Source organism: Oncorhynchus mykiss, chromosome 17, assembly GCF_057628025.1.
Source record: "Oncorhynchus mykiss isolate SJ-2025 chromosome 17, ASM5762802v1, whole genome shotgun sequence".
NCBI lineage: Eukaryota > Metazoa > Chordata > Actinopteri > Salmoniformes > Salmonidae > Oncorhynchus > Oncorhynchus mykiss.
The window spans coordinates 35,038,526-35,182,704 of NC_143038.1; the positions used below are offsets into that span (position 1 = coordinate 35,038,526).

General features: G+C 41.7%; 3 protein-coding genes across 55 annotated transcripts in view; 1 reads left to right on the top strand and 2 right to left on the bottom strand.

Annotated features, from left to right (window-relative positions):
* The first annotated feature begins 13,923 nt into the window (after nt 1–13,923).
* csf1 (macrophage colony-stimulating factor precursor) lies at nt 13,924–60,636 on the top strand. Of its 4 annotated transcripts, none has more exons than XM_090204146.1 (11): nt 13,924–14,179; nt 14,353–14,394; nt 24,093–24,206; nt 24,552–24,614; nt 42,590–42,760; nt 43,889–44,078; nt 44,534–45,445; nt 47,993–48,189; nt 49,953–49,999; nt 50,572–50,634; nt 51,887–60,636. In XM_090204146.1, exons 2-10 carry the CDS (start codon nt 14,362–14,364, stop codon nt 50,624–50,626), a joined length of 1,782 nt encoding a protein of 593 aa, XP_090060272.1. In that variant the 5' UTR covers nt 13,924–14,179; nt 14,353–14,361; the 3' UTR covers nt 50,627–50,634; nt 51,887–60,636.
* Nucleotides 60,637–75,602: 14,966 nt separating this feature from the next.
* On the bottom strand, nt 75,603–79,368 carry LOC110494056 (vesicle transport protein GOT1A). Its single transcript, XM_036950064.2, has 6 exons — nt 79,223–79,368; nt 78,856–78,947; nt 78,304–78,482; nt 76,817–76,880; nt 76,400–76,435; nt 75,603–76,315 (listed from the first exon to the last, which is right to left on the bottom strand). The coding sequence occupies exons 1-5, from the start codon at nt 79,245–79,247 to the stop codon at nt 76,412–76,414; spliced, it is 384 nt and encodes a 127-aa protein (XP_036805959.1). The 5' UTR covers nt 79,248–79,368; the 3' UTR covers nt 75,603–76,315; nt 76,400–76,411.
* A 41,807-nt stretch (nt 79,369–121,175) lies between these two features.
* Nucleotides 121,176–144,179, bottom strand: part of plekha6 (pleckstrin homology domain containing A6) — a 172,192-nt gene continuing 149,188 nt past the window's right edge. For all 50 annotated transcript variants that reach the window (XM_090205348.1, XM_090205341.1, XM_090205346.1 and 47 more), the window contains 7 exons: nt 143,791–143,897; nt 143,373–143,528; nt 142,548–142,703; nt 129,903–130,036; nt 129,506–129,663; nt 126,238–126,345; nt 121,176–124,486 (listed from right to left, as the gene is read on the bottom strand). In XM_090205348.1, the coding sequence (XP_090061474.1) occupies nt 126,248–126,345; nt 129,506–129,663; nt 129,903–130,036; nt 142,548–142,703; nt 143,373–143,528; nt 143,791–143,897 (809 nt within the window). In that variant the 3' untranslated portion in view covers nt 121,176–124,486; nt 126,238–126,247. The remainder of the gene's footprint in view (nt 124,487–126,237; nt 126,346–129,505; nt 129,664–129,902; nt 130,037–142,547; nt 142,704–143,372; nt 143,529–143,790; nt 143,898–144,179) is intronic.

The following is a 144,179-nucleotide window of genomic DNA, read 5'->3' on the forward strand; positions in this document are numbered from 1 at the left end:
CTGTGGATGTTTAATTAGTTTGTCTTTATTAGACAGCCGGCCCGCCTGGTTGTTGGTCGGGATTGTTTCCCATTGTACATTTTGATTCCCTGTGTTTTGGGGACGTAACTTTTATGAGCACCCTGTGGTGCGTTGGTGCGATTAAAAGACGTGCAGCATTGAACTCTCTGTCTCCTGCATTTGACTCCACACCCACGACACCCGGAGCATTACACGTTCACTGTCAACTGTGGGACGTTATATCGACAGGTGTGTGCCTTTCCAAATCATATTCAATCAATTGAATTTACCACAGGTGGATTCCACTCAAGTTGTAGAAACAAGGATGATCAATGGAAACAGGATGCATCCAAGCTCAATTTAGAGTCTAATAGCAAAGGGTCTGAATACTTATGTAAATAAGGTATTTCTGTTTTTTATTTTTAAAACATTTGCCAACATTTCTTAGAACCTGTTTTCACTTTGTCATAATTGTGTTTAGATTGATGAAAAAAATTAACTTAATCCATTTTAGAATAAGGCTGTAAAGTAACAAAATCTCAATACTTTCTGAATGCACTGTATATGTGAATCATAATTATGTAGCTAACCAGCTAGTTTAACAGAAAAAAAGTACCTAAAACCAAACCTATCCAAGGTAGATGTACATGATTTGTTTCCCTATGTAAATAAGGTACTTATGTTTTTTAATTTTTAATACATTTGCTAACATTTAACATAACATGGTAACATCATTTTTTTTTTCGCTTTGTCATTTTGGGGTACTGTGTGTAGATTGATGAGTAAAATACGTTTTTAATCCGTTGTAGAATAAACTGTTACATTTTGGGGAAACAATTCTGAATGCACTGTATACAGTATGTGAATCGTAATAATGTAGCTAACCAGATAGTATAACCGGAGAAAATGACCTGAAAACAATGTTATCCAAGGTAGATGTTATTCATTGGTAGCTAGCTAACAATTCTTTGCGGCTATCTAACAGTAGTAGCTCCCCAGTTAGACTTACTATGAGCTTACGACCTACGCACACTACAGTTTGTGTTGTAGGCAGGCAACCGTGCCAAAACTAACACAGTATGTATTTCTTAACATATCAAGATAAAATAAGATAAGAGATGAGGACAAGATAAAACCTAATCTACAGTGCCTTGCGAAAGTATTCGGCCCCCTTGAACTTTGCGACCTTTTGCCACATTTCAGGCTTCAAACATAAAGATATAAAACTGTATTTTTTTGTGAAGAATCAACAACAAGTGGGACACAATCATGAAGTGGAACAACATTTATTGGATATTTCAAACTTTTTTAACAAATCAAAAACGGAAAAATTGGGCGTGCAAAATTATTCAGCCCCCTTAAGTTAATACTTTGTAGCGCCACCTTTTGCTGCGATTACAGCTGTAAGTCGCTTGGGGTATGTCTCTATCAGTTTTGCACATCGAGAGACTGAAATTTTTCCCATTCCTCCTTGCAAAACAGCTCGAGCTCAGTGAGGTTGGATGGAGAGCATTTGTGAACAGCAGTTTTCAGTTCTTTCCACAGATTCTCGATTGGATTCAGGTCTGGACTTTGACTTGGCCATTCTAACACCTGGATATGTTTATTTTTGAACCATTCCATTGTAGATTTTGCTTTATGTTTTGGATCATTGTCTTGTTGGAAGACAAATCTCCGTCCCAGTCTCAGGTCTTTTGCAGACTCCATCAGGTTTTCTTCCAGAATGGTCCTGTATTTGGCTCCATCCATCTTCCCATCAATTTTAACCATCTTCCCTGTCCCTGCTGAAGAAAAGCAGGCCCAAACCATGATGCTGCCACCACCATGTTTGACATTGGGGATGGTGTGTTCAGGGTGATGAGCTGTGTTGCTTTTACGCCAAACATAACGTTTTGCATTGTTGCCAAAAAGTTCATCTGACCAGAGCACCTTCTTCCAAATGTTTGGTGTGTCTCCCAGGTGGCTTGTGGCAAACTTTAAACGACACTTTTTATGGATATCTTTAAGAAATGGCTTTCTTCTTGCCACTCTTCCATAAAGGCCAGATTTGTGCAATATACGACTGATTGTTGTCCTATGGACAGAGTCTCCCACCTCAGCTGTGGATCTCTGCAGTTCATCCAGAGTGATCATGGGCCTCTTGGCTGCATCTCTGATCAGTCTTCTCCTTGTATGAGCTGAAAGTTTAGAGGGACGGCCAGGTCTTGGTAGATTTGCATTTGTCTGATACTCCTTCCATTTCAATATTATCGCTTGCACAGTGCTCCTTGGGATGTTTAAAGCTTGGGAAATATTTTTGTATCCAAATCCGGCTTTAAACTTCTTCACAACAGTATCTCGGACTTGCCTGGTGTGTTCCTTGTTCTTCATGATGCTCTCTGCGCTTTTAACGGACCTCTGAGACTATCACAGTGCAGGTGCATTTATACGGAGACTTGATTACACACAGGTGGATTGTATTTATCATCATTAGTCATTTAGGTCAACATTGGATCATTCAGAGATCCTCACTGAACTTCTGGAGAGAGTTTGCTGCACTGAAAGTAAAGGGGCTGAATAATTTTGCAAGCCCAATTTTTCAGTTTTTGATTTGTTAAAAAAGTTTGAAATATCCAATAAATGTCGTTCCACTTCATGATTGTGTCCCACTTGTTGTTGATTCTTCACAAAAAATACAGTTTTTTATCTTTATGTTTGAAGCCTGAAATGTGGCAAAAGGTCGCAAAGTTCAAGGAGGCCGAATACTTTCGCAAGGCACTGTACCTACCTCATCCCCATATTGTTTTTATTTACTTTTCTGCTCTTTTGCACACCAGTATCTCTACTTGCACATCATCATCTGCTCATTTATCATTCCAGTGTTAATCTGCTAAATTTAAATTATTTCTTAACTATGGCCTATTTTTTTGCCTACCTCCTCACGCCATTTGCACACACTGTATATAGACTATTTTTTCCTATTGTGTTATTGACTGTACGTTTGTTTATTCCATGTGTAACTCTGTGTCGTTGTTTGTGTCGCAATGCTTTCGTTTATCTTGGCCAGGTCGCAATTGTAAATGATAACTTGTTCTCAACTAGCCTACCTGGTTAAATAAAGGTTAAATAAATAAAAAAACAATTTTGATGTTGTAGTCAAGCAACATACATATGAGATGTGAATAGGCAACATTTCATTCCGAAGTAGAGTGCCTTTTCTCTTGTTTCAGCTCAAATATTGGCCCCTTATTGATTTCAAGATAATGCACTCCGTGATCAGTATCCCATACCTTGATTTGGACTCATACTCTGACCCTCCCATGCTCCAATCTGCGTGCTCGTTGCACGGTAGTATGCATTTTGAGAAACACCCAATGTCTTTACTGACGGTGAACATGTAAACCATCTCACATGTAAACATTCTGTTAACATAACAGTATTATTTTGTGCATCTGACCTGAGTAAATAAGACATTCCTTTTCTGTGTTAATCTGAGAGACCACTAAGACAAGGAGCTGTAAATGTTTATGTAATGTTAATTACTTTCACAAAATAAAGCATGCACAGAATAAAACAAATTGTCTTTAAATTACAATGCTATTTTCCACAGATGTAGAACACTTTGGCAAACACACACAGGAACCTGCATGAGGACAAAATGAGGTGGAACAATAGTGATACAGTTTATTTCTAATTGAACCAAACTACCTAATAATCCCCTCCATATTGCCTAACTCTCACACTCACATGCACATGCACACATAATCAAACATGTTTTTTCTTGTTTACTGAGTATATTGTGTACATTTATAATTAATATACTTCAACTAATTGAACAAACCTTTTTACTTATATTTGTGGTGTGATTTTCATATTGGCCCCTTCGGGCTTCCAACCTCACCTTCACACTGTTTTTACCAGTTCATTATCGGTACTGTTTTGTTTTATACTTATTTTCTTTCACATATTCCGTCACCTCCCTATTTACAAATGAAGCACTGTCCATAAGTGACACATTGAAACAAGTATTATAAATATAACTGGTTGTTGCAGTCTTTCTGGAACATTTCATGGTATGTTCAGAGAAATTTCTTCAGACACAAATGCAAGTGCAGCATCCTGACCAACATTTTTCACATGTTAATATGGTTAGTGTACTTTCCCCTGCAGTTCACTATGTTTTAAAGGAATTTGTACATCCCACTCCTTCAAATAGTTTTTGTGTTATTTAGAAATAGAAATCTCTATGACCCTATGACCTCCTCCCTGCTGAGGGAGTGAGAGAAGTGAGTGCTGGAAAGCTGAGGAGTATCCGAACTGTGAAAACACTGGAACATTTCTCAATCAGTACATTCTTTGATGAATCCCTGTTCCCTACTCCTGTGCAATCCATGAGATCTAAGCTCTTTCCCTAAAGTAAGAATGTATTTCTGGTTGAAGATGTGTCATTGAGACTTTGACCACTGACATACTCTCTGACTCTACTGACTAAGTGGTGAGTAGCTCCATGCTGTGTGGCCTGGGTGCATATTTGTCAGTCTAACTTCTTTCCACCATTCCCTTTTTCCCCCCTTTCCATTTGGGCGGCAGGGTAGCCTAGTGGTTAGAGCATTGGGCTAGGTTGCAAGTTCAAATCTGTCATTCTGCCCCTGAACAAGGCAGTTCCTAGGCTGTCATTGAAAATAAGAATTTGTTCTTAACTGACTTGCCGAGTTAAATAAAGGTAAAATAAAAATTGCCCATCATTCTTACCTTTTTTTCCTTGAAGTACTAACACAGCAAAATGGGAACATTCCCAGAACATTACCAATATTCCCATTAAGTTCTAGTTAGGGTTTATTCTAACATTAGGATGACCCAAAAATATTAAAATAAAATAAAATTTGTTCAGAATTTTTCAACCACTCAATTTCTCATTGGGTTTCCTGGTAATGTAATAATGCAATGTACCAGTCATGTTTTTAGAGCATACAGCGGCAACAAAATGTAATAGCAATAGAAATGGTTCTCAGAAATCATTATGGGAATGTTCTACTAGTGCTGATGGAGATGTAATTAAAAACACCCATAACAACACAGGGAAAATTCCCACAAAGCTCTCCTGAAGTTATATTGTGATGTTATGACATGATTATTCCATTAAAGTTCCCTATACATTCTTCAGAGATCATGTCTGGATTCAATTAAATTGGTTCTGAGAAAACATTACTGGAACGTTCCACTTACATGAATGGATATGTCATCCGAGACAGCTACCCAGGTACAGGATCTTAATTTGACCAATTTCTCACAGCAGGAAAATAATCCTACAGCAACATGAAATGTGAATTGCTATGTGGATTATAATTCATGGCAATTTTGTATGTGTTGATACATGTTTATTAGGGCAAAAAAATATTCTGCTAATGTTGATGGAGATATTACTACTAACTATAAGAACAAATGTACTGTACTGTAATTATATGAAGTTGTCAATCTTCTTACATCATTATATTTTATTAGGGTATTGTCACGTTCTGACCTTAGTTCCTTTGTTATGTCTGTGTTTTAGTTTGGTCAGGGCGTGAGTTGGGGTGGGTAGTCTATGAGGCAACATATCCCAAGGACCCCAGCTTCTGCAGCCATCGTGAGGAGGATTCAGGAGGAGGAAGTTGGTGCCCCAACCACCTGACACACAGAGCCAACATCTCCAATATCGGAAGTAATTAAAGATACGGTCCCTTAAACATTTAGTTATTTTCAGGGATTTTCTGAATGAATACAGATCTACAATATGACAAGACTGAAATGTAAGTTAAAGGCACAATATGCAGATATAGCACTGCCATTGCATGGTTGCTGAAACCCTACAATGTCTGCCTCATTTCAGTTTATGTGACAAAAGACATCATTGTACCATCTAAACCGCTGGAAAATATATTTTGAATAATTAAAAATTATATACTTTTTAGCTGTGTGATGCTGATGTAAAATGAGTCAAAAACTGAAACTTTAGGACGGGAAACATAGAAATAGTGTACATGTAACGGCTTTACCCCTTATCAGACTTGCTTTCCATGAGAATTAAAGATCTATAACTACTTTTCTATATTATTTGGTTGGATCGCCTACAATACTATAAGTATTGTTCGTTTAAGATAACACTCAATTTTCGTTCTGGAGGGTTCTAACCATTTTGGTGGTAATTGAAGTGAGCTCACCGGGAGCTAGTTTTCTAATTACAGGTTCATGTAATTGCCCTAATCATTCACCTGTACATTTTAAAAAATTATATATGTAACCTTTATTTAACGAGGCAAGTCATTTAAGAACAAATTATTATTTACAATGATGGCCTACCAAAAGGCAAAAGGCCTCCTGAGGGGACAGGGGATAAAAAATATATATAAATATAGGACAAAACACACATCACGACAAGAGAGACACCACAACACAAAATAAAGAGAGACATAAGACAACAGCATACAATGGCAGCAACACATGACAATACAGCATATTAGCAACACAACACAACATGACAACAACATGGTAGCAACACGACATGGCAGCAGCACACCATGGCAGCAGCGCGAAACATGGTAGAAACATTATTGGGCACAGACAAAAGCACAAAGGGCAAGAACAATACATCACGCGAAGCAGCCATAATTGTCAGTAAGAGTGTCTATGATTGAGTCTTTGAACGAAGGGATGGAAATAAAACATTCCAGTTTGAGTGTTTGTTGCAGCTCGTTCCAGTCGCTTGCTGCAGCGAACTGAAAAGAGGAGCGACACAGGGATATGTGTGCTTTGGGGACATTTACAGAATGTGACTGGCAGAACAGGTGTTGTGCCTTGCGAAATAATGGTGTTTTTCCTATTTTGTTGCATTGCAACAAATTAGTTAGATTGCACACAGGTGGACTTTATTTAAGTGTCACATGATCTCAGTATATATACACTTGTTCTGAAAGTCCCCAGATTCTGCAACACCACTAAGCAAAGGGCACCACCAAGCAATCAACACCATAAAGACCAAGGAGCTCTCCAAACAGGCCAGGGACAACGTTGTGGAGAAGTGCAGATCAGGGTTGAGTTATAAAAACATATCAGAAACTTTGAACATCCCACGGAGCACCATTAAATTCATTATTAAAAAATGGAAAGAATATGGCACCACAACAAACCTGCCAAGAGAAGGCCGCCCACCAAAACTCACAGATCAGACAATGAGGGTATTAATCAGAGAGGCATTAAAGAGACCAAAGATAACCCTGAAGGAGCTGCAAAGCTCTACAGCGGAGATTGTAGTTTCCGTCCATGGGACCACTTTAAGCAGTACACTCCACAGAGCTGGGCTTTACGGAAGAGTGGGCAGAAAAAAAGCCATTGTTTAAATAAATAAATAAGCAAGCATGTTTAGTGCTTGCCAAAAAGCACGTGGGAGACTCATATGGAAGAGGTACTCTGGTCAGATGAGATTAAAATGTAGCTTTTTGGCCATCAAGGAAAATGTCTGGCGCAAACCCAACACCTCTCATCACCCAGAGAACACCATCCCCACAGTAAAGCATGTTGGTGGCAGCATCATGCTGTGGGGATGTTTTTCATCGTCAGGGACTGGGAAACTGGTCAGAATTGAAGGAATGATGGATGGCTCTAAATACAGGGACATTCTTGAGGGAAACCTGTTTCAGTCTTCCAGAGATTTGAGACTGGGTTCACCTTCCAGCAGGATAATAACCCTAAGCATGCTGCTAAAGCAACACTCAAGTGGTTTAAGGGGAAACATTTAAATGTCTTAGAATGGCCTAGTCAAAGCCCAGACCTCAATCCAATTGAGAATCGGTGGTATGATTTAAAGATTTCTGTACACCAGTGGAACCCATCCTACTTGAAGGAGCTGGAGCAGTTTTGCTTGAAGAATGGGCAACAATACCAGTGGCTAGATGTGCCAAACTTATAGAGACATACCCCAAGAGACTTGCAGATGTAATTGCTGCAAAAGGTGGATCTACAAAATATTTACTTTTTTTGTGGGGGGGGGGGGGGGGGGGTGAATACTTATGCATGCTCAAGTTTTCTGTTTTGTTTGTCTTATTTGTTGTTTGTTTCACAATAAAAAAATTGTTGCATCTTCAAAGTGGTAGTCATCTTGTGTAATTCAGATGATACGAACTCCCCCAAAAAATCGATTTTAATTCCAGGTTGCAAGTCAACAAAATAGGAAAAATGCCAATGGGGTGAATACTTTCGCAAGCCACTATATGTAGAGGATGAGGGCTGCCGTATGTACAGTAACTCAGATAGGGTGGAGTGAGGCCTAAGTGGGTTTTATAAATAAGCATCAACCAGTGGGTCTTGCGACGGGTATACAGAGATTACCAGTTTACAGAGGAGTATAGAGTGCATTGATGTGTCCTATAAGGAGCACTGGTGGCAAATCTGATGGTCGAATATGTGCTGAGAGAAGAACAGTGTATCGACTAGCCATACTCCCAAGTACTTGCATGAGGTGACTACCTCAAGCTCTAAACCCTCAGAGGTAGTAATAACACCTGTGGGGAGAGGGGCTTCTTCTTATCAAACCACATTACCTTTGTTTTGGAAGTGTTCAGAACAAGGTTAAGGGCAGAGAAAGCTTGTTGAACACAAAGAAATCTTTGTTGTAGAGCGTTTAACACAAAATCTGGGGAGGGGCCAGCTGAGTATAATACTGTATCATCTGCATATAAATGGATGAGAGAGCTTCCTATTGCCTGAGCTATGTTGATGATGTAAATTGAGAAGAACATGGGGCCTTGGTGACATGCAGTGGCTGAGACAGCAGATTTTCTGACTTTATACACTGCACTCTTTGAGAGAGGTGGTTAGCAAACCAGGCCAAAGACCACTCAGAGACACCAATACTCCTTAGCCAGCCCATAAGAACGAAATGGTCTACCCTATCAAAAGCTTTGGCCAAGTCAATAAAAATAGCAACACAACATTGCTTAGAATCAAGGGCAAAGGTGACATCATTGAGGACCTTTAAGGTTGCAGTGACACATCCATAGCCTGAGCCGAAACCAGATTGCATACCAGAGAGAATACTATAGACATCAAGAAAGCCAGTCAGTTGATTATTGACAAGTTTTTCTAACACTTTTGATAAATAGGGCAAAATAGGAATTGGCCAATAACAGTTAAGATCAGCTCAATCTCCCTCTTTAAATAAAGGATACACTGTGGCTGCCTTCCAAGCAATGGGAAACTCTCCAGAGAAGAGAGGGGTTAAAAAGGTCAGAGATATGCTTGGCGATGATAGGGGCAGCAACTTTAAAGAAGAAAGGTTCTAAACCATCTGACCCAGGTGGTTGTTTGGGGTCATGTTTTTAAGGAGCTCCTTTAGCACCTCAAACTCAGTTACTGCCTGCAGCAAGAAACTTTGTAGCGGGGCAGGGGAAAAAGAGGGAGGAGCATCAGGGTTGCATTTGAAGGGTTGGGAGATGCGGAAATGTTGGACGGTGAAGGAGGCATGGCTGAGTCATAAAGGAATCCTGACTTAATGAAGTGGTGATTAAAGAGCTCAGCCATGTGCTCTTTGTCAGTAAAAACCACATCATCAACATTAACTTATTGGTGTTAGACCCCAAGAGAGCGAAGTTCTCCTTAAAAAAGTAAGGGACCGTACATTTGGCGAATGTGGCGAATGTCAAAATGTTCCCTTAAGGTATGTAACTAACTTTGGCCTTCCGTATAGCCTGAGTGCACTTATTTCTCATTTGCCTGAATGAGATCCAGTCAGCCTGAGTATGCGTGTGCCGAGTGTTTTGCAAAATTGAATTCTTGAGGTGGAGTAACTCCGCAAGATCACGGTCGAACCAGGGCCTGAACCTGTTCTTAATTCTTATTTTCTTTATGGGAGCGTGTTTGTTAACAATACCATTGAAAATATTAAAAAATAAGTACCAATCATCTTCGACAGAGGGGATCAAGCAGATTCTATAGCAATTTACAGAGGCCAAACCATGAAGGAAGGCTTGCTCATTACAGTTTTTTAGCAAGCGTCTATGACAAATCAGGACAGGTCGTTTCACTGAGCAGCCATTACAAACACAGGGGGACACAGGCCAGGGCAGACGGTGGACAGATCGCCAGGTGGAATCCAAGCAGCAGTGCAGCAGGCAACGGGAGTATTATATTTTTCTGGGGTCAGATTCCTTGTAGAAATGCCAGGGGATGGTCTGAAAAGCAGGAGAGAGCTTCGATTTGGGTGGGGTAGGCTGTAGGCTGTGAGACTCTCCTGCCATTGTTGGGCTCGAAAGCTTTGACACCTCTCACTTCACACCTCAGTGCTAATTGAAGTTGTATCTGTTCTGTTCTAGCAAGCTTGGTAGCCTTAACTTAGCGTTCAATTCTTATAAAGTAAAATCTATCACTGGAATGTATTTTTATTTTTGGGTTTCAAAATAGCTTCAGACTAAACATTACTCAATCAATTCCAGGTCAGATGGTGTTTTCAGGTTTCTGTCGTTTGTTTGCCAGAGCAGTAGCAGTATAGCTTGTGAATTGGAATCTTTGGTAGTAGGAATCCTTCCTGGTAAATTTGTCCAAAAGCAGGTTGTAGGTTTGGAGTTTTGATTTGCAGTGAAGGTTGTGTTGTGGAGGACAGTATCCTGTATATGTCCTTGCCAAAATATGAAATTTTATCGAACTGTAAATCTATATCTTTTTTTAAAACATACAGAAAAATGCGGAGGCTTACATGCAGCTGTGTGTGTATCTATCTCCCCCCTAGTGCATTAACTGAGGTTAATCTATTATATATACAGTGCATTCGGAAGTATTCAGACCCCTTGACTTTTTTCACATTCTGTTACATTACAGACTTATTCTAAAATTGATTAAATTGTTTATTTCCTCCTAATCAATCTACACACGATACCTCATAATGACAAAGCAAAAACTGATTTTTAGACATTTTTGAAATATAACATTTACATAAGTATTCAGACCCTTTACTCAGCACTTTGTTGAAGCACCTTTGGCAGCGATTACAGCCTCAAGTCTCTTTGGGTATGAAGCTACAAGCTTGGCTCACCTGTATTGGGTGAGTTTCTCCCATTCTTCTCTGTAGATCATCTCAAGCTCTGTTAGGCTGGATGGGGAGCGTCGCTGCACAGCTATTTTCAGGTCTCTCCAGAGATGTCTGATCGGTTTCAAGTCCAAGTTCTGGATGGGCCACTCAAGGACATTCAGAGACTTGTCCCGAAGCCACTCCTAAATTGTCTTAGCTGTGGGCTTAGGGTTGTTGTCCTGTTGGAAGGTGAAACTTCATCCCAGTCTGAGGTCCCGAGAACTCTGGAGCAGGTTTTCATCAAGCATCTCTTTGTACTTTGCTCTGCTCATCTTTCCCTCGATCCTCACTAGTCTCCCAGTCCCTGCCCTGAGAAAAACATCCCAACAGCATGATGCTGCCACCACCATGCTCACCTTAGGGATGGTGTCAGGTTTCCTGCAAACGTCACGCTTGGCATTCAGTCCAAAGAGTTCAATCTTTGTTTCATCAGACCAGGGAATTTTGTTTCTTATGTTCTGAGAGTCTTTAGGTGCCGTTTGGCAAACTCCAAGAGGGCTGTCATGTGCCTTTTATTGAGGAGTGTCTTCCGTCTGTCCACTCTACCATAAAGGCCTGATTGGTGGAGTGCTGTTGAGATGTTTGTCCTTCTGGAAGATCCTCCCATCTCCACAGAAGAACTCTGGAGCTCTATCAGAGTGACCATTGGATTCTTGGTCGCCTCCCTGACCAAGGCCCTTCTCTCCCGATTGATCAATTTGGCCTGGCAGCCAGCTCTAGGAAGATCTGTGGTGGTTCCAAACTTCTGTGTTCTTGGGGACCTTCAATGCTGCAGAAATTTTTTGGTACTCTTCCCTAGATCTGTGCCTCGACACAATCCTTTCCCGGAGCTCTACGGACAATTCCTTCAACTTCATAGCCTGGTTTTTGATCTGACATGCACTGTCAACTGTGGGACATTATATAGACAGGTGTGTGCTTTTCCACATGTCCAATAATTGAATTTACTGCAGGTGGACTCCAATCAATTTGTTGAAACATCTCAAGGATGATCAATGGAAACAGGATGCTCCTGAGCTCAATTCCAAGTCTCATAGAAAAAGGTCTGATTACTTATGTGATAATGTATTTCTGTTTTTATCTTTATAAATTTGCTAAAATTCTAAAACCCTGTTTCTGCTTTGTCAATCAACACAATAGTGATGCCATACTGTAGGAGTACCTTTTTTAGACAAATTATCAGGTCCCATCATCGCCTATATAAAGCCATTTTTTACATCTGATTTATTATGTCATATGCTACAACTTGGGTCCGGAATTGGTTAGGTTGGCCAACTACAAGATCAGGGAAAACTCTGCCCCAGCACCCTTGTCTCATGATTTCGTGGCCATGTATTGACATGTTGAAAGTCAATATGTAATGAAAAAGGCATGGAACCATTTGTCTTGTCTATGACATGTGTATAGATTCATTGGCTGACCCAAAGCCTAGGGCTAGTATTCATAATTTCTGGTCCTGAGTTTTCACCATAGCTCTGGGAAGGGTTAGGTTAAGGGGTGCTCACCCCCTGTGCCTATTCAAAACATCTTCCCGGAGCGAATGGTGGAAACACATGACCAGCACTGAAGAATTCTCCTTAGTAATAAAGCACATGCAACTATCGTTGCATTTGCAGACAAACATTAAAATACATTTCCTACTATGATGGGTAGGCCTAGGCCTAGATTGGATACCAGTAGCCTAGTCACTGCAGGTTAGAAAGTTATTTAACTCACAACTCTTTTCAAAAAGTCTGTTATGTACAGAGCGTACATTTGGGTCAGCCCAAGGGGTCAAAATGGTGTCCTTTTATGAATGCATTTCATGCAACTATACAGTACTTCGTTTTACAGACTGGTGACATTAGCAGAATATGTTTTAATACTACAAAAAAATACTGAAAAGACAGGCTACTTTGATACCGACCAAATGAGATAAATCAAAAGAACATTGTCTTGAATGTAACCAAAATCCCCGGTTTACAAAAAGATGGCAGACGAACATATTGTAGAATATGACATCAATCAAGTCTAAGTTATATAATTTTGGCAATTTTAATAACATTTACCAGGAGGTGCTGCAGCATCTCCAACACCCCTACTTCCTGTCGCTATGAATTGCAGGCTTTGGTTTCAGCCTAGAACAAACAAAAAACATACTCTTGGTATTACAAGCAAAAGGATAAGATATGACCCTGTGTTACTAGTCTTTGACCTCTGTGACCTCTAGGTATAAGGTAATTTCCTTTACATTTTAAGTCAATCCCCTGATTGAATTAAATGATTTTCTGAACTGAGGGCAAGGGCAATTAAATATGAACCAATCTTTTTCAGATCCTCAGTATTTGAAATTGATTTCATTGAGGGAAATGATTTTGACATGTAAAATACACTGATTTCAAGGATTTTACATTCTAGGGTTCCTAGAGTGATTTGCTTCCATTTCCACTCCTGCATACCACCACCATGTTCACCATGGTCAACTGTTGCTATGAAGATTCACCCTGATCATGTGAGACTTCATGATAATTTTTTATTTTTTTTGTCTCTGCAAAAGTTGAATGATAAAAGACCCTTCGTGTTTCCAGAGCTGCTCGAAGTTGCTTCACATACAGTGTCTTGAAAAGATTATGGGCAAGTTACAAGACAAATAATAAGAGGTCATACTGTGTTAAGGAGCTAGACTAACATAAACATCTAATAGGACTGCATTGGGTTTCATGAGTGGTCAACAGGGGTATTGCTCCATGTCGCGAGGAATGTATGAAGACTTTAGAGAGATTGAGAAAGAGATTGATGGGCATTTAAAGTAGTTCGAGTGAGAGATGGAGAGTGAGGATGATAATGAGAGGGGAAAAGAGTGAGTCAGAAAATGAAAGAGCAAGTCAGAGGAACAAGAGAGAGAGAGAGAGAGAAAGAGAGAGAGAGAGATAGAGAGAGAGAGGGGGTGGGGGAGGGAGAAAGAAAGAAAGAGAGAAAGAGGAGGGGTTTTAAGACTGCCTCTCAATGAGGTACCAGTGAGGATAGGCGGTCACTCACACACACCACCACCCACACTCGCTCAGTCAGTCATTGAAGACAGAGATGGCTAAGCAAAGTTGACCATTGGACCCTAGACTTCTTGTAAGTCAACATCCGGACGTTGATCGTTCCCTCATTCGGATTGTCTGTCCTTTCCTTCTCTTTGCTCTTCATCATTATGCACATCAAGTGGGAAATAATCTCATCTTCACCAAAGACAGGAACTCTGCTCCAATGACTCTAAAAGTGGACTCTACTCTGTTCTACTTGCCTAGGTCAGCCAGATGAACACACACAAACCAGCCCACAAAGCCAAGGTATGTCCCCTACTCTGGAACCTGGGCATTTTGGGTTACTGGTATCATTCCAAGATTTTTTGTTAGCGGTAACAACTGATGGGCTGCTAATAGTAAGTACCTACTATAACAATTGTATTTTATTAAGCCATTGACTCATGTGTGAATTTGACAAGACAGTTATTGAATTGTATTCATCTGAGTAATTTACTGCAGTAGCCCAGGCAATGCACAGAGTGGTTACTGTTACTGTGAAGTATTTAGTCTGTAATGTGATACCCAGATGTCTAGCCAGTAGATTTTAGGGGAGTGACAATAAATAGCATTTTTTTTGTTCATGTAATGAGCCCGGGACACGTCACAGGTTTATGAAACAACTTGTGGCGCAGCTAGAACACACAGTACCACACTCAAAACATCTAAGAAGACATGAGTATCTTTTAAAATGTAAATTCTTGACTCAATAACTTTGAGCTTGTGTATTTTAACGCCAGAAAGTCACACCTTTAGTTGCAAGTAAAATCACAGTTGGGGAGCCCGGTTTTAGGACAGTAGATAACAAGTTGTGGTGTCCCTAAACACTGCTCCACTATCCAGAACTCAAGATGTCATTGTATATAGGTGATTTAAAATCAAATGTTTCTTAAAAAATACTTTTATCACAATAAATACTTTCCTCATTTTATCAGGAGCCATAACCTGGTATTGACTGTGACCATTTTATTCAACAATAGATGGAATTTACATCATAAAACCTTCAATTTTAGTTTACAACTAAATCACAAACAACATGTGGTTTGGGATTATTTGGTTTATCTGTCAATAGGATTTGGCACTTGCACATTTAGAAATAATTATTTGAATTCTTTATTGGCTGTTTATATGTCTGTTTGCTGCCTGTGGCTGTTTGCTGCCTGTGTTTGTACAGTACCATAAACAATGCAATTACATGTCGAAATGGTTATGTGCTTACTCATTTTTAAGTTGATCTATTGAGAACAAGTGCTTTACACTTGATGAAGAGAGGAGTGGGATATTTAATGTGTACATATTTTTTTTATTCAGAAATATTTGTTGATTATGGTGGTAAAGACTGTGTGGCAATAACGACAGGATAATGTTGTTAAAAATGACTTTGTGGAAATTAGTATTTACAATATGATCGATTGTTATAAAAACAGTAAAATATTATGTGATAAGCAATATTGAGCAGGGGTTTACCCATTTTATACAAAAGTTATACAAAAAGTCATTATTTTCTGATTTCAATAACCTGGAAAATGTCAATACCGACCCTATTTGTGCTGGTAATGACAATGTTTTAATGACAATTTGCTAATATTTGGGATTACACTACCAGGTTTACTTTGTTAATATGATCAGTTTCCATTTGATAAACTCCAACCATAATAGAATGAGATGTATCCTTCCAAATAGAGGAGAGTCTAGATGACTTATGACCGTTTGACACATTCCAAGTTACTTTACTTGGAGGTGGATATATAATATATTATACGTCATATCCTTGTTCTTCACCGTCTTACCCAGTTCTTGTGTGACTCGATATGTACAATTTTGAAAAAGCGCAGCGTGGTGGTAATGATGCAATACTGTGGGACAAATTTGGGACAACTGTATTTCGTGGAATACAATAGATTCAGTGCTTATGCACTATGAACATTCATTATTATTTTTTTTAAATCATGTTGAAATACATTGAAGAAGTTCAAAAGTCATGTTCTGGGCCAAGTGCCTTGCCAATGCAAAACAGTCAAATGGATTGTTATGTTAGGGTCCACTTACTATATATACACCAGTCAAAAGTTAGTACACACCTACTCATTCAAGGGTTTTTCTTTATTTTACGATGATCTACATTGTAGAATAATAATGAAGACATCAAAACTATGAAGTAACACATGGAATCATGTATAACCAACAAGCCAACCATTGCCTTGATGACAGCTTTGCGCACCCTGGGCATTATCTCAACCAGCTTCACCTGGAACGCTTTTCTAACAGTCTTGAAGGAGTTCAAGCATATGCTGAGCACTTGTTGGCTGCTTTTCCTTCACTCTGCAGTCCAACTCATCCCAAACCATCTGAATTGAGTTGAGGTCGGGTGATTGTGGAGGCCAGGTCATCTGATGCAACACTCCATCACTCACCTTCTTAGTCAAACCCTCTGTTCCTAGGCTGTCATTGAAAATAAGAATGTGTTCTTAACTGACTTGCCTAGTTAAATAAAGGTAAAATAAAATAGAAATAAATTACACAGCCTGGAGGTGTGTTGGGTCATTGTCCTGTTGATAAAAATTATAGTCCCAATAAGCACAAACCAGATGGGATTGTGTAATGTTGCAGAATGCTGTGGTAGCCTTGCTGGTAAAGTGTGCCTTGAATTCTAAATAAATCACAGTGTCCCAGCAAAGCACTCTCACACAATCACACCTCCTCCTCCATGCTTCACGGTGGGAACCACACACACAGAGATCATTCGTTCACCTATTCTGCGTCTCATAAAGACACTGCGGTTGGAACCAAAAATCTCAAATTTGGACTCATTTACACCTGTCAAATGTCCATTGCTTCTGTTTCTTTATCCCAAGGAAGTCTCTTCATCTTACTGGTGTCCTTTAGTAGCGATTTCTTTGCAGCAATTCAACCATGAATGCCTGTATCATGCAGTCTCCTCTGAACAGTTGATGTTGATATGTGTCTGTTACTTGAACTCTGATGCATTTATTTGGAATTCAATTTCTGATTTCTGAGAATGGTAACTCTAATGAACTTATCCTCTGCAGCAGAGGTAACTCTGGGTCTTCCTTTCCTGTGGCGGTCCTCATGAGAGCCAGTTTCATCATAGTGCTTGATGGGTTTGGCGACTGCACTTGAAGAAACTTTCAAAGTTCTTGAAATTTTCCAGATTGACTGGCCTTCATAACATGGACTTATTATACCAAATAGGGCTATCTTCTTTATACCACCCCTACCTTGATTGTATCAAATGCATTAAGAAGGAAATAAATTCCACAAATTAACTTTTAACAAGGAACATCTGTTAATTGAAATGCATTCCAGGTGACTACCTCATGAAGCTGGTTGAGAGAATGCCAAGATTGTGAAAACCTGTCATCAAGGCAAAGGATGGCTACTTTGAAGAATCTCAAATATAAAATATACTTTGATTGGCTTACCACTTTTTTGGTTACTACATGATTTCATGTGTTAATTCATAGTATTGAGGTTGTCGTGTAGAGTAGTCCAGAAGGCTACACTGAAAAACCTACAGTAACCTCTATCAAATAAAAAGATAGCGGAGCCACAAAAGTACTGAATCCGAAAGAGAAACAACAGTACTGCCACCAAAATAATACATTATGTGACAGCTATAATCAATGCTGCCCCATCAACAACTCAATCCAAAATGGTCCACCCTTGAACTGAAAGAGAGGCTCGTTTTGTAGGGGAAGCCCCTCCCATCAGAACATACCAAACACTAACTAATAAAGCAATTACCATCAAAGCCTACATTTTCCACTCAGCTAAACATCATGATGGCACTGTGATGGCACTGTGAAAGACAGCATCCAATTGGTTGAGTAGAGTGTTGCAGGCTATTTTGTAAATGACATCGCCAAAGTCGAGGATTGTTAGGACAGTCCGTTTTACAGGGTATGTTTGGCAGCATGAGTGAAGGATGCTTTGTTGTGAAATAGGAAGCTGATTCTAGAGTTAATTTTGGATTGGAGATACTTAATGTGAGCCTTGAAGGAGAGTTTACAGTCTTACCAGACACCTAGAATATGTGGACAACTACAAATAGCTAAGTCAGAACCGTCCAGAGCAGTGATGCTGGACGGGCGGGCAAGTGCGGGCAGCAATCGGTTGAAGAGCATGCATTTAGTTTTACTTGCATTTTAGAGCAGTTGGAGGCAACGGAAGGAGAGTTGTATGGAAGCTTGTCTGGAGGTTTGTTAACACAGTGTCCAAAGAAGGGCCAGAAGTATACAGAGGTGATTGAGTCCTGGTGAATCCAATAATCACTTATGCGCATGATGGGGGGAAGGCAGGTGTGCGGAATGATGATGGCAGGAGTGCGCAATGCTGAGGAGCCTGGCGCCCTCGATGGCGAGGGGGGAAGAAACCTTCATTTTTTGCAATCAGGATGAAGAGAAGATTTTGGATGATGCTGTGTTGAAAATGTTATCCATACTTTTCTGAATCTGGTCGAAATAATTATCTTTGTATTTTTGGCAAGTTTAGAATTCCTTCCATAATAATGGAAGCTACTAATAAAATTATTCAACATTTTTGATATGAGGCATTTTTCTCAGAAAGGCAATTTCAAGTCTAGGAATTCCTCTTTCAGGAAATAGCTTTAACTTTCAATAAGTAGATTATATTACTATAAATGTTTTCATGAAAATACATGATTTATTCATTTTAAAGTAAAAAAAAAACTTGGAATTTATTTGGACTTTTTTCAACAAAAGTCCTGTTTGATAAAGTAGCTCACAAATGGTATTTATATTTTTATTACATTTTCTGCTCTTTTAAATGCTGTACTCATATTGTAGGGATATTGGAAGCAGGGTGTTTACATGAGTTGAGTTACTTGAATAAGCAACTCTTTAAATATACTTATCTTCAGACTCGATTTCTTCAGTGCTGTTGGAGTCTTTCATTAGAACAACAGCCACCATGTACCATATCAAGAACATTGCACAGGAAGTGGCGAGTGGGTGCTAATTTGCTGATGTAGAGGGACATTTGGATGCTGCACTTGTTCTTTGGCCTCCACCGTGCTAGCCAATGTGTACATTATGACATGAAGTTTATGTAGATTATATATTATATTTTCTATGTCGAAGATGGGATGAAAGTGACCAGTGCCTGATGTCTGAGTGGGTCTTTGAAAGAAGTGTATGGGATGGGCCACGTTACAATCATGCAAAACATTTTAAATATTATTTCAGATAAAAACCCTTTTATTTAGGATCAAATGTTTAATCATTTAAATGTTTTATTGGGGGTGGGGGTGGGTTTGTAGTCACAAACGTGATGTAGTCATTTGTGTGCTGTGAATATGGGACAAAATACTTTTTAGTACCTAACATACAGTGAATTTGTCCCAATACTTTTGGTCCCTTAGAAATGGGGGGACTGTGTAAATAAGGGGTGTCATTTAGTTCACCCAATATGGATGACAATACCCTCAAATTAAAGCTGACAGCCTGCACTTTAACCTCACTGTCCCAAAACATTTGGAGTTCACTGTGTATATATATATATAAATAAAATTGAGATTTGTGTCACTGATCTACACACAATACCCCACAATGTCAAAGTAGAATTATTATTTTCGAAATTTTTACAAATTAAATAAACATGAAAAGCTGAAATGTCTTGAGTCAGTAAGAATTCAAACCTTTTATTATGGCAAGCCTAAATAAGTTCAAGAGTGAAAATGTCCCTCTCAAGTCACATAATAAGTTGTATGGTCTCTCTCTGTGTGCAATTAATGTTTAACGTGATTTTTAAATGACTACCCCATTTCTATACCCCAGATATACATTTATCTGTAAGGTCCTTCAGTCGAGCAATGAATTTCAAGGACAGATTCAAACACAAAGACCAGGGAGTTTTTCCAATGGTTTGCAAAGAAGGGCACTTATTGGTAGATGGGTAAAAAAAACTGACATTGAGTATATCTTTGGGTCAATACACCCATTCACTACAAAGATACAGGCGCCCTTCCTAACTCAGTTGCTGGAGAGGAAGGAAACCGCTCAAGGATTTCACCATGAGGCCAATGGTGATTTTAAAATGGTTACAGAAGATTAATGGCTGTGATAGGAGATAACTGAGGATGGATCAGCAACATTATAGTTACTCCACAATACTAACCTAAATTACAGAGTGAAAAGAAGGAAGACTATACGGAATAAAAATATTCCAAAATATGCATCTGTTTTCAATAAGGCACTAAAGTAAAACTGCAAATAATATTGCAATGATATTAACTACATGTCTTGAATACAAAGCGTTATGTTTGGGGCAAATCCAACACAACACATCACTGAGTACCACTCTTCATATTTTCAAGGTATCGGCTACATCATGTTGTGGGTATGCTTGTCATCAGTAAGGACAAGGGAGTTGTTTAAGATACAAAAAAATAAAAGAAAATGGAAGAGAGCTAAGCACAGACAAAATCCTAGCAGAAAACCTTGTTCCTGAGTGGCATAGTTACAGTTTTGACTTAAATAGGCTTAAAATTATATTGCAAGACATGAAAATGGCTGTCTAGCAATGATCATCAACCAACTTGATAGAGCTTGAAGAATAAAAAGTCAATAAAATGTGTGTAAATATTGTACAATCCAGATGTGCAAAGATCTTAGAGACTTACCCAGAAAGACTCACAGCTGTCATCGCTGCCAAATGTGATTCTAACGTGTATTGACTCAGGGGTGTGAATATTTATGCAAACAACAGATTTCTGTATTTTAATACATTTGCTAAAATTTCAAAATACATGTTTTCACTTTGTCATTATGCGGAATGGGTGAGAAGGAAAAAAATGTATTCAATCAATCTTGCATTCGATCTATTTAAACTATTTTTCAAAATGTGGAATAAGTCAAGGGTTATGAGTACTTTCTGAAGGCACAAACTATACAGACTGAGTAACATTTCAACTAACTATCTACTAACCGTAGCTCTAACCCTAACCTTAACCTTTATCCTAACCCTTATTATAAACCTAACCTTAGCAAGCTTATCAACAGATAGTTTGTTGATGGTATGACCATCTCTAGAGCATTTACAGATGAAGAGTTTGCACTATCCAAATAAAGTGTGACTGTCACCGATATCTCCAAACTTTCCACTTCAGTTTAGTAGGTATCCACTTTAGAAGTGAGCAGTGCAAGATAATAATTTACCGGTCTTAATTACAAGTCGAGGGCAGAGGTCATTTCCTCACAAACAATCTCTCAGATAGTAGTGGCCAACTCTTTCTGTTGTCGGGTGTTGAGTGCTGCCATGTTCCCAGAGGTGAATTGTGAACAGACAGAATATGCCTGATGCTGGAGCGAAATAGACCTGCTAATGATTCTTGCAATACAGTGAACGTCCCACACCATATTAACATGTTACATGTTGACAATTATTTTTAAATAAGTCTGTTAATTCATAGTTATTTTGCAAAGGAGAAACCCACACATTTCAATGCCACCGGAACCATAAGTAACAAACTCTTATGATAAACTATTAGGAATCCAAATACCACCTTATACCATTGCAAAACATACTTAATCAATTAGATACAATATGCAGTTTTTTGCCTTGAAAGAAAGGAAAGGAAATAAGCCCATATATTCCATCTGGACATGATTATGTGGAGAACCATCTCCATAAAGTATGTGAATGTGCCAAAGTTTTCCCTGAAACAGTGCCGGATCCCTGCTGGGGAGGACTATTACTGCTATTACCTTGAAGTACACTCCAGCCAGAAAAGGAGCCCCCAAGAACCTTTTGGGGGTCAAAACGATTGCCACTGTGGGGAACCTTTTCATTTTCATTTCAATAGTATTTTGTTATTTCAAGTTAGGGTTAGGGTTCCATTTTGAACCTTTTAAATAATATATTGTTACTGGTATTTACATGATTATCATTGTTATTGTTAATATTAATGTATTATACATTCATATTTTTATATAATCAATATTATTAATCAATATTTAAATATTATCAATATTGTATTGTAACAAAATGCTGACTTGTAGCAATGGAAGGCTACTTGGTTCTTTAAAATCACATACACTTACAGATATAGGATTTTCATTTGACCAGTATTGTCATAGCAAAATAATCCTGTAGCCACAGGTTTTTAATGTTTAGTCCATAATGTTGTTTGATTGGTGGTTAGGCTATTAGCTGTACATAAGTAGGCTACATGAAAAGTGAAATACTATTTATATAACCATGCTAGTACAGGTTTTCATTGAATTTATATAAATCACAAAGCTAGTCTGTATTTTCAGCGGAGAATGACATTTTTCTCAGTTACAAAAATGTGATCAAATTAAGATCCTACACTTGTATGTCAGCTTTTAACAAGGCTGCAGAACTGGTCGTGTTCAATCTTAACCTTTAATGACTTTAAAAGAGAACACAGGAATGATAACTACTCTCACAGGTGGCCAAAAAGAACATTATGAAAGCTACGTCTCCAATCTTCTGACAGAATACCACCACTAGAATACATATAGTTTAATATAAATACAATTTATCTACTGATAATAAACTAGGAAAACATTTTTTATTCAGTGATAGAAAAACCTGTCATTACAAACTCAATTTGCTTCATTTGGAAGGCTAGCTAGAGGACTAAAAAGGCACTACGCCTCACTCAAAGTTTAATTGAGGCACAATTCCCAATCCATCCTGCTTGCGGGATACTGCAACATGGATGGGGAGGGCTAAGTGGAAGCATTGAGATTGAGCCTTAGACTAGCTACATTTCTTTACTTCAGTGGGGCGGCAGGTAGCATAGTGGTTAGCGCTTTGGGCCAGTAACCAGAAAGTTGCTGGATCGAATCCTTGAGCTGACAAGGTCAAAATCTGTTGTTCTGAGCAAGGCCACTGCTCCCTGTTAATGTTGATTAAGGCAACAACAAAAAAACACACCTCTCTGATTCAGAGGGGTTGGGTTAAATGGGAAGACACATTTCAGCAGAACACATTGAGTTGAACAACTGACTAGGTACCCTCCTTTCCTTGACTTGGTTGCTGAGCCTGTCAGGCAAATCCACTAGTAAAAAATACATTTTAAATTCTCCGCACGTGCCAGCAACAAGGGTCCTCCAAGAACCCCTCAACTAACCAAAGGTGCAAATAAGAATCCATTGACTAGCAAAGGTTCCTTGAGGATATCCTTGGTAAGAGTGAAGTGTGTGCACACATGCCTGTGCACGTGTGTATATGTTATTTGTGTTGGGTCACCTCTGTTTACACCAAGGTAAACCGTGATATTGTAAAGTTATATTTGACACATCAAATACTTTGTTTCTCTGTCTGGCCCTCTGTAGAGCCTCCGTTCTGTAATAAAGTGAAAAAAAAGTACTATCAGCAATTTTGGGCAGTAAGCATTATGACATTTTGATCTAGTATCTATTGTTAACAGTTAGCTTTTCCAGATGTTCATAACCAGTGTTCTGCAACAGTATGGAATTGGGAGCAGATTGACTAGCTCTTTCCCAGCTCTCAACATGGCCTTCAAAAGTTTGTCATCAAAAACTCAAAAATGTTCTCAAATAGACAAGCCATAAGGTGCTATGTAAGAAAAAATATCAAATTTGAAAACATATTTTAAAAAATGTGTCAATCCCCATGTGACTTAGAATTGTATTTCCGTAATATGATATTAAGTTAGCAAGTGTGGACGAAAGGCACCATTGTGCCTATAATTTTGGAACTATTGAACATTATTGATCAATATTCCTTTATTTTGCTCTCCTTTCACGGTGAGCAACAATACTTTGAGATGTAGATCCCTGAGCAGTAGTACTGTAGTAGTGGAAATATAAGTTGTTGTTGTGGTGCTATCGAGTAATAGTAGTAGTACTGTAGTAGTTTGTAAAAGCAGAAGTAGTAGTAGTAGCAGCAGTAACAAGGGTCATAATGTAATGATAATGTTATGTCCATTGTAGGCTAGGCATCTGTGCTTCCTCTTCCTCATGTGCTTCCCTTTGGCGTGGGGTGGCGTCCCTGGTCCATGTCGGCACTCTGTGACCAAGGGTCACCTCCTCAACCTCAACTGCCTGGTGAGGACACCTCATACCACACCAAATCATGCAGTAATATCAACAGACTCTACAAACTAAATATCAAGTTGAGATACAGATAATTAAAATCACTCAAACAGTCATAAGTCATGCCTGAATGTATTGATGTTAAGGTTTCCTCCCAAGTTAGACTTATTTTATTGTTCTAAGGTCATTTCTTTACCTTATGTGACCCACACACATAACTAATGAGAACTATATGTGGCAGATGGGAATTCTGTACGGCTGCATGCCTACTCCTACTTTCCTCCTGGAGAATCATAACTGCCCAATTCTACGCTTCTGTTTTAAATGTCAATGTTTGTATCTTTGTTTGCCACGTAGATTGATAATCAGTTGGAGAATGGCTGGTCAATAACCTACGTATTCACTGAGCGCCAGAGTTTGGTGAGTATTTCCTACTTCACTGCAATTACATCTTTCACAACAAAATGACTTTGATTTGTGCAGATAAAGAATGGTATACCAAAGATAAACAACATCACAATCAGTCAGTGTCAAGACAGTCCTACACTTTCAAGATGTGCCAGGCTGGCAAACTGATTGAAACTAATGCTCTCACATCTGTCAAGGAGATTCAAGTCCATTACATCTCTTGCTCCTTTCGGCCTTTACGCAATAGTCTAATTGCATTTAGAAGACAAAATGTAATCCCATGAAAGAGCCCTTGGTTGTTAATAACCTGGAAGGGAAATGGTTTGAAAATACTTATAAACTGTGTGAAGTTACAGGAGGTAAACAGAGAGCGAGAGAGCTGTGTGGTAGCATGGAGTCGGGATGCCTTCCCTAATTTTAACTTGCTGGTTAACAGTTTAAAAGTTTAACAGTTTAACTTGCCCCAGTTTATGGTTTATGGGTTAACAAGGTCTCTGACAAATGGAGGTCTGATTTAAAGGTTTTCTCACCTGGGGAGAGGAACAACCACTTCAGTGTGGGCAAGTGATGTACCTTACAGACAGACCATATATTACCATAAACAGTGGGGCAAAAAAGTATTTAGTCAGCCACCAATTATGATGGTGCAAATAAATTCATTAAAAATCCTACAATGTGATTTTCTGGATTTTGTTTTCTCAATTTGTCTGTCATAGTTGAAGTGTACCTATGATGAAAATTACAGGCCTCTCTCATCTTTTTAAGTGGGAGAACTTGCACAATTGGTGGCTGACTAAATACTTTTTTGCCCCACTGTATATTGTTTCCCCTGGGGAGGGCAACATGCAGGGGAGGTCTTTAGGGGGATCTCAGGGGGTTAGGACGTGTTTAGACTGAGAGGAAAGCATGTAAGACATATTTAGGAAGGTGTGTGGTTAAGTGTTGTATCTGACAGACAGGCTATAATAGTTCAAGAGAAGCTGTTGATGTGTTGGTAATGTTTTTTTTCAGTGGGTAGATTAGCTGTAAAATTGCAGATAGATTGTAGCTTCCATCAATGTAATTGTCTGCTTCACTTCCAATCCCCATATATTTTTTTGCAAATATCGTTCAAAAGTTTGGGGTCACATTGAAATGTCCTTGTTTTTGAAAGAAAAGCACATTTTTTGCCCATTAAAATAACATAAATTGATCAGAAATGCAGTGTAGACATAGAAAATGTCTATTGTAGCTGGAAACGGCAGATTTTTTATGGAATATCTACATAGGCCTACAGAGGCCCATTATCAGCAACCATCACTTCTGTGTTGTCAAGAAATTGTCAAGAAACTGAAGATCTCGTACAACGCTGTGTACTACACCATTCACAGAACAGCGCAAACTGGCTCTAACTAGAATAGAAAGAGGAGTGGGAGGCCCCAGTGTACAACTGAGCAAGAGGACAAGTACATTAGAGTGTCTAGTTTGGCAGTCCTCAACTGGCAGCTTCATTAAATAATACCAGCCTCAACATCAACAGTAAAGAAGCAACTCCGGGATGCTGAACTTCTTGGATTAGCTAACACAAAACTGCCATTGGAACACAGGAGTGATGGTTTCTGATAATGGGCCTCTGTACGTGTATGTAGATATTGCATAAAAAATCTGCCGTTTCCAGCTACAATAGTAATTTCCAACATTAACAATGTTTACACTGTATTTTTGTTCAATTTGATGTTATTTTAATAGATGCTTTTCTTTAAAAACAAGGACATTTCTGTGTGTCCCCAAACTTTTGAATGGTAGTATATACAGTGAGGAGAACAAGTATTTGATACACTGCCGATTTTTCATCTTTTCCTACTTACAAAGCATGTAGAGGTCTGTACATTTTATCATAGGTACACTTCAACTGTGAGAGAAGGAATCTAAAACAAAAATCCAGAAAATCACATAGTATGATTTTTAAGTATAAGTATTTGATACATCAGAAAAGCAGAACTTAATATTTGGTACAGAAACTTTTGTTTGCAATTACAGAGATCATACGTTTCCTGTAGTTCTTGACCAGGTTTGCACACACTGCAGCAGGCATTTTGGCACACACCTCCATACAGACCTTCTCCAGATCCTTCAGGTTTCGGGGCTGTCGCTGGGCAATACGGACTTTCAGCTCCCTCCAAAGATTTTCTATTGGGTTCAGGTCTGGAGACTGGCTAGGCCACTCCAGGACCTTGAGATGCTTCTTGCGGAGCCACTCCTTAGTTGCCCTGGCTGTGTGTTTCGGGTCATTGTCATGCTGGAAGACCCAACCACTACCCATCTTCAATGCTCTCACTGAGGGAAGGAGGTTGTTGGCCAAGATCTCGCGATACATGGCCCCATCCATCCACCCCTCAATACGGTGCAGTCGTCCTGTCCCCTTTGCAGAAAAGCATCCCCAAAGAATGATGTTTCCACCTCCATGCTTCACGGTTGGGATGGTGATCTTGGGGTTGTACTCATCATTCTTCTTCCTCCAAACACGGTGAGTGGAGTTTAGACCAAAAAGCTCTATTTTTGTCTCATCAGACCACATGACCTTCTCCCATTCCTCCTCTGGATCATCCAGATGGTCATTGGCAAATTTCAGACGGGCCTGGACATGCGCTGGCTTGAGCAGGGGGACCTTGCGTGTGCTGCAGGATTTTAATCCATGACGGCGTAGTGTGTTACTAATGGTTTTCTTTGAGACTCTGGTCCCAGCTCTCTTCAAGTCATTGACCGGGCCCTGCCGTGTAGTTCTGGGCTGATCCCTCACCCTCATGATCATTGTTGCCCCACGAGGTGAGATCTTGCATGGAGCCCCAGAACGAGGGTGATTGACCGTCATCTTGAACTTCTTCCATTTTCTAATAATTGCGCCAACAGTTGTTGCCTTCTCACCAAGCTGCTTGCCTATTGTCCTGTAGCCCATCCCAGCCTTGTGCAGGTCTACCATTTTATCCCTGATGTCCTTACACAGCTCTCTGGTCTTGGCCATTGTGGAGAGGTTGGAGTCTGTTTGATTGAGTGTGTGGACTGGTGTCTTTTATACAGGTAATGAGTTCAAACAGGTGCAGTTAATACAGGTAAGGAGTGGAGAACAGGAGGGCTTCTTAAAGAAAAACTAACAGGTTTGTGAGAGCCGGAATTCTTACTGGTTTGTAGTTGATCAAATACTTATGTCATGCAATAAAATGCAAATGAATTACTTAAAAATCATACAATGTGATTTTCTGGATGAAATTTTTTTTTTGATTCCATCTCTCACAGTTGAAGTGTGCCTATGATATAAATTACAGACCTCTACATGCTTTGTAAGTAGGAAATCCTGCAAAATCCGCAGTGTATCAAATACTTGTTCTCCCCACTGTATATACTACCATTCAAAAGTTTGGGGACACTGCTCAAAAAAATAGAGGGAACACTTAAACAACACAATGTAACTCCAAGTCAATCACACTTCTGTGAAATCAAACTGTCCACTTAGGAAGCAACATTGATTGACAATAAATTTCACAGGCTGTTGTGCAAATGGAATAGACAACAGGTGGAAATTATCGGCATTTAGCAAGACACCCCCAATAAAGGACTGGTTCTGCAGGTGGGGACCACAGACCACTTCTCAGTTCCTATGCTTCCTGGCTGATGTTTTGGTCACTTTTGAATGCTGGCGGTGCTTTCACTCTAGTGGTAGCATGAGACGGAGTCTACAACCCACACAAGTGGCTCAGGTAGTGCAGCTCATCCAGGCTGGCACATCAATGCGAGATGTGGCAAGAAGGTTTGCTGTGTCTGTCAGCGTAGTGTCCAGAGCATGGAGGCGCTACCAGGAGACAGGCCAGTACATCAGGAGACGTGGAGGAGGCCGTAGGAGGGCAACAACCCAGCAGCAGGACCGCTACCTTCGCCTTTGTGCAAGGAGGAGCACTGCCAGAGCCCTACAAAATGACCTCCAGCAGGACACAAATGTGCATATGTGTGCGCAAACGGTCAGAAACAGACTCCATGAGGGTGGTATGAGGGTCCGACGTCCACAGATGGGGGTTGTGCTTACAGCCCAACACCGTGCAGGACGTTTGTCATTTGCCAGAGAACACCAAGATTGGCAAACTCGCCACTGGCACCCTGTGCTCTTCACAGATGAAAGCAGGTTTACACTGAGCACATGTGACAGACGTGACAGTCTGGAGATGCCATTGAGAACGTTCTGCTGCCTGCAACATCCTCCAGCATGACCAGTTTGGCGGTGGGTCAGTCATGGTGTGGGGTGGCATTTCTTTGGGGGGCCGCACAGCCCTCCATGTGCTCGCCAGAGGTAGCCTGACTGCCATTAGGTACCGAGATGAGATCCTCAGACCCCTTGTGAGACCATATGCAGGTGTGGTTGGCCCTGGGTTCCTCCTACTGCAAGACAATGCTAGACCTCATGTGGCTGGAGTGTGTCAGCAGTTCCTGCAAGAGGAAGGCATTGATGCTATGGACTGGCCCGCCCGTTCCCCAGACCTGAATCCAATTGAGCACATCTGGGACATCATGTCTCGCTCCATCCACCAACCAGCCACGTTGTACCACAGACTGTCCAGGAGTTGGCGGATGCTTTAGTCCAGGTCTGGGAGGAGATACCTCAGGAGACCATCCGCCACCTCATCAGGAGCATGCCCAGGCATTGTAGGGAGGTCATACAGACATGTGGAGGCCACACACACTACTGAGCCTCATTTTGACTTGTTTTAAGGACATTACATCAAAGTTGGATCAGCCTGTAGTGTGGTTTTCCACTTTGATTTTGAGTGTGACTCCACTCAGATCTCCATGGGTTGATAAATTTGATTTCCATTGATAATTTTTGTGTGATTTTATTGTCAGCACATTCAACTATGTAAAGAAAAAATGTATTTAATAAGAATATTTAATTCATTCAGATCTAGGATGTGTTATTTTAGTGTTCCCTTTATTTTTTGAGCAGTGTATATGCACATACATATTTACAAATATATACTTTATATACAGTGCCTTGCGAAAGTATTCGGCCCCCTTGAACTTTGCGACCTTTTGTCACATTTCAGGCTTCAAACATAAAGATATAAAACTGTATTTTTTTGTGAAGAATCAACAACAAGTAGGACACAATCATGAAGTGGAATGACATTTATTGGATATTTCAAACTTTTTTAACAAATCAAAAACTGAAAAATTGGGCGTGTTCAAATTATTTATTTGAAACTGAACACTAACTAGAAAATAACAAAAGGAATAACCGAAACAGTTCTGACAGGTGATACAAACACTAAACAGAAAACAACTACCCACAACCTAAGGTGGCAAAACAGGCTACCTAAGTATGATTCCCAGTCAGAGACAACAAAAGACAGCTGTCCCTGACTGCCGAAACATAGAAATACAAAAACCTAGACATACAAACATAGAATGCCCACCCAAATCACACCCTGACCAAACAAAAATAGAAACATACAAAGCAATCGACTGTCAGGGCGTGACAGCCATATATATTTCAACTGTGATGTGATGTTTCACAAAAGATCAAAAACTTTCTTTTCTCATTGTTCCCACAGATTTTTAATTGAAAATAAACATTTTTGCTAAAAGTATTATTATAGTGTTGATAAATTGACTATGACTTTTCAGATCACCAAGTAGTGCTATCTGCAGGGTTAGCTCCAGGTAAATATTGCAATTCTTCAGCCATTTCTGAAACTGTTACCAAAAACAAGCTACAAATGATTCTGTCTCTTCGCCGTAAAATCTGCAGAGCTGGGAAGGTTGTATCCCCCATATAAATAACATTATATTGGTTGCAAGAATTTTGTATAATAATTTAAATTGTAAAAACTGAAGTTTGCGTATCAGTCCATAAACCATGTGCAATGGAATCGGTACGTCAAAAATCTCTTCCAAACTATTTTGAAATTTAGATCTGTCAATTCTTTGGTCCTTAAATGAAACTGGTATACTTTTTATTTATCACAATTTTCTTTAACCAATTATGGTCTTTGATGCAGGGCTGACAGGCAAGTTCCTTACTTTGCCCCTTTTCAACTTTCCTCTTCCATTTTTGCGGTAATGCTGCAATTAGTTGTTTGTCATAATTTCCATATATTTTTGTTAAATGCATGTGTGACATAATCCCACCAGGCATATTTATGATGTAATTTATGAAGATTATACTTTTTTTTTTAAATTATAATGTTTTTTTCTATCAATTACTTTATTTGATTTTAACCACAATATTTATTGTATTATTTGTTATGTCTTTTCTGGTGGATTAAAATTTGATTTGTTTGTTTTAAAATAGCGATATTTGGGAGATGGTTTCATTTTAAAATAACAAAGTGAGAGGTTGAAATCTTAAAAAAGGATAAAGAACATTCATGAACATAGGGTGAGACATTCTTACTCATTTCCTAGAGAACCAGTTTGGATTTAAGTATAACATTTGTATGACTGAAGCCTTTACTGAGAGTTCTAACTCTTTAATATTTAATCATTTCTGCCTTCTGAATACAAATTAATTATATAAATAGGCCCTTTTAATTTTGTCTCACTTGCCATTCCAAATAAAATGGAAAATATTTTTAACAAACAATTTAAAAAACTGTTTGCTAGGTATAGGCAAGACCATGAGCAAATAGGTAAAATGACTAAAAAGTTAGGCTGATTTTTCCACAAATAGACACCTTTCCATGTTAGCAATATCTTACCTATTTTTAACTTCCTATTAACATTTCCTGGAGTGAGATCGTTTATTTAGTTTGGGAAATGTATACTGAGTATATCCACATCACCATCAGACCATTTTATTTGCAAACTACATGGTACTGTAAAAGTCATACTTTTTTGTGATCAAATATGTAAATAGTACACTTATCATAATTTGGTTGTAATCCAATGATCCAGAGTTTGTGGAGGGATCCAAGTTGTGGATTTATAAGAAAACTTGAATCATCAGTGTACAATGACACCATTGCTTTTCAACCCTGGATTTCTAATCCCTTGATATTATTGTTGGATCTGATTTCAAATCAACATTTATTTGTCACCTGAGCCGAATGCAAATAGTCTGTGTAGCCATTTGAATAGCTGTTCAGGAGTCTTACGGCTTGGGGGTAGAAGCTATTTAGGAGCCTCTTGGACCTATACGTACCGCTTGCCATGCGGTAGCAAAGAGAACAGTCTATGACTAGGGTGGCTGGAGTCATTGGCAATTTTTAGGGCCTTCCTCTGACACCCCCTGGTATAGAGGGGGAATAGGCTTTGTTGTGCCTTCTACATGACTGTCTTGGTGTGCTTGGACCATGTTAGTTTGTTGGTGATGTGGATGCCAAGGAACTTGAAGCTCTCAACCTGCTCCACTACAGCCCAGTCGATGAGAATTGGGGCGTGCTCGGTCCTCCTTTTCCTGTAGTCCACAATCATCTCTTTTGTCTTGATCACGTTGAGGGAGAGGTTGTTGTCCTTGCACCACACGGTCAGGTCTCTGACCTCCTCCCTATAGGCTGTCTCATCGTTTTCAGTGATCAGGCCTACTGCTGTTCTGTCATCAGCAAACTTAATTATGGTGTTGGAATTGTGCCTGGACATGCAGTCATGAGTGAACAAGGGAGTACAGGACGGGGCTGAGCACGCACCCCTGAGAGGCCCCCGTGTTGAGGATCAGCGTTGCGGATGTGTTGTTACCTACCCTTACCACTTGGCGGCGGCCCGTCAGGAAGTCCAGGATCCAGGTGCAGAGGGAGGTGTTTAGTTCCAGGGTCCTTAGCTTAATGATGAGCATTGAAGGCACTATGGTGTTGAACGCTGAGCATTTTCACATAGGTGTTCCTTTTGTCCAGGTATGAAAGGGAGGTGTGGCGTGCAATAGAGACTGCATCATCTGTGGATCTGTTGGTGCAGTATACAAATTAGAGTGGGTCTAGGGTTTCTGGGATAATGGTGTTGATGTGAGCCCTGACCATCCTTTCAAAGCATTTCATGGCTACATACGTGAGTGCTATGGGTCGGTAGTGATTTAGGCAGGTTACCTTAGTGTTCTTGTCCACAGGGACTATGGTGGTCTGCTTGAAACATGTTGATATTTCAGACTCAGACAGGGAGAGGTTGAAAATGTCAGTGAAGACACTTGCTAGTTGGTCAACGCATGCTCGTTGTACACGTCCTGGTAATCCTTCTGGCCCTGCGGCCTTGGGAAAGTTGACCTGTTTAAATGTCTACTCACATCGGCTGCGGAGAGCGTGATCACACAGTCATCTGGAACAGCTGCTGCTCTCATGCATTTTTCAGTGTTACTTGCCTCGAAGCGAGCATGCAACTTATTTAGCTCATCTGGTAGGCCCGTGTCACTGAGCAGCTCTCAGCTGTACGTACCTTTGTAGTCTGTAATACTTTGCAGGCCCTGTCACATCCACATAACAACACTGTCATCTCAGATTTTCAAAATATGCTTCTCAACCATAGGAAAACAATAATTTGTGTAACAGCAGCTAGCTAGCGTAGCATTTAGCGTTAGCATTAGCGTTAGCATTCAGCAGGCAACATTTTCACAAAAACCAGAAAAGCATTCAAATAAAATAATTTACCTTTGAAGAACTTCAGATGTTTTCAATGAGGAGACTCTGTTAGAGGGCAAATGTTCAGTTTTTCCTGAAAGATTATTTGTTTAGGAGAAATCGCTCGGTTTGGTGCGTCACGTTTGGCTACCAAAAAAAAATAAAAAATCCAGTCATCAAAACGCCAAACTTTTTTCCAAATTAATTCCATAATATCGACTGAAACATGGCAAACGTTGTTTAGAACAAATCCTCAAGGTGTTTTTCACATATCTCTTCGATGATATATCGTTCGTGGAAGTGTGCTTTCTGTCCTGAATCCCAGGAGAAAATGACCGCAACTGAAGATTACGCACCAATTTAGACAAAGGACACCGGGCGGATCCCTGGAAAATGTAGTCTCTTATGGCCAATCTTCCAATGATATGCCTACAAATACGTCACAATGCTGCAGACATCTTGAAGAAACGACAGAAAGCGCAGGCTCGTTCCTGGTGCATTCACAGCCATATAAGGAGACATTGGAAAAAAGAGCTTCAGAAATTCTGCTAATTTCCTGTTTAAAGTTTCATCGTGGTTTCGCCTGTAGCATGAGTTCTGTGGCACTCACAGATAATATCTTTGCAGTTTTGGAAACGTTAGACTGTTTTCTTTCCAAAGCTGTCAATTATATGCATAGTCGAGCATCTTTTCGTGACAAAATATTGCGCTTAAAACGGGCACGTTTTTTTATCCAATAATGAAATAGCGCCCCCATAGACTCAACTGGTTAACGAGCCTAATGCAATGGTAAATCTAAGCACAGGTGGTAGCGATATAGCTTCTGGGGTGTGTGAGAAATATTTAAGCTATTTTCACTATCTCAATTATCACAGCACTTGCTGGCGTTGCTGCGGAATGACTGGGTTTTGATGATGAAGTCGAGGAAGTGTCGAGGCTTGGCCAATCAGAATGTGATCCATGGCAAAATGTGTGGTTGATTCATGTTGTGTATTTCCGGACTTTTATGCATTGCCTTGGAATAAACTCCAATTTCAATGTTAGTCCATTATAGTTTGTTAAATGCCTTACAGAAGCAAAATAACAAAATGTAGATCTATCTTTGCTAAATACGTGAACTTGAACCCATTTTCAGACTACATTGTTCTAAGTAATAGGCCTAATGTATTGCATTATGGCTGAGCATGAACATGCCAAGCATTGTCAATAATCAAGATTAAATGCATTACTGATAAACACTAAGAATGGGAATGAGAATAAATAATTCGAATAAATTCTAAACAAAACCAAACAATAACTTGTTTTAAATAGGCTACCTCACAATTAAAGGCCCCATAATTTCTCCCCGTGGGAATATAATATTTAAACAACCCAGACTATGGAGCGTTTTACGCACATCCATGCATTTAGACCTGCATGTCTAAAATAATGTGGGCCATACAATGCATAGATATAAAGGGAATATCAGCTCACTGTTTGACCACTCTCAAACTTGATATTTCAATAAAGCTTTGGTGATTAAGATTTATTTCCAAGCGGTTTCAGGAGTCAAAACCTTTATCGACAGTTTGGACTACTTCGGTATTGAACTGGAAAGGTTCAAAAAGGAGCCTTCATTGAGAGGAGGGGAGGCTATGCTTGATTTTTGAATCCCCCCAAAATGGGAAAAAAACAGTCATTTTTTTATGTTTCAAAAGCACATTACACTACTCTTGTTCCATGCGGATAACATGGCTGGATAGGCTGCGCTTCTGCTGTTAAAATCGATGCCATAGCCAACTGCGTTCCTGCTTTTGGTTGGTCTTAAACATCCCTATTTTCGCTGCCTAAAATTAGCACTTCGGGATTATGTTTTTTAGGACACACGTCAAATATTTCCAACCTGCACATCGGAGCGCATACGAGCTGATATAAAACAGATAATTTACCGAAACTGGCGTTAAGACTGGAAATGCCAGTGCGCCCGTTTTACATGAAGAAATTGTAAACTTTTCCGTTTGACACTATCGCCACCTCAAAGCCAGCCGAAGATTGAGCCCTTAATCGGACATGGTAGAAGTATAATCTTTTATTAAACCCATAACCATGTGTATGAGGTGCATACTTTTGTTTCAAATTAGATTTGTTTAAGACTACCAAGAAACACTGTGTGAGCCAGATTTAGCCCACTGCAGTAAAATACTAAAGTTGTTCTTGAAAACGCTCATTATTTACCAACTGCCTCAGACCACTTGAAGAACAGTTGTGTATACAGATCTCTGCAAAACCTTGAATCAAGATCTTTATCTGTCTCTCTGTAACCTCCAAATACTTCAAAACAAAGTTGACTACAATTACAAAGTTGCCAATGTCTTTGCAAATGTTGCAAAAAAATACACTGCTCAAAACATAAAGGGAACACTAAAATAACACATCCTAGATTTGAATGAATGAAATATTCTTATTAAATACATTTTTCTTTACATAGTTGAATGTGCTGACAACAAAATCACACAAAAATTATCAATGGAAATTGATAAAAAAAAGTCTGGATTTGGAGTCACACTCAAAATTAAAATGGAAAACCACACTACAGACTGATCCAACTTTGATGTAATGTCCTTAAAACAAGTCAAAATGAGGCTCAGTAGTGTGTGTGGCCTCCACGTGCCTGTATGACCTCCCTACAATGCCTGGGCATGCTCCTGATGAGGTGGCGGATGGTCTCCTGAGGGATCTCCTGCCAGACCTGGACTAAAGCATCCGCCAACTCCTGGACAGTCTGTGGTGCAACGTGGCGTTGGTGGATGGAGCGAGAGATGATGTCCCAGATGTGCTCAATTGGATTCAGGTCTGGGGAAGGGGCGGGCCAGTCCATAGCATCAATGCCTTCCTCTTGCAGGAACTGCTGACATACTCCAGCCACATGAGGTCTAGCATTGTCTTGCATTAGGAGGAACCCAGGGCCAACCGCACCAGCATATGGTCTCACTAGGGGTCTGAGGATCTCATCTCGGTACCTAATGGCAGTCAGGCTACCTCTGGCGAGCACATGGAGGGCTGTGCGGCCTCCCAAAGAAATGCCACCCCACACCATGACTGACCCACTGCCAAACCGGTCATCCTGGAGGATGTTGCAGGCAGCAGAACGTTCTTCACGGCGTCTCCAGACTCTATCACGTTTGTCACGTGCTCAGTGTGAACCTGCTTTCATCTGTGAAGATGACAGGGCACCAATGGCGAATTTGCCAATCTTGGTGTTCTCTGGCAAATACCAAACGTCCTGCACGGTGTTGGGCTGTAAGCACAACCCCCACCTGTGGACGTTGGGCCCTCATACCACCCTCATGGAGTCTGTTTCTGACCGTTTGAGCAGACACATGCACATTTGTGGCCTGCTGGAGGTCATTTTGCAGGGCTCTGGCAGTGCTCCTCCTGCTCCTCCTTGCACAAAGGCGGAGGTAGCGGTCCTTCTGCTGGGTTGTTGCCCTCCTAAAGCCTCCTCCACATCTCCTGATGTACTAGCCTGTCTCCTGGTAGCGTTTCCATGCTCTGGACACTATGCTGACAGATACAGCAAACCTTCTTGCCACATCTCGCATTGATGTGCCATCCTGGATGAGCTGCACTACCTGAGCCACTAGAGTGAAAGCCCCGCCAGCATTCAAAAGTGACCAAAACATCAGCCAGGAAGCATAGGAACTGAGAAGTGGTATTTGGTCACCACCTGCAGAACCACTCCTTTATTCGGGGTGTCTTGCTAATTGCCTATAATTTCTACCTGTTGTCTATTCCATTTGCACAACAGCATGTGAAATGTATTGTCAATCAGTGTTGCTTCCTAAGTGGACAGTTTGATTTCACAGAAGTATGATTGACTTGGAGTTACATTGTGTTGTTTAAGTGTTCCCTTTATTTTTTTGAGCAGTGTATATACAGTATCAGTCAAATTTAGACACACCTACTAATTCAAGAGTTTTTGTTATTTTTACTATTTCTACATTGCAGAATAATTGTGAAGACATCAAAACTCAAATATGAAATAACACATATGGAATCATGTAGTAATCAAAAAAGTGTTAAACAAATCAATGTAGCCACCCCTTGCTTTGACAGCTTTGCACACTTTTGGCATTCTCTCAACCGGAGGAATGCTTTTCCAACAGTCTTGAAGGAGTTCCCACATATGCTGAGCACTTGTTGACTGCTTTTCCTTCACTCTGCGGTTCAACTCATCCCAAACCTTAAAAATCGTGGAGGTTTTGGGTCATTGTCCTGTGAGAGTCCCACTAAGCGTCTTCACTGTATTTCTGATGAATTTGATGTTGTTTTAATGGACAAAAAATGTGCTTTTCTTTAAAAAATAAGGACATTTCTAAGTGGCCCCAAATTTTTCAACGCTAATTTTAGATTAAGGTTGTAACGTAACAATATGTGGAAAAGGGAAAGGGGTCTGAATACTTTCTGAATGCACTGTATGTGGTTCGGTGACCCTCATGAACCGGCACAAATGTGAAACTTTTTGTTTTTGTTGTATTGTTGGGGGGCATCTAAGAGGCAGTATATGTGAAGATCAGTTGTCTCTGAAGTTATTGGGAAAGATTGACTGTCAGAAGGACAACGTCTCGCGATGAGATGATCGACCACTGAGAGGGATGGGGGCAAACTGAGAGTAAATATATTATATATTCTGGTGTGAATATATATATTCACACCAGAATATATATATATTTAAACATTGGAATATGCTCAACTCTTGCCTCTTTTTCAGTTATCAAAAAGGCCTTGCAGTGCAAAACCCTAACACCAATTGAGTGAGGTGGCAAGCCTTTTCAAAGGGAGGAATTTCCCACTTTTTTTTCAGATACTTGTCTACAGGGATGAAACAATATGTTGAAACCAGAGGTTTGAGCCTTTTTTCAGCCCTTTTTGGAAGACTTCAAAATTCTATCTAAGTATATACGCTAATGCATCAATTAAAAGTTAATGGTGCATTTTAAGAAACTTCAAAGTTATGGTAGCCACAGTCCTTAATCCATTTCAGGGCTAAACTATCTCTAGAATAGTCGTCGCTAGATCTTCCTTGTTGGTCCTGTTAAACAGGTGAATTGCCTCTGGCACAAATGAGGCCATATGCCTATTGGTGGAGCACTTCAGACAGTGCAGGTGGCGTCCAAGGGGGAGCAGTTGGATCTGCGGGTTGAGGACATGGGTGCTGTCCCCCAGCATGTCATACATCTTCCTCCTGGTCTGCTGCTCAAAGAAGGAGGCACCACAGTGATCTTAGACCAGGTATTCACTATGGCTTAGAGGCGGTCCTTCTCTTGACAGAGAGGGATGTGAACCAGCATTTTAAAGAGAAACACAGAACACGCTCTTAATGAAAGAACTGTAAAAGGTTTACAATATAGATTTGTGGACACTGAATCAGTTCAGTTTCTGATGAAGTATTGCTCTGATGGGCGTTTTTGATGATGGCGTCTGTGTTTTGTTCAAACTTCAGGTTATTATCAAAGATATCTATACTGGTGCACAATGTCCACCTGCTCACCATGGATGATCACCATCCAGGGGGGCGTCCTTTCCTGAAGTCAACAACCATTTCCTTCGTCTTGGACACATTCAACTCCAACAGCGCGCTGTCACACAATAATGATGTCCTGAAGGGCTGGGCTGTGGTCCTGCTCAGACCCTGAGAGGAGTTAGAGAAGGAATGTGTCATCTGACAGTCATTGGTGTAGAAAATGTAAAAAAGGGGTGACAATACACACCATTGTGGTGAACCTGTGCAATTGAGTAGGGTGTCTGACATTAACATACACTCTCCGTGGCCAGTCAGTTAAAAAATCCATAATCCATTAGAAAAGGCAATGGTCAAGATTGAACTGTGAGTCAAGTTTTCTGGCTAGGACGGAAGGCTGCATGGTGTAAAATGCAGATGAAAAGTCCAGAAACAAAGTCCCTCCTGCTCTCCAGATGTCTGTCGATGGTATCCATTAAAAACAGCTTGATGTCGTCCACACTTCTCTTTGTGCGATACACGAACTGCAGGGGATCCAGAAGAGCAGGAAGTGCATTCATTTGGTATTATAGGGGCTTTTTGAAAGGGTTAAAAAGGTCTAATCTTTCCAAAATTTCATATGTATGGTTTGGCGACCCTCATTAATGTCACATATGTCAAAAGCCGGTGTTTCTGAGGTGTTCTTTTCCACTTGTTGGAAGACTTCCAAATTCAATCTAGATAATGGTATTTACCCTTATGTAGTCTATGAAACTCTTCAAGCTTTTAGGGTTGTATGAATTGAACTTCTCCCAAAAGTATTGTTGGGTGGCATCTATGGGGCAATATACAGTACCAGTCAAAGGTTTGGACACACCTACTCATTCATGGGTTTTTCTTTATTTTTACTATTTTCAAAATTGTAGAATAATAGTGAAGACATCACAACTATGAAAAAACACATATGGAATCATGTAGTTACCAAAAAAGTGAGATTCTTCATAGTGGCCACCCTTTGCCTTGATGACAACTTTGCCCACTCTTGGCATTCTCTCAACCAGCTTCATGAGGTAGTCAAGCATTTCAATTAATAGGTGTGCCTTGTTAAAAAATAATTTGTTGAATTTCTTTCCTTTTTAATGTGTTTTAGCCAATCAGTTGTGTTGTGACAAGAAAGGGCTATCTTCTGTATGCCACCACTATTTGGTAAAAGAACAGTTCAAATAAGCAAAGAGAATTGACAGTCCATCATTACGTTAAGACATGAAGGTCAGTCAATCTGGAACATTTCAAGAACTTTGAAAACTCCTTCAAGTGCAGTCGCAAAACCATCAAGCGCTATGACGGAACTGGCTCTCATGAGGACCGCCACAGGAAAAGAAGACCCAGAGTTACCTCTGCTTCAGAGGATAAGTTCATTAGAGTTACCAGCCTCAGACATTTGATCCCAAATAAATGCATCACAGAGTTCAAGTAACAGACACATCTCAACATCAACTGTTCAGAGAAGACTGCGTGAACCAGGCCTTCATGGTCAAATTGAGGCAAAGAAACCACTACTAAAGGACACCAATAATAAAAAGAGACTTGCACGGGCCAAGAAACACAAGCAATGGACATTAGATCGGTAGAAATTGTCCTTTGGTCTGATGAGTCCAAATTTGAGATATTTGAGTGAAGGAAAAGCAGCCAACAAGTGCTCAGCGTAAGTGGGAACTCCTTCAAGACTGTTGGAAAAGCTGTCATCAAGGAAAAGGGTGGCTACTTTGAAGAATCTCAAATATAAAATATATTTTGATTTGTTTAACACTTTTTTGCTTATTACATGATTCCATGTGTTATTTCATAGTTTTGATGTCTTCACTATTATTTTACAATGTAGAAATAAAGAAAAACTCCTGAATGAGAAGGTGTCTCCAAACACTGGTACTGTATGTGAAGATCAGCTGTCTCTGAAGTTCTCGAGTCAAGATGATTTTGACTGTCAGTAGGATTGCATCTCGCAATGGGTTAATTGACTACTGAGAGGGATGGGGGGCAAACAGAGTTGATTTTATACCAGCGGGGCCAACAGGGACTTGTCTTTCACACTAGAATATATTTTTTTAAGCATTGCAATATGCTCATCTCTTGCCTGTTTTTCAGTTGTGACTAAGGTCTTGCAGTGTATACACTTAGCACCCATTGAGTAGGGTGGCAAGACATTTCAACGGGGGAACTTCACACTTTTCTTCAGATTCTTGTCTGCAGGGATGAAAAGAGGCACATACAGTATGTTGAAACCAGGTGTTTCTGAGCCTTTTGTTTAGCCCTTTTTGGGAAGACTTCCAAACTCAATCTAGGTAAGGGTATGTATCCATGTGTAGTCGATAAACCCTTCGATAATCCCTGGGGGATTTTTACTCAAACGTGTCTGTGGAGATGCATATGTGAGTCTCACGCCAATCAGACCATGGATATAAGAAGGCTTGCCCCTGGACACTTGTAACTTCAGTGGGTGGCTGGGCGTGGCACTGCCAACATCAAACTTGATGTTGGGCCAATCGCAGCATCAATATATTACAAATGGCCTTAGGACCTTATCAAGTATATTAACAAGTTAGGCGTGGCCACCCCATCATCATACTTAAGGTAAAAACAGGATATCCAATTTGAAAATGGACAACTGCAGTGCATTCGGAAAGTATTCAGACACCTTGACTTTTTCCACATTTTGTTACATTACTGCCTCATTCTAAAATGGATTAAATACATTGTTTGGCCACCCACCCAAACTGAGCAATCGGAGGAGAAGGGCATTGGTTAGGGATGTGACCAAGAACCCGATGGTCACTCTGTCAGAGATCCAGAGTTCCTCTGTGGAGATTGGAGAACCTTCCAGAAGGACAACCATATCTGAAGCACTCCACTAAATCAGGCCTTTATGGTAGAATGGTAGAGTGGCCAGACGGAAGCCACTCCTTAGTAAAAGGCACATGACTGCTCGCTTAGAGTTTGCCAAAATGCACCGAAAGGACTCTGACCATGAGAAACAAGATTATCTGGACTGATAAAACCAAGATTGAACTCTTTGGCTTGATTGCCAAGTGCCATCCCTACGGTGAAGCATGGTGGTGGTGATTTTTTTTTTCAGTGGCAGGGACTGGGAGACTAATCAGGATCAAGGGAAAGATGAATGAAGCAAAGTACATAGAGATCCTTAATGAAAACCTGCTCTAGAGCGCTCAGGACCTCAGACTGTGGGTGAAGGTTCACTTTCCAACAGGACATCGACCCTAACTACACAACCAAGACAACGCAGGCGTGGCTTTGGGACAAGTCTCTGAATGTCCTTGAGTAGCCCAGCCAGAGCCCGAACTTGAACCCAATCGAACATCTCTGGAGAGACCTGAAAAAAGCTGTGCAGCGACGCTTCCCATCCAACCTGACAGAGCTTGAAAGGATCTGCAGAGAAGAATGGGAGAAACTCCCCAAATACAGGTGTACCAATCTTATAGTGTCATGCCCAAGAAGACTCAAGGCTGTAATCGCTGCCAAAGATGCTTCAACAAAGTGCAGAGTAAAGGGTCTGAACACTTTAAAAAATGTAATACATTTACAAAAATGTCTAAAAATCTTGAGATTGATGAGGGAAAATAAAGATTTAATCAGTTTTAGAATAAGGCTGTAACATAACAAAATGTGTATAAAGTCAAGGGGTCTGAATATTTTCCAAATACACTGCATATTCTCGGTCCAAGACTACAAGTACAGGCCTGGATGTGACATCCAAAAGCCCATTTTGTCACCTATTTCCACATCTATATAATGTAAAAACAAATATATATATATATTTAAAAGCCCTAACCCTGGTCTGCTTTTGGAAAGGAGATTCAAGTCTCAATACAAACCAGTGTTAAAAAATGCAGTGACGATAGGTTTCTTTTTCCTTTGAAACACAGAGTGAAGTCTGTTACATCAAAGCAGCATTTCCACAAATCCTGGAGCTTCTGAACACACACTTCAAGTATGTCAGGAAATCGGACAACGGGCGCTATGTCAAACTCCTGAAAAAGGTCATATATGACCTCTACTCCCAAAACTGCATACCTGAAATTAATGAGGAGATTGAGGTGAGTGCTACTTACTTATGAGCTTTCCTACTCTAGTCCAGGAACAGTCTCTTCCAAAGGTGTTTTGGATTGTGCCAAGGTGCATCATGCAAAATGCATCATCATTATGAGGTGGCAAGTGACACTTTGCAACTTGACAATCCTATGTCTTGAAAATTTGTCTGCTGACAGGCGAAGTGAGAGGGTGTACTCCACCTAAAATCTGTCCAAGAAAATAAACCACGAATTGAGGCATTTTTGTATGGAGGTCAATGAGTTTTGAATTTGGTTAACAACAAAATGTAATGGTTAGGTTGCAATGAATGCACTGATATAAGTGGACGTAAGTGTCATTTCGGCAACTTAAAAAAATGCTACTTTATATAGGAGTTGGGCCTGTTTTTTTACACGCTTATCTGCCCTCTCATTGGTTAGAATGGTCCCACCTAATCTCGCCTCCCCCCGCTTGCCGTCAATGTATTTCCATTAGAGTGGTCACCCGACTATCTTGTCAATATAATGGATAATCTTTGCTGCTCACTTGCAAAACATTTGGTACTGTATCAACAGTACACCAAAGGAAAAACTACCAAAATATATTTTTGGGGTTGATTTTTCCTTTATTTTATGAGAACCCCTTGTCCAACATCCTCACTGTGAAGTTTGGGCTAGCTAAATGGCTAGTCGTATCCATGATCAAATATTAAATTAACCCCAATACAAAACAAATGACTTGATCCAATCAGTGATTGATTGAAAAAAATCTTAGTTGATTTCCTGCAATCAAACTAAATATTTTGAAATAGTTGAAATAGTAATTTGTTTTAGAGATCTTTACAAAACCCTTTCAAACTTTTAAATACTCTAAGACTTAAGCCAAGATTGCCAATAGCCAATGCAGTGGCTTTGAAAACAGACACTTTCATTTTGTGAGAAAACTGTATATAATGATCTACAATAGCCTGCTCCTCTGGCAACTCCCTTCACTGAGATCTGAGTTTTCATCATTAGAAACATTCATTAAGCATGATGTATTATTCAATGAGTGCCATTAAAAACCCCTTGAAAGTGTTTCAGGAGGTTTTGAATTGTTAGTAGGGAATGAATGTGACCCGTTCCATCTCCTCTCTCCTGCCGTCCATGTCACAGGACACCCCATTGAAGTTTGTCAGAATGCACAGCACCTCGCCCAGAGAGGCTCTGACGAAAGCCCGGGGGGTCATTGAGATGTACATGACCCTGATGACCAAGAGCAACGGGCCCGTCGACTGGAACTGTGAGGAAGAGTATGCAGAGGATTACCAAGAATCCACCACTGCCCTCCCCACCCCCACCGCAGGTAGCCGGAGATGAAAACTAATAATTATGATAATATCTATTAATAACCATATTCTAAGAGATAGGTAGTCGTTTTGTATAGTTTTACTGGTGGTTTCAGTCTCCCATAACTACCACATACTTTATTGATTGTTATTGCCATTTGTCCCCCGTAGTGATATATTTTATGAGCATAGGCTGGAAAGATCATCTTTCATTTGGATCTGTCAACTTGCATGTTATGAGGAAAATACCTAAATTAACACCAGAAAATCTCGAAAACACACACCTCAACAATGCCTCATGTTAAAAAGCCAGCAATGCTCCCAGAAATTATTAAGAGATTCTGTGTATATGTTTACTTTGCTGTTTCAGAAGAAAACATTTTGCCACCCATGATTACTCAAAGCTGTTTTCAAACTGTTCTCTTAGAGCTATTTACTCTAACCATTCCCATGTCCCTGTCCTCTGCCCTAGCTGAACCTGAACCTGAACGCCAGTGTACGTGTCCGACAGTGGGTCCGGTAACCCCTGATGTCTCCCTGGTGTCCCACAGCGTATGGAGCAGTCCCCCACAGCCCACCCTCTCCCAACTCACCTCGATTGTGCCTCCCAGGCTGACTCATCCATCCCTGGGTACCAAGGGCACTGAGCCCCGGGTGTTCCTGGTGAGTTCTGGTACCGTAAGACCCCCCTTCCCCAGGGAGCTGCAGCGGACTGTCCCCGATGGACGTTCACTTGGAGGGGGCAGAGAGGGGGATATACACTGGGACTTTCGTCCACCTTCACCCAATGGAACTGAGTCAGATTCGGGACTCTACCAGGCAGTTGCTGACACCCCGTCTGCCACAAATGAACCTTCCCCGTCTTCCCCTCCTAGTCTGGTTCTTCTGGGGACCGTTGGCTCCCATGACGAGACATTTTACTACCCCCAGACTGAGAGGATAAGGGAGACTTCCACAGCCCGACCAGCAGGGAGAGGAGCAGCAGGCTCACCCCACAGTCACTTCGCTGTTGCTGGGGCCAAGCTGGTCACACCAGTCCCTTTCCTTTACAAGTTGATTGGCATCACCCCCAGTAGTGATGAGAGCACTGCCTATGTGTTGGCCAAGAGGTCGCTGGATGCCAGGAATTATGGAATACTTCAGGATTGGGTTTCAACAGAGACCCCTCATCTAGACGACACTAGAGAAAAATACCCAGGCACAGAGAGATATTTACATGACTGGAACCCTCCGATTGAAAGCACTACGACCGAAGCATCTCCACGTTTGAAGATGACAGTGGAGGAGCCAGACAAACTACACACCACTACAGAGGCACACGACCAAGTCACGAAGACTGAGCCAAACCATCCTAGGACATCCAATAAGGAAGTATTCAGCACAGGTAAAGCAAAGCACCCTGTTTAAACTACTTTGTGAATCCAACGGATTCAAACTACACACAATCAATTTCATAGAGATTAGCAATTTATTTGACTGCACTGGTATTAACCCTCTAGAGTCTAAGCCCTGTCTAAGCATGGGGGGTCTGTCCTAAATCTGAGAGATATAAAAAGAGCAGGAAACTATATATATATATATATATATATATATATAATGGTGGTAAACCAGGGGGTTTCGTCAAGACGTTTACACAGATCAGACACGGACAGAGTAGGATTAGCTCGGTTTCAAGGGTGTGTATTTAAACAATAAATTAAAAGAAAAGGTTAGGTCTCCCCCATGAGACCTTCTCTGGGATACTGTCTTCGGGCTCTGGGTCTTGCTCAGTACCTTGGTCTCTCAGAATCTCGTTCGGGATGCCCACCTGGCTAAAGAGGTGGAACAGCTCCCGGGTGATTCCCTTGGATACCACCGGCCGTAGGGGAATGGCCTCGGGATACCGGGTGGCATAATCTACCACCACCAGGATGTACCGCTGTCCTCGTGCTGTTTTTACCAGGGGTCCCACTATGTCCATGCGTTCAAAGGGTACCCCGATGATCGGTAGGGGGACCAGTGGGTTTCGGAAGTGTGCTTTTGGGGCAGTGAGTTGACATACATGGCAGCTGCGACAGTAGTCTTCCACGACCCTCCTCATCCTGGGCCAGTGAAACTGGGAGGCGATCCGTTCCCGGGTCTTCTCCATTCCCAGGTGCACCCCCAACAGGTGGGTGTGGGCCAGCTGAAGAACGGTTCCCACGTACCGTTGGGGCAGCAACAATGTAGCTGTCCATCCAACGCTATCACTTGGGCTGCGGCAGCTTTCACGTTCGGATCCTCCCACTGGGCCATCCCGAATTGTCCCATCAGTTGGCCCCCAGCGCGTGTCTTGACTGGCCCCTCGAAATCGAGGAGGGGAGGCTGGGCTCCTCCTCTCGTGGTTCCCTGGTGAGGGGGGCGGGTTCTGGCGCCCCCTCCGACTCCGGACCCGTAGATACAGGTTGGTCAACTCCGGGCCACACAGGCGATGGGTCGTCCCTCTCCTCTTCGGCCGGCTCGTATCTTTTTCTTCAGCTCGTGCCCCATAGGGCCGCGGACAGCGGACAATCCCGTCCCACTAGGACAGGTACCGGATACTCTGGTACTGCACCCACCATCATCAGCAGCTCCCTTGTGGCGTCATGATGTTGGTCCATACGGTTGCATACCACTTTGTGTCTCCCTACCACATTTAGTCTCAAGGTTCAGCAGGCTCGTGGTTACGAGCGTAACCATACATAACCATAGAGCTTCCGTGTCGTGTCCGTCAACCGTGAATCACCGGGACCATGGGTGCAGTTGATTCATGGTGCACCCAACAGGAGGTGACATAGTTCACTGCGTGACCCACCTCACCTCGGGGACTAGATAACTAATAACAAGTGAGTTGCAAAAAAACAACAACTGTGCCACTCACTAGATGAAGATCATTTGCAAATTAAGTTTGAAAGAGTGCGAAAGTCAATATTGAAAAGGGTGTTGCTAGCAAATGAGTAACATCCACCTCGAAGTTGATAACAGCTACTGCAGCTGCTGTCGCCGTTGTCACTCTACTACAACACAAGCTGACTAACGTTACTAGTATTAGCATGAGAAAACTACTGCTTGCGCCACTGATTGTTTTTTCTTGCGCTCTCAGTAGTGACCTGTCTAAGCCTTTAAGAAGGCCTAGACACGTCTCTTTTTTAAACTGTCCCACCCATTGCAAGTCAAAATGTGATTGGTTCACTCCACTGTCACTCCAAGATTCACCTCTAATACAGTTGAATCAAAGACAGTACAGTATGAAGCTAAAACTGCTTCTACAATAGAATCTCCGATCACACTTGTAGACAATGTTATGGCGATGTTGGCTAGCAAAGCTCATGCGTACTAGAAACACTTCTACTAAGGTTGTCTCTCGCCAAACTGCCATGTGCAAAGGCACTCCTTCGATATGAAGTTGTTTTGCATGAAAATTAAAACATGTCAGTTTGTTGCTTTCATGAGGTTGGAGTAACTTAAGACATTGGCTCGAATCTAGGTTGTGCCTTTAGATTGATAAAATGTAAAGCTAAGGAGTCATTTTTCACATCCATCATTGACTTCTCAAAGCCTAAACCCCGCCCTTTGGTTGGTTTCGCTCGCAAAGGCCTTCTGTCCAGCTTCTGAAGGCCTTGCCAATGGCTAGCTGAGCTAGCTATATATTTCTACGCAGAGACCACCAAAGAAAATCGCGATTGGATATTTTTTCTCTTCAGTATTAACCCTTCTCTTTCCAAGACAAACTGAAGAGATGAAATCAGAAGATCATTAAAAGCATTGTAAAGATGTTATATAAATGACAACATTTTAGTTTGAATTGAATAAATGCCTAGATGGCACTCATGGTTCCCCACTGCACTTTGTACCATCAAATAAATGCCCTTGAGCTTTGAATAAAGATTCAGTCTACAAACAATGGCTCATGTTCTTCCTCATTCTCCCTCAGATATCCTGTCAGAGAGGACAGCTGCAGACGATGCTCCTATTTCAGAAAGGTCCAGTGAAGGCTCAGTGAAGGAATTCCGACACGGGAAAACTGGTCATTCCGATTTAAGCATCTCCTACCAGACAGCCTTTATCATTGCAGCAGTGTGCAGCGGACCAATCCTGATCATTACCCTATTCTGTCTCAGTGAGAAGAAGGTAAGATGGATCACACACTGAACAAGATATGCATTTTTTGGTCACAGATACTTTTTAAAAAGTCAGTCAGTATCTGGTGTGACCACCATTGGCATCATGCAACGCGACACATATCCTTTGCATGAAGTTGATTGTGGCCTGTGGAATGTTGTCCCACTCCTCTTCAATAGCTGTGTGAAATTGCTGGATATTGGCGGGAACTAGAACACTGTCGTACACGTCAATCCAGAGCATCCCAAACATGCTCAATGGGTGACGTGTCTGGTGAGTATGCAGGCCATGGACTGAGGAATTTTCAGCTTCCAGGAATTGTGTTCAGACCTTTGCAACATGGGGCCATGCATTATCATGCAGAAACATGAGGTGTTGTCGGCGGGACAATGGGCCTCAGGATCTCATCACGCTATCTTTGTGCATACAAATTTGGCATCGATAAAACGTAATTGTGTTCATTGTCCATAGTTTATGCCTACCCATACCATTACCCCAACGTCGTTGGCAGTACATCCAATCGACCTCACAACCGCAGACCACGTGTAACCATGCCAGCCCAGGACCTGTACATCCTGCTTCTTAAGGGTGGGCTTATTTCAGGCAAAGTGAGGGCTGCCCTTGGAGCCAACTACCTTGGTACCAATGTGGAGCCGATGAGCAAAGGTGCATTGGCACAATATGGGCAGTTTACATGGGTCTAATGTTTTAACCCTCATTGGGCCCACATTGTGCCAATGTGGGCATTGTGTGCTGGGAAAAGAGTTGATTATTTCAAGCAAAGTGAGCGCTGCCCTCACAAGATATGGGCTATCCACACTGGGACACACTGGGGCAATGAGTTGATGAGGAAAGGCACATGGGCCCAATGTGGGCAGTCTGCTTGAGGCCAATATTTTAGACCGCATTGTGTTAATCTGGACATCTTTGCTGGGTTAGTGCTTAATCCAAAGTTAATGAAACACTGAAAACAGCCTGAAGTGATTTCAGTAGCACTTCATTCTGTAATGCTGTGTCAGACAGTATTTTTTTGGTATTTCAAAATGACGGGGTAATTGACAGATTTTGTACAGTCTTCAAAGAATTCCCTGCCATTGATAACATACAATTGTGTTTGTTGTCCGTACCTTATGCCTGCTCATACCATAACCCCACTGCCACCATGGGGCTCTCTGTTTACCATGTTGACATCAGCAAACCTATCGCCCACACTTCACCATACACCTGGTCTGCAATTGTGAGGCTGGTTGTACGTACTGCCAAATTCTCTAAAACGGCGTTGGAGGCAGCTTATGGTAGAGAAATGAACATTCAATTATCTGGCAACAGCTCTAGCGGACATTCCAGCAGTCAGCTTGCCAATTGCACGCTCCCTCAAAACTTGAGACATCTGTTGCATTGTGTTGTGTGACAAAACTGCACAATTTAGAGTGGCCTTTTTTTGTCCCCAGCACAAGGTGCAGAATCATATTCTTGATATGCCACACCTATCAGGTGGATGGATTATCTTCGCAAAGGAGAAATGCTCAATAACAGGAATATAAACAAATTTGTGCCACAAAATGTGAGAGAAATAAGCTTTTTGTGCATATGGAACATTTCTGGGATCTTTTATTTCAGCTCATGAAACATGGGACCAACACTTTACATGTTGCGTTTATATTTTTGTTCAGTGGTAGTTTACATCTACCTCTAACAGTGGGGAAAAACCATGCTAACTCTTCCCTCTCTGATTCCTAAATGAAAATCGAATTACATTTTTTTTCTTCCAGAGACTCCAAGCCCTTATCCACAGTACCAGCATAATTGAAAACCAGAGGTACATTTATTTAATTATATCCTTAAATGTCATGGTGGTAAAAATAGAAAACATAATGAACAGTGGAGTCCTTTGAAGGCTATTTACACTAAGCTAGTATACTAAGCTATACTATATATACTATATATATATATACTATATATATATAGTATACTAAGCTAGTATACTCGGCTATTTACGCGGCACTATTGCTAAGCAACCACAGCACAGACATTATGGCATTGGTGTGCTACAGCTACAGAAATTGTCAGTGTGTGATCATTTGCAACTTATAATGAACTCCAACTCATGTCGATTTTTCCTGTAAAGATATATGGAAACCTACATTATAGGCTATATAAATGTTAGACAGCAGCATTTATTGGTATGTTCAGTGTTATCCTAGTGATCCTGGTGTCCATCCCTATGTCCAGATCAATGAATGTATTGTTTCAGATAATTGATTAGGATAAAACTGCAGAAATGGTCTGTTCTGTTGCAACTTATTTTTACATAATGAATATGATACCTCACCCTCACAATGCCATTGTCTAGTCTGCACTGAAACCTAACCCGTGTAACATGTTCCACAGGGCATGCAGCAGCATTGAGGACATTGAGCTACAATATTGTAAAGCCAAGGATTGAGAGAGCTGGTAAGAGCCACTACCCTTCCTTCCCACTTCTGAAATGCAAAATTATTTTTGGATGTCATTAGAGAAGATCTGAAGAGTTTCACTCCAAAACGCTATATATCAATTTTCATAAACATCGGTAAATTAGGTTTTATTGTTTGATGGTTTCATTTCAGAGAGACAAATAATGTTTTTTGCTAAATGCTATCCATCAAAATTAACAAAATATATATTTTTTTGATACATCCACAAATGATACTTAAAAGGGTGGAAAAAAAAGATTCAATACAGAAATATGAGATCTGTGTGTAAAACATTTACATTTTACATTGAGAGTTTGGGACGATAAGTTCTGAACCCATATTGGTTTGAATGGTGCTAGAAATGTTTATGTTGTATTCTTTTGAACTTAACAACATGAATTGGGGTATTTAGAGTACTATATACATAGAGAACATTGAAGGAAATGTACATTTGGATAAAAATGCAGAAATTTAGCAGAGTGACTACAGTAAGTGCAATGATCTTAAGATAGATAGGTGAGACCACCACTATATCACCGTCAAATATACAGGATACAAATTCTATAAATAAAAACATTGAGAACAGTTATATTTTACACACACATGGAGGTACGTACACATAGGCAATTATTTCTGACGGAAATGCACAAATGTGAAAATATGTGGAAATAACATCTTGAACCCTTATTCCGCTTCAAGCTCTTAAAATGGCCAGGGTCTGGTTTTGCTTTGAGTCTCATTTCAAATGGTATTTATGTGTCTCAATTACTCAAGAAGGGTATCTGGGATTGCGGCCCCATATTTGGGATTGACTGGACCCCTATTGAGATCGGAGAGAAACAGTGTAATACTATTCCTAGGGACCTGTGTTTAGGACAATGATGTCACATGACCTGGATTCTAACTTTTATTTAAAGCTTTGTCAGCCAACTGTCCTTTTTCTTTGCGTCAATTGGTCAAGCATCAACCCCAGACAATTAATGTCAGTGTTGGTGTAATTCTCTTTCCTACACAATGCTTATAATGAAAGGTTAAAATCTAGGTCATGTCACATGATAGCCCATAACCGGAGGTGTAAAGTAACTAATTACAACTACTCTCGTTGCTGTAATTGAGTAGCTTTTCCGAGAACTTGTACTTTTGAGTGTTTTTCAGTAATTGTATTTCTACTTGAGTGTTTGTATTTAAACTCATTTACTTTTACTCTGAGTAACATCTCTCTCCCTCTCTCTCTCTCTCTCTCTCTGTAGGATTGGTTTAACCTGGCAGTAAGAGATAAACAACCACGTAATTCATCAAACAAGAGAAGACATGGAAATTTGGCAACTATTTAACTCTTGTGAAAGTTTTCCATTTTTGTATATAAATATATAAAAAATGTCTAAAGGTACCTATTTTTATACAAATTAAGTTTATATTGCTTGAAAGATTTAACAGAGAATCATATGCTCTCCAAAATTACACAATATCTGCATGCTTCCCTTTTGCTGTCAAAAAGGTTTGAGTGAATTTATCTGTTACACACAGCGTTAACTTGACTCTCAAAGACTGTTTGGACAGTTTCATGCCCACCACACACACAGCTTTGATCTTCCATGAAATAGAATGGACCAAACAATCCTCCAAGTTTTGACCTAGTAGCCATCAGCGCAACAGTGCAAGTCAACATTAAACTAAAGGAAGTCTTTCCATGTGACTGAAAGAGCCTCATGACATTGTTCAATGGAGTTGGGCCCATGAGCCAAAGCAATACAAGGTGTCATCACCCCAAGAGGACAGAGGATGTATTTTTGGAGATCAATAGATTAAATTCAAACAGATTAAATACAAACAGAACACCCATAGTTATTTGTTTTGAGTGTACTCCCTACATGCCATGCAGCATACTATATTCATTTGACTTCTGATATTCTCTTGTTTTATCCCTACCAAATGAAGAAGAGGATTTCAATCTGTCTCTCATGCCATGATGCCAATGAAATTGTGTTATAAAACGAGTAATTTGGATTCTGGATGCTGATTGGTTGATAAGAGTTAGTTATTCACAATAATCCAAGACAAATGCCAGTTCCATTTTGATTATCATTGTGCATCCGCTGTCCCACAGCTGAGCCAGGCAATTCATAAACTTTATATCACAGTAAAAAAAGCATATACACATTATTTCCCTTTACTTCTAGCCTATCATTTGATTTTCAACAGCAGAGATTTAAACATGCTTGTTTATTATTGCCTGAAATGTTTTAGACTATAGGATACCTAATCTTACGCTTTCAAAGTTAGACAATATCGGCCTACTTCCCTTTTTATTGTGAAAAAGGTTTGAGGGAATTCGTTAGTAATTATTGTATACCAGTGGTCACCAACCTTTTGAGTCAAGATCACTTTGAGTCAAAATGCAAGCACAGATCTACTGCTTGGATTATTTTCAACATAGCTTAAACAACGTAAGCCTATGCAACATTAACCTATTAAAAACAGTACTGTCGCAGTAAGGTTTGTGTTGTAGGCTATAGGGCCAATACATTATCACTGCATATTGGCTTTGCTTGAATTGCCTTGCCAATTAATGTTGTTCAGACCATTTAAAAAAAAAATATTTCAATATTTGAGGTAGGCTCCATGATCACACCAGGTAATAAATATTTTTATTTTACTGGGCTGATGGTGCCTGCATCTGATGGTCAGTCTCAGCGGAGGGAGAGCTGCAGACTGAGGGTCCGCCTCTCAACGTCCCTTCGCTCTCCCTTTCTTCCACTGACCAAAATGGAACACTGTCTTCCAGCTGATGGCAAAACTCGAGTCACACTGCATTATTCCTGCGTCATGCAACAATGTATGTTGTTACTCCTATGAACAGAGAAAGTTAAATGTTCCTTGATATTAAAAAAAGACCAAAGCCGCTAATAATAACAAAACAAGCTTATCAATACACTTCCCTACTCATTCATTAGGGTGCAAGTGTTAAATTCCCCAGCAAGAAAATCAAAAATGGTCGCTCAAACAGAAAGGGGAACTTACAAAAAGTCACTGACAACAAACAAACAAAACAAGTGAGGTTTTAGGAAGGGTTCGGAAAGACACTCATGAGGTTGTCCACAGAAAGTTGACTACTGGGACCTAAAATAAACCCACAATGAGCACCCACTAAATTAGCCCAAGAAGAAGCAAAAACCAAAGAGAATCCACGTGAAAACGTAAAGAGGAACCAATCCAAAAAGCGGAGCAAAACTAAAACGGGGACGATCAGATAAAGGCTTGTTTTTCTAGAAATCAGAATAGGGAGCGCCAACGAAAGGTGTTGAGCCTCTGTCTCTCTCAAGAACTTTAACATGAACTCGCTCATAAAAACAGCAGCTCCTTACAGTATTAATTGACACTCTCTCTCTAGTCATGGTTTTAAAAGTTTGGAAATCTCACAGTATCAACTTCGCTGTAGCTTTTTTAAATGCCTGCTACATTACTGCAGAGAAATCGGAGCAATTCCGATTGGCCAGCGGTAGGCCTATAGTGCACTTGATTTGCTCTCTGGCCCGCCAGGAGGGCGGATTTGTACCTTCAGACACATGAAATCGTTCCACATGTAAATCGGAACATCGCCTACATAAACGTTTGGTGACCGACTAGAAAAGCCTTAGAAATCAACCAGTCGATTGCAATCGCCCAGTTGGTGACCACTGTTACACACAGTGTTAACTTGACTCTCAAAGACTGTTTGTATGGTGTCATGCACACCACATAACTTTGATATTCCATGAAATAGAGGATTCTCTGTCACTGAGAAAATATTATAGACGTCAAGAAAGCCAGTCAGTTGATTATTGACAAGTTTTTACAACACAATTAGGTTCAGCTTGATATCTCCCTTTAAATAAAGGACACACCGTGGCTGTCTTCGAAGCAATACGAACCACCCCAGAGAGGAGAAACAGGTTAAAAAGGTCAGAGAAAGGCTTGGCGATGAAAGGGGTAGCAATGTTAAATAAGAAAGGGTCTAAACCATCTGACCCAGATGGTTTCTTGGGGTCAAGTTTAATGAGCTCCTTTATCACCTCGAACTCAGTGACTGCCTGCAGGTAGAAAATTTGTAGCAGGGCAGGGGAAAAAAAGAGGGAGGAGCATCGGGGCTAGTCACATTAGAAGGGGTGGGAGATGAGGAATGTTGGACGGACAAGGATGCATGGCTAAGTCAAATTGGAATCCTGACTAATGAAGTGGTGATTAAATAGCTCAGCCATGTGCTCCTTGTCAGTAACAACCACAAAATCAACATTAAGGGACATGGGCAGCTCTGAGAAGGAGGGTTTATTCTCCAGGTCTTTAACCGTTTTCCAGAACTTCTTGGGGATAGACCCACAGAGAGAGAATTGCTCCTTAAAGTAACTAACCTGCCGGATACCCTGAGTGCACTTATTTCTCATTTGCTTAAATGAGAGCTAGTCAACCTGAGTGTGTGTGTGTTCCGAGCCTTTCGCCAAATGGAATTCTTGAGGTGGAGTAACTCTGCCAGAAAACTGTCGAACTAGGGGCTGAACTTGTTTTTAATTCTCATTTTCTTTATGGGGGTGTGTTTCTTAACAATACCACTGAAAAAAAAGCCAGGTCATGAAGGAAGGCTTGCTCAATAAAGTTTTTTAGCAAGCTTCTATGACAAATCAGGACATGCCATTTCACCTTAGCAGCCGTTACAAACACAGGCAGTAAAACAGTGATCCCTAAAGTTATTACAGAAAAACAAGACTGATATGTCAAGACTGATACGATTATTTGTGAGGATAACTTCAAGGAGAGTAACCTTTTCTTGGTGTTTGGAGTCATACCTTGTAGGATTGGTAATAATCTGAGAAAGATTTAGGGAGTCCCATTGCTTTAGGACTTGTTCAGGTGGTTTAAGCATGTCCCAGTTTAGGTCACCTAGCAGAACAAATTCAGTGTTCGTGTAAGGGGCGATGAGAGAGGTTAGGGCATTTAGGATACAGGCCTGTGCTGATGGTGAACAATAACTTCCAGCAAAAGTCAACAAAGAGCTACTTGAAAGGTTAATGCTTAAAACCAGCTAATCAAATGTTTGGGGGACAGACTTGCTGGAGACGACCAAGCAAAGAAGGTGTTCCTTGGTAATGATTGCCACTCTACCACCTTTGGAAGATCTGTCTTGCCGAAAAAGGTTATAACCAGAACGATTAACGTCAGTGTTCAAAACACTATTTTTTAACCATGTCTCAGTAATGACCAACACATCTGAATTGGAGCTGTGAACCCACACTTTCAATTGATCCATTTTAGGTAATAAGCTTCTAGTGTTAACGTGCAGAAAACCCAGGCTTTTACGAGAGCAGAAATCAGTAAATCAGATATCAGAGCACAAGTGAGAATAGGGGCCAGCAACAGTAGATGGGCCAGGGTGTAGATGCACATTTCCAGATATCATCATCAGTAATACAATCAGGGCATGGCAGAGGATAGGGAGAGTTCGGGGTGTTGATTTATGACAGTTGAATGTGCATTAGATGGCAACAAGACCATATTGTACAGCAATTTCATCAGGTAAGATGAATACAAAGCTGGCGAGAGGTGGTTAGAACAGGATAGGTGGCCAAGAGTCTGTGTAAGTGTCCTGAGTGTGGGAACAAACATATTCTGTCCCAAGGTCGGGTAACCAAGCAAGTTCATAGCCAACAAAGCATACAGGAGTCATGAGGCAAACAACATAAAGCACAATAAAAAAAATAGTCAGTGTGCTGGAGGTGAGCGAAAGCTTGGGCGAGAGGGGGGTGTGGCGAGGGCTCCTGTACCAGACAGGGGGAGACAGGCCAGGGCAGACGGTGAATAGATCACCAGGTGGAATCCAAGCAGCGGTGCAGCAGGCAATGGGAGTAGGTGTCAAACCCACCTGTAAAAATATTTTTTTCGGGAGGCAGATTCCTTGTAGAAAATCCACGCTAGCTAGCTAACGTAGCTAGCAGGTCTTGGTCCACCATTTTTTTCCACGTTGAAAAGGAAGTCATTACCTAGCTATAGCTTTTCAGTTTCAGTACACCTCTTCACTTAACCCTTGTGTGGAGTTCATGTTCGCAGGTCTGATGGACCCATGACATTATTGGGTTTTTAAAACAATACAGCCATAACAATTTACGTAAAAATACCTAATACTTTGATGTTGACTAATATCAATGGTTAATATTTTCCATTTACATGTGATTTTTGTAAACAACAGTCAATTATAATCAAGACATTGGTGGAATGAATCACGTTTATCTTGAACAAATATAAATGAAACAGGGTTTCATCACTATTGATGTTTATTGCTTTGAACTGAACAAATTGAAAGGAGTAATTTAACAAACAGTATTTTAATTGAACACAAATTATGGACGGTCTACACACCACATGATGGACAGAGTTTTACTGTGTGTGTGTTTCAAATGTATTTCTTACACGTGATGCATGTGTACTGTGTCTTCCTGTCCTTCTTGGGTCCACACAAGCGCTTCTTCTTGTTGCTTCCGGCTGCAATCTAGAGTGATGTAAAAACTTAGTTCAGGAATTTTACTAACATCTCACTCACATATATAGTTAGAGCAGGCCAAGGTAGTAGAGTCAGACACACACAAATGCAACATCACTCACACATACTTCCGGTATTGGAGTTGTTTGTTCTGTGGGTCGGGCGGATTGGGCACCAGCATCCTCCTCCTGAATCCTCCTCACGATGGCTGCAGAAGCTGGGGTCCTTGGGATATGTTGCCTCCTCTGGATTTCTGGTCTTACCAATGCCTTGCCCAACTCCTCGAGAAAGAGCCGTCTCCACCGGAGCTTCCCTCTGTTAAAATCTGGGCTCAACGCGTTGACAAACGCGTTGTAGTGCGAGATGTCCAAGATGTTGAAGAATATCACAAGTGGTCAGCGTACGGTTCTTCTTTTGCAGCTGTGGCCAGTCACCAGCTGGTATAAGTTGTCCTCCACTCCATTTGTAGCATTGAAATCAATGATGATCTCTGTTTTTTAATGTTCCTGGTCACAGATTCTCCCATCCCTATGCAGCGTACTCATGAGGACCACATTTTTGCCTTTCTTTGGCACATAGGACACTTGGGAAGTGTTGGTCGTGAACACAAACTTAGAGGAATTGATAGGCCTGTTCCGTGTATTCAGCAGCTGAAGTGGGAACTCTGGCTTGTTTCTTTTATACTGTTCCTACCATCATCAGCTTCCTCTTGAGGAGCTCCTGCCCCGGTTGTGTGAAGTAAAAGTTATTTAATGTGATGTTGTGGCCATGGAGTCCCTGTCTCATGTCGAGGACAACCCGCATCCCTTGGTTTTTCTCAGGGGCTCCTCCTTCTGGCTTCCCCGTATACACTTGCAAGATCCGAGCTGATGAAGCAGCATCACAGGCAACCCAGATCTGGATTCCATATTTGTGGGTTTAGACGGTATGTACTGCCAAATTAGTGCAGTCCAGAATGATTTTCTGGATGATGTCTGGGATGAACAGTTCAAAATTAGACTTTATGTCCTGCGCATGAGTAACCACCATCAGCGTCGGCCCTGGTATCATTCTTATCACATTGGCAGCCATGTCGGGTGGCTCATTCCATGGGCAAGAAGACTATTCAATATCACAATTTTTGGACATCCATATTTCTAGGCTGCTGATGAGCTGGTTGCTGATGGACTGGTCCTGGGGCTGGCTAAGGGTCAATCTTGTCCTCCTGATCCCCATATTCGGGAAAATTCTTCATCTTCCAAATTGGAAGATGCTCCTTCCACACTAGCTTCTCTCTCTTTCTAAGGCCCTCTGAGCAGATATTATTTTTGCCAAATTGATTGATTGTGGTAAGGAGCCACACATGCAAAGCTATTTTTTAATGTTTTTTTTAACAATGTATCGGAATAACATTGTGCAGGTTCGCGCAAGACATTGTGTAGTTTCACACACTACAACGGGTAAAGAGTGTGAGAAAAGCAGGAGACAGGCAGGTTATTGGTGCATGTTGAAACAGAAGGCCCAGGGAGGAGGAAGACAGAGTGAAGGCACACAGCAAACATTTTTGTTTCATTTTTACTTGTTTTCAGCTATACACACACTTTTCCACACTTTTATTACCCTTGGGTCCAGTGGACACGAACACCACGTGTAATAAAAAGGTGTAGGGAGGTGCACAGTGTGCACTCAATTAAAATGTTTTATATTACATTCTTCACAGAAAATGAGTCAAGGCCAATGAGTCTCAAGTTGAAAATATAATTAATTGTATAATTTTTCTGTTTGTAAACAGGAAAATGGGTCCCTCAGACCCAAACACCACACAAGGGTTAAGTACATTTACTTTTGATACTTAAGTATATTTAAAACCAAATACTCTTAGACTCTTTTAATCAAGTTGTATTTTACTGGGTGACTTTCACTTGAGTCATTTACTATTAAGGTATCTTTACTTTTTCTCTAGTATGAAAATTGGGTACTTTTTCCACCACTGCAGTACATTAATACAGTTCACACTCAAAAACATTAGCCTACTGGAGTTAGTTTCTTGTATTTACCCAAGTGAGCATGTAGCTAGCTACACCTATGGGCTTTTAAATTGTTCTGTTGTGTGTAATGTGCAGTAGCCTAGATCATATATAGATAATGTATTGGATAACGCCACAATCTTTTGGGCTTGGGCTCATTAAATGTCTTTATTGTAGGGCTCATAAAATGTATTTCATGTATGGCTCATCAGCCTCAGGTAGCATCCGGCTTTTTGATCAAAGCTCTAATCAAATCCAGACACAGGCCTATTTATACGCGTTATAATTATTTTGAATGACCCTTCGGGTTTTGGTGGGAAATACCGTGTTGTCCGGAAGAAAATAAATGTATTCTCTGGATGGAACATTTGTAAAATGCTAGCGCTGATGCCAATGAAAGTATATGCTATAAAATGGGTAATTTGGATATTGGATGCTGATTGGTTGATATGCGTTATTCATGGATTATCCATTTGAATTATTAAGCATTTTAATTATCTTCTGTGCATCCACTGTCCCACAGCCCAGTCAGGCAATTCATACATTTTATCTCCACTAATAAACATTTCCTATTACTTCTAGCCTTTCATTTGATTTTCAAAAGCGGGGGTTTGTATAAGCCTTGCTGTCTGCCTCTCCAATCTGTGCAACAATGTTGCAATATAAATCAAATCAACGTTTATTGCCATAGTTGAAGTTGTTTGTAGAGCCGTCAAAATGAGGGGTGTTGTACAAAACAATACCATCACTGATTGGATCATCTCTAACCAATCAGAGTATCAGATGCTGCTTTACCCAAGTGTTCTGGCTCTGGCCCAACCCATCAGTTTCTGGGACCAATCAGAACGGTTAGAATGTGTTTGCTTTCTAGAAATCGTCAGGGAGGTACTCAGATCTAGCCTCATTGCAGAGAAGAAACATATTGCCCGTGGGTGTGGCACAGCGTTCGGCCAGAGCAAGGAGTTTGGGTAGCAAGCCAACCTTAGCCATGGTTTATTCACAATAATCCACTGGTTCTCATGCATTATTGCTTAAATAACCTTCTCTGTCAGTTTGTATACTTCTGTTTGTGAAGTAAGGGAATACATTTTAAGTTCTGATAATTGATGACTGTGTTGAGAAACTTTTACTAGCATTAGGCTTACACACTTAAATAGAAACTGCAATTTGATTTTCAGCATGTTACCTAAATTCTGAAATGTTTCAATATAACCTGTGCCCTGTAATAAGTTCAATTGAACACCATTGCAGTAATAACCCATGTGTTTCACCATCGGATTATGCTTTATTTCTGAAAAATGTGATCATTACACAATGTATTAGATAATGGTAATCCACACTATCATGTATGTATAAGATAATGGTAAATCCCAAGATCATGTATGTATTAGTATTATATAATGGTAAGCCCCAGGATCATATATGTACTACTTTAATTCTGTATAAAATCATAGTAATAATAATAAAAAATGATTGTTAAGAATGACATGGACCTGTTAAATATTTTGACTCTTATGTACAATTGCAGTAAATTGAAGTTGAGGGGTGGTCCATTTATATTGGTCCATTTTTCCTTGCTTTATTGTTTTAGGCCGAAATTCAATCTGATCCGCATTAGATCTGCGTTATAGCTCGCTTGAGTCGACATTTAAAGGTCATATCCGATTGATCCGGCATCTGCAGCATTTATTGTGAATGCAATCTCTGCACAAGTGGGAACATTGTCTTTAAAAGCGTCATTATCTACATTTCGACCCTACATCTTCAAACAGTACGTTTATATTTTCAAACGGGGCTTTACATTTGGAAGAGGGTTTTCTCTCACCTGAGTAGCCTCGTTTCACTGCCAAAAATACAATTATTCCATCTAGTGTTCAGCGAAATAACAACACAATGTCAAATGCAGGTAGCCTAGTCAAATAATTAACATCCAATAACATTAACTGTTCATTTCTCACGGGAAACCTTCACTCTTGCTCAGACATTTAGAAAACGAAACATGACAATTTGAAAAATAAGCCACAGGAGTTTTTTTGCGTGAGAATAAAGACCACTTTCGGGTAGTAAGACGTGTATAAAAGCAACAGATACCATTATTAAGAAGGGACTAGAAGCGTCTTATATGGTGAGCTACCGAGTGGTTAGGACAGGCAAGCCCCATACTATTGGGGAGGACGAAATTATTTCTGCTTCCGCGGATATGGCTGAGACAATGCTGGGGGGAAAAGGCCAAAAAAACTATACAGACAATGCCTTCATCAAACAACACTATTTTACAACGCATCAGTGATATGGCAGGAAATGTTTTGAAACAATTACTGCTTCGCATACAAGCCAGTGAATTATATGCATTACAGCTGGATGAGTCAACAGACATAGCGGGCCTGGCACAGCTCCTGGTTTATGTCCATTACGTTTATGGGGGGTCAATTAAGGAAGACATCCTCTTCTGCAAACCACTGGAAACCAGGACAACATGAGAGAATAGTTTTAAAGTACTAGACAGCTTTGTGACATCAAATTGACTTTGGTGGTCAAGATGTGTTGGTATCTGTACTGATGACGCAAAAGCCATGACAGGGAGACATAGTGTAGTGGTAACACACGTGCAAGCACTTGTCCTGATGCCACTTGGATACACTGCAGCATCCACCGAGAGGCTCTTTCTTCCATTGGAATGCCTGACAGATTGAAAGACGTTTCGGACACTACAGTAAAAGTTGTTAACTGAGTTAAAGCAAATGACCTGAACTCTCGTGTATTTTCTGCTCTATGCAATGACATGGGCAGCGACCATGTAACACTTTTACAACATACAGAAGTGCGCTGACTACCAAGGGGCAATGTATTAACACATTTCTTTGAAATGAGAGACGAGCTTAAAGTTTTGTTTACTGACCATAATTTTCACTTGTTTGACCGCTTTCATGATGACGAGTTTCTCACAAGACTGGCCTATCTGGGTGAAGTTTTTTCTCGCCTGAATGATCTTATTCTAGGATTACAGCGACTCTCTGCAACTATATTCAATGTGCGGGACAAAATTGAGACTATGATTAAGAAGTTGGAGTTCTTCTCTGTCTGCTTCTTAGGGATAGGGTGCAGTATTCGGAAGTTTGGATGACTGAGGTCCCCAAAGTAAACTGCCTGTACTCAGGCCCAGAAGCTAGGATACGCATATAAATTGGTAGAATTGGATAGCAAACACTCTAAAGTTTTCAGAACTGTTAGAATAATGTCTGTGAGTATAACACAACTGATATGGCAGGCAAAAACACGAGGAGAATCAATCTGGAAAAAAAATTAAGCTCACCACTCATTAAAAAGGCAGTCTATGGGAAAATCAATGGAATACCTCCCAGATTTCAGTTCACGAGGCTTCCAGATATCAATAGTCCCTAGAAAAAGTTTCAGGCTTGTTTTTTGAAAAGCTAGAATTTGTCGTTTTTCTAGGTCGCTCCCATTTTGGCAGTAGTATTGTGATGCTCGTAGATGACGGTGTGCACTTCGTTATTTATCTCCGGTAATGAACATACTATTCTCCGTCTTAAATTTGTACAATTTATTTACATATTAGGGTACCCGAGGATTGATTAGAAACATTGTTTGACTTGTTTGGACAAAGTTTATTGGTATCTTTTGGGATTGATTTGTATGCATTTTGAACGAGGGAGACAGGTGGATTACTGAATCATGCGTGCCAACTAAACTGAATTTTTTGGGATGTAAAGAAGGACTTTAATGAACAAAACAACCATTTGTTATGTAGCAGCTGAGACCCTTGGGAATGCAAACAGAGGAAGATCTTCAAAGGTAAGTGATTTATTTTATCACTATTTCTGACTTTCGTGACACCTCTGCTTGTTTGGAAAATGTTTGTAATGCTTTTGTAAGTGGGACGCTGTCCTCAGATAATCGTATGGTATGCTTTTGCCGTAAAGCCCATTTGAAATCTGACAAAGTGGCTGGATTAACATAAAGTTAAGCTTATCTGTGTCTGAATCTTCTCAAGGCTTTAAAATCCTATGGCACACATACAATATCCGTGTCTGAATCGTGTCACGGCTTTAAAATCTTTCACCTCCCCTTTATCTACACTGATTAAGTGGATTTAACAAGTGGCATCAATAAGGGATCATAGCTTTCACCTGGTCAGTCTGTCATGGAAAGTGTGTTCTTAATGTTTTGTACTCTCACTGTGTATAAACTAAACTGGTATGTTTCTTGGGTGGGGGTGGGTTATACAACTACTTTGAGCAAGCTTTTGAACTGGGTAGTTATGTTAAATACTGTACATAATTACATGGTCACATGGTTACATGGACTCCAAACAAACGTAACAAGAGACAGTCAGTTTTATTGGACTCAATTTGATCAATCAGTTTCTCTGGAAATAAAGCCAATTCCGGGAGATTAGAAGTCAGTAGCAATTATATACGTATTCTTGTCTGAAAGCCTAAATTACGTTATTAGTTTACTGCCTAGTTATTATTTTACTGTCTAATCAGGCTATTTTAATAGGTGTTCATTTTTGCTGCTGACATGAAAGGTGTAGCTGATAACCAGTTCTTGTTTACAAGTGAGGTTACCACGCAGTAACATTTGGCACAAACACAAGACCAGTGTGCAGAAGTTGCTTTTTGACAATGAAAAGGCTGTGGTTGAACTGTAAAATACCCAGCTAGCCCATCAGATAACTCCCACGTCTAAGCGACTGAGGAGAAAAGAACGAAAGCAGGGTTAAGGGCCATCACTTTCCCGGCATCATTCAATTTAGATGTATCACATTAAGAGCCAGAAAATCTCTCCAAATCTGACAGGGGATGACCTACACAACAGTCCTCCTCTCCACCGCAGAGAGATCAGCCTGTAATATTCTTCAACACCCCCGAACACCCCTGCCTAACCCCTTACCAACCCAACCAGCTAAAACCCAGAGGAACTGGACTTATAAAAATAGAGTTTGGCTCATTTTGTGGTTTTGGATGAATGGAAAGTGGGGCCTTTGAGTTTGCTTTCAGTACAGCGCCACAAACCAGTCATAAAAGACAAAAGGTAACAAATATACAGAACAAAAATATAAACGCAACATGTAAAGTCATCAAAAAGAAAGGAGGACCAAGGAACTCTTCATATAATTGATTAAAATGCCTTTATTAGTATGGCATGTTCAATAGAAAAAAGTTTTTTTTTAAACGACGTGTTTCGGCCTTCGTCAGGGAGTACTCCATGCAGCCAAAACATGTCGGTTTTTAAAAAGCTTTGTTTCTATTGAACATGCCATACTAATAAAGGCATTTTAATCAAGTATATGAAGAGTGCCTTGGTCCTCCTTTCTTTTTGATGACCAATTTACACCTTTTACCAAAGAGCACCTTCTATCTACCAAAATGTACTATTGTGTACCTTAGTAGCGCTTCCCTTCCTCCTCTTGCAACATGTAAAGTGTTGGTCCCATGTTTCATGAGCTGAAATAAAATATCTCCAAATTTTTCCATACAGAAAAAGCTTATTTCTCTAAAATGTTGTGCACAAATTTGTTTACATCCATGTTAGTGAACATTTCTTCTTTGCCAAGATAATCTGTCCAACTGACAGGTGTGGCATATCAAGAAACTGATTAAACAGATCCTTACACTGGAGCAACTTTTGCATGGGACAATAAAAGGCCACTCTAAAATGTGCAGTTTTGTCATACGACACAATGCCACAGATGTATCAAGTTGAGGGAGCGTGCAATTGTCATGCTGATTGCAGGAATGTCTACCAAATCTGTTGCCAGATAATTTAATGTTAATTTCTCTACCATAAGCCGCCTCCAACGTTGTTTTAGAGAATTTGGTAGTACGTCCAACCAGCCTCACAACCACTTTGGCAAGCATTGTCCCAAAACTCGCTCATTTCAATAGTGACTGGTGACTCGACTTGCATTCTGGAGTAGGATAGCTCCTCTCTGTTAGGCAAGTGGGCTCTCATAGCAACAGCAGCAATAGGGAGCCATATTCGGTCCAATGCCTTGTGTTTACTGATTCCCAAAAAAGGGGGTAGGGGATGCAGCCCATTCCGGTCCTCCATGTCCTCAACAGCATTTTGTAAAAGACCCAATCTCTTCGAGTTAGGGTTCAACAGCTGTTTGATTCCCGAACAGAGAAGAGAATACCCAGGCGTCAAGCTAGATTCTTTCTCTTATCTGACAATATCATCGTTCTAACTATACTTCTCCAACAGGGGGCACTTGGTCATGCTCTATACCAGTGTTGTGTTTGAGACAACCTAAAGTGAGTCTGAGTCAAGACCAAAACCGGGGGGGGGGGGCAAGACAGATTCAAGTCTGAGACCGGGAAGGGGACAAGGGGTCCGAGGCCGAGTCAAGACCGAGACCAAACCAGGATTCTGTAAAATCACCACCATATTAAGAATTCAAAATGTCCAGTTTATCTGTCTTCATATTTCAGAACCACATATGGGTTCTTTAGACATTCAGAATTGTGAAAAAATGCACGCTGAGGGAAAATAGAGCCACTCTACAAATTATTACTTATTGAAACAGAGAGGGGAACAATCAGCCTTCTACACCTTCAGAGAAGGGCTACGGATTTGTAAAATAATAATACTACAATAATATTATTTACAATGATGTTCCGATTTATTCTCTTCAGTTTTTGTTGGAAAGGAAAGTGTTAACACTGAAGAGATACATCATATTTTTCTTTAATGGTCTCTGGAGAGATAAATCTAGCAAGCTAGGTCAGCCAATGGCTAGGCCATCAGAAGCTAGATGAAGGCATCCGCCATTCAACTGTATTAGGGAAAAAGTTTGGAGTGACAATGGAATCAACCAATCGCATTTTGACTTAATGGATGGGACCGTAAAACAAACTTCTGCCTTCTTGAAGGCCCACAAATAACTGTGCAATCGGAAGCAATAGTTTTCCCACGGTCTAGCTAGCTAGCTTTTGTTGCCAACTAGTTTGCAGCAGCTGCAGCAACTGTTATCAAAGAGGATGTTGTTGATCATTTTTAGCTTCTCCCTTTTCCGGAATAACTTTCAACCAAAGGTTATGTTTCAAATGATCATCATCTTGTGAGTGGAACTGTGTTTTTTATTGCAGAGCACTTGCTATTGCTAGCCATCTCTTTGAATAAAACTTGTGTGTAATACATTGTTGTATTTAAAGTGGAACTGACAGCATTTCTGCAACATTACACACAGGAAGAATGTGACACTTTTGTTTCTATTCTGAAAAGCGACCACTTAGATATGGCAATTTTCACGTTGTCATAAATTCTTAAAATGATTGAGAATTACATACAGTACCAGCCAAAAGTTAGGACACACCTACTCATTCAAGGGTTTTTCTTTAAATGTCCTATTTTCTACATTGTAGAATAATAGTGAAGACATCAAAACTATGAAATAACACATATGGAATCATGTAGTAACAAAAAAAGAAACATCAAAATATATTCTATATTTGAGATTCTTCAAAGTAGCCACCCTTTGCCTTGATGACAACTTTGCACGCTCTTGGTATTCTCTCACCCAGCTTCATAAGGTAGTTAGTTACCTGGAATGCATTTCAATTAACAGGTGAGCATTGTTAAAAGGTCATTTGTGGAATTTCTTTCCTTCTTAATGCGTTTGAGCCAATCAGTTGTTTTGTGACAAGGTAGGGGTGTACACAGAGGATAGCGCTATTTAGTAAAATACTAAGTCCATGTAATGGTAAGAACAGCTCAAATAAGCAAAGAGAAATGCCAGTCCATAAGACATGAAGGTCAGTCAATCTGGAAAATGTCAAGAACTTTGAAAGTTTCTTCAAGTGCAGTCGCAAAAACCGTCAAGGGCTATGACGAAACTGTCTCTCATGAGGACCACCACAGGAAAGGAAGACCGAGAGTTACCTCTGCTGCGGAGGATAAGTTCATTAGATTTACCAGCCTCAGAAATTGCAGCTCAAATAAACGCATTAGAGTTCAAGTAAAATACACATATCAACATCAACTGTTCAGAGGAGACTGTGTGAATCTGGCTAAAAAAGGACCACTAAAAAAGGACACCAATAAGAAGAAGAGATTTGCTTGTGCCAACAAACATGAGCAATGGACATTAGATCAGTGGAAATCTGTCCTTTGGTCTGATGAGTCCAAATTTGAGATTTTTGGATCCAAACGCCAAGTCTTTGTGAGACGCAGAGTAGGCAAACGGAGACTCTCCGCATGTGTGGTTCCCACCGTGAAGCATGAAGGATGAGGTGTGATGTTGTGGGGGTGCTTTGCTGGCGACACTGTATGTGATCTATTTAGAACCAGCATGGCTACCACAGCATTCTGCAGCGATACTCCATCCAATCTGGTTTGTGTTTAGTTGGACTATAATTTGTTTTTCAACAGGACAATGACCCAACACACCTCCAGGCTGTGTAAGGGCTATTTGACCAAGATGAAGAGTGATGGAGTGCTGCATCAGATAACCTGGCCTCCACGATCACCAGACCTCAAACCAATTGAGATGGTTTGGGATGAGTTGGACTGCAGAGTGAAGGAAAAGCAGCCAACAACACTCTGGCACACTCAGACAAGGTGCTCTGAAATCTGAGTAGATAGCCATAGTGAACTTGCCAACGCAAGATATATGCTAACTAGCTAACTAAATGACACCTGTATATCTGTCTGTGTATAGCCACCGAAAAACAATATGAGGGGAAAAAGTCAGTCACTCACCCACTCCTCCAATGGCATGACGTGACATCCTCCTAGCAGCTCTCTATCTAGTTAACTTTAGGCTCTGTGTTTTTAGGTTGCTACATAAATAGTTACGCTAGCCTATTAGCCATTTTATGACTGATTGCATTGACATTCCCAGCCTTAGTTACATTCGTCCGTTTTTGTCCAGAATATTGAGTCATTGAAACTGAAACAGTGCATCCAGAATGGGTGGAGGCAGCAAACAATGTACCAGGCCAGCTGTATTTTACAACCTGATAGCAATATGTTTTTGACTACCAAGAAATGTATTGGGGAATTATATTAATATTAATATATTCTATTAATCTACAATGACTTTGTGTACATCATGGAACGTTGAGTCAAACATAACCTCTTTTTAAACCTCTTATGAAGTTGGAGTTCATAAACTGGGAATTGCTATTTTTTTACTGATATTTGTAAGTTTGTTTCATATCTGCAAAGTAGTTAAAAACACTGTCATTTCCACTTTAAACTTTAGGTCACTGGTTACTTTGCGTACTAAACCTGAAAAGTTATTTCCAATGGGAAGCAATAGTTGTACATTTTGATTTGGAAATGCTTAATGGTTGTGTTTTATGATTGGGAACTACTGGCTTTTTATGTCAGAGTTTATGAGTATACGGTTTATACCTGCGTGTACCCTCCATTACAGCACTTGCCTTTGTGTTTTACAAACTCCTTACACTTCTACATGAGTGTGCTGGTATTACGGTTGCTGTCCTTTCAGAATCACTAACCTGTCACACAATGAAAGCATTGGTTTCCCAATGCGCAAACATGTCTATAATAGATATAAAGACTGGTAAGTTCATGTTTCAAGAAAGGAGTGTATATATTTGGCTTTTCTCCTCATTTTGTTACGTTACAGACTTATTCTAAAGTTGATTAAATTGTTGTTGTTCTTTCATCAATCTACACACACTACCCCATAATGATTAAGCTTAAACAGGTTTTTAGTCATTTTTGCAAATGTATCAAATAAAAAAAACTGAAATATCACATTTACACAAGTATTCAGACCCATGCTGCCATCACCATGCTTCACCGTAGGGATGGTGCCAGGTTTCCTGTAGACGTGCTGCTTGTCATTCAGGCCAAAGAGTTCAATCTTGGTTTCAAGGCAACCAGTTTTGATAGTCTTTAGCCGCACCCTCATCCTACTCCTCCTCTGTTCATCGGGTGATGTGGAGGTAAACCCAGGCCCTGCATGTCCCCAGGCACCCTCATTTGTTGACTTCTGTGATCGAAAAAGCCTTGGTTTCATGCATGTCAACATCAGAAGCCTCCTCCCAAGTTTGTTTTACTCACTGCTTTAGCACACTCTGCCAACCCTGATGTCCTTGCCGTGTCTGAATCCTGGCTTAGAAAGGCCACCAAAAATTCTGAGATTTCCATACCCAACTATAACACTTTTCGTCAAGATAGAACTGCCAAAGGGGGAGGAGTTGCCATCTACTGCAGAGATAGCCTGCAAAGTTCTGTCATACTTTCCAGGTCTATGCCCAAACAGTTCGAACTTCTAATTTTAAAAATGAATCTCTCCAGATATAAGTCTCTCACTGTTGTCGCCTGCTACCGACCCCCCTCAGCTCCCAGCTGTGCCCTGGACACCATCTGTGAATTGATCGCCCCCCATTTAGCTTCAGAGTTTGTTCTGTTAGGTGACCTAAACTGGGATATGCTTAACACCCCGGCAGTTCTACAATCTAAGCTAGATGCCCTCAATCTCACACAAATCATCAAGGAACCCACTGGGTACAACCCTAAATCCATAAACATGGGGACCCTAATTGACATTATCCTGACCAACTTGCCCTCCAAATACACCTCTGCTGTCTTCAATCAGGATCTCAGCGATCACTGCCTCATTGCCTGTATCCGCTACGGGTCCGTGGTCAAACGACCACCCCTCATCACTGTAAAACGCTCCCTAAAACACTTCTTCGAGCAGGCCTTTCTAATCGACCTGGCCCGGGTATCCTGGAAGGATATTGACCTCATCCCGTCAGTTGAGGATGTCTGGTCATTCTTTAAAAGTAACTTCCTCACCATCTTAGACAAGCATGCTCTGTTCAAAAACATCTGAACTAAGAACAGATATAGCCCTTGGTTCACTCCAGACCTGACTGCCCTCGACCAGCACAAAAACATCCTGTGGCGGACTGCAATAACATCGAATAGTCCCCGCGATATGCAACTGTTCAGGGCAGTCAGGAACCAATAGCAGATGTTCTGAAAGAGCTAGAAAAACCTGGACCCATACAAATCAGCTGGGCTTGACAATCTGGACCCTCTATTTCTGAAACTGTCCGCCGGCATTGTCGCAACCCCTATTACCAGCCTGTTCAACCTCTCCTTCGTATCATCTGAGATCCCCAAGGATTGGAAAGCTCATCACCCTCTTCAAAGAGGGAGACACCTTGGACCAAAACTGTTACAGACCTATATCCATCCTGCCCTGCCTATCTAAGTTCTTCGAAAGCCAAGTCAACAAACAGATCACTGACCATCTCGAATCTCACCGTACAATCTCCGCTGTGCAATCCGGTTTCCGAGCCAGTCACGGGTGCACCTGAGCCACGCTCAAGTTACTAAACGATATCATATCCGTCAAACGAGCTTCAATGCCATACAACACTCCTTCCGTGGCCTCCAACTGCTCTTAAACGCTAGTAAAACCAAATGCATGCTTTTCAACCGTTCGCTGCCTGCACCCGCATGCTCGACTAGCATCAGCACCCAAAGCCTCCTTCACTCACGCCGCAAAACTTATCCTAGTAAAACTGACTATCCTACCGATCCTCGACTTCGGCGATGTCATCTACAAAATAGCTTCCAATACTCTACTCAGCAAACTGGATGCAGTTTATCACAGTGCCATCCGTTTTGTTACTAAAGCACCTTATACCACCGACCACTGCTCCGCCTTATCTCAGTTCACTGGTCACGATGGCAACACCCACCCGTATCACATGCTCCAGCAGGTGTATCTCACTGATCATCCCTAAAGCCAAAACCTAATTTGGCCGTCTTTCCTTCCAGTTCTCTGCTGCCTGCGACTGGAACGAATCCAAAAATCTCTGAAGTTGGAGACTTTTATATCCCTCACCAACTTTAAACATCTGCTATCTGAGCAGCTAACCGATCGCTGCAGCTGTACATAGTCCATCGGTATTTAGCCCACCCAATTTAGCCCACCTCATCCCCATACTGTTTTAATTTTATTTACTTTTCTGCTCTTTTGCACACCAGTATCTCTACCTGCACATGTTCATCTGATCATTTATCACTCGTGTTAATCTGCTAAATTGTGACAATTACGACCTGGCCAAGATAAAGCAAAGCAGTTCGACACATACAACAACAGAGTTACACATGGAGTAAAACAAACATACAGTCAATAATACAGTAGAAAAATAAGTCTATATACAATGTGAGCAAATGAGGTGAGATAAGGGAGGTAAAGGCAAAAAAGGCCATGGTGGTGAAGTAAATACAATATAGAAAGTAAAACACTGGAATGGTAGATGGTGAAACACTGGAATTGCAGTGGAAGAATGTGCAAAGTGGAGAGAAATAATGGGGTGCAAAGGAGCAAAATAAATAAATAAATACAGCAGGGGAAGAGGTCGCTGTTTGGGATAAATTATAGATGGGCTATATACAGGTGCAGTAATCTGTGAGCTGTTCTGACAGCTGGTGCTAAAAGCTAGTGAAGGGAAATAAGTGTTTCCAGTTTCAGAGAATTTTGTAGTTTCTTTCCAGTCATTGGCAGCAGAGAACTTGGAAGGAGAGGTGGCCAAAGGAAGAAGTGGTTTTGGGGGTGACCAGATATACCTGCTGGAGCGTGTGCTACAGGTGGATGCTGCTACGGTGACCAGCGAGCTGAGATAAGGGGGCAATTTACCTAGCAGGGTCTTGTAGATGACCTGGAGCCAGTGGGTTTGGCGACGAGTATGAAGTGAGGGCCAGCCAACGAGAGCGTACTGGTCTCAGTGGTGGGTAGAATATGGGGCTTTGGTGACAAAACAGATGGCGCTGTGATAGACTGCATCCAATTTATTGAGTAGGGTATTAGAGTCTGTTTTGTAAATTACATCGCCGAAGTCGAGGATCGGTAGGATTGTCAGTTTTACAAGGGTATGTTTGGCAGCATGAGTGAAGGATGCTTTGTTGCGAAATAGGAAGCCAATTCTAGATTTAACTTTGGATTGGAGATGTTTGATGTGAGTCTGAAAGGAGAGTTTACAGTCTAACAAGACAACTAGGTATTTGTCCACATATTCTAAGTCAGAACCGTCCAGAGTAGTGATGTTGGACGGGCGGGCATGTGCAGGCAGCGATCGGTTGAAGAGCATGCATTTAGTTTTACTTGTATTTAAGAGCAATTGGAGGCCACGGAAGGAGAGTTGTATGGCATTGAAGCTCGTCTGGAGGGTTGTTAACACAGTGTCCAAAGAAGGGCCAGAAGTATACAGAATGGTGTCGTCTGCGTAGAGGTAGATCAGAGACTCACCAGCAGCAAGAGTGACATCATTGATGTATGCAGAGAAGAGAGTCGGTCCAAGAATTAAACCCTGTGGCACCCCCATAGAGACTCCCAGAGGCCCGGACAACTGGCCCTCCGATTTGACACACTGAACTCTATCAGAGAAGTAATTGGTGAACCAGGTGAGGCAATCATTTGAGAAACAATGGCTATCGAGTCTGCCGATGAGGATGTGGTTATTGACAGAGTCGAAAGCCTTGGCCAGGTCAATAAATACGGCTGCACAGCATTGTTTGTTATCGACAGCGGTTAAGATATCGTTTAGGACCTTGAGCGTGGCTGAGGTGCACCCATAACCAGCTCTGAAACCAGATTACATAGCGGAGAAGGTGCGGTGGGATTCAAAATGGTCGGTAATCTGTTTGTTGACTTGGCTTTTGAAGACCTTAGAAAGGCGGGGTAGGATAGATATAGGTTTGTAGCAGTTTGGGTCAAGAGTGTCCCCCCTTTGAAGTGTTTCCTATCTTCAGTGCAGTGGGCACTCCGTCCTCATCCACTGTCGCTTCTCCAATCTGCTCCTGGAAGTCACAATGAAAGAATATATATAACATTTATTTTTATTTTTTATCATACCTTTCTCTTACTCTTGAGCCGAGCTGGTGCATGTATTAGAGCGTCTGCTATTTTGTCATCTACCTCTTGGTAGGTAGCCTTGGGGTGTGCTTTTAAGGATGCTCCTATGTTGTTGAAAAAAATGTTTTTTTTTACTTACTTGTGACAGCATCATAGATTGATAGCTCATTAAAGATCCTCTTCCCCTTCCTGCCCTTCAAGTATTAGCTTGTCCACAGCTCCTCTGTTCCAATTTTTCCTCATCATTCGTCTGATTCCTGATCCCAGGTCCTGGCCAGAGCAGAGGGTCAGGTATCAGGTCTGATTTTAAAAAAATAATAATAATAATTCCCATTCCTTTGTGTGTTCCTCGGCTAAAACAGTTGGCCATACAGTTCTGATTGATAGTAATGAGTAGTGTATTGTAGTGTATCATGCAATCATGTGCTAAAACTTGTGTAAACAGAGGGCTGATTGTTTCTTCTTAAGATAAGTTAAGTGTTAAATGGGAAATCAATCCAAACACTAAATAGGCATATGGCATATATGACAACTGCATTTCATTGACATTAAGATATTTCGATTCAATAATATTGCAGGTTGCATTCAATTGGCTCTCAATAAATAGCTAACTTTTTTTGTCAATTGCTGTTCAAATACGTGATATAAATTACTTTTTGTTTTACAAACATATACATTTTAAATGGCCATCCCTTCCATTTTCTTTCGATAGTGTGAGTTTTTAAGTATTTCACAGATATCCTTCAGTTCCTGATTTGTTTCTGCAGGGTTTTGCAGCATTTCATGTTGTCCCAAGGACTGAATCGTTTGGCTGCTGGGCCTCTATGGCCTCCATAACTTGGTTCAGAGCAGTCTTGAACTCTGTATGGATCATCTCCAGCTTCATTATTATACTCATCTCCACTGCTTGAAGATCTGCAAAATAATAAAGACTCAGTTTAGCTGCAAACAGCGTGACAATATAAGCCATGAGTAACAGGCAGAACATGTATGAAGGCCATGTGGAATACCTCGATCAAAATATCCACCCTTCATATATATTAGTAGTATTGATAACCATATAGCTGCTGACAGCCATACATTTTGGAATTAATGTTGATAATAGAAGAGAAGCAACATTTTGTAACATATAGGCTAGCATAATATACCTTCAATTTATCCAGCGGGCATCTCAGAAGCCACGGGCTCATCAAGCAGGGATTGCAGCTCTTGGTCTAAAATATAAGTCAAAATCCATGCTGTTATTTAAACTGTCTACATTTACGAGTTCCATATCAATACCTTGATGGCTCAAGAAACCTGATTCGGGTGCTCTGTCTTGGCCAGCTTCTCCTGGCTGCCACTTGGACTAACTGAGAAAACAGAAGAAAATACATACTTTGCATGCTCTTGAAACTGACACAGCACAAAAAGTGAAGGAATATCAGTATGGAGCTCAGTGGGAAGGTTAATGAATCCCAACAAAAATATATTCTTAGCATAATTTTGTTTTTAAATAATCCTTTTAGTGTTATGGCAAATACATACAGATACTTACACTACTTATACTGGCATCACACTTGTGTTTTACTCAAGACAATATGCTGATTTACTACAAGTTTCACCCATACACAGCACCACAAGTATTTGGAAAGTTGTAACATTATGCACAAAGTAGTAATAATACTTTAAATAACCTAATATGAAAACATGTGATGGTAATGTATTCTATTGAGTGGCTTTGAAATGTCTGTAAAGCTATAACAGTTCATACAATTCAATTGTTTACCCTAACACATTACAACCAGACACTTGCTGTCACTCTGGCTTGAGGTGGCAAATGGCAGACCATTATATATTACAGATGTCGAACCATTATCAGATTCACGGTGCATCCCGTACAGTTGGTGGGAACAGAACTTTAAGAAAGAAGGCTCATTTAATCAGACTTGAAACATTTAAAACATGATGTGCCTTGTAGGGTCTTTTCAAAGACACGAGCTTTTGAAGTTGCTAATAGAAGAAATAAATAGAACTGTTACACTTTGGTAATGTGACTAATAACCAAGTATGTCAAGATCAGATGGGTGAGGTCATTTCTTCTCATATCAACTGTACTTAGAGTAGTTAAGAAATCCTCACCAGGTGGCTCTAGAAGGAATCTGATTGATTTAGTCACTGCCCTCTTCGCTGAGTCAACATTGGAGGTGTCAACCCCCCGTTTGGCTCATTGCTCTGCCACAGAGTAATTGTCTGTATGTGCAATTAACATTGTCATAAATACTAACAAAAATGGGTCAATTGAGTATTAGTAATTCACATAGTAATACTTTCAGAAAATACATATAGTAATTTAAAAAAACACAACATTGATCAGAAATACAGTGTAGACATTGTTAATGTTGTAAATGGAAACTGCAGATTTTTTATGGAATATCTACATAGGCGTACAGAGGCCCATTATCAGTAACCATCACTGCAGTGTTCCAATGGCACGTTGTGTTAGCTAATGCAATAATTGATCATTAGAAAACACTTTCGCAATTATGTTAGCACAGCTGAAAACTGTTGAGCTGATTAAAGAAGCAATAAAACTGTCCTTCTTTAAAAGTATTACTTTACTTTATTCCAACCTGTCCAACACACAATGTAGGGTATTTGAGTTGAAGGTCAAGATTATCCGGAAAATAAACTAAATAATGGAACATTGCAAAGGAGAAGTGGTTTGATGAACATGCACCCTCATACCCATAGTGTTTTTCCCGATATTGGTCCTTGTTCTTGTATTTAAACTGCACAAAAGGGGGTCAGGGTGTTACAAAATAGCACTAGTCCTTTTCCCTTCGCTCAAAAATATGCGAAAAAATCTATTTATAAATGAAATACAGACATCACCCAAAACTTTCAAAATGTACACCGTCACCTACAAAGTAATAGATTACATGTTTAAAATAAAGTGTGTAATAAAGGATATGATAAACTGTAGATCAAAAACATGGTTTTATTATAAATACATTAGTGGAATGGCAAACACTCATTGCCACACATGGTTTCTCTGGTAGATCATTTTAATATAAACGTTTTAAGAAGAATAGTTCAAGTCCATTGGTTAATACTTGTTGACGGACAAGGCTCTTAGCTACCTCGTCTCCACCACTTCTCTGTCAGTCTCTGTCAAAGGTTGTAGCTAGTCTTAGCCCATAAGCTTTTCCTTTTTTGAATCCATCACTTTCATTCCTCCTCTCTTCTTTGCAGCCTCTATTCAACTCTTCCACTCTCATTTTCTTTCCTCAGACCATGGAAGGGCTACTTCCTAGGAAGTTGTTGTGTAACGGAGATAAGAAAGGGAAAGCATAGAGATAGTGAGAGAGAGAAATGTAGAGAGAGCTTCCCCTACCTTTCTATTCTCTCAGACCATCGAGGAGCTGTTTCCCTGGGAGAAGGAAAAAAAAGAGAAGAAAGAGAGAGGGAGAGATTTCAGTCTTCATGAAGCAGGACTATTGGGAGACTACAGCTTTCCACTAGACACATTGTGAAAATGTTATGTGGAGTGATCCTCTCTTTGTTGAAACATCGGGAGTGTCGACACAAACCTCAAGCAGTCTTGGAGTGGGCTAATGCATTGTAGTTTTTTTCCCATCGCTTTCTTAGCTCAAACAACGGTTCCCAAATTTACTTTTATATCTCCATTATTTTATGGGAGAATTATACAAATCATGCTTATAATTAAATCATAACTTATTGTGTTTATACAAAGTTATGAGCCTGGCATAGTCACTGTCAGTTGAACAAAAATAAAGATTATTGCTCTCACCATATTGAGATAGGGGATATTAACCAACGATAAAATGAATCCAGACGCCACAGGGAAGAATGACCTGGAGGGAGATAGACAAATACATATGATGTGAGAACATGCTGACCCAGCAAATACTGTCAGTTCAGCCTAGAACTACCACAGAGGGAGTCTGTCTTTAATGTTGCCCAGGTTTCCTAGGCAAATCTCCATTCGGGAAATATGAATGTAATCTTATTTTCTCTTAGAACCACAGGGAGGTATCAGACATTTATGATTTTTTGAAATGTAAGCTTTCTCACATGTTTTGGCCATGGTAAAATGTTTGTCTTAGAAAGTGGTTCAAGGCTGGTCCCTGGATGTGGTCAGTAAAGTGATATACACTCTGTGGCCAGTTTAGTAGGAACACCACCCCGTTCATGAAAAGTGATCACTCCTACAAACAGTCACATGGCCATGGTTTGATTTATAAAGCAGATTAAACTAGAGGCGAAAGAAACGCACACCTATTTAGGCGAGGTGCTGGATAGCGAAGCAGAACACTTGAAGAATTAAAGGAGAGCCGCACACTCTAGGAGCTCAGATGCAATAATTTAATAACCTAATATCCAACATTTTCGACAGACAAGCTTTATAAAGCAGGCAAACAGGCATTGAGGCATTCAGTTACTGTTCGACTGAAAGTTAGAATGGGCAAAATGAGTGACCAACGCTACTTTGAGCATGGTATGATCATTGGTTCCAGGCTTCCAGGTGCCTGGTTCCAGTATCTCAGAAAAGTTTGGGCTCCTGTGCTTATCACGCACGACAGGGTCTAGGGTTAAGTCTTGTGGGCAAAAACAGCTCTTTGATGAGAGGTTGAAGGAGAATCGCAAGAATTGTGCAAGCTAACAGATGGGCCACAAACAGGCAAACAGTGGTGTACAGAACGACATCTCAGAGAGCACAGGGATCTAACCGAGGAGCAGACAGATATAGGAGCGGCAATCAACAAGGTAATGGAGTCCAGGTGAGTCCATCAAGCGCTGATGCGTGTAATGATGGTGACAGGTGTGCGTAATGATAGGCATTCTGGCGTGCTCGAGCGCCAGTAAGAAGGAGCAGGAGCAGGCGTGACACATATGATATGTGAATGGGCAACATTCCATTCTGAAGTTTATATTCTCTTTCTTCAGTCCAAATAATTTCTGCCATCGATTTCAATTAATTTGGCGCCATTTTTTTGTGGTTGGAACTTTCCAATCAGTCGGTATGAAAAAGATGAAATGAGGCAGGCGTTTAAAAATACAGTGCTGTCGCAAGGTACTGAATGTTTCTCATGTAACATAATCCTCTCCCAGCTATCCTGTTTTTTAACTTGTTGTTCCAACTTGCTTCCATTAACGCATGTCTTCTCAGATGCTCTGGATGTCTAAGGCCCTCAATGATGAAAGTGTCTGCTGAATTACTAAAATGTAAAATGTCCTCTTTTTCACTATCCTAGAGGTGCTCTTTTTTTTACACACCTGAACAGGAGCACGAAGCCGTAGCTCTCCACAGCCATGCCGATGATTGGCCAGCGGAACAGCACCAAGGCCACGCCACCGAGGAAGAAGGTGGAGCCTCTGAGCTTCTGTCTCTGGAAGAAGAACCCTGCCGTCCTTCTCGGGCCAATGATGAACGCCAGGCCAGCCAGAAACAGAACCTGACGGAAAGAAGGACGAGACAAGCTTTGTTTGAAAACGTAGAACATACATTCTTCCTGTTTGTGCAGCTAATATTGTCACTGTCACTATTACTTCCTGTTACTATGACTATTGTCAAGCAACCCAACTGGCGTTGAAAAAAATATGTAGACAGTACAGTGCAGGTGTGTATTAATTTCAAAATATTGGTTATAGATTTACAGAGTGCCATGTGAAAAGAGTATAAGTCATGCTGTGTGTAACATCATGTTATTAATGCTATATCAGTGGCCTCTGTTGACCTGTTACCTGCTTCCCCTAGCCAGGCGGTGAACGTTGCATGATGGTGAGAGGGGAGCACAGTGTCAGTGTGCGATAGCGATTATTACTCACATTCCCAAATGCCAGTAAGACAGAGTCAAAGTACAGCAGCACGCCAAAGAGCAGAAAGAAGAGGCCGAAGCCTGTGAGACCAACACCAATCTCTGGAACACACACACACACACAAACATTTGTGAGAGTCAGCCTGGGTAGTTCAACCAACTATAGGCCTACAGACTGTTCATACATTTAGATAACCTCTAGAGGTAAAACAGTATTCATATCCATAAAGGCTTTCACCATAACACACTTCAAAGTTCAAAGTCTTCACAATGACATCACTCAAGACCAAGTACATGTTGCTTAACGCAAGTCTCAGAGTTGAAGGTAAAACAAATAAACACTGTGATTGTATGGACAGCCGTTCTTAACCACTTACTCTGAGTCTCTGTGATTGAAACCATGATGATTTTTCGTCCTCCCCTGAATTCTCTCTCCTTCACTCCCCCCTGTTGCGTATCTCTCTCGCTCCTTCTCCTTGGGAGTTCGGTGTAGATCTGTGCTTCTTCCTTCTCTGTGGTGACCTTTGAACTGAGCTGTCACCCTGTGAACATTAACCAGACGGGGGGGGGGGGGGGGGGGGGGGGGTCACCAGTCACCAAAAGTCACCAGACCTTAGCAATGAGAAATGTAGTTAGTTTGAAGAAATGAGCCAGGGGTGGATCTGGCAATTCTGGAAAATGCCATATGGGCTGGGTAATTTTTTTGTTTGGTGGGCTAGTCGAAATTGACATGGCCTGTTAACCAGTTGCATCTCTAGGGGCGCTATTTCATTTTTGGATAAAAAACGTTCCCGTTTTAAGCGCGATATTTTGTCACGAAAAGATGCTCGACTATGCATATTCTTGCCAGTTTTGGAAAGAAAACACTCTGAAGTTTCAGAATCTGCAAAGATTTTGTCTGTAACTGCCCCAGAACTCATTCTACAGGCGAAACCAAGATGATACGTCAAACAGGAAATGAGCAGAATTTCTGAAGCTCTGTTTTCTAATGTCTCCTTATATGGCTGTGAATGCGACAGGAATAAGCTTAGACCTTCTGCCGTTTCCCCAAGATGTCGGCAGCATTGTGACGTATTTGTAGGCATATCATTGGAAGATTGACCATAAGAGACTACATTTTCCAAGTGTCCGCCTGGTGTCCTGCATCGAAACTGCTGCGCAAAGCCATGTGCAAGTATTTTTCCATTTGATTGAGAGGGGAAACCATGCTTCCACGAACGATATATAATCGAAGAGATATGTGAAAAACACCTTGAGGATTGATTCTAAACAACGTTTGCCATGTTTTCAGTCGATATTATGGAGTTAATTTGGAAAAAAGTTCGCGTTTTGAGGACTGAATTTTCGTTTTTTTTTGGTAGCCCAATGTGATGTAAAAAACGGAGCTATTTCTAATACACAAGGAATCTTTTTGGAAAAACTGAGCATCTACTATCTAACTGAGAGTCTCCTCATTGAAAACATCTGAAGTTCTTCAAAGGTAAATTATTTTATTTGAAGGCTTTTATGTTTTTGTTGAAATGTTGCGTGCTGGATGCTAATGCTAATGCTAACGCTAAATGCTACGCTAGCTAGCTACTTTTACACAAATGATTGTTTTCCTATGGTTGAGAAGCATATTTTGAAAATCTGAGATGACAGTGTTGTTTACAAAAGGCTAAGCTTGAGAGATGGCATATTTATTTCATTTCATTTGCGATTTTCATGAATAGTTAACGTTGCGTTATGGTAATGAGCTTGAGTCTGTATTCACGATCCCGGATCCGGGATGGGGAGATCAGAAAGGTTAAAATTTAGTTTTATACATTTTGCGCAATTTGTCTGTTGCATGCTGACTAAACTGGCCGCGTTGCGTGCACAAGTGTTGCAAAATAAATGTACACGTACAGTGCATTCAGAAAGTATTCACAGCCTTTGACTTATTCCACATTTTACTGTGTTACAGCCTGAACTCAACCATCTCAAATAAAATCAATTAAAATTGTACTGGTCACATGATTAGCAGATGTCATTGCGAGTGTAGCGAAATGCTTATGCTTCTAGATCTGACAGTGCAGCAGTATCTAACAGGTAATATGTAACAATTCCACAACAAAACTTAATTCATTAACTGTATAACAAATTCCACAACAAAACCTAACACACACAATCTAGTAAAGGAATGGGATGAGAATGCAGAAGTATTAAATATATGGATGAGCAGTGACAGAGCGGCTAAGATGCAATAGATACTGAAGGATACAGTATATAGTATATACAGTTGAAGTCTGAAGTTTACATACACCTTAGCCAAATACACTTAAACTCAGTTTTTCACAATTCCTGACATTTAATCCTAGTATTAATTCCCTGCCTTAGGTCAGTTAGGATCGCCACTTTATTTTAAGACCAGCACTTTATTTTAATAATAGTAGAGTGATTTATTTCAGCTTTTATTTCTTTCATCACATGCCCATTGGGTCAGAAGTTGACATACACTCAATTAGTATTTGGTAGCATTGCCTTTAAATTGTTTAACTTGGGTCAAATGTTTCGGGTAGCCTTCCACAAGCTTCCCACAATAAGTTGGGTGGACTGGCCCATTCCTCCTGACAGAGCTGGTGTAACTGAGTCAGGTTTGTAGGCCTCCTTGCTCAAACACGCTTTTTCAGTTCTGCCCACAAATGTTCTATAGGATTGAGGTCAGGGCTTTGTGATGGCCACTCCAATACCTTGACTTTGTTGTCCTTAAGCCATTCTGCCACAACTTTGGAAGTATGCTTGGGGTTATTGTCCATTTGGAAGACCCATTTGCGACCAAGCTTTAACTTCCTGACTGATGTCTTGAGATGTTGCTTTAACCTCTTGAAGCTAGGGGGCATTATTTTTATTTTTGGAAAAATAAAGTTTCCAAAGTAAACGGCCTATTTCTCAGGACCAGATGCTAGAATATGCATATAATTGATAGCTTACGTTAGAAAACACCCTAAAGTTTCCAAAACTGTAAAAATATTGTCTATGAGTATAACAGAACTTATATTGCAGGCGAAAGCCTGAGAAAAATCCAATCAGGAAGTGACTCTTATTTTGAAACCTTTGTGTTCCTATGCATCCCTGTTGACCATTGAAAGGGATATCAACCAGATTCATTTTTCTATGATTCCCTAAATTGTCTACAGCCTTTAGACATAGTTTCAGGCCTTTATTTTGAAGAATGAGCGTGAACGACCACATTACGTCAGTGGTCAGGTGGGAGTGATTCTTGCGCAGTGTCGCCGCCCCAAGGTGCAGCAGGAGAAGCGGCAGCAGGAGCAGCGCAAGGAGGAATGGACATGGGAGCACGAGTTGGACGGTGATGGACTCTGGACACAGCCGGGGGAATATCGCCGCCCCAAGGCAGAGCTGGAGGCAGCCAAAGCGGAGAGGCGGCGGTTTGAAGAGGCAGCACGGAAGCAGGGCTGGAAACCCGAGTGTCAGCCCCAAAAATGTATTGGGGGGGGGGGGGGGGGGGGGGGACAGGAAGTATGGCGAAGCCAGGTAGGAGACCTGCGGCAACTTCCTGTGCTAACTTCCTGTGCTTACCGGAGAGCGAGAGAGACCGGGCAGGCACCATGTTATGCTGTGGTGCGCACGGTGTCCCCAGTGCGGGTGCATAGCCCGGTGCGGTACATACCAGCTCCTCGCATCGGCCGGGCTAGAGTGGGCATCGAGCCAAGTGCCATGAAGCCGGCTCTACGCATCTGGTCTCCAGTGCGTATCCTTGGGCAGGCGTACATGGCACCAGCCTTACACATGGTGTCCCCGGTTCGCCTGCACAGCACAGCGTGGGCTATTCCACCTCGCTGCACTGGCAGGGCTACCGGGAGCATTCAACCAGGTAAGGTTGGGCAGGCTCGGTGCTCAAGAGCTCCAGTGCGCCTGCACGGTCCGGTCTATCCAGTGCCACCTCCACGCACCAGCCCTCCGGTGGCAGCCCCCCGCATTAGGCTTCCTGTGCGTGTCCAGAGCCCAGTACTCCCTGTTCCTCCTCCCTGTGCTCGTCCTGAGGTGCGTGTCCTCGGCCCAGTATCACCAGCGCCGGCACCACGCACCAGGCCTACAGTGCGTCCCGTCTGTCCAGAGCTGCTAGAGTCTCCCGTCTGTCCAGAGCTGCTAGAGTCTCCCGTCTGTCCAGAGCTGCTAGAGTCTCCCGTCTGTCCTGAGCTGCTAGAGTCTCCCGTCTGTCCAGAGCCGCTAGAGTCTCCCGTCTGTCCAGAGCCGCTAGAGTCTCCCGTCTGTCCAGAGCCGCTGGAGTCTCCCGTCTGTCCAGAGCCGCTAGAGTCTCCCGTCTGTCATGAACCATCAGAGCCGCCAGTCAGCCAGGATCTTCCAGAGCCGCCAGTCAGCCAGGATCTTCCAGAGCCGCCAGTCAGCCAGGATCCTCCAGAGCCGCAAGTCAGCCAGGATCCGCCAGAGCCGCCAGTCAGCCAGAATCTGCCAGTCAGCCAGGATCCGCCAGAGCCGCCAGTCAGCCAGGATCCGCCAGTCAGCCAGGATCCGCCAGAGCCACCAGTCAGCCAGGATCCGCCAGAGCCACCATTCAGCCAGGATCCGCCAGAGCCGCCATTCAGCCAGGATCCGTCAGAGCCGCCATTCAGCCAGGATCCGCCAGAGCCGCCATTCAGCCAGAAGCTGCCAGAGCCGTCAACCAGCCTGAGCTACCTCTCAGTCCTGAGCTACCTCAGTCCGGAGCTGCCCCTCAGTCCAATGGGGCCATTTAGTAGGGTTGCAAATCCGAGGTCGGCGGCGAGGGTCGCCGTTCCTAGGATGCTACAAAAACGGACTAAGACTATGGTGGAGAGGGGTCCCCGTCCTGCACCAGAGCCGCCACCGTGGACAGACGCCCACCCAGACCCTCCCCTATGGGTTTAGGTGTGCGGCCAGGAGTCCGCACCTTTGGGGGGGTACTGTCACGCCCTGGCCTTAGTTATCTTTGTTTTCTTTATTATTTTGGTTAGGCCAGGGTGTGACATCGGTGATTTTATATGTTTGTCTTGTCTAGGGGTTTTTGTAGATTTATGGGGTTGTGTTTTTTTAGGTGTCTAGGTAAGTCTATGGTTCCCTGGATTAGTTCTCAATCAGAGGCAGGTGTTTATCGTTGTCTCTGATTGAGAGCCATATTTAGGCAGCCATATTCTTTGGGTATTTTGTGGGTGATTGTTTCCTGGCTTTGTGTTTTATGCACCAGTTAGGACTGTTACGGTTTTCACGTTTATTGTTTTTGTAGTTTGTTCATGTTTGAGTTTACTTATTAAAAAAACATGAACTATAACCACGCTGCGTTTTGGTCCGCCTCTCCTTCCCAGGAAGAAAGCCGTGACAATATGAATATTTTCTAGTAATATTTTTTGACTGTTGCGCTATGCTATTCAGCGGTTGCTTATAACAATTTTTTTTCCGTCTGGGTTGATAGAAATGAGGTAAAACTGATTTAGGTTTCCCTGCATTAAAGTCCCCGGCCACTAGGAGCGCAGCCTCTGGATGAGTGTTTTCCTGTTTGCTTACACTTTGTATTCAGGACAAAAAGTTAATTGCTTTGCCACATTTTTTGTAGTATTACCTCAGTGGCTTGTTGCAAACAGGCTTCCTTCTTTTTAGTCTGTCAATGAGGTTAGTATTGTAGAGGAACTACAATGTTGTTGATCCATCATCCGTTTTCTCTTATCAGAGCCATTAAACTCTGTAACTGTTTTAAAGTCACCAATGGCCTCATGGTGAAATCCCTGAGAGGTTTTCTTCCTCTCCGGCAACTGAGTTAGGAAGGACGCCTGTATCTTTGTAGTGACTGGGTGTATTGATAAACCATCAACTGTAATGAATAACTTCACTATGCTCAAAGATATTAGATGTCTTCTTTTTTTTAAACCAACTACCAATAGGTGCCCTTCTTTGCGAGGCATTGGAAAACCTCCCTGGTCTTTGTTGAGGCAGTCATTCAAAAATCATGTTAACCCATAAGAGTCTAAGCCCTGTCAAAGCTGGGGGGGGGGGGGGGGGGGCTAAGCTATATGGAATTTTTTAAAGAATGTCATACAAAAGATAATTTGTGATTTGATTTAGAATTTTAAGACCTATTGAAGTTTAACTTCTTGATGCACCCATCCCGTTAGCGGGAAGTGCAATATAGAAAAACACAGTTTAGCTTGTTGTTAATCTACCTGGCATGTCAGATTTCAATAAAGCTTTTCGGCAAAAGCATACCAAGCGTTTATGTAAGGACATCTCTCTCAGTAGATAAAATATTGCAAACAGCTAGCAGCCAAGTAGATTGGTCACGAAAGTCAGAAAGCAATAAATTAAATCGATTACCTTTGATCTTCGGATTTTTGCACTCACGAGACTCCCAGTTACACAAAAATGTTCCTTTTGATCCATAAAGATTTTATATCCAAAACACCTCCATTTGGTTGGCGCGTTAAGTTTAGAAATCCATAGGCTCGAGCGGTCACGAGATCGCAGACGAAAATGGTATCCAAATAGTATTCCAAATAGTATCCGTAATGTTCGTAGAAACATTTCAAAAGTTTTTTTATAATCAATCCACAGGTTGTTTTTACAATATATAATCGATAATATATCAACCGGGAATGTAGCTTCTTCAATAGGGGAGAGAGAGAAAATGGCTGCTCCAAGCTGTTGCGCATACAAAACGCTGCTGGCACCCAGCCATACAATGACGGGATGTGATCTTTCTCACTCATTTTTCAAAATAAAAGAGCCTGAAACTATGTCTAAAGACTGTTCACACCATGGGGAAGCCATAGGAAAGGGAATCTGATTGATATCCCTTTAAATGGAGCGAAGGCAGGCTATTGAACATGGAGCTTTCAAAATTGAAGCCACTCCGGGTTGGATTTTCCTCAGGTTTTCGCCTGCAATATTGTTCTGTGATTCTCACAGACAATATTTTGACAGTTTTGGAAACTTTAGAGTGTTTTCTATCCTAATCTGATAATTATATGCATATTCTAGATTCTGGGCCTGAGAAATAGGCAGTTTAATTTGGGTACATTTTTCATCCAAACATCAAAATCCTGCTCCCTACACTCAATTAACACATTTTTTTTTAAACATTTGATGAAATATTACACACAATAACACCTTGAATAACATATTCACTACATGGAACAACAGATAGTCCCCCCCAAAAAAATCTAAAGGAAGTTGGTTCTAAAGTGTCTGTCCAACATCTGAGAACTACAGTATAAGAAAGATCAGGATGTATTTAACCCCTTATTTATGTCTTGTGAGGCCGGTGGGCGTCCTAAAGAAAAACTGACATGTTCACGTCAGTGAGAGTCTCGCTGTTACACAGAGGGGGCATATTAGTGTGTATCCCAAACTTTTCGGACACTACAGACAGAAGTTGACAGATCGGCTAAAACGACTTTAGACAAGCCCCAAGATGCTTTTCTCAAAATATAATTCCACTTTGACATTATGGGGTATTGTGTGTGTGTAGGTCAGGGACCACAAAACTCTCAATTTAATCCATTTAAAATTCTGCCTGTAACACAAAAAACGTGGAAAAAGTCAAGGTGTGTGATTACTTTTTGAAGGTACTGTACATGTCATTCAACCATTTCATCTGAACTGCTTGTGGTTGTCAACTGGGTCTGCATAGCCAGACACTAAAATATAACTTGGTTCTTGGAACTTGGTTATATTTAAGACGGTGGACGCGCTGCAAGTCCCACCTCTCCCCTCTACTCTTTGATTTTTACAATCATGCTAACTGTAATGATGGAGTGGTGAGTCGGAAGCAGGTGGAATGTTTTAATAAAACAACAAAACCAAGAACACACCACTAACATCAGGCAGTATGACGATACACAAGAACAATACCAACTGGTGAGTGAACATGGGAGATTGACATATAAAGGGGAGGAAATGATGAAGGTAATGGAGTCTAGGTGTGAATCACAATGATTCACAGGTGCGAATAATGATGAGTGCCAGGTGTGCGTAATGATGATTCCCATGACTGGTGGTTAGTACTCTGGCGACAGTGTAAGCCGGAGGGGAAGAGCAGGAGCAGACGTGACACTAACCGACGTGGGTGATTGAAAGATGAACGAGGTCCAGTTGGTGGTGATAATGCACCTTAAAGTTGGTTGCCAACTTTCATATAAAATCCACAGAAGTAGGAGATAGATGAACAAGAGATTATTAAAAGAAAATTAACTAAAAACAAACTAGTTTCCCCCCTTTTATCTGTGGATTAATTGTCGTAGATTAGAGAACACACAATTTTGTATGACTGAAAATGGGTCAAAATTATACACAAAACAAGGACAACATGCATTTCAGGTAAAATAACCACCCAAATGTCCCAGGTCAAATTAGCTAGCAACAACAATCTAGCTAAATGTCCATGAATAGTTCATATGTGATTCAACCCATTCCCAAACTAATATAGAAGGTTCAGAGTTGGTTTTGGTATTTTAAACTCCGAAATTAATCTATGTAATCTCCAAAAGTAATTATTTATCCTGACAGGGCCATAAACAATAACTAGTAATGCTGCATACTCCAAGGAAGGTTAAAATCTCACCATTCTGGTAAAAATAGTTAGGTGTAGTCACTTTTGAGGACACAAGCACAAGTACACTGTACAAATATTATACATTTTATATGATGTATTTCCTATTCAACAAAACTGTATGAATAAGGTTTGAAATTACTTATTTTTTCTAAATATAGTATAATTGAATAAAAAATGACTAACTATAAAATGTCACCTTCCTTATAACTGTAAAATACATACAGTGCCTTGCGAAAATATTCGGCCCCCTTGAACTTTGCGACCTTTTGCCACATTTCAGGCTTCAAACATAAAGATATAAAAGTGTATTTTTTTGTGAAGAATCAACAACAAGTGGGACACAATCATGAAGTGGAACGACATTTATTGGATATTTCAAACTTTTTTAACAAATCAAAAACTGAAAAATTGGGCGTGCAAAATTATTCAGCCCCCTTACGTTAATACTTTGTAGCGCCACCTTTTGCTGCGATTACAGCTGTAAGTCGCTTGGGGTATGTCTCTATCAGTATTGCACATCGAGAGAATAACATTTTTTCCCATTCCTCCTTGCAAAACAGCTCGAGCTCAGTGAGGTTGGATGGAGAGCATTTGTGAACAGCAGTTTTCAGGTCTTTCCACAGATTCTCGATTGGATTCAGGTCTGGACTTTGACTTGGCCATTCTAACACCTGGATATGTTTATTTTTGAACCATTCCATTGTAGATTTTGCTTTATGTTTTGGATCATTGTCTTGTTGGAAGACAAATCTCCGTCCCAGTCTCAGGTCTTTTGCAGACTCCATCAGGTTTTCTTCCAGAATGGTCCTGTATTTGGCTCCATCCATCTTCCCATCAATTTTAACCATCTTCCCTGTCCCTGCTGAAGAAAAGCAGGCCCAAACCATGATGCTGCCACCACCATGTTTGACAGTGGGGATGGTGTGTTCAGGGTGATGAGCTGTGTTGCTTTTACGCCAAACATAACGTTTTGCATTGTTGCCAAAAAGTTCAATTTTGGTTTAATCTGACCAGAGCACCTTCTTCCACATGTTTGGTGTGTCTCCCAGGTGGCTTGTGGCAAACTTTAAACAACACTTTTTATGGATATCTTTAAGAAATGGCTTTCTTCTTGCCACTCTTCCATAAAGGCCAGATTTGTGCAATATACGACTGATTGTTGTCCTATGGACAGAGTCTCCCACCTCAGCTGTAGATCTCTGCAGTTCATCCAGAGTGATCATGGGCCTCTTGGCTGCATCTCTGATCAGTCTTCTCCTTGTATGAGCTGAAAGTTTAGAGGGACGGCCAGGTCTTGGTAGATTTGCAGTGGTCTGATACTCCTTCCATTTCAATATTATCGCTTGCACAGTGCTCCTTGGGATGTTTAAAGCTTGGGAAATATTTTTGTATCCAAATCTGGCTTTAAACTTCTTCACAACAGTATCTCGGACCTGCCTGGTGTGTTCCTTGTTCTTCATGATGCTCTCTGCGCTTTTAACGGACCTCTGAGACTATCACAGTGCAGGTGCATTTATACGGAGACTTGATTACACACAGGTGGATTGTATTTATCATCATTAGTCATTTAGTTTAACATTGGATCATTCAGAGATCCTCACTGAACTTCTGGAGAGAGTTTGCTGCACTGAAAGTAAAGGGGCTGAATAATTTTGCACGCCCAATTTTTCAGTTTTTGATTTGTTAAAAAAGTTTGAAATATCCAATAAATGTCGTTCCACTTCATGATTGTGTCTCACTTGTTGTTGATTCTTCACAAAAAAATACAGTTTTATATCTTTATGTTTGAAGCCTGAAATGTGGCAAAAGGTCGCAAAGTTCAAGGGGGCCGAATACTTTCGCAAGGCACTGTATTTGCATATTTAGTGTTAGAGAAAATGTGCATATTGTCCAAAGGTCTCTCTTGATCAAAATGTCTGCCCCCATCGCTGTGATTGTCACAGAATTCTAACTTGGCTCCCTGAACTCCCTAGGAACTCACCTTTCATCTCATATTAACCTTGTCCATCTATGACAAACAGAAAGTGGTTTCTGTTTAAAATCTATTAATTAAGTTAGGTTATTGTCAACAGCAGTGAAAGCACTCTCTCCTGCTGCGATATGATGCAAGGATTCCAGGCATATAAACTCAGCAAAAAAAATGAAATGTCCCTTTTTCAGGACCCTGTCTTTCAAAGATAATTTGTAAACAATTAAATAACTTCACAGATCATCATTGTAAAGGGTTTATTTAACACTGTTTCCCATGCTTGTTCAATGAACCGTAAACAATCAATGAACATGCAGCTGTGGAACAGTCGTTAGACACTGACAGCTTACAGACGGTAGGCAATTAAGGTCACAGTTATGAAAACTTAGGACACTAAAGAGGCCTTTCTACTGACTCTAAAAAACACCAAAAGAAAGATACCCAGGGTCCCTTGTCATCTGCATAACGTGCCTTAGGCATCCTGCAAGGAGGCATTGTAACGGTTTTCTTTATGAGAAGGAGAGTCGGACCAAAATGCGGCGTGTAGATTACGATCCATGTTTATTGTGACTATAGCAACACGAATCTAAATACAAACAGTGCAAAATAATAAACGTAATGAAAACCGAAACAGCCTAAACTGGTGCAAACTAACACTAAGGACAGGAACAATCACCCACAAACACACAGTGAACCCCAGGCTACCTAAATATGGTTCCCAATCAGAGACAATGACGAACACCTGCCTCTGACTGAGAACCATATCAGGCTGAACATAGAAATAGACAAACAAGACATGAAACATAGAATGCCCACTCAGATCACACCCTGACCAATCAAAACATAGAAAATACAAAGTAAACTATGGTCAGGGCGTGACAGTACCCCCCCCCCAAGGTGCGGACTCCGGCCGCAAAACCTGAACCTATAGGGGAGGGTCTGGGTGGGCATCTGTCCGCGGTGGCGGCTCTGGCGCTGGACGTGGACCCCACTCCATGACAGTTTTAATCCCCCTCCTAAACGTCCCTAAATAGGTTACCCACCACAATGATAACATGGGACAGAGGGACAGCTCGGGACAGAGGTAACTCGGGACAGATGGGTAGCTCAGCCCTGAGAGGAAGCTCAGCACTGAGAAGAAGCTCAGCACTGAGAAGAAGCTCAGGCAGGTGGTTAGATCCGGCAGATCCTGGCTGGCTGGCGGTTCTGGAAGATCCTGGCTGACTGGCGGATCCGGAAGATCCTGGCTGACTGGCGGATCTGGGAGAATCTGGACGACTGGCAGATCTGGGAGAATCTGGCCGACTGGCAGATCTGGGAGAATCTGGCCGACTGGCAGATCTGGGAGAATCTGGCCGACTGGCAGATCTGGGAGAATCTGGCCGACTGGCAGATCTGGAAGAGTCTGGTCGACTGGCAGATCTGGAAGAGTCTGGTCGACTGGCAGATCTGGAAGAGTCTGGTCGACTGGCAGATCTGGAAGAGTCTGGACGACTGGCAGATCTGGAAGAGTCTGGACGACTGGCAGATCTGGAAGAGTCTGGACGACTGGCAGATCTGGAAGAGTCTGGACGACTGGCAGATCTGGAAGAGTCTGGACGACGGGCAGATCTGGAAGAGTCTGGTCGACTGGCAGATCTGGAAGAGTCTGGTCGACTGGCAGATCTGGAAGAGTCTGGACGACTGGCAGATCTGGAAGAGTCTGGACGACTGGCAGATCTGGAAGAGACTGGTCGACACAGACTGGCTGCTCTGGCTGCTCCATGCTGACTGACAGCTCTGGCTGCTCCATGCTGGCAGACTGCTCTGGCTGCTCCATGATGACTGGTAGCTCTGGCTGCTCCATGCTGACTGGCTGCTCCATGCTGACTGGCAGCTCTGGCTGCTCCATGCTGACTGGCTGCTCCATGCTGACTGGCAGCTCTGGCTGCTCCATGCTGACTGGCTGCTCTGGCTGCTCCATGCTGACTGGCTGCTCCATGCTGACTGGCTGCTCCATGCTGACTGGCGGCCCTGGCTGCTCCATGCTGACTGGCGGCCCTGGCTGCTCCATGCTGACTGGCGGCCCTGGCTGCTCCATGCTGACTGGCGGCCCTGGCTGCTCCATGCTAACTGGCAGCTCTGGCGGCTCCTTGCAGACTGGCAGCTCTGGCGGCTCCTTGCAGACTGGCAGCTTTGGCGGCATCCTGCAGACTGGCAGCTCTGGCGGCTCCTTGCAGACTGGCAGCTCCATGCAGACTGGCAGCTCTATGCAGACTGGCAGCTCCTTGCAGACTGGCAGCTCCTTGCAGACTGGCAGCTCCTTGCTAACTGGCAGCTCTAAGCTAACTGGCAGCTCTATGCTAACTGGCAGCTCTATGCTAACTGGCAGTTCTGAACAGGCGGGAGACTCCGGCAGCGCTGTAGAGAAGGCAGGCTCTAACAGCGCTAAACAGGCGGGAGACTTCGACAGCGCTGAAGAGAAGGAAGGCTCTGGCAGCGCTGGACAGGCGAGGCGCACTGTAGGCCTGATGCGTGGTGCTGGCACTGGTGGTACTGGGCCGAGGACACGCACAGGAAGCCTGGTGCGGGGAGCTGCTACCGGAGGGCTGGGGTGTGGAGGTGGTACTGGAAAAACCGGACCGTGCAGGCGCACTGGAGCTCTTGAGCACCGAGCCTGCCCAACCTTACCTGGTTGAATGCTCACGGTCGCCCTGCCAGTGCGGCGAGGTGGAATAGCCCGCACTGGACTATGCAGGCGAACCGGAGAAACCGAGCGCAAGGCTGGTGCCATGTAAACCGGCCCAAGGAGACGCACTGGGGACCAGCTGCGTAGAGCCGGCTTCATGGCATTAGGCTCGACGCTCAATCTAGCCCGGCCGACACGCGGAGCTGGAATATACCGCACCGGGCTATGCACCCGCACTGGAGACACCGTGCGCACCACTGCATAACACGGTGCCTGTCCGGTCTCTCTAGCCCCCCGGTAAGCACAGGGAGTCTGCCCAGGTCTCCTACCTGGCGTAGCCATACTCCCTGTTAGCCCCCCCCCAAGAAATTTTTGGGGCTGCCTCTCGGGCTTCCTTGCCAGCCGTGTTCCCTCATATCGCCGGCTCCTCTCTCCGGCTGCCTCTGCTCTCCTAAGTGCCTCCACCTGTTCCCATGGGAGGCGATCTCTTCCAGCCAGTATCTCCTCCCAAGTGTAACAGCCCTTGCCATCCAAAACGTCCTCCCATGTCCATTCCTCTTTACGCTGCTGCTGCTGCCTGTTGACACGCTGCTTGGTCCGTTGGTGGTGGGTGATTCTGTAACGGTTTTCTTTATGAGAAGGAGAGTCGGACCAAAATGCGGCGTGTAGATTACGATCCATGTTTATTGTGACTATAGCAACACGAATCTAAATACAAACAGTGCAAAATAATAAACGTAATGAAAACCGAAACAGCCTAAACTGGTGCAAACTAACACTAAGGACAGGAACAATCACCCACAAACACACAGTGAACCCCAGGCTACCTAAATATGGTTCCCAATCAGAGACAATGACGAACACCTGCCTCTGACTGAGAACCATATCAGGCTGAACATAGAAATAGACAAACAAGACATGAAACATAGAATGCCCACTCAGATCACACCCTGACCAATCAAAACATAGAAAATACAAAGTAAACTATGGTCAGGGCGTGACAGGCATGAGAACTGCAGATGTTACCAGGGCAAAAAAATGCAATGTCCGTACTGTGAGAAGACAGCGCTACAGGGAGACAGGAAGGACAGCTGATCGTCTTTGCAGTGGCAGACCACATTTAACAACACCTGCACAGGATCGGTACATCCGAACAGGGACAGGTACAGGATGGCAACAACAACTGCCCGAGTTACACCAGGAACGTACAATCCCTCCATCAGTGCTCAGACAGTCTGCAATAGACTGAGATGCTGGACTGAAGGCTTGTAGGCCTGTTGTAAGGCAGGTCCTCACCAGACATCACTGGCAACAATGTCGCCTATGGGCACAAACCCACCGTGGCTGGACCAGACAGGACTGGCAAAAAGTGGTCTATAATGATGAGTCGTGGTTTTGTCTCACTAGGGGTGATGGTCAGATTCGCATTTATCGTCGAAGGAATGAGCATTACACCGAGGCCTGTCCCCCAGAGTGGGATCGATTTGGAGGTGGAGGGTCCGTCTTGGTCTGGGGCAGTGTGCCACAGCATCATCGGACTGAGCTTGTTGTCATTGCAGGCAATCTCAACGCTGTGTGTTACAGGGAAGACATCCTCCTTCCTCATGTGGTACCCTTCCTGCAGGCTCCTCCTGACATGACCCTCCAGCATGACAATGCCACCAGCCATACTGATCATTATGTGTGTGATTTCCTGCAAGGCAGGAATGCCAGTGTTCTGCCATAGCCAGCGAAGAGCCCTGATCTCAATCCCATTGAGCACTTCTGGAACCTGTTGGATCAGAGGGTGAGGGCTAGGGCCATTCCCCCCAGAAACGTATGGAACTTGCAGGTGCCTTGGTGGAAGAATGGGGTAACATCTCACAGGAAGAACTGGCAAATCTAGTGCAGTCCATAAGGAGGAGATGCACTGCAGTACTTAATGCAGCTGGTGGCCACACCCGATACTGACTGTTACTTTTGATTTTGAACCCCCCTTTTTTCAGGACAAATTAATCAATTTCTGTTAGTCACATGTCTTTGGAACTTGTTCAGGTTATGTCTCAGTTGTTGAATCTTGTTCCGTTCATACAAATATTTACACATGATACGTTTGTTGAAAATAAGCGCAGTTGACAGTGAGAGGGCGTTTCTTTTTTTGCTGAGTTTACGTTGTTAGTGGCTGTGACGTGGGATTCTGCCAGGAGTTGATGAAGTCAGAAGAGCGATTAAAATGGTGGGAAGGACATACCAGCTTCAAGTGGTGTCAGATTTCACATCCTGCATCACATTGGTGGAAGAGAAATACTTCTGTGTCAGTGAGAATCAGGGCTACTGCTCCTTGAAAGCCATTTCGATCTACGGTGTCCACAGATCAATTTATAAGCAAATAACTATTATCAGAACCAAGCAGGTTCATTACATCAAAGTGGTTTTAACCTGCGTCTCATGAATGCATCTGGTAGGGATTGACAAAATCAAGATGCGCACGATGGGGCATGGGCGGAACCGGTTTGGGCGGAACCGGTTTGGTCAGTATGTTAATCTATAATGAGCCTCTGGCTGATCAGTGGGCAACAGCCCCCATCTTTCTAGATGAGCGGGCCTTGTTTTCTGACAGGCGGACCTGAAGTCATACAAAGTCAAACTCGTCATCAGCAAATAAACTTGCTCCAACTCCATCATCAGTTAGACAGCCAAGATCATGGATCATGCTGCTGTGTGACAAGTGAGCCACTCTCCTCTCCCTCATGAGCTCAAGAGAAGAATGCATTCTAATCGTATAACATTTCAAAATGCAATTGCAGGAAAAACAAACCTTCAGAAGCGTTGTCCCTTTGTCTCTGTCAAAGAGAAGAAAGTCTCAGCTTTCTGTTAGTAAATTCAGCTCAATTGCAACTATTTTACAACTAAGACTCTAAGTTTTGTTTTACTCTTCCTGGGGTCCAACAAAATTAAGGCAGTTTATACAATTTAAAAAACATTACAATACATTCATAGACTGTGTGCCCCCAGGCCCCCACCCCACCACAACCACATATATACAGTGGCTTCTCCTTTCAAAAGTTACGTGCTAACACCGCGGGACTTAGAGGTACCCAGCGTTACAGCTTCATTGCTCCAGAACACCACAAGGGGGAGTTAGAGCACTCATTATGCATTTGTGTCCCAAGGTTTTTATATGACCAATCATATCGAGTGGTTCCATTGACGAATTTGACGTGAGCCCTCCGTCCCTGGTGAATTTCTTCGGCAAAGATGGCTGACAAAACATTACGGGGGAAGCAAATGTCAATAGTTATAACATCATAATCAGTCAAGATAAAAACTGTACAATTGAGAGGAATATGTTAGTTAACGTAGAGACAAACGATTGTGCAAAGTTCATTTATGAAAATCAATATTTAGCAAGTTAGCAGACTAGCTAACATTAGCCAGCTAGCTAGCTGGTGTATTGACATGAGTATGACATTGTAATTTGTGTTGTTTAATGTTTTAGGGACTTCTGAGAAAACCAGCAAACCAGGCTGTCGTCTTGGGAAATAGTGGATGTAAAGAATCTAGTTAGCTGAAGCATTTACTGCAAATTGAATGTACAATTGTGTAAGCTTGCCTTGCCGTGCAATGCAGCTGAAGTAACATAGCTGGCTAACTATTTACTTGCTTATTGTGTAGTGGAGGATAAAAATAACTGTATGCCTATGGATGTGTAGCTAGCTGCAGTACGTACCAATCTATGAACCTCAGCTATCATAGTTGTTGAATCAACTTCAAGTTTGAATGGCATTAATGAAGCCTATGGATTGAGTAGAATATAATATGTTTATCGTGACAAGGATGCAAGTCCTATATACATGAGATCATCACATTGTAGCCTGTACATTGAATATATACACTGATCATGTATCCCTCCTTGGCAAATAAATGTGGTTCAGTTATGAATCTCTGTGAGACATTATTTTTCAGTCATATCCAATACCAGGTGTATCAATCTCCAGTCTTTGAATGATGCTATGTCTGCATGTATGTATTACAATTATACACTTCAACAGTGTTTATCACTCCTGCTCCTGGGACATCAATGATTACACATTGTAACTATGCAATAGACTAGAAACATGAGTTATGTAAAGGCTGAATTGTAATTCATATATACAGAAAACAAACCTATGGAAATCTAACTCCCTTCATCTGCATTCATCTGAGAACACTGAGATACTTAATGTCAACCAGTGGAGAATGTGAAATGCTTTATTGAAGAAGTTCATTATCCAGGTGTTATAAATACATAATACATGCATTATAATTATGATAATTATGAATACAAGTTTCATCTGTACTTCAATGCACATATGTTGTGCATTACAAAATGAGGAAGAAAGACGAGGTGGGGAGAGAGGTATAGAAGACAGAAAGGGAAAGAGGTAGGAACAGAGGCAGACAGAATATGAATCATGACTTACAGTGCTTCCCTAATATTCTCTCAGTTCATCACAATTACAGTGTCTCTAGCGGTGTCTCTTAACCAGCCTTGGGCCCCCAGTTTGCCAAAAGGTTATCTTAAAAGTGGGTGAGGTGGCGATGACGGGACTGGCTTCCTCTCTCACATCAAAACATACCTGCAGACGAGAGACAGATGGATAGAGAGAGCATGATTGAGCCTTGATTTTTTTATTATAACACTGTTAGTCATCATAATCATTAGGAGTATTCAGAATAATTTTAATTATTTTGCCTCTATGGCCTATTTATTGCCTTACCTCCCTACTCTTCTACATTTGCACACTGTAAATAGATTTTTATATTGTGTTATTGACTGTAAGTTTTCTTGTGTAACTCTGTGATGTTGTTTTTGTCGCACTGCTTTGCTCTATCTTGGCCAGGTTGCAGTTGTAAATGAGAACTTGTTCTCAACTGGCCTACCTGGTTAAATAAAGGTGAAATGAAAAATAAAGAAATTTAAAAAGGAGGTAAAATGCAAAATTGACCTTGGATCAGTAACTCTGGGGCTACTACATCTCTATCTGTATTTCAATGTAAAGCATCTCTTTAATAATACTTCCTGTTGACCCGACCAAGTGACCTCTCACCTATGATCATGCTGTTCCTTCTGTGTCAGCCAGTTCAGGTGCGGGAGGGGTTCACCAACACAGCTGATATAACCCAGAGGATTTAGGGAGAAGGGGGAGAGGGATGAAGTGAAAGAGAGATACTGTTATTGTGTGTGTGTGGTCTCACATGGTGTCCACACTAAGTGGCTACAGAGTACTTTATGCTGAAAAACAGACACATGAGGACAGACAATAGAAGATAATGTCATTATTAGACATAAATACCACTTGAAGCTTGATGATGACATGATCATTTGAATCAGCTGTTTAGTGCTAAGGCAAAAACAAAAATGTGCACAGCTGTTTGGAGCATTCCTATATGCCACAGCTGGTGCGGTGTCAGGTTTTCCTCTGTACTTAAAGGATGAATATTCCAACTCTCGGTGAAATGCTGCAGATCTGCCCGCAGACGAGGTAGGAACACATATCCCAAACAGAAGAGGTGGATAGAATTCGACAGGTCAAGGTATCCTTTTTCCTCCAAACTGTGCATGTGGGACAGGTTCCATGTACAACAAGACAGGCAGAGAGGAAGAGAGAAAAAAACACAGAACAGTTTAATTACCTCTGGTTATGGACAAGTTTGCCAGCAATAAAGCTTCCACGGCCTGTTCCTCAGACAGTGAACATCTGCCAATATCTACATTTTTGACCCCTTGATCAGCTCGCACTCTGAAAGTAAAGAAAATAGCTTATTTTTTGTAGATATGAAAACAATAATTGACATATGACCATTCAATCTAAAGCAGCAGATGTCATTTTCAGGATACGTCAATACAGCACAGAAAGCTTAACACCAGACTGGTATTGTGATTGTTCATTAGGTGATGGGAAATATGCAATATGTGTACAAAATAATATACTTACCTGTTGTGTCTTGAAAAAAAGCATTGGAAATAAAAGTGAAATGTTTAACCTTCTAACCTGTTTCATTATTTATGTATAACCAGTTGATGAAGAAACAACTCCAATTTCATACATCATTGAAAGTTTGTCTACGAATAATAAGTAAGAATACGACACATAAGTAAGAATTAAAAGGTAAAAAATTACTTAGATTTTAGGGAGACATTATACATCTTAGTACCTCATCAATTTATGATTTGTATCAATGTGGAATAGAGACAGGGGAGCAGGAACTGACTATTTTTGCAGAGCAATGCAACAAAGCTGGATCATTCTGGCAATGATACCTGCACCATCTATCTACAAGCTGCAAAGACTCCCTAACTCTTCGCCATTGTACACGATGGCCCATTGCTTGGAGACTTCTTTTGACCATTCTAAAGCCTGCATGGGGCATCATTGCCTTAATGGCGCTGACTTTCTGGTCTAACTCTTCCTCTGACAGAAGTATTGTGTCCTTTCATCCTTCTGTAAAAAAAAGCTAACTGTTATACTGGCATGAAATGTGATTATATGTCTATTTATTTTTGCATTTCACCTTTATTTAACCAGGTAGGCCAGTTGAGAACAAGTTTTCATTTAAAACTGCGACCTGGCAAAGATAGAACAAAGCAGAATGACACAAACAACACAAGAGTTACACATGGGATAAACAAATGTACCATCAATAACACAATAGACAAGTCTATATAGAGTGTGTGAAAATGTAGTAAGATTAGGGAGGTAAGACAATAAATAGGCGATAGTGGCGAAATAATTACAATTTAACAATTAAACACTGGAGTGATGGATGTGCAGAAAATGAATGTGCAAGTAGAGATACTGGGGAGAAAAGGAGCAAAAAATAAACAACAATATCATAAATATTATGGATTTTAAACATTTAGGTAGATATGTGTCTTATATTGTCTGAAAGCTTCAATTCTTGTTAGTCTAACTGCGCTGTCCAATTTACAGTAGCTATTACAGCGAAAACGGTAATATGGTGACCAGAAAGCTGAGATAAGGAGGGGCTTTACCTATCAAAGACTTATAGATGACCTGGAGCCAGGTGGTTTGGAGACGAATATAAAGCGAGGGACAGCCATGCAGGTTGCAATGGTGGGTAGAATATGGGGCTTTGGTGACAAAACAGATGGCACCGTGATAGACTACCTCCAATTTGCTGAGTAGAGTGTTGGAGGCTATTTTGTAAATGACATTGCCGATGTCAAGGATCGGTAGGCTACTCAGTTTTAAGAGGGTATGTTTGGAAACATGAGTGAAGGATGCTTTGTTCCGAAATAGGAAGCCGATACTAGATTTATTTTTGGATTAGATATGCTTAATTAATGTCTGGAAGGAGAGTTTACAGTTTAACCAGACAACTAGGTATTTGTAGATGTCCACATATTCTAAGTCAGAACCATCCAGAGAAGGGATGCTAGACTTGCGGGTGGGTGCGGGCAGTGATTGGTTGAAGAGCATGCACTTAGTTTTACTTGCATTTAAGAGCAGTTGGAGGCCACGGAAGGAGTGTTGTATGGCGTTGAAGCTCATCTGGAGGTTTGTAAGTTAACACAGTGTCCAAAGAAGGGCCAGAAGTATACAGAGTGGTGTCGTCTGCGTAGAGGTGGATCAGAGAATCACCAGCAGCAAGAGCGACATCATTGATCAGCTAACTACTAGCTATTTAAAAGTTGGACGGAAGGACGCCCAGTGCTGCCATCATCACACAGTCCTTCTTTGTAGGTGTCCGCTATGACTTCCTTTGTGTCGGAAAGAAAGGCTGAACAGTTTTGATAGTAACCAAACTGACTTTCAAATACATTTTTTGTTCTCTAAATATTTTTGGGGATTTTGCGCTCTGTTACAACATATTTGAATGGAAAGCTATTTTTACTTTGGAGCCTCGTTTTTGCTTTTAGAAAAATGATTTTGGATAAAAAAAAATGTTTTGCTCTCGACAAAAAGACATAGATTTGTTTCAAGTTGGGTAGGGGGGCTGTTAGCTGAACAATAGACTATTCAACCTTTACTAAAGAATAGTCTAATAGCCGAGCTAGGTGTGAAAAAACCCCATCCTATCACAGACCAGATTTGCCCTAACGATCAAGGGAGAGTTAGAGCACTGATTATGCTTTTGGGTCCCAATGCACAACTGTGTCTCTAACTGACAATGAATAGGCAATATAAACCAAATAATAAACTCACAACTTCAAATGAAACAAGCAGGGAGCAGGTTTCGAGTCCTCAACCTTTTTGCCCGAAGTCCAGCGCTATCGACTGTGCACCAAAAGCATGCTCAAGTCGCAGAGCCGATAGAGAGCATCCTCGCGGTAGCTTGCTACTCAATGTAATAAAGTAATGACTTTTCAAATAAGTTACCTTACACGTTATATTGGCTGACAATTTGTTAGCTACGCTGTCCTTGCAAACCACATAGCATATCATTACAGCAGTATGTACCGGTATGTTAGCTGTCTACCTAACGTTAGCAGTTATACGTCAAACTTTACAGTATATTAACTATAAGCTATCTAACTACACAACGTTTATTGACTTGATTATTCCCGTCATTCTTAGCTCAGCTAAATGATATAGTCGTTGTGCGTTCTCAATGGACGTTCGGGTGCTTTCGCAAATTCGCTCTGGCTATCTACACCTATTTCAGAGCACTGTCACCTGAGTACCAGAGCGCAAAATAATGAATTTACGAGTGCTCAACACTCGATGAATATGGCCGGTGTCAGTAAACATTGGCAAAAAAGCTATAAAAAAAAATGTCCAGCAGCACAGTTACTGTCACCAACGCTCTGGTTAACATTGAAACTGCCTAATCAGCTCTGCTAGAGTGAGTAAAATGGTCAGAGTGGCCTCATTTGTGTCTGGAAGTAGCTAACATGCTAGCCAACGTTAGCTTGGGTGCTTGACTGCCGTTGTAAGGCCAGAATGCTCAAATCAACCCTACAACGTGAGAAAGAAATGGTCTGAATTTACAAACTGAAAATCTGACAATGCTCTGAATTTATGAGTGTCACGTTGTATAGCGCCATATTTTCCATTCCATCCTCACAGACACCCAGAGGGTTTTTCATGTTCATGGAATAGAAACAGCATAATATTAATCAAATGAATTAAGCAAGTACCAGTCAAAATTTGGACACACCTACTCATCCCAGGATTTTCCTTTATTTGTATTATTTTCTACATTGTAGAATAATAGTGAATACATCACAACTATGAAACAACACATATGGAATCAGTTAAAACGTCTTAAGGCTAGGGGCCACTATTTTCATTTTTGGAAAAATAACGTTCCCAAAGTAAACGGGCTATTTCTCAGGACCAGATAATAGAATATGCATATAATTGACAGCTTAGGATAGAAAACACTCTAAAGTTTCCAAAACTGTAAAAATATTGTCTGTGAGTATAACAGAACTGATATTGCAGGTGAAAGTCTGAGAGAAATCCAATCAGGAAGTTAGTCTTATTTTGAAACCTCTGCGTTCCTATGCATCCCTATTGACCATTGAAAGGGATATCAACCAGATTCCTTTTTCTATGGCTTCCCTAATGTGTATACAGTCACTGGACATAGTTTCAGGCTTTTATTTTGAAAAATGAGCGTGAATGACAACATTGCGTCAGTGGTCAGGTGAGGGCTTTCAGAGTGATTTGTGCATAATAGACAAAGGCGACCATTGTTCCTCTTGCTCCTAGAGAAAAGCCAATTATCCCGGTTGATGTATTATTGACTAGATGTTTGAAAAACACCTTGAGAATTGATTATAAAAAATGTTTGACATGTTTCTGTCGATATTATGGATCTAATTTGTAATTTCTTTTGGCGTCGTGAACGCAATTTCCGGTGGATTTCTCAACAAAACGTGAACAAGAAAAGGAGGTATTTCGGCTATAACAATAATCTGTATGGAACAAAATGAACATTTGCTGTCTAACTGGGAGACAAACAAGACAAACGAGACAAACATCCAAAGCTCATCAAAGGTAAACAATTTAATTTGTTTGCTTTCCTGATTTTCGTGACCAAGCTTCCTTCCATTCAGAAATGTTCTTATAGATAGATGTTTAGGAGGTTGTCGGTCTTCGCATGGCAGGTTGACATAATTTCTAGCTGCAGACTAGTAATTAGTATTGAAGATTTGCTCTTATTCTGTCGGGATCGATAGTCTCAGAGTTGAACCATTTCCACCCGTGTAGCCAATGCTCCACGTGGTATGGTTAGGAATTCAACAACCATTACAACCTTAGCTTATACTGAGGTTTTTGTTGTCTCTACTAAACCTTCGCCCCCTCAGATGACCGAGGTATGCATGGTCCGAAGAGGATTTCTTCAGGTGGGGTTTTTATTCGTAACAGTAGAAAAGCGCTGTCCCATGAGCCAGATCATGTCTGTGCTCATGGGGGCGGGCCAATGACTTAGTTAAACTTTAACGGGAATACAATTCTCTCACATTAATGGCTTGACATAGCATTACATAATTTTACAAATAGTTTCATCTTTACTCATTCATTTTATACAATAATTAGACGCAAACCTGATAATGGAGGCACCTGTATAAACAGAGTTATGGTAATGTGGCTGTATTTTCTTTCATGAGGTCAAAAACATTAAACAAAATGGACCGGGTCATAGCTGACTTCTCCACCGACCGTTTACACATTCTCCAAAACATGGATATTGTTCAGTTCTCTACTTCTGTGAAGTAGAAGTTAATTTGTTCTACTGTGGAACTCTCTCTCTCTATGTGTCTCTTTCTGCATGGCCAGAGGGAGAGTGTCTCCTCCAGGAATTTAAGACCTGAAATAACAGAACCTGGGTGTAGGAGAGAAGAGAGGGGGAAGGCACTCGCTATAACCAAAGAGGGCCACATCATGACACCTCTTATACACTATATTAGGCCCAGCCATTGGAACTTTGGTTTTCCTAGATATGGCTACTATATTGTGATCACTACATCCAATGGATCTGGATACTGCTTTCAAGCAGCATTAGTAAAGATGTGATCAATAAATGTTGATGATTTCATTCCTGTGCTGTTTGTAACTACCATGGTAGATTGACTGATAACCTGAACCAGGCTGCAGGCAATGGTTACAGTTTGAAGCTTTTTCTTGAGTGGGCAGTTTGATGAAAGCCAATTGGCTCACTCCAATTACTACAGAATGTCACGGATGGCTGCCGATTTATGGGCTCAAAGAGGGGATGGCTTCCGTTTTACGGGCTCAAAACCAATCGTGATATTCTGAACGAGGACATGGATAATTTACAGTTGGCTGGGTTTTACATGCATCGGCAAGAAAGAACAGCAAGGTCCGGTAAGATGAGGGGTGGTGGTCTGTGTCTATTTGTCAACAACAGCTGGTGTGCGATCTCTAATATTAAGGAAGTCTCTAGGTTTTGCTCCCCTGAGGGAGAGTACCTCATGATAAGCTGTAGACCACACAAGAGATAGTTTTCATCTATATTTTTCATAGCTGTCTATTTACCATCACAATCCGATGCAGGCATTAAGACCACACTCAACGAGCTGTAGAAGGCCATAAGCAAAAAAGAGAATGCTCAGAAGAATACCCAGAAAAGGCGATTCTAGTGGCCGGGAACTTTAATACAGGAAAACATAAATCAGTTTAACCTAAATTCTACCAGCATGTCACATGTGCAACCAGAGGAAAAACATCTTACTTACTTTCTTAACACATAGAGATGCGTACAAAGCTCTCCCTCCCATTAATTTGGCAAATCTTACCGTGATTCTATCCTCATGATTCCAGCTTACAAGCAAAAACTAATGCAGGAAGTATCAGTGACTCGCTCAATACGGAAGTGGTCTGATGATGCAGATGCTAAGCTACAGGACTCTTTTGCTAGCACAGAGTGGAATATGTTCCGGGATTCATCCGATGGCGTTGAGGAATATAACACATCAGTCACTGGCTTCATCAATAAGTGCATTGACGATATCGTCACCACAGTGATAGTACGTACATATCCTAACCTGAAGCCATGGATTACAGGCAACATCAGCACTGAGCTAAAGGCGCTTATAGGAAATCCCACTAAGCCCTCGACGAACCATTAAAACGGCAATGCATTAATACAGGTCTAAGATTAAATAATACTAGAACGGCTCTGACGCTCATCGGATGTGGCAAGGCTTGCAAACTATTACGGATTACAAAGGGAATACCAGCCGGCAGCTGCCCAGTGATGCGAGCATACCATATGAGCTAAATACCTTCTATGCTCACTTTGAAGCAAGCAACACTGAACCATGCATGAGAGCACCAGCTATTCCGCATTACTGGGTGATCACGCTCGCCGTAGCCGATCTGAGTAAGACCTTTAAACAGGTTGATATTCACAAGGCCACAGGGCTAGACGGATTACCAGGATGTGTACTCAGAGCATGCACCAACTGGCAAGTGTCTTCACATTTTCAACCTATCCTTGACTGAGTCTGTAATACCTACATGTTTTAAGTAGACCACCTGTGCCCAAGAATGCAAGGTAACCTTCCTAAATGACTACCGCCCCATAGCACTCACGTCTGTAGCCATGAAGTGCTTTGAAGTTGCTATTCATGGCTTACATCAACACCAGTTCATGACTCACATCATCCCAGAAACCCTAGAGCCACTACAATTCGCATACCGCCCCAACAGACCCACAGATGACGTAATCGCCACTGCACTCCACACTGCCCTATACCACCTGGACAAAAGGAACACCTGCGTGGCCACGCACGACTCCAACACCATCATTACATTTGCAGACGATACAATGGTGGTAGGCCTGATCACAGACAATGATGATAACCTACAAGGAGGAGGTCAGAGACCTGGCAGTGTGGTGCCAGGACAACAACCTCTCCCTTAACGTGAGCAAGACAAAAAGAGCTGATCGTGGACTACAGGAAAAGGGGGGCAGAATACGCTGGAAAATCTTAAAGGTCCTTGGCATCCACATCACTAATAAACAAACATGGTCTAAACACACCAAGGCAGTCGTGAAGAGGGCACAACAACGCCCTATCCCTCCTCAGGAGGCTGAAAAGATTTGGCATGTATCCTCAGATCCTCAAAAAATGTATACAGCTGCACCATCGAGAGAATCCTGACTGGTTGCATCACCTCTTGGTATGGCAACTGCTCGGCATCCAACCGCAAGGCACTACAGAGGGTAGTGCATACGGCCCAGTACATCACTGGGGCCAAGATTCCTGCCATCCGGGTCCTCTATACCAGGCGGTGTCAGAGGAAGGCCCTATACATTTGCTTTGACACCCTTTTTTACGCTGCTGCTACTCATTGTTTATTATTTATGCATAGTCACTTTACCCCTACCTACATGTACATATTACCTCAATTACCTTGACAAACTGTACCACCGCACACTGGTACCGGTACCCCCTGTATATATCTTCGTTATTGTTATTTTTTGTGTCATTTTTTTGTTATTTTGGTTTTATTTTGTATTTTAGTTAAAAAAAATGTTGTATTGTCTTTGGTTAATTAAGAGTTTGTATTTAAGGTCTAAGACTTTTGTATTCAGCACATGTGATATTTGATTTGAGTACCAATCTTTTGGCAGTCTATTTAAGCAGACCGGGTCTGCTCATTCATCCTGCTGCCGTATGCTGCTACTGCTACTATGCGATGGCTTCTTTTTCTGCATTGACACTGCTGTGTAATTAGATGTTTCTCGCTATGCTACTGTGTTCGGATCTAATATTTTCTTTGTGATTGCTCGCTAGCTTTGTTTTAACCTTGCCTGCGTTGATGAATAAGATGATATTGCAATGTTTGGGTGCTGTGGGGATGCCATTGATTGAGAGGATCAACAATGTTGCTGCTCTACCGTTGTCAGTCAATAGCCGGCTACAAACTAGCTAGCTAAGTAGAATTAACCTCGGGAGTAGCCTATCATATAGCCTACTCGTTGTTCCCAATAACAGCTTTTGGGCAGATTTGGCGCAACAGTGAACACACCCCATCATGGGGAATCATCCCCCGTCATACAAGGAGAAAGTAGCCTATGCTAGGCTATACAGGCTATACAGGCTATGCATTGATATACAGTAAGTGTTTGTCATGGTGATTTGACAGTATTTCAGTTTCTATGCAGACTTTTATTGTTATTGCAGCACCAATATCGATAGTTATCACTGCGCAGCTCATGAGAATGCTGAATAAATGCATGCTATCATTGATAGCCAATATTTTAAGGGTCATACCAGTCACATTAGTTAGAGTGAGGTGCAACAGCAGTCACACCTCAAATGTAGTACAAATCATTATGTCTATGGTTATTATTCTTAGAACCTATTCCCTTACACAGTTTAAGATAGAACGCATTCAATTTACCTTGCAGACTGGTTTGTATTAGTGCGCTTGTATAAAGTAACTTTGCTGGTTTCTGCTCTGAGCAATCAGAGTATATGTGTTCAATAGTCAAATCAAATCAAATTGTATTTGTCCCATACATGTGTTTAGCAGATGTTATTGTGGGTGTTGCGAAATGCTTTTGTTTCTAGCTCTAACAGTGCAGTAATATCTAACAGTAATAACTAACATTTTCACAACAAAACACACAAATCTAAAGTAAAGAAAACTAAAGTAAAGAAACGGAATTAAATATCGGGCGAGCAATGTCAGAGCGGCATAGACGTAGATACAGTAGAATAGGATAGAGTACAGTATATACACATGAGATGAGTAATGCAAAATATGTAAACATTACTAAGCTGCAACTCTCAATGCTGTGGTGAATGCTCGCACATTCAGATGTTAGCTGATTTCTTAGCTTTATTTTCTACACCCAGTATGCATAATGGCATGGCTGCAAATATTGCATCCTGGGAGCACACCTAGGTGAATGTTGTGCTTATTCATGCATTGGCTAGTATGTTCTGCATCACCTTCACATAGTCGTTATGGCATGGGTGCTATCATTGTTATTGCAAGAGCACACAGTGAGTTTGTGGTGACTTAGAGGGCAACACTAGCTATCCCTTTCACAGCATCTGCTGGAGAATTGCAGTACGATGGCACATCATTTTAGGATAGTAGTAAGCAAGTTTATGTGCATTTTCATTCATGCTTGTCCATAGTGCGTATGCAGGCATCTTATATCCTGTTGCAGCTCACTATTGGAGCTAGGAACACAAATATTTCTCTACACCCGCAATAACATCTGCTGAATTTGTGTATGTGACCAATTAAATTTTATTTGAGCGTGACTCATGTTTACCAACTTGTGGTGGCCCGTGTGTGTGTGTGTGTGTGTTAAATTAGATGGTTCAGCAGTCGCACAGCATGATATCGCGCTACTCAAATGGCGTTAGTCGGTCGTTGGCTAAACAATACTGGGTTTTTTCGTCACTAAGCACATATTCACAGGAGTACAGCCTCATTTTCATTCCTAACCTTCATTTATAGCATACACATATTTAGCAGATGTTATTGCAGATGTAATGATATGCTTGTGTTCCTAGCTCCAACAATGGAGTAATATCTAAAAGAATACACACAAATACACACAAAGTAAAAGAATGAAATATAGAAATATTAGGACAAACAATGTCGGAATCCGGAGTGTGTGTGTGTGTACTGTATATAGTGGCAATAAAAAGTATGTGAACCCTTTGGAAATACCTGGACTTCTGCATAAATTGGTCATAAAATTTGATCTGATCTTCATCTAAGTCACAACACACAACACTGACAACTTTACGGTTTTTACTTTTTAATTACTGTTTATATTTTTGTTTTTTCCCTCAACTTTTTCTCTCCGGACGCTTTATCTGGACATGGTTCGTCAGGACCTCCAACAGCCGAAGCTAAGTAGTAACATTAACATGATGCCTTCTAATTGCAGTCGCTGTACTCATGCTGTAGGAATGCTCATCCGGTGTCGCTCATTCAGCCGACAGAAACTTTCAACCGGTTTTCCCCATTAAGCAGCAAGTCGGAGTCAGAGGCCGAGCCTTCTCTTGTCTCTACTCCTCCCGTTACGGGGTCTGAGACGCCGAAGCTTCTCACCATTAGCTTTGACAAATTGAAAACTCATTCATTCAGTCATTGGCGACTCCATTACCCGCAGTATTAGACTGAAAACGAATCATCCAGCGATCATACACTGTTTACCAGGGGGCAGGGCTACCGACGTTAAGACTAATCTGAAGATGGTGCTGGCTAAAGCTAAAACTGGTGAGTGTAGAGACTATAGAGATATTGTTATCCTCCACGGCACCAACAATGTTAGGATGAAACAGTCAGAGATCACCAAGCGCAACATAGCTTCTGCGTGTAAATCAGCTAGAAAGATGTGTCGGCATTGAGTAATTGTCTCTGGCCCCCTCCCAGTTAGGGGGAGTGATGAGCTCTACAGCAGAGTCTGACAACTCAATCGCTGGTTGAAAACTGTTTTCTGCCCCTCCCAAAAGATAGAATTTGTAGATAATTGGCCCTCTTTCTGGGACTCACCCACAAACAGGACCAAGCCTGACCTGCTGAGGAGTGACGGACTCCATCCTAGCTGGAGGGGTGCTCTCATCTTATCTACCAACATAGACAGGGCTCTAACTCCTCTAGCTCCACAATGAAATAGGGTGCAGGCCAGGCAGCAGGCTGTTAGCCAGCCTGCCAGCATAGTGGAGTCTGCCACTAGCACAGTCAGTGTAGTCAGCTCAGCTATCACCATTGAGACCGTGTATGTGCCTCGACCTAGGTTGGGCAAAACTGAACATGGCGGTGTTCGCCTTAGCAATCTCACTAGGATAAAGACCTCCTCCATTCCTGTCATTATTGAAAGAGATCATGATACCTCACATCTCAAAATAGGGCTACTTAATGTTAGATCCCTTACTTCAAAGGCAATTATAGTCAATGAACTAATCACTGATCATAATCTTGATGTGATTGGCCTGACTGAAACATGGCTTAAGCCTGATGAATTTACTGTGTTAAATGAGGCCTCACCTCCTGGCTACACTAGTGACCATATCCCCCGTGCATCCCGCAAAGGCGGAGGTGTTGCTAACATTTACGATAGCAAATTTAAATTTACACAAAACAAATGACGTTTTCGTCTTTTGAGCTTCTAGTCATGAAATCTATGCAGCCTACTCAATCACTTTTTATTGCTACTGTTTACAGGCCTCCTGGGCCATATACAGCGTTCCTCATTGAGTTCCCTAAATTCCTATCGGACCTTGTAGTCATAGCAGATAATATTCTAATCTTTGGTGACTTTAATATTCACATGGAAAAGTCCACAGACCCACTCCAAAAGGCTTTCGGAGCCATCATCGACTCAGTGGGTTTTGTCCAACATGTCTCTGGACCCACTCACTGTCACAGTCATACTCTGGACCTAGTTTTGTCCCATGGAATAAATGTTGTGGATCTTAATGTTTTTCCTCATAATCCTGGACTATCGGACCACCATTTTATTACGTTTGCAATTGCAACAAATAATCTGCTCAGACCCCAACCAAGGAACATCAAAACAGACAACACAAAGATTCCTTGATGTCCTTCCAGAGGACAAAAATCAGTTAACCACCTAACTGAGGAACTCAATTTAACCTTGCGCAATACCCTAGATGCAGTTGCACCCCTAAAAACTAAAAACGTTTATCATAAGAAACTAGCTCCCTGGTACACAGAAAATACCCGAGCTCTGAAGCAAGCTTCCAGAAAATTGGAACGGAAATGGCGCCATACCAAACTGAAAGTCTTCCGACTAGCTTGGAAAGAAAGTAATGTGCAGCACTGAAGAGCCCTTAGACTACTGCAATGCACTACTTTCCGGCTACCCGGATAAAGCACTAAATAAACTTCAGTTAGTGCTAAATACGGCAGCTAGAATCCTGACTAGAACCAAAAAATTTGATCATATTACTCCAGTGCTAGCCTCCCTACACTGGCTTCTTGTCAAAGCAAGGGCTGATTTCAAGGTTTTACTGCTAACCTACAAAGCATGACATGGGCTTGCTCCTACCTATCTCTCTGATTTGGTCCTGCCGTACATACCTACACGTACGCTACGGTCACAAGACGCAGGTCTCCTAATTGTCCCTAGAATTTCTAAGCAAACAGCTGGAGGCAGGGCTTTCTCCTATAGAGCTCCATTTTCATGGAACGGTCTGCCTACCCATGTCAGAGACGCAAACTCGGTCTCAACCTTTAAGTCTTTACTGAAGACTCATCTCTTCAGTGGGTCATATGATTGAGTGTAGTCTGGCCCAGGAGTGGGAAGGTGAACGGAAAGGCTCTGGAGCAACGAACCGCCCTTGCTGTCTCTGCCTGGCCGGTTCCCCTCTTTCCACTGGGATTCTCTGCCTCTAACCCTATTACAGGGGCTGAGTCACTGGCTTACTGGGGCTCTCTCATACCGTCCTGGGGAGGGGTGCGTCACCTGAGTAGGTTGAGTCACTGATGTGATCATCCTGTCTGGGTTGGCGCCCCCCCTTGGGTTGTGCCGTGGCGGAGATCTTTGTGGGCTATGCTCAGCCTTGTCTCAGGATGGTAAGTTGGTGGTTGAAAATATCCCTCTAGTGGTGTGGGGGCTGTGCTTTGGCAAAGTGGGTGGGGTTATATCCTTCCTGTTTGGCCCTGTCCGGGGGTGTCCTCGGATGGGGCCACAGTGTCTCCTGACCCCTCCTGTCTCAGCCTCCAGTATTTATGCTGCAGTAGTTTATGTGTCGGGGGGCTAGGGTCAGTTTGTTATATCTGGAGTGCTTCTCCTGTCCTATTCGGTGTCCTGTGTGAATTTAAGTGTGCTCTCTCTAATTCTCTCTTTCTCTCTTTCTTTCTCTCTCTCGGAGGACCTGAGCCCTAGGACCATGCCTCAGGACTACCTGACATGATGACTCCTTGCTGTCCCCAGTCCACCTGGCCGTGCTGCTGCTCCAGTTTCAACTAACCTGAGCCCTAGGACCATGCCCCAGGACTACCTGACATGATGACTCCTTGCTGTCCCCAGTCCACCTGACCGTGCTGCTGCTCCAGTTTCAACTGTTCTGCCTTATTATTATTCGACCATGCTGGTCATTTATGAACATTTGAACATCTTGGCCATGTTTTGTTATAATCTCCACCCGGCACAGCCATAAGAGGACTGGCCACCCCACATAGCCTGGTTCCTCTCTAGGTTTCTTCCTAGGTTTTGGCCTTTCTAGGGAGTTTTTCCTAGCCACCGTGCTTCTACACCTGCATTGCTTGCTGTTTGGGGTTTTAGGCTGGGTTTCTGTACAGCACTTTGAGATATCAGCTGATGTACGAAGGGCTTTATAAATAAATTTGATTTGATAGACAACACAGTCTGTTTAAACCAATGACACACAAACAATTATACGTTTTCATGTCTTTATTGAACACACCGTGTAAACATTCACAGTGCAGGGTGGGAAAAGTATGTGAACCCTTGGATTTAATAACTTGTTGACCCTTCTTTGGCAGCAATAACCTAAAATAAACGTTTTCTGTAGTTGCGGATCAGACCTACACAATGGGCATTAGGAATTTTGGACCATTCCTCTTTACAAAACTGTTTCAGTTCAGTAACATTCTTGGGATGTCTGGTATGAACCGCTCTCTTGACGTCATGCCACAGCATTTCAATCGGGTTGAGGTCAGGACTCCGTCTGGGCCCCTCCAGAAGGTGTATTTTCTTCTGTTGAAGCCATTCTGTTGTTGATTTATTTCTGTGTTTCGGGTCATTGTCCTGTTGCATCACCCAATTTCTGTTGAGCTTCAATTGGAGGAGAGATAGCCTTACATTCTCCTGCAAAATATCTTGATAAACTTGGGAATTCGTTTTTTGCAAGCTGTCCATGCCCTGAGGCAGAAAAGTAGCTCCAAACCATGATGCTCCCTTCACCATACACCATACAGTCGGGATGAGGATTCGATGTTGGTGTGCTGTGCCTTTTTTCTCCTATGAACACCATTCTTGTTTAGTGTTTTTTTAAGTATCGTAGACGCATCAACAGAGATGTCAGCATGTTCCAGAGATGTCTGTAAGTCTTTTGTGTAAGTTCTTCTTAACTTCATATGGCTGCAGGGGCAGTATTGAGTAGCTTGGATGAAAAGGTGCCCATTATAAACGGCCAGCTCCTCAGTCTCAGTTGCTAATATATGCATATTATTATTAGTATTGGATAGAAAATACTCTAAAGTTTCCAAAACGGTCAAAATATTGTCTGTGAGTATAACAGAACTGATATTGCAGGCGAAACCCTGAGGAAAATCAAAACAGGAAGTGGCTTCTATTTTGAAAACTCCCTTTGCTGGATTTAAAGGGATATGAACCAGATTCCTTTTCCTAGCGCTTCCTCAAGGTGTCAACAGTCTTCAGACATAGTTTCAGGCTTTTATTTTGAAAAATGAGCCAGAACGATAACATCGTGTCAAGTGGTCACATGAGTTTTGCTCATGCAACAGAGTTTGGATAGGTATTACTTTTCCCTCTCCTACTGTGGAACACATTTGCGGTTGATATATTATCGAATATATATTTTAAAAACAACCTGAGGATTGATTATAAAAAACTTTTGACATGTCTCTGTGGACATTATGGAAATTATTTGGAATTTTTGTCTTTGTTGTCGTGACCACTCTTTCCTGTGGATTTCTGAACAAAGGTATTTTGGATATAAAAATTATCTTCATGGAACAAAAGGAACATTTGTTGTGTAACTGGGAGTCTCGTGAGTGAAAACATCCGAAGATCATGAAAGGTAAATTATTAATTTGATTGCTTTTCTGATTTTCGTGACCAAGCTTCCTGATGCTAAGTGTACTTAATGTTTTGTCGTGTGATCGATAAACTTACACAAACGCTTGGATTGCTTTCGCTGTAAAGCATAATTTCGAAATCTGACACGACAGGTGGATTAACAAAAGGCTAAGCTGTGTTTTCCTATATTGGACTTGTGATTTCATGAATATAAATATTTGTAGTAATATTTATTGATTGTAGCGCTATGCTGTTCAGCGGTTGTTGATGACACTTATCCCGATAGGGGGATTGTAGCCGTAACAAGTTTAACCTAATTGAGCATTCTGCTCTGTGCTCTTGCAGTCATCTTTGCAGGACAGCCACTCCTAGGGAGAGTAGCAACAGTGCTGAACTTTCTCCATTTATAGACAATTTGTCTATAAAGGCAAGACGTGAGGCAAGACATGGGATGGGAGACTGCCGAGCCAACCAAGGCAAGAAAACCTCTCGAGCCAGCTAAGGCATGAAAGCCTGATGAACCAGCTGAGCCATCCTCGGTTCCTTCAGCAGTGGCACCCGGACCCGATGTCACCAACCAAAACAAAAAAACTCCCTGATGCTTCCTATATTTGTGTCAGCATTCTGTGTGGACAGACAGATGCTGGGAGACAAGAAGAAGGTACGGGGAGTGAATATTTAATAAATAACAGACGTGAAACGAAACACAGACAGCGTCTGTACAAGGGAAACATAACAACATTAATGCTGACACAGGGCTCAAACTGAGGAATACACAGATATAGAGGAGGCAATCAATAAAGTGATGGGAGTCCAGGTGAGTCCAATGAAGTGTTGTTTAGTGTTTGGTTGCAACTTGCCCAACTGTTCGTTTGTCGGTTTGTTGTTTTTGTTCCAGTATTCATCTTTATTAAAATCATTATGAATACGTACCACGCTGCTCTTTGGTCCTCTTCTCCTTCTCCCGACGACAATCGTTACAGACCATTAATACTGCAGACATGTTTTAGTACCTTTCTCCAGATCTGTGCCTCGACACAAACCTGTCTCAGAGCTCTACGGACAATTCCTTCAACCTCATGGCTTGGTTTTTGGTCTGACATGCAATGTCAACTGTAGGACCTTGTACAAAGAGATCTGGGCCTTTCCAAATCGTGTCCAAACAATTGAATTTACCACAGGTGGACTCCAATCAACTTATAGAAACATCTTAAGTATGATCAATGGAAACTAACTGAGCTCAATTTCGAGGCTTATAGTCTAATGTCGAAAGTTTTCACAATTCCTGACATTTAATCCCAGTAAAAAAATCCCTATTTTAGGTCAGTTAGGATCACCACTTCATTTTAAGAATGTGAAACGTCAGAATAATAGTAGAGATAATTATTTATTTCAGATTTGAATTCTTTCATCACATTCTCAGTGGGTCAGAAGTTTATATACACTCCATTAGTATTTGGTAGCCTTGCCTTTAAATTGTTTTACTTGGGTCAAACGTTTCGGGTAGCCTTCCACAAGCTTCCCATTATAAGTTGGGTGAATTTTGGCCCATTTCTCCTAACAGAGCTGGTGTAACAGGTTTGTAGGCCTCCTTGCTCGCACACGCCTTTTCAGTTCTGCCCACACATTTTCTATAGGATTGAGGTCAGGGCTTTGTGATGGCCACTCCAATACCTTGACATTGTTATCCTTAACTTGTTAAGGTATAGGGAGCAGCATTTCCCTTTTGGATAAATAGCGTGCCCAATTTAAACTTCCTGCTACTCATGCCAAGAATATAAGATATGCATATTATTAGTAGATTTCGATAGAAAACAATCTGAAGTTTCTAAAACTGTTTGAAACATGTCTGTGAGTATAACATAACTTATGTAGCAGGCAAAACCCTGAGGACTAACCGTTCAGATTCTTTTTTTTTTAGGTCTCTGTCTGTTCAGTGAGTTCTCATTGGGAAACAATATTTCTTAGGAACTTGTTTTCAGTTCCTACCGCTTCCACTGGATGTCACCAGTCTTTGAAATTTAGTTGAGGTTAATTCCTTTGTGCAATGAAGAAGTACGGCTATCTAGGAACTGCGTAACACTGTTGAGAGTTGCGCAAGACTTGAAAAGGAGCCTGGTTTGTTGTCTTCCTGTATTGAACACAGATAGACCCATCTTCAATTTGATCGATTATTAACGTTTAAAAATACCTGAAGTTGTATTACAAAAGTAGTTTGAAATGTTTTGGTAAAGTTTACAGGAAACTTTTGAAATATTTTGTAGTGACGTTGCGCAATTTGAAAGCTGTTTTTTTCTGGATCAAACGCGGCAAATAAATGGACATTTTGGATACAGTGGGGAGAACAAGTATTTGATACACTGCCGATTTTGCAGGTTTTCCTACTTACAAAGCATGTAGAGGTCTGTAATTTTTATCATAGTTACACTTTAACTGTGAAAGACAGAATCTAAAACAAAAATCCAGAAAATCACATTGAATGATTTTTAAGTAATTCATTTGCATTTTATTGCATGACATAAGTATTTGATCACCTACCAACCAGTAAGACTTCCGTCTCTCACAGACCTGTTAGTTTTTTATTTAAGAAGCTCTCCTGTTCTCCACTCATTACCCGTATTAACTGCACCTGTTTGAACTTGTTACCTGTATAAAAGACACCTGTCCACACACACAAACAGACTCCAACCTCTCCACAATGGCCAAGAGCAGGGAGCTGTGTAAGGACATCAGGGATAAAATTGTAGACCTGCACAAGGCTGGGATGGGCTACAGGACAATAGGCAAGCAGGTTGGTGAGAAGGCAGCAACTGTTGGCGCAATTATTAGAAAATGGAAGAAGTTCAAGATGAAGGTCAATCACCCTCGGTCTGGGGTTCCATGCAAGATCTCACCTCGTGGGGCATCAATGATCATGAGGAAAATGAGGGATCAGCCCAGAACTATACGACAGGACCTGGTCAATGACCTGAAGAGAGCTGGGACCACAGTCTCAAAGAAAACCATTAGTAACACACTACGCCGTCATGGATTAAAATCCTGCAGCGCACTGCAAGGTCCCCCTATTCAAGACGGCTCATGTCTAGGCCCTTCTGAAGTTTGCCAATGACCATCTGGATGATCCAAAGGAGGAATGGGAGAAGGTCATGTGGTCTAATGAGACAAAAAATATAGCTTTTTGTCTAAACTCCACTCACCGTGTTTGGAGGAAGAAGAAGGATGAGTACAACCCCAAGAACACCATCCCAACCGTGATGCATGGAGGTGGAAACATCATTCTTTGGAGATGCTTTTCTGCAAAGGGGACAGGACGACTGCACCATATTGAGGGGAGGATGAATGAGGCCATGTATTGCGAGATCTTGGCCAACAACCTCCTTCCCTCAGTAAGAGCATTGAAGATGGGCCGTGGCTAGGTCTTCCAGCATGACAACGACCCGAAACACACAGCCAGGGCAACTAACGCGTGGCTCCGTAAGAAGCATCTCAAGGTCCTGGAGTGGCCTAGCCAGTCTCCAGACCTGAACCCAATAGAAAATCTTTGGAGGGAACTGCCCAGCGACAGCCCAGAAACCTGAAGGATCTGGAGAAAGTCTGAATGGAGGAGTGGGCCAAAATCCATGCTGCAGTGTGTGCAAACCTGGCCAAGAACTACAGGAAACGTATGATCTCTGTAATTGCAAACAAAGGTTTCTGTACCAAATATTAAGTTCTGCTTTTCTGATGTATCAAATACTTATGTCATGCAATAAAATGCTAATTAATTACTTAAAAATCATACAATGAGATTTTCTGGATTTTTGTTTTAGATTCCGTCTCTCACAGTTGAAGTGTTCATATGATAAAAATTACAGACCTCTATCTGCTTTGTAAGTAGGAAAACCTGCAAAATCAGCAGTGTATATCAAATACTTTTTCTCCCCACTGTACATATGGACAGAATTAATCGAACAAAAGGACAAATTGTGATGTTTATGGGACATATTGGAGTGCCAACAAAAGAAACTCATCAAAGGTAAGGCACGTTTTATATTTTATTTCTGCATTTTGTGTAGCGCCTGCAGGGTTGAAATATGCTACCCTCTTTGTTTACTGTTGTGCTATCATCAGATAATAGCTTCTTATGCTTTCGCCGAAAAGCCTTTTTAAAATCTGACATGTTGGCTGGATTCACAACAAGTGTAGCTTAATTTAGTATCTTACATGTGTGATTTAATGAAAGTTAGATTTTTATATCATTTTATTTGAATTTGCTGCGCTGCATTTTCCCTGGCTTTTGGCCAAGTGGGACGCAAGCGCCACAAATACCATAAGAAGTTAATGTTTAATCTTAAGGCTCCGCTGGCGGGACACCTGTCGAAACCATCCGGTGAAATTGGAGGACGCGCAATTCAAATAAATAATCGGAATATTAAACATTTATGAACATACAAGTATCTTATATTGTTTAAAAGCTTAACTATGTGTTAATCTAACTGCATTGTCCTATTTGTGATAAACTTTACAGCGAAAGCATACCATGCAATTGTTCAAGGACGGCGGACCACATAAACATATTTTTCAACTAGCACAGGCTTTATAAAATCACAAATTGCGATTAAATAAATCACTTTCTTTTGAAAATCTTCCTCTGTTTACAATCCCAGGGGTCCCAGCTACAACATCAATGGTCATTTTGTTTGATAAATCGTTCTTTATATCCCAAAAAGTCAGTTTAGTTGGTGCCATTGATTTCAGTAATCCACTCGTTCAACATGGAGACAAAGGAGACCTAAAAGCTAAACTTTGTTCAAACAAGTCAAACTACGTTTCTATATGATCCGCAGGTGTCCTAAAATGTAAATAAACTATACTATTTCATACGGAAATAAGTATGTTCAATAGAAAAGTAAAATTAGTAAGCACGCATCCTCTTCATTGCGCAACAACAGACTGATATTGTGCCGGGACTCTTTGTTCAAAAACTCAAGTCTTGCTCGTTTTTGAAGAAACAAGCCTGAAAAATGAACAAAGACTGTTGACATCTAGTGGAAGCCATATGAATTGCAATCTGGGAGCTGGAATTACATAAAACCCATAGCTTTCCATTATAAGAGCCTGGGAGCTACAAAATATAATTCTGGTTGGTTTTTCTTTGGATTTCTGCCTGCCATATCAATTGTGTTATAGTCTCATACATTATGTTAACATTTCTACAAACGTCAAAGTGTTTTCTATCCAATGGTATAAATGATATGCAATTCCTGGCTTCTGGGCCTGAGTAACAGGCAGTTTACTTTGGGCATGTCATTCAGGCGGAAATTCAGAAAAAAATGACTCTAAAGGCACAGTTTTAGGCACAGTCAACTTGGTGTATGTAAACTTCTGACCCACTGGAATTGTGATGCTATAAGTGAAATAATCTGTCTGTTACAATTGTTGGAACAATTACTTGTGTCATGCACAAAGAAGTCATTTGTGGAATGGTGGAAAAATTAGTTTGAATGACTCCAACCTTTGTGTATGTAAACTTCAACTGAATACAGTACCAGTCAAAAGTCTGGACACACCTTCTCATTCAAGGCTGACCTTTATGTCTTAAAGTAATGATAGACTGTCATTTCTCTTTGCTTATTTGAGCTGTTCTTGACATATTATGGGCTTGGTCTTTTACCAAACAGGGCTATATTCTGTATACCAACCCTACCTTGTCACAACACAGTTGATCAGCTCAAATGCATTAAGAAGGATATAAATTCCACAGAAAGAAAGGCACACCTGTTCATTTAAATGCACTCCAGGTGACTTCTTCATGAAACTGGTTGAGAGAATGCCAAGTCTGTTCAAGCTGTCATCAAGCTACTTTGAAGAATCTAAAATCTAAAATCTATTTTGATTTGTTTAACACTTTTTTTGGTTACTTCTACTTACTATTCCATATGTGTTATTTCATAGTTTTGACGTCTTCACTATTATTCTACAATGTAGAAAATAGTAAAAATAAAGAAAAACCCTTGAATGAGTAGGTGTGTTCAAACTTTTGACTGGTACCCTATACATTAAAAAACAAAGGAAAGCGTGGAGATAAAATACTGTATCTTTCCTTTAAGACCACTTTACTAGTTTGCCTGGGAATTTTCCAAGGTTACCTTCTTGCCCAGCCCTGCCTTTATGCCTAAGGTTAGCGACAATTACAATTGTCTCAACTTGGAGCGTGTGGCTTTCCTCCTGCCGCCTTTGCCTTCTATAGAAGGGGAGCGGCTACACCATTTGTGTCCAGTACTCACGTTGCGCATATACAGTACTTTAATTATATGTATCACATCCGGCCATGATTGGGAGTCTCATTGGGCAGTGCACAATTGGAATTGGCCCAGCGTCGTCCGGGTTTGGCCGGGGTAGGCCGTTATTGTAAAAAATAATTTGTTCTTAACTGACTTGCCTGGTTAAATAAAGGCTAAATAAAACAAATACAAATAAAACATTTGGGAGCGCTTTGCGCAAGAGCAACAAACTCTTTGTGTCCTGGATCCCTCCCTGCAAGGGGAGACCCCTTTCTTATCAACGGTTATCACATTGGTTTGTGGAAGTGATTGCAATTTATTGGCCTATAATAGCAAGGGATTACAGCCTCTGTAGGGCCTGAGGTCTGCATACTTTTTTACTAAACATTCCATCATAAATAGTATGCGGCGATGAGTACATACGATCGGAGAGCATCTGCGATACGTGAGTTGGCCATATCCCGCTAGTGATATGTCAAAACAAATAATTGAAAGAGAACTGAAGGTGACTTGCTCAACCCCGGTTCTAAGGTACCACATTCACGAATTCACAAGACTGTGAGGATGTTGGTTATGCTTGATAATGATCAGAGGGGCAGGAGGGTGGCTGTTCAGTATGAGGGGAGTGGCTCCCTCATTCTCCATTTGCCATGTCTGTCTCCTAAAGAAGTGCATGATTAGTTCTTTGAGCTGCTTAGAGATTCTGGTGAATCCCACTAGTGAGAAGTCTCACTTTTATTATCAGAGAACAGGGGTTACACAAGTAACCTTCATTTTTCTGAAGGCTTGTCATCTGATTGGATTGTCTGACTCTTCTCTCTATCATGATCAATACATTCACTGTTTTCACAGACTCTGTGGGATTGTTATGGCATGGTTATAATATTTTCAAAGAGGCTACAGGCACCACATGGTCTTACAAGAAACAAGATATCCAGCATACAGGTCTGCGCATACACAGACCCCAGAGAGTTGAATCCCATCTCAACCTGTTTTTGAGTAATGATGCAGGCAAAAGGCAGGTGGTCTCCTACAAAGGACAAATATTGGCAAAGCAGCAGGACTGTCTTTGTCCACAGTGTGGAAGCTCACTTAGTACTCTCTCTCTCTCTCTCTGTGTGTGAGAGACATGCAGATGCACGAAGACAGACAGTCAGAGTGAGGGAGAGAGAGCTCTGTGTGAACTGTTGATTGAATCAAGGTGATTGTGATGTTTTTATATAGGTCCCTCTTGAGGAAGGCTTGGGTCATTACCAGTAGTCCAAATACCACCCAATAGACAGAGCCACAAGCCGCATCCGAATTCCCATACTAGCGTACTACATACTTAAACTGCATAGTATGTACTCATCGTCACGTACTATTTATTACGTAATGTTTAGTAAAAAGTATGCAGTATGCCACGGCTATGGATTCGGATATATAACTGGCTAGCTAGGTTAAATATGAAGTTGCCGCTCAACAACATCAAGCTTATCAGATATTCAGTTAACTTCAAATCCTACTAAAGCAGGATTGCACTGTTGGTGTGAAACTCCCGAAAAGTTTACAATGCATTCATACAACCTGAGAAGCCAAAATGATTGACATTGAAATGTCACATACTATTTTTCTCATACTCAAATGGCGGACAATTTAGGATGCTAGTATTGGTGTTTGGACTGCCACTAAACAGAGTTTGGCATACTAATCTATGTGTTTGCAACACATTTCTTTGACAATAACAGTATTTGGGGGGATTTGTTGTTGTTGTTGCCAGATATAAAATTGTGATCTTTCAATAGAAGTTTAAAAGTCGGAGTTTGCCAAACACTTCAACTAGGCTACTCATGCCAGTAAGAACAAACAGATGATAGCTTTGCCTTATAATAATTCAAATATACTTTATTGGAGTGTGTAAATGAGTTACCTATGAAGTCCAGTATTGTTGACCATGTAGCACAGTCCAGAAAGTGTTCTCAATGCGAGCCCCATAATTTCACCATGTCCGGGTCTCCATCATCTTTCAGTCAAATTTGTACGAGACACAGGATACATTTTTTTCACCAAAGGAATACTGAAAGTTAAATGACAGTTGATTTCATACTGTGTCTTCCACACATCCAGTCAGTCTTCAAAGTCTACATGATATCATCAGGTTTATTTATCAGACATACACATAGAATAGAATATAACAAAGTCCATATGATATAATATAAGAGTCCTTATGATATAATGTAAGAGTCCATATGATATAATGAGTCCTTATGATATTGTCAGTAAAGGTCTATTAATATAACAGACAGAAAGTATGATGATCAGTAGTATAATTATTTTGGCAGTGATACTCAACATCAATAACATGATCAAAACAATAACGGTAATAATATCAATGATTATGATTATAATTTTTCTTAGAAAGTACGGCGGAATATTCCGAAAACATCTAAAGAGAAACACATACTGTATATATTTGTATACATTCACTTTATTGCAAGAAGGTTTTCCTAAAGCAAGCATATGATTTTTCACTTTTTTATTTGCATAGTTCAAGCATTTTGTGTATTTTTCGCCAAAATAGCAACAGTTGATGTTATTATTAAGATATACGTAGTTGAAATGGGAAATATGTACATAGACCAATGTGCTAAATCTTTCCACATCATTATTAGCCATAAATGCTACATTTTTTATCAAATATTGGACACCCCGTATTTGGCTGTTTTGTGTTTCTCAACACATTATGAGGCCAATTGTTCCAAAAATACCAATATTTTCAAAATCATCTTTAAACCAGGGCCTTCAAGACAAATCTTAAAAGCAAATTAAAAAAATATTTTAGCAATAATCATTTTCCCCCAATATTGTGAAAAACGCAAAACATTCCTGATTACATGCTAAAAATGTAACCTGTCGCTGAAACCTTATTTTAGTCATCAAATACCCATGAGTCTAAAAAAATATGTACTGCATCTTTTGACCTTAGTTGTCCCTTTCTCAAACAAGAAAAAAATATAACTATTTTCTTCAGACTTTTTTTTATTTTTTATAATAATAATCTGCTGTGTACACTAATGTTTCCCTTGCCTCCAAACATGATGGCTTGAGTCTGAAGAAAGACATCCTCTTATACAGACACAGCATTGCCTCTGAGCCAATATTACAAAGGGGGAGAAACGGATGGATGGAGGAAAAAAGACAGAGAAGGAGAGATGGGTGGATTGCGAGGGAGGAATGTAGACAGGAATAGAAAGGGCTGCGCTTTCAGAGGGCCACAGGTTCAATCTGGAGACGCTAACAGTGATCGACTGACAAACAAAATGTTCCTTATTAAGAGACAGCCAAAATGCAAAGGATGGGTCGGCAACTTATATTAGAGGACAGGAGGACGACGAGGATGTTGCACATACCTGCACCATGATACATCCTCCACTTAGAATGTGGAGTGACTTGTCATATACGTGTATAATATATGAGCTCCTCCAACCCTGACCAGGACAGCAATATGTCTATATATTTCTGTGTCGATCTATCTCTCACCCAAAGTGGTTGATCACGTTAGAAGTGATGGTTCATAGAAAAATAATTAGATGTATTTTGAGAGGTAAAAACGTATTGATCAGAATAAACGATCTCTATATGCTAAAAAAGGTTCAGTCTTCAACATAGCACTGTATAATATTAGGGATATGATACATGTAGGATGCATTTAGCTTTCTGATATGTACACACTGTAAGTTGGCTGTGATGCAGGTTGCTGGCCCATCTTAACACAAACAAGTGTTTCAACCAGCAGACTTATTCTAAGGTCACTTCTTTTTTTTTTTTACTGACGTCTTTCCACATACTATATACTGTACTGTATATATATATATGTATATATATAAATGTAGATATAGAGAGATTTTATCTACACATGTATCTATTGACATACTGTACCACTGAAGTAAGGTCTTATAGCAGTGAGAGAACTAAGAGGAGTCCAATGGCTTTAATGCCAATGGTGTGTGGGCTGTACTCACATCAAGACACACAGTTACCAGAGAACTAACAGCGGTTTCAGAGTGAGGCAGGATAGGTCTTCCTGCAGACAGTCACACACATACACATATAAGTCCCAACCAGCCCTGGGTGTAGGACGGGAAAGGGGACAGAGGGGGTGTAGCCTAGCCTGGAGAAAAGGTTGGGAGGCAGGCGTCACAGTGGGTTGGGTGTTCAATAGGTGTGTTCCTCACCTGGGATGAGAGGTGTTGGAAGGAATCGAAGGGAGACTCATGCAAACACTGCTGTACACCAATTTCCTGCGACCACTGTATTGAGGGGGGGGGGTACTTTCATACAGTACAGCTCTCCCACTAATGGCCTCTGAAGACGACGCCAGGAAGTCGAAGGGCAAGGGCTGTTTAACTGAGTTTGAAACAATTACCTAGGAGCCAATCAGAGACAAAACAACATTGGCCATTTCCTGTTGTGTCAGGGTTTCCCCAAACTCGATCCTGAATCAGCTGTTTAGTGCTAGGGCAAAAAACAAAATGTCCACCCAGGGGGGCCCAAGGATCGAGTTTGGGAAACCCTATGTTATGTTACTGTTCCCACTCCTATCTCTCTTTATGGTTCTTGAACTACCATCTGTCCGTCTCCTCTTCTGTGACCATTTCCTGTTACACTGTAACATCAGCCTCTGATTGGTTCTACTGCTCTCTGCACCAATAAGAAGCTCTCACTCCCCAGTCCCTCTTCCTGAAGTCCAGCACCGGCAGTCCTAATCCCTCTTCATCTTAACAGAGATCCGTGCATCACGTACGTTAAGTCCCCTCCTGAACCGTTCAGTCACAGAACTCTACTGTCCTGGGCTTCTAGTCTCTGTGGACCTTCTAATCTCTCTATAGCATACACCTTTCCTGAGCTGAGTAACGGAGAAAAACTGTTGAAACAGTCTCACTGTCAGTGTAGCATGGAGGAGAGCATGTTTGAGTGCTGTATACACCCCCTGGTTTCTGGCTAGCTTAGTAGTATCAAATGCTGTGTCAAACGCATCATCCCCAAAATAGTGAAACATGACAGCATTGTGTTTTATTTGCATTTGTTTAGTTTGCGTTACCTGCCCTTACAGAGAAGCTATTTTCTGCCAGGCCTAGACTAAGAAGAATTGTGTAAGTGTGGTGAAGGATAGAGAGAGAGTGGAGGGAGCCGTTATAGACCCCCTTGTGGTGGGAGGTGTGGGCCTCCATCATAGTCTGTTTGCCTTGAAAAAGTCCTCAGGTGGTCAACTTCCCAAACTTCCTGTGACCGCCTCATGTTTCCGGTTGTGTTGTTGTGGAGGTCATTGGGTTTATACACCGGCGGGCAGATGGTCTGGGAGATTAACCAGTTTCTTTGGGCATTTTTTTTATATTCCAGTGGATCCTCAGAAGGACGCTCCGTCAAACTTGACGGCAGCCAGAGCTTGAGCTAGAGATGAAAGAGAGCGAGATGAGAGAGAGAAAACATTCTTTAATCCCAGTAAAACTCACTTTTACAAAACACTCAAACAAAGACACAATGAAAATTGAAAGCAGAGAAAGGAAATGTTTCCAGACTCAGATGAGTTGCCTTTCTGCTATTTGTTTGTGTGACTCTCTAAATGCTTATTTGACCACAGGACAACTCTCTGTGCTGCCTCATTTTGGTAAACCACTCCACTTCAGGCCAGTTTGTTCCAATCACTGCTGAGGGTTCTGTCGTTGAGTACAGGATGTGCCCCTTTTATCTTTAAGAGTGGTTATTGAGGGGACTCAATAGATGTTACAACAAGGCTGAGAAAGCTGCAGTGCAACATCGACTTGAGTCATTTTCCACTGAACATACTCTGCATGGTTGCAATTTGGGTACAAGTCCACAATGGTGCTTTTCACCTTTTTACTTGTTAGAAATTACTGCTCTGTCGGAACTAGAAGCACAAGCATTTCGCTACACTCGCATTAACATCTGCTAACCATATGTATGTGACCAATATCATTTGATTTGATGAACTAACATCAGCTTGAAAACAACAACAATGGTAATAGAAAGCCATTGAAGTGGGACCGCCACTTTATATAATACATTTAGAATCAAACCGTTTGGTGTGAGTATGCAGACAACAGACCCTGAACACCATGAATCAAGCAGAAAGACATTAGGTTGGAACTAACGATACTACCCGAGGACTTCAAGCTCTTTTACGGTATTGCATTGTTGTGCCATTTGTTCAAGTCTGCATTCAATTTGTGCACCTGGGTTTTGGGAAGGGCCATGTGTGACCCTACCAATGTTTAAAAGTAAGGCGGATATCTCAAGATGTTTTTGCCAATATCTCAAGTTGTTTTTGTCAAACACAATGCGGGGAAGTAAATCAGGATCGTTTGTGAGCTGTATGTTTTTGTCCAGGAATGACAGGACCGTGATTATGGTGATTATGGTCATAACCAAGCACATAAGCTAATGAAAAATGACAGAAACGATCTGACATTTGATCTCCGCTGGTCCAAATGGTGCTGACAGGAAGCTTGATCCTCCTATTAGTTTAATGAGACAGCTGTTAGCTTCAAGTCTGAAACAGCAGTTTATCATTATTGCCATTTATTGCTGAGTATGTGTTGGACGTGGCAGCCTGGCTTCATTCAAAGAACATAGCTCTAAATTGACTGGTCCCTGGCAGAGGCCCCATCTTGAATTGCCCCTGCTTAGCACTACTAATTTAACCCTGTGTACAAGTACAGGGTAGCTAACTTCACATCTGAGTCAGCTGTCTGCACTCTCTCTAACAGCGTCATTTCAGTCTCACTTCCTCTCCGTGTCCTACATCAGCACAAGCTGAGAGACAGATAATCCCGACTTCAGGGGGAGGCATCCACAAATCTTCAAGGGATATTTTACTGGTAGTAATATACGATTGTCATACGGTTATTTCGGTTTAGTAAACATAAATATTGTGTTAGCACTGTTCATTGAGAGCATTCCAAACCAGTTTTCAGTTAATAAAACAATTGAGTAAAGCAGATAGCAATACAATTTCCACTTGCTGCCATTGGTCAAGACATCACATGAGTGAAAAACTAAGATGCCTGCCCAAACCAGGAGAGGTGAAGGAGGAGGTGTGAGGTAGGAGGTGGGGACCAGGGAGGGGGTGAAGAGGGAGGGGGGGAGGGGGTGGCAGGTGTGGTTGGTGGGCGGGGACTCACCTTCACAGACTCACACCTTCATGATGTGAACGGAGTCGGAGAAGTCGGTGGAGGACGGGGGAGGGGCCAGGTTGGTCGGGGAGGCGGGGAGGCTGGGGGCGCACTGGGCTGGAATGGAATGGGGGTGTGAGGTGAGAACGAGCAAAACAAATAGCAAAACATGAAGGTGTAAAGCAATAATAAAGGGTTGAGGCAGCTACAACAGGGAGGACTGTGCACTCACTCCACCCCACAAGCATAACAGGATATGGTTATGCTTGTGGGGATACATCTGTAGGGATATGGTGCTAAGCCTGTATAGCTTTGTACTGCGTAAGCAATAGAATGTTGCACGGAAGAAATTGTTACACCTGGATCTGGAGTTTGACTACACACATTCAGAAGACTTTATAAAATGAAGCAGTTTGAACAGCTGTTACCTAGATTACATTGACAAAGTAAACGCTTGTAACGACAGAAAGCATGAACGTAAGTAACAAATTGTAGGTAAACTTGCAGAATATATGTGGATAGGATATTATGACTATAAAGATAATATGGTTGAACATTTTGCAAAGTGCTTTTCTGGACGCAAGATAAAACAAAGTCTGCGATCTGGCACCAGCAGCGTAACAGATACGTGGTACTGAACTCTGTGCAGCTGGACAATAACAGTATCTGTCCAGTCAAGGGTGGACCATGCTCAAAGGTATGGTTTTAAGACGGATAGCAGGCAGCACACAGTATGATTGAATACTTAAGAGTCCTATGAGACTTGATAAAAAAAATTAAAAATGTTTTCCTTCATGTCATCACTTTACATTGACAAATTTATGTTCAATTTCCCATGATCATAATCTGTGATGACTATGCATAAGTGATATGTGGTTGGTTGTGCTAGGGTAGAGACAGAGATAGTGATATGTTTTAAGCGGTGAGAAATTGTGCTGTAGTTTTCAGAAAAAAAAAAGTCAATCTCACTATTCATGGGTTGCACCTCCACCACTCATTCATGTCATGTCATTGTTATGAACGTTCTTAAGATTCCTCCAGCATACTGGTGCCAAAAGGGCTACTGGGGGCGTTGCTCCAGTGGGGTTATAGTTGACCACACACGGCTATTGCTTTAAAGTATTTAAAACAGTTGGATGACTTAATTTCAGTAAGCAATAATAGTGTAACGACCCTGGGTTTATAAGCGCGGATATCGACTCAGCCGTATGAACATGCTTTTGGGGCAAAGTCGATTGCGCGCTGGATTTCGGGCTTGAAGGTCGAGGGTTCGATGCCTGCTCCCTGCCTGTTTCATTACAATATGATAAATACCTTTAATGGCGTTAGCATACTTTACCCCAATATTTTTGTAATTCAGTGATATTCATTCTCACAGCAATTATTAATTCATCCAGCCAGTTGTGGTTAAGAAAACATTAATGCATAGTGATAGGCTTTGCGAAGTGATGGGACATGCCTTGCAAAGTTTAGAACTGCCACAAAGATGGTAACAGCCTAGTAACAGGCGCTGCCTAGCAACCATCACTTTGAAGCATCACATTGCATTGCTTATGCCGGATTTGGCTACAACAAGTTATTTTTTGGGGGGGTGCAACAAGTGTAAATCCTGCTACCAAAGTCATATCTACGCCGAACCATTATTTAGGACCAACTTTTTTATGCACAGCTGGTGCAAACCACTCCTGGTGTACAGTCACTGAAGAGGGGCTAAGGAATCTAAAGTACACTATAGTGGCCTGGACATATGATGTCATTGCTAAAGTGGGCAAATAATTAGTAGGAAACCACTTTTTCATCATTATGATGTCGTCAAATGTACTTTAAAGGAATGGAAATGTTACCATTAGCTAATTAAGTTCATCAAATGCAGCAATGCTAATGTTAGCTAGCTACAATCCGATGCTGTCCCCTCAGTCTTAGCTAGCGAGATAAAGTGCTACTCCATCTAAAGGCAATCTGGTGATGACAAAAGGTTGTCATACTCATTATTTGCCAACTTTTGACACGTCATCGTGTTTCCAAGCCCCTGTAATGCACTTTAGATAAAATCTTCATCAGCGTCAATTGAGAATGCATTGAGAAGAATACTCAGTTGGGCGTTGAGTCCTAAAACAATATTGTGGTCAAACGTGCATCGCATGGACAGAAGTGGACTAGTGAAACAGACAGCGAGACAGCAGGAACTAGAGATAACAGTTTGGTAAATCTTCCCTGCTGGCACCATACTTTCCACAACAATGCATTCTTATTTGGATTTCTCAATGGAAGATTATCATTTTAGAACGCTTGGTGGTAACATGGCGACATTACAGATTCTAAATCTTGGTTCATCTGAGTTGATCATATCTCTGTTAATCTATTGCTCTGGGGACAGGGACAGGTAACATGTGGCATTGTCTTTGGATGCCCTGTGAAATGACAAGGTTTATGAACCCTTTTTGTAGGAGAGGATACAGATACAGAATAGCAATGAGTGTAACTGTGACCAGTTTTTTTTCTTCATTTAATGCACTGTGTCGCAAGCTCTAGCAAAATGTTTTGTAATGGAAAATGTACCGCAAAGACAACGAGAGTTTCATAGTAGACAAATTCAGGTAGGTTTCTCCCCATTTCATCCCAATTGCTCCCTTTGGTTTCTAGTGAAAACACCCCAGGTGTACACTACAGCACACGGTGAGGAACTAAGGGTGTGGCTGGTTTGGGTTAGGTAGTAGTTGAGTAGTGGACAGTGGATAGTGGAGTATATTGCAGTACAGCAGACAATGAGGGAGTGAAGGAGTGTGGTTGGCTGGGTTTAAGCAGCGGATATTTTGCAGACATTTGACAGTGAGATGTAACTAGGGGTTATATTGGGATTTTATTCTTCATGAAACTGGGCCTTAGAAACTTTTCCCCCCAAAATTACTGTATATATTTTATCAAAATATTTTTATTTCGAACAAGGCAGTTCCACTATGTTCACCTCCAATTTAACCCCTAAAAAGCTGTCATTGATGCTGAGTGTTGAGTGTGTTGCAAACAGGAGAGGGATTGATCATTTCAGTGATTGGTAGAGGAAATGTGTGTCATAGAGGGGAGGAGGGAAGGGGTTTTGGAGGAAGGGGGAGGTGTTTCAGCAACACATCGCCTGTCATCGCTAGGGGGTCCCCTCTGTGGCAGGGGGGCAACAGGGCCACGGTCGGGGTGGGCAACGGTAACTGTGAAGGCAGTAACCGCAGTGACAGGGTGGTCGGGGTGGTGGCAGTGGAGCGGCAGGCGGCTGAGGCGTCCTCACCGGAGAGCAGGCGGGAGCGTCGCGAGGCCTCGGCGGCCAGAGCACAGGAAATCTCGATCCTCTTCTCCTGCTCCTGGATCTTCTGCTCTGGGTTGCCCTGGTGATGAGGACCGCCCCCCTCAGTAGGACCATCCAACAGGGGAACCACATTCTGGAGACTGGAGGGAGAGGGAGAGGTGGCAGGGGAGAGAAGGGAGGGAGAAAGTGTGACAAAGAGAGCAAGAGAAAGGAGATTAAATTATAACTTTTAATACAGAGCATATGGCATTTCATAAAACTTCATGAAACAGAAGATGGAGCGGAGAGAAAGTATAGTCAAAATGTGAGTAAACACACTTCTGTACGTATGTGTGAGTGAGGGGTGTGTTGGACAGTAGTTTGTGGTGTCTGTACTTACTTTGATTTGGCAATGAGAGTCTTGATCCTCTCTACTTTCTTCTGTTTCTCCTTCTGCTCCTCTGGGCTGAGAGGAGTGTTGGGCTCCACATCCAGGTAGCGCTCCGGGATCAGAACCTTGTCTGGAGCACAAAGCTGAGGACACCACACATGTCAGAAGAGGTTTTGTAACCTTTTACTTGATGGGCCATTTATACTGAACTAAATATAAATGCAACATGTAAAGTGTTGGTCTCATTTTTCATGAGTTGAAATAAAAGATCCCAGAAATGTTCCATACGCACAAAAGGCATACTTTTCTAAAATGTTGTGCACACATTTGTTTACATCCCTGTTAGTGAGAATTTCTCCTTTGCCAAGATAATCCATCCAACTGACCAGTGTGGCATATCAAGAAGCTCATTAAACAGCATGATCATTACACAGATGTACCTTGCGCTGGGGACAATTAAAGGACACTCTAAAATTAGCTGTTTTGTCACACAACACAATGCCACAAATGTCTCAAGTTTTGAGGAAGCTGACTTCCTCAATTCATGCTGACTGCAAGAATGTCCACTAGAGCTGTTGCTAGAGAGTTTAATGTTCATATAAAACTAAGCAATTACCATGTCATTTTAAAATATAAAACAATTACCATCTGAGACAGCACTACAGAATGAAGTGTTACTGAAATCACTTCAGGCTGTTATCAAAGTGTTTCATTAACTTTGCATAAAGCGCTAACCCAGCAAACATGCCCAGATTAACACAATGCGGTCTAAAAGTAGGCTGCCCACATTGGGCCCATGTGCCTTTCCTCATCGAATCCACATTGGACCCAAAGGCATTGCCCCAGTGTGTCCCAGTGTGGGCAGCCCATATCCTGTAAGGGCAGCCTTCACTTTGCTTGAAATAAGCTCATCTTTTCCCAGCAAACAAATGAGGGTTAAAACATTGGACCCATGTAGACTGCACACATTGTGCCGATGCACCTATGCTCATCGGCTCCATATTGGCACCAAGGTAGTTTGCTCCAAGGGCAGCCCTCACTGCCTGACATAAGCCCACCCTTAAGAAGCAGGATGTGCAGGTCATGGACTGGCGTGGTTACACGTGGTCTGCGGTTGTGAGGCTGGTTGGATGGCTTTGGAGGACTGCCAATGACTTTGGAGGTGGCTTATGGTAGAGAAATTAACATTCAATTACCTGGCAACAGCTCTGTTGGATGTTCTTGCAGTCAGCATGCCAATTGCAAGCTCCCTCAAAACTTGAGACATCTGTGGCATTGTGTTGTGTGACAAAACTGCACATTTTAGAGTGGCCTTTTATCGTCCCCAGCACAACGTGCACCTGTGTAATGATCATGTTGTTTAAACAGCTTCTTGATATACCACAACTGTCACGTGGATAGATTAGCTTGGCAAAGGAGAAATGCTCACTCACAGAGACGTAAACACATTTGTGCACCAATATTTTTGAGAAATACACTTTTTGTGCGTATGGAACATTTCTGAGATCTTTAATTTCAGCTCATGAAAAATGGGACCAATACTTTACATGTTGCATTTATATTTTTGTTCAGTTCACACAGCCAAGACAATGCAGGAGTGGCTTCGGGACAAGTCTCTAAATGTCATTGAGTGGGCCAGCCAGAGTCCAGACTTGAACCCCATTGAACATCACTGAAGATCCAACCATCCAACCTGACAGAGCTTGAGAGGAGAAACTCCCCAAATAAGGGTGCACCAAGCCATACCCAAGAAGACTTGAGGCTGTAATCGCTACCAAAAGTGCTTTGACAAAGTAATGAGTAAAATGACTGAATACTTATGTAAATATGATATTTCAGTCTAAAAACTTTTTTTTGTTTTGTCATTATGGGGTATTGTATGTAGATTGATGAGAGAAAAAAAAGAAAAAAAAGGCTGTAATATAACAAAATGTGGAAAAAATGAAGGGGTCTGAAAACTTTCCGAATGCACTGTATATACAGTACCAGTCAAAAGTTTGGATACACACCTACTCATTCAAAGGTTTTTACTATTTTCTACATTGTAGAATAATAGCGAAGACATCAAAACTATGAAAAACACACATGGAATCATGTAGTAACCAAAAAAGTGTTTTAGATTCTTCAAAGTAGCCATCATTTGCCTTGATGACAGCTTTGCACACTGTTGGCATTCTCTCAACCAGCTTCACCTGGAATGCTTTTCCAAAAGTCTTGAAGGAGTTCCCACATATGCTGAGCACTTGTTGGCTGCTTTTCCTTCACTCTTCACTTAACACCCTGGCCGTCCTACAATCTAAACTAGATGCCCTCAATCTCACACAAATTATCAAGGAACCTACCAGGTACAACCCCAAATCTGTAAACATGGGCACCCTCGTAGACATCATCCTGACCAACTTGCCCTCTAAATACACCTCTGCTGTTTTCATCCAGGATCTCAGCGATCACTGCCTCATTGACTGCGTCCGCTATGGGTCCGCGGTCAAACGACTACCCCTCATCACTGTCAAACGCTCCCTAAAACACTTATGCGAGCAGGTCTTTCTAATCAACCTGGCCCGGGTATCCTGGAAGGATATTGACCTCATCCTGTCAGTAGAGGATGCCTGGTTGTTCTTTAAAAGTGCCTTCCTAACCATCTTAAAAAAGCATGCCCCTTTCAAAAACTGTTAGAACTAAGACCAGATATAGCGCTTGGTTCACTCCAGACTTGACTGCCCTTGACCAGCAAAAAAACATCCTGCGGCACACTGCACTAGCTTCGAATAGTCTCCGCGATATGCAACTTTTCAGGGAAGTCAGGAACCACTATACAAAGTCAGTTAGGAAAGCAAAGGCTAGCTTTTTCTAACAGAAATTTGCATCCTACAGCACTAATTCCAAAAAGTTTTGGTACACCATGGAGAATAAGAGCACCTCCTCTCAGCTGCCCACTACACTGAGGCTAGGAAAACACTGTCACCACTGATAAATCCACAAAAATTGAGAATTTCAATAAGCATTTCTCTACTGCGGGTCACGCTTCCCACCTGGCTACCCCAACCACGGCCAACAACTCTGCAGCGGGGTGGGTGGGGGGGGGGCTGCTTTTCCTTCACCCAAATCCAGACAGCTGATGTCCTGAAAGAGCTGCAGGAACTGGATCCCTACAAATCAGCTGGGTTAGACAATCTGGACCCTCTCTTCCTAAAATCATCCGCCGCCATTGTCGCAACCACTATTACTAGTCTGTTCAACCTCTCCTTCGTATCGTCTGAGATTCCTAAAGATTGGAAAGCGGCCGCTGTCATCCCCCTCTTCAAAGGGGGAGACACTCTAGACCCAAACTGTTACAGACCTATATCCAACCTGCCATGCCTTTCTAAAGTCTTCGAAAGCCAAGTGAACAAACAGATCACCGACCATCTCGAATCCCACTGTACCTTCTCCGCAATGCAATCTGGTTTCCGAGCTGGTCACGGGTGCACCTCAGCCACACTCAAGGTCCTAAATTATATCATAATCACCCTTCTGAGCAGGATGACAGCTGCGTGGTCCCATGGTGTTTATACTTGCATACTATTGTTTGTACAGATGAACATGGTACCTTCAGGCATTTGGAAATTTCTCCCAAGGATGAACCAGACTTGTGGAGGTCTACAATTCTTTTGGCTGATTTCTTTTGATTTTCCCATGATGTCAAGCAAAGAGGCACTGAGTTTGAAGGTATGCCTTGAAATACATCCACAGGTACACTTCCAATTGACTCAAATTATGTCAATTAGCCTTTCAGAAGCTTCTAAAGACATTTTAAAAAATCTGTAATTTTCCAAGCTGTTTAAAGGCACAGTCAACTTAGTGTATGTAAATGTCATGCACAAAGTAGATATCCTAACTGACTTGCCAAAACGATAACAACAAATGTGTGGAGTGGTTGAAAAACTAGTTTCAATGACTCCAACCTAAGTGTATGTAAACTTTCGAATTCAACTGTATCAATGATGTCGCTCTTGTTAATTCTTTGATCCACCTCTACACAGACGACACCATTCTGTATACATCTGGCCCTTCTTTGGACAATGTGTTAACAAACCTCAAAACAAGCTTCAATGCTACATAACACTCCTTCCGTGGCCTCCAACTCCTCTTAAACTATTCTTCCAGACTCATATTAAGAATCTCCAATCCCAAAATAAATCTAGAATTGGCTTCCTATTTCGCAACAACGCCTACTTCACTCATGCTGCCAAACATATTCTCGTAAAACTGACTATCCTGCCGATCCTTGACTTCGGCGATGTCCTTTACAAAATAACCTCCAACATTCTACTCAAAAAATTGGACGCAGTCTATCACAGTGCCATCCGTTTTGTTACCAAAGCCCCATATGCTACCCACCATTGTGACCTGTATGCTCTCGTTGGCTGGTCCTCGCTTCATATTTGTCGCCAAACCCACTGGCTCCAGGTCATCTATAAGTCTTTGCTAGTTAAAGATGTGCCTTATTTCAGCTCACTGGTCAACATAGCAATACCCACCCGTAGCACGCGCTACAGCAGGTATATTTCACTGGTCATCCCCAAAGCCAACACCTGCTTTGGCTGCCTTTCCTTACAGTTCTCTGCTGCCAATGACTGGAACAAATTGCAAAAATCCCTGAAGCTGGAGACGTATATCTCCCTCACTAACTTCAAGCATCGGCTGTCAGCATCTGTAAATAGCCCATTCAACCAACTATCCCCATATATATAGTTTTTCTACTTGCACATCTATCACTCCAGTGGTAAGTGATAAATTGTAATTACTTCACCACTATGGCCCATTTATTGCCTTACCTCTTTACTTCATTTGCACACACTGTATACAGATTTTCTATTGTGTTATTGACTGTACGTTTGTTTATCCCATGTGTAACTAACTCTTTGTTGTTGTTTTTGTCGCACTGCTTTACTTTATCTTGGCCAGGTCACTTTTGTGAATGAAATAAAACATTTAAACTCATCCCAAACCATCTCAATTGGGTTGAGGTCGGGTGCTTGTGGAGGCCAGTTAATCTGATGCAGCACTCCATCACCCTCCTTCTAATAGCCCGTACACAGCCTGGAGGTGTGTTGGGTCATTGTCCTGTTGATAAACAAATGATAGTCCCACAAGCGCAAACCAGATGGGATGGTGTATCACTGCAGAATGCTGTGGTAGCCATGCTGGTTAAGTGTGCCTTGAATTCAAAAAAATTACAGACAGTGTCACCAGCAAAGCACCCCCACACCATCACACCTCTTCCTCCATGCTTCAGGGTGGGGACTACACATGCAGAGATCATCTGTTCACCTACTCTGCATCTCACAAAGACACAGCAGTTGGAACCAAAAATCACTAGCTTGGACTCATCAGATCAAAGGACAGATTTCCACCGGTCTTATTTTTAAAAAAAAAAATTTATTTCACCTTTATTTAACCAGGTAGGCTAGTTGAGAACAAGTTCTCATTTGCAACTGCGACCTGGCCAAGATAAAGCATAGCAGTGTGAACAGACAACACAGAGTTACACATGGAGTAAACAATTAACAAGTCAATAATACAGTAGAAAAAAAGGGGGAGTCTATATACAATGTGTGCAAAAGGCATGAGGAGGTAGGCGAATAATTACAATTTTGCAGATTAACACTGGAGTGATAAATGATCAGATGGTCATGTACAGGTAGAGATATTGGTGTGCAAAAGAGCAGAAACGTAAATAAATAAAAACAGTATGGGAATGAGGTAGGTGAAAATGGGTGGGCTATTTACCAATAGACTATGTACAGCTGCAGCGATCGGTTAGCTGCTCAGATAGCTGATGTTTGAAGTTGGCGAGGGAGATAAAAGTCTCCAACTTCAGTGATTTTTGCAGTTCGTTCCAGTCACAAGCAGCAGAGTACTGGAACGAAAGGCGGCCAAATGAGGTGTTGGCTTTAGGGATGATCAGTGAGATACACCTGCTGGAGCGAGTGCTACGGATGGGTGTTGCCATCGTGACCAGTGAACTGAGATAAGGCGGAGCTTTACCTAGCAAGGACTTGTAGATGACCTGGAGCCAGTGGGTCTGGCGACGAATATGTAGCGAGGGCCAGCCGACTAGAGCATACAAGTCGCAGTGGTGGGTGGTATAAGGTGCTTTAGTGACAAAACGGATGGCACTGTGATAGACTGCATCCAGTTTGCTGAGTAGAGTGTTGGAAGCCATTTTGTAGATGACATCGCCGAAGTCGAGGATCGGTAGGATAGTCAGTTTTACTAGGGTAAGCTTGGCGGCGTGAGTGAAGGAGGCTTTGTTGCGGAATAGAAAGCCGACTCTTGATTTGATTTTCGATTGGAGATGTTTGATATGAGTCTGGAAGGAGAGTTTGCAGTCTAGCCAGACACCTACAGTGCCTTGCGAAAGTATTCGGCCCCCTTGAACTTTGCGACCTTTTTCCACATTTCAGGCTTCAAACATAAAGATATAAAACTGTATTTTTTTGTGAAGAATCAACAACAAGTGGGACACAATCATGAAGAGGAACGACATTTATTGGATATTTCAAACTTTTTTAACAAATCAAAAACTGAAGAATTTGGCGTGCAAAATGTTTCAGCCCCCTTAAGTTAATACTTTGTAGCGCCACCTTTTGCTGCGATTACAGCTGTAAGTCGCTTGGGGTATGTCTCTATCCGTTTTGCACATCGAGAGACTGACATTTTTTCCCATTCCTCCTTGCAAAACAGCTCGAGCTCAGTGAGATTGGATGGAGAGCATTTGTGAACAGCAGTTTTCAGTTCTTTCCACAGATTCTCGATTGGATTCAGGTCTGGACTTTGACTTGGCCATTCTAACACCTGGATATGTTTATTTTTTAACCATTCCATTGTAGATTTTGCTTTATGTTTTGGATCATTGTCTTGTTGGAAGACAAATCTCCGTCCCAGTCTCAGGTCTTTTGCAGACTCCATCAGGTTTTCTTCCAGAATGGTCCTGTATTTGGCTCCATCCATCTTCCCATCAATTTTAACCATCTTCCCTGTCCCTGCTGAAGAAAAGCAGGCCCAAACCATGATGCTGCCACCACCATGTTTGACAGTGGGGATGGTGTGTTCAGCTGTGTTGCTTTTACGCCAAACATAACGTTTTGCATTGTTGCCAAAAAGTTCAATTTTGGTTTCATCTGACCAGAGCACCTTCTTCCACATGTTTGGTGTGTCTCCCAGGTGGCTTGTGGCAAACTTTAAACGACACTTTTTATGGATATCTTTAAGAAATGGCTTTCTTCTTGCCACTCTTCCATAAAGGCCAGATTTGTGCAATATACGACTGATTGTTGTCCTATGGACAGAGTCTCCCACCTCAGCTGTAGATCTCTGCAGTTCATCCAGAGTGATCATGGGCCTCTTGGCTGCATCTCTGATCAGTCTTCTCCTTGTATGAGCTGAAAGTTTAGAGGGACGGACAGGTCTTGGTAGATTTGCAGTGGTCTGATACTCCTTCCATTCGCTTGCACAGTGCTCCTTGGGATGTTTAAAGCTTGGGAAATCTTTTTGTATCCAAATCCGGCTTTAAACTTCTTCACAACAGTATCTCGGACCTGCCTGGTGTGTTCCTTGTTCTTCATGATGCTCTCTGCGCTTTTAACGGACCTCTGAGACTATCACAGTGCAGGTGCATTTATACGGAGACTTGATTACACACAGGTGGATTGTATTTATCATCATTAGTAATTTAGGTCAACATTGGATCATTCACAGATCCTCACTGAACTTCTGGAGAGAGTTTGCTGCACTGAAAGTAAAGGGTCTGAATAATTTTGCACGCCCAATTTTTCAGTTTTTGATTTGTTAAAAAAGTTTGAAATATCCAATAAATGTCGTTCCACTTCATGATTGTGTCCCACTTGTTGTTGATTCTTCACAAAAAATACAGTTTTATATCTTTATGTTTGAAGCCTGAAATGTGGCAAAAGGTCGCAAAGTTCAAGGGGGCCGAATACTTTCGCAAGGCACTGTAGGTACTTATAGATGTCCACATATTCAATGTCGGAACCATCCAGGGTGGTGATGCTAGTTGGGCATGCGGGTGCAGGCAGCGATCGGTTGAAAAGCATGCATTTGGTTTTACTAGCGTTTAAGAGCAGTTGGAGGCCGCGGAAGGAGTGTTGTATGGCATTGAAGCTCGTTTGGAGGTTAGATAGCACAGTGTCCAATGACAGTGTCCAATTATGTCCATTGTTCGTGTTTCTTTGCCCAAGCAAGTCTCTTATTAAAGGTGTCTTTTAGTCGTGGTTTCTTTGCAGCAATTTGACTATGAAGACCTGATTCACGCAGTGTCCACTCAACAGTTGATGTTCAGATGTGTCTGTTACTTGAATTCTGTGAAGCATTTATTGGGCTGCAATTTCTGTCTGGTAACTCCAATGAACTTATCCTCTGCAGAATAGGTAACTCTGGGTCTTACTTTCCTGTGGCAGTCCTCATGAGAGCCAGTTTCATTATAACGCTTGATGGTTTTTGTGACTGAACTTGAAGAAATTTTAAAAGTTATTGAAATGTTCCGGTTTGACTGACCTTCGTGTCTTAAAGTAATGATGGATTGTCATTTCTCTTTGCTTATTTGAGCTGTTCTTGCCATAATATGGACTTGGTCTGTATACCACCCATACCTTGTCACAACACAACTGATTGGCTCAAATGCATTAAGAAGGAAGGAAAGAAGGAAAGATATTCCACAAATGAACTTTTAATAAGGCACACCTTTTTCAATTTTCAAAGGTGAGTTCCACATTTCTTCAACGGTCGCCCCAGAGTGAGTTGTTTTATGCACGTGATGTCAGAATGCACTCACTGTTCCAAAATGTGATTGTTACGCAACAGAACAGTTAACACGAGCTGCCTATTAATTATCTATAGGGTATGTTTCAACTTGTCAATGTCACGCCCTGACCTTAGATATCTCTGTTTTCTTTATATTTTGGTTAGGTCAGGGTGTGACTAGGGTGGGTACGCCAGTTTTTGTATTGTCTAGTGTTTTTGTATGTCTAGGGTTGTTGTAGGTCTAGGGGTTTTTGTATTTCTATGTTGGCCTGATATGGTTCTCAATTAGAGACAGCTGTTTATCGTTGTCTCTGATTGGGGATCATATTTAGGCAGCCATTTCCCCTTTGTGTTTTGTGGGATCTTGTCTATGTGTAGTTGCCTGTCAGCACTCGTTTGTATAGCTTCATGTCTCGTTTTGTTATTTTGTTCAGTGTTTCATTCTTTTAATAAATAAGAATGTACCTATACCACGCTGCGCCTTGGTCCGATCCTTATAACGAACGTGACAGAAGATCCCACCAACAAAGATCCCACCAACAAAGGAACAAGCAGCGTATTCAGGAGGAATGGACCTGGGAAGAGATTCTGGATGGAGCAGGACCCTGGACGCAGGCTGGGGAGTATTGCCATCCTAAGGAAGCGATAGAGGCAGCGAAAGTGGAACGGCGATTTTACGAGGAGTTGTACCAATGAGACAAGCACGAGAGGCAGCCCCATAAAATGTTTTTGGAGGGGGCACACAGGGAGATTGGCTGAGTCAGGTTGGAGACCTGAGCCAACTCCTCGTGCTTACCGTGGAGAGTGTGTGACTGGTCAGACACCATGTTATGCAGTGATGCGCACGGTGTCTCCAGTTCACATTCATAGCCCGGTGCGCTCTATTCCAGCTCCTCGCATTTGCCGGGCTAGAATGGGCATCCAGCCAGGGCGGATGGTGCCGGCTCAGCACTCCTGGTCTCCAGTACACCTCCTTGGACCAGGATATCCTGCACCGGCACTGCGGGGGGTACTGTTGCGCCCTGACCTTAGATATCTCTGTTTTCTTTATATTTTGGTTAGGTCAGTGTGACTAGGGTGGGTACGCTAGTTTTTGTATTGTCTATGTTTTTTGTATGTCTAGGGTTGTTGTAGGTCTCTGGGTTTTTGTATTTCTATGTTGGCCTGATATCAAGTATGCAGACATTTGCGCAGTCTTGCTGGCGCTCACATTGCCTGTCTTGTTGTTTTCCTTACACAAAATAATTTTGGACATCCTATCAAAGTAAGTGCCTTATTTTCCATATATCATGTTGTTGCATCTACTGTAGCATACAGTATGTGTGTATGGACCATAATGTATTTACAATTTTATTCACATGTTTCCAAGTACTGGTGAAAAATAATGCATTCCGATTATTGCATAGATTGTAATGGACACCTATGATGTATGTAAAATACTTTTATGAAAGTGGTACTGATTGTAATGAGCTAAGCTATTTGCCAGCTATGTGTGGCACCATGTTTGTTGACATTAAACAATGCCTTCTGGGTGTCACGTAAATGTCTGTCAGACCAAAGATGTTATAATGAGGGGAAGGAATGGTTCACTCATCTTTTGGGTAAACTTACAGAAGTGAAGAAAGGGAAGTGAATGATCATAGATGACACACCCCCCCTTCAACAAGCATACTGCAAACAGACCAAACTCATCTTGTCTTCTCTTATTATCTTTGGTTGACGCGAAAAACAAATATGGCGGTGCACACAAACTACCCATCATCGGATTACTTTTCGATTTCTAGAAAGCATTTTACTCAATTATTCAATCAATCAATGTTGAGCTCACCTGTGATGTGATTCATTGTGAATAGTAATTGATGTTAGCTAATTCATATTGTTGTTTCTGTCAGCCGAGAGTTATCTAAATATGACCGCTTGTGTAACGTCAATATTTCCTCAGTTAGCGTTAGGACTAATGTAGCTTACATTTTCCGGTTTGGATGATTGTGTATGATGTTGCTACTTCTGTGAATGTCTGAACATTGCATCCAAAAATCAACTCGTCGCATTCAGGACATAACTTTGTAAGGACTGTGTTTGTGCAAAATGTTTCTGTGAAAATACAGTATGGCTAGCTCAAATCCTGACTGTTGAGTCAAGATGTTCTAAAGAAGCATTCTTATCAAACCGGTTTGAGCATACCCTCCAGGGACCACTGTTGAATGATCTCACCCATTTGTTGGTACGTGTGAAAAGGTGAATTGAAATGCATTCCAGGTGTTTACCTCATGAAACTGGTTGAGAGGAAACCAAGAGTGTGCAAAGCTGTTATCAAGGAAAAGAGCGGCCGCTTTGAAGAATCTCAAATAAAAAATATATTTGGATTTTGAAAATTGTAAAAATTAAAGAAAAAACCTGGAATGAGTAGGTGTGTCCAAACTTTTGACCAGTACTGTGTGTTATTATTTTTACAAGAGAAAATTCCTAATATATCAACTGTATAGACTTCATCATTGGCAATATACAAGACAAAAAAAAATATTACATAGCCTACCGAGTGGCGCAGCGGTCTAAGGCACTGCATCGCAGTGCTTGAGGCATCACTACAAACCTGGGTTTGATTCAAGGCTTGATTGATTTCCTCTCACACATTGGTGCGGGTGGCTTCGGGGTTAAGTGGGAAGATATTAAGAAGCGCGGTTAGGCGGGTGATGTTTCGGAGGACATATGACTCAACCTTTTTCTCTCCAAAGCCCATTGGGGAGTTGCATCGATGAGACAAGATTGTGATTGGATATCACGAAAATGGGGATTTAAAAAATAAAAAGTTTTACATTATACAACAGAACTCTTAAACTGGAATGGCACTCTCAGTAATGGTTGCACAAAAATAATGTTTCACTGTCATGGATCCCTCCGGTACTGTTGCTCATTCTGTGCACCAGTTTCAAAGGTTTACGTCACTAGCCTCTAGGCACTGAACTGTGTCATTACGCACACCTGGTTCATATTCCTCACTGATTGTATTTGTATAAATGTGACCTTTGTTCTTTCATTGGGCTGTCGATTATTGTTTCCATGTCCGTTGTGCCTGTGAGTACCTGTGCTGTGTTGTTTTGGCTTTTGTGACGTGCAAATTGTGCATAAATGATTACGGGTCTCGTCCTGTGGTGTATCATTGTACTCTTGTGTTTTTGGTTCTCGTCCCGTGTATGTATTCAAGGTACTCCTCGCACTTTTGTTCGGGTTTCAACTCTGTGTATTGTATACATGTTTGTTTGGTCTTTGTCCCCATGCCTTTACATGGCACAATGTAATTGGGGCAATAAAACATCCTATTACCCATTCCTGCGCCTGTTTCCCGATCCTTCACACAACGTTACAGTCACCTTGGAACTATAAGGTTCTAGCTGAAAAAATGTGATTCCAAAACAATTGGCTTGAAAATTACGAACCCTGATTGGTTTGAATGGTGTCAGTAATTTTTATCTTGTTTAATTTTTTAACTAAACAAGATGAATTGGGGTATTTGCAAACCATGTCCCTGAATAGTCAAATTATCCCCCACCTCTACATTATTAAGTAGTGGGCTAGCCTGTGCTGGGTTTGGTGTGGGCTAGACCGTGTTTGGCTGGTGTGGGCTAGCCTGTGCTAGGTTTGGTGTAGGCTAGCCAATTCTGGAATAGTCAGTGTTGGGCTGGTGTGGGCTTGGTGAGTACTTTGTGTGGGCTAACCCCTGCCCACCTTCCCCACCAAACACACACATGGGGCCAATGGGGTCATATTTGCTGGGATATCATTTCACGACTGGATCATAGTCACATAGGGATTTTATTACACTGTTTTGGTTTCCAGAGTGTGTCTCACCTCTTTGCCGATGTCCAGGTCGTAGTGGTCAGGTTCCATCTGTAACCGTCTGAGGCGAGCAATCTCCTCCCGGGGTGATTCCAGCACCCCCTCGCCCCGTACTGCAGCCTCCAGGTCCTTGATGTCCACCTCATGGGCTGTTAGCCTCCGCTTCACCTGGACACGCACAGAGATAAACAATTAGGAAAGAGACTGGGAGGCCGTACCAAAGGGGCCAGAACTAGAGGTATTCATGGATCCACCCAAATCTGAATACCCCAGATCTGACCTGGGACACGAGCAGGTCGGGGCCCAAAATTCAAACTTTTCCTCTGGTCCGGATCGGATCCTGTTTGATTTTCATCGGGTTTCGGATCTATGTAACTACAGCTGATAGACCTGTGTGGAACTGAATGTACCTGACCACAGCTCCGCATGGCCTATTGCATATTTATTTTACACTAATAAGGTGAATTTATTGACAGGCCTAGCCAACATATCAAAACGTATTCATAAATCAGAAGAGCAAATTGGCTGAAAAACATATATTTTTTTGTCACTCAGGTCTAGGTCTGGTTGTCATCGGGTCCATTCGGGTTCAGGTTTGATGGTTCTCGGGTCCGTTCGGGTCCAGATCCCCCTTAAAAAAATACCGGGTCTGTTCAGGTCCGGGTCTGAATTGTCCTCAGGTCTGTCGGGGTCCGGGTCCAACTTTTTAGACCCGAGAATACCTCTAGCCAGAACAATATATTGGATCCTACTCAAGTTACATTTCAACGTGCAGTACATATTCTTGGTGGCTGGCTATCAATGTATATGTATATGTAAATAGTTATGAGAGCCTACCACTCTGTAGTTTGTGCCTGCCTGGCTACCCAGGTTCAGGCTGCGTCTCTTGTCCCTGACAGAGCTGCTCTGGTTCCTACGGATACGCTCGTTCTGCTCCTCAATGCTCATCTTGGACTTCACCTCAGCAGGGAACACTGCACTCTTCGGGCGCTCCTGTGACACAGGAATGACATGGAAATGATGATGGAGGGAATGACAATGGAATATGATAAAACGTCAAATTTCATGATCTTTTAAAGGATCAATTTGATTGCACCCTTCAATACACCAGACATAGGCCCACAACATAAAGGCAACATCAAATCGGTAAAATATCATAATATAGTTACAATACATGTCTATTGATCACATCACATCATCCACATGATGATAAGCTTCCTGAGTTCCATAATGCCCTCTCCGGCATGCTGCCTACCCTGGAGATTCCATTGGGCACTTTGCCGTTGCGTCGGGTGATTCCATGGTCGTAGGAGTGGCCCTGGTCCTCCATGGGAGACTTTGTTCTGGGAGGAACAATCCCCACTGGTCAGGGGACAGACAAACAGCGTGTCAGAGGATGACATGATGCGTCCCAAATGGCACCCTATTTCCCATATAGTCTCTGGTCAAGAGTAGTGCGCTATGTAGGGAATAGGATGACATTTGGGACGCATCCACACAGAGGATGAGTCACGGGGGCTATAATCCAATCTATTGTTCTGTAAACAATTGACTTTTATAAGGTCCAGCTAGTCATGAGGACCGTATTAGTAATCTAATTTTGTTTTTGTGCTAGCAATAGTATATACTTGATTATGATGTCAT

Coding starts and splice junctions, on each gene's coding strand:
- csf1 (XM_090204145.1), top strand. CDS start 14,397: ATGTCCCCTACTCTGGAACCTGGGCATTTTGGGTTACTGGTATCATTC. Junction 48,190..49,952: donor TCTGTCTCAGTGAGAAGAAG/GTAAGATGGATC, acceptor TTTTTCTTCCAG/AGACTCCAAGCCCTTATCCA. Junction 50,000..50,571: donor AGCATAATTGAAAACCAGAG/GTACATTTATTT, acceptor CATGTTCCACAG/GGCATGCAGCAGCATTGAGG.
- LOC110494056 (XM_036950064.2), bottom strand. CDS start 79,247: ATGGTTTCAATCACAGAGACTCAGA. Junction 78,948..79,222: donor TTCAATCACAGAGACTCAGA/GTAAGTGGTTAA, acceptor TGTGTGTTCCAG/AGATTGGTGTTGGTCTCACA. Junction 76,436..76,816: donor ATATCCCCTATCTCAATATG/GTGAGAGCAATA, acceptor TCCTTCTCCCAG/GGAAACAGCTCCTCGATGGT.